The sequence below is a fragment of the Ostrea edulis genome, chromosome 4 (genome assembly GCF_947568905.1).
Source record: "Ostrea edulis chromosome 4, xbOstEdul1.1, whole genome shotgun sequence".
Lineage (NCBI taxonomy): Eukaryota > Metazoa > Mollusca > Bivalvia > Ostreida > Ostreidae > Ostrea > Ostrea edulis.
The window spans coordinates 25,184,958-25,289,331 of NC_079167.1; the positions used below are offsets into that span (position 1 = coordinate 25,184,958).

The 104,374-nt window shown below is 35.5% G+C and overlaps 4 protein-coding genes across 6 annotated transcripts in view; 1 reads left to right on the forward strand and 3 right to left on the reverse strand.

Moving 5' to 3' along the window:
• LOC125671599 (E3 ubiquitin-protein ligase RNF180-like) overlaps nucleotides 1-11,664 on the forward strand; it is a 12,890-nt gene extending 1,226 nt beyond the window's left edge. For both annotated transcript variants that reach the window (XM_048907426.2, XM_048907425.2), the window contains exons 2-8: nucleotides 89-181; nucleotides 590-690; nucleotides 2,953-3,118; nucleotides 4,261-4,485; nucleotides 5,105-5,301; nucleotides 5,443-5,641; nucleotides 6,411-11,664. In XM_048907426.2, the coding sequence (XP_048763383.2) occupies nucleotides 103-181; nucleotides 590-690; nucleotides 2,953-3,118; nucleotides 4,261-4,485; nucleotides 5,105-5,301; nucleotides 5,443-5,641; nucleotides 6,411-6,736 (1,293 nt within the window). In that variant the 5' untranslated portion in view covers nucleotides 89-102 and the 3' untranslated portion in view covers nucleotides 6,737-11,664. The remainder of the gene's footprint in view (nucleotides 1-88; nucleotides 182-589; nucleotides 691-2,952; nucleotides 3,119-4,260; nucleotides 4,486-5,104; nucleotides 5,302-5,442; nucleotides 5,642-6,410) is intronic.
• LOC125671590 (multiple epidermal growth factor-like domains protein 6) lies at nucleotides 9,062-20,142 on the reverse strand. The gene is made up of 4 exons (XM_048907403.2): nucleotides 19,748-20,142; nucleotides 14,839-18,246; nucleotides 13,339-13,447; nucleotides 9,062-11,319 (listed from the first exon to the last, which is right to left on the reverse strand). Exons 1-4 carry the CDS (start codon nucleotides 19,842-19,844, stop codon nucleotides 11,217-11,219), a joined length of 3,717 nt encoding a protein of 1,238 aa, XP_048763360.2. The 5' UTR covers nucleotides 19,845-20,142; the 3' UTR covers nucleotides 9,062-11,216.
• An 8,106-nt stretch (nucleotides 20,143-28,248) lies between these two features.
• Nucleotides 28,249-33,225, reverse strand: LOC125671595 (multiple epidermal growth factor-like domains protein 6). Its single transcript, XM_048907420.2, has 2 exons — nucleotides 32,797-33,225; nucleotides 28,249-30,391 (listed from the first exon to the last, which is right to left on the reverse strand). The coding sequence occupies exons 1-2, from the start codon at nucleotides 32,960-32,962 to the stop codon at nucleotides 28,443-28,445; spliced, it is 2,115 nt and encodes a 704-aa protein (XP_048763377.1). The 5' UTR covers nucleotides 32,963-33,225; the 3' UTR covers nucleotides 28,249-28,442.
• A 516-nt stretch (nucleotides 33,226-33,741) lies between these two features.
• LOC125671588 (guanylate cyclase 32E-like) lies at nucleotides 33,742-100,396 on the reverse strand. 2 transcript variants are annotated; one of them, XM_048907401.2, is made up of 25 exons: nucleotides 100,256-100,396; nucleotides 98,777-98,882; nucleotides 95,452-95,637; nucleotides 94,722-94,810; nucleotides 79,862-80,189; nucleotides 64,336-64,645; nucleotides 64,038-64,178; nucleotides 63,684-63,862; nucleotides 63,452-63,602; nucleotides 62,176-62,324; nucleotides 61,971-62,070; nucleotides 60,754-60,823; nucleotides 59,831-59,939; nucleotides 56,819-56,890; nucleotides 51,891-52,334; nucleotides 49,372-49,443; nucleotides 49,122-49,287; nucleotides 48,761-48,910; nucleotides 45,790-45,967; nucleotides 43,394-43,534; nucleotides 42,871-42,994; nucleotides 42,245-42,488; nucleotides 38,853-38,951; nucleotides 34,579-34,670; nucleotides 33,742-34,400 (listed from the first exon to the last, which is right to left on the reverse strand). In XM_048907401.2, exons 1-25 carry the CDS (start codon nucleotides 100,330-100,332, stop codon nucleotides 33,954-33,956), a joined length of 4,224 nt encoding a protein of 1,407 aa, XP_048763358.1. In that variant the 5' UTR covers nucleotides 100,333-100,396; the 3' UTR covers nucleotides 33,742-33,953. The 2 variants fall into 2 exon arrangements, with proteins under 2 accessions (XP_048763358.1, XP_048763356.1); XM_048907399.2 differs by lacking the exons at nucleotides 56,819-56,890; nucleotides 94,722-94,810; nucleotides 95,452-95,637; nucleotides 98,777-98,882; nucleotides 100,256-100,396 and having other exon boundaries at nucleotides 79,862-80,690.
• Between the last annotated feature and the right edge of the window lie 3,978 nt (nucleotides 100,397-104,374).

Genomic DNA, 104,374 nt, shown 5'->3' on the forward strand with positions numbered 1-104,374 from the left:
GTTTTTTTTTTGGAGGGGGGGGTTTAGTTCGAATGTAAATATACATGTAGACTTGTATCAGGGACCATATTGTTTTATTTGTCTTTAGATTGAATTCAGAAGATGACACATTACAGGTGTAGGAAGTGCAGCTACTACTTATTTACTGATGACTGTATCATTACAGAACACGGCCAGAAAGGTACAGATATCTCATTTTTATTTAAGGATTATGTATCAGATTTATAACACGGCCAGAAAGGTACAAATATCTCATTTTTATTTGAGGATTATGTATCAGATTTACATCTTTTTTTCTTTGCTCTTAGTCTGTTCTGGGGAAAATTTGTGTCCTTCATTTAATTAGGGTACAGAGCAGAGACGTTATCACTTCACTGATGAAAATAGTATAATGAATATACTTGAATGTTAACATTATTTCCTTTATTTCATACTTCTACTTGTACTTATAGACATATATTGATTTATGATGAATCAAACAGATTTAAAAAAAAAATTCTTTGTACTTTTAAAACATACAACATAATTTGAATAGCTCATCATTCTGCTTGTTATTTAATGAAAAATAAATCTGTGTCTGTTTCTTTAGATGAAGTTTGTCCTGCCACAGTTAAATCCTTGGCAACACAGTGGTTTTTAAATTATGAAGATCAAAGCACACCCCAATGGGTTTCTGAGGTTATCAGGGAGGTGAGGTGGTTTTTTTATATCCAGTCATATATATACTGGTGAATTCCTTATTTTCCGCAAGTACTTAATATCGCAAAATGATTCGTAAATGTCAAATCGTGAGAACATGAATTCACAGTTGGTCTAATACTCTATTGATCAAGAGTTTTTACACATATTTCATCAATATGAGAATAAAAGTGAGTAGTTTTATTTGACCAGTGGTGCTTCACGCTAATTTTTGAGATAATAAAGTCCTCGCTATATTGAGGAATCTGCAGTACATTTATAGTGATTATTTTTACTTTTATTCTTATATAATTCCTTAGGAAAGTTAAAGATTTTAAACTCATTATAAATATCTGAATATATGAACACACGAGTAACATGTATGAGGTCAATATCATCTTATTCAAAACCAACATGCAGTTTTAATTTTAAATTTGATAATTCATACAGTACTCAAATCTTGAAGCAAAACACTGTTCATAGAGATATTTGAATGTCACATGTAATCTACACCAAGTCGTGTGATGAGGTCACATTTGACCACGGATATTAAATATTTATAATGCTAAATTGGTCTAGTATGCCATAGGCAAAACTTTCAATTATGCAATGCATGTCCTTGCACAGAAGGTGTTTTGTTGATTTTGTTTGTTTTCCGTGGTAACTAGTTTGGAATGAATGATGTGACAGAGATGCCGACTGTCCAGTTTTGTCATAGCAAATCCAATTTTCAACCTTCAATTTTGTTCTCTCAGATCTCACCACTAACAATCTTTGATTTTTTTAGTCATTAACAAATATAAAATTTCGGTCATCTTCATTCATTAAAACTTAGATTGGGATTGAAATTCAAATGATATTACACTCTTCTTTAAAGTGAGAAGGCATAATGTCCTAATAGTGTATAATTGCCCTGATTAACCTGATGGCATATTTTTTTCTGAAATATGAAGTTATACTAAGTGCATTACTCAAATTCTTCAACTTAATATATTCAAGTTTAATATTTCTCTAAGAATTATGGAGGGGGGATTGCAAAATGCATCTGAATAATTATTCGACAGAAAAAAGGTGACAGGGGTATAATGACAATCCGTGCTCAAATTATGTATTGATCTGATTCAATTCAAATCATTCAATTTAAAGAATTTTCTCTGATTTTCAATTCTTGATTTCATTCCTGTAAAATATAACTTATATAAGGTATACACTATAGTTTTGGCAAAAAGAGTTTCTTCAATATAAAATTACTGACGTTGATAAAGAAATTGTGGAATCAGACAGAATGGACATAGGTTGACACAGACGAATGAAAAGTCCCATCACTGGAGGTTTCCAGTTTCTAGTCCTGATGAAGATGATGTTAGGAATCCTGACTATTTTTCATTCAAACACAGATGTAAGAGAATATTTACAGTAGGTCTGTTACAAAAACTAAAACAAAGTTTAGGCCAAACCTGAAAATTAAATATCCACCACTCTAAGGACATTGGTGACCCACAAAATGTGTACATATGGTGTGAATAGTTAAGGTGAACAGGCCTTTGAAGTAATTTCATCCAGTGATTTACTAAAGAAAATAAAGTCAGCTTAGCATACAATTTCATTACAGAGAAATAACTTGAACAGTTTACTGTAACATGTTGGAAGTTAAGTCTTCATATTGATTAAATTGATATTAAAACAAAATGATAGGTTGTGTTTTGTTAGTCATAATGCAATTTTAGACTGATAATCAACAAGTAATTGATGACTTCTGACTTCTGGACTCCCTATCAGGTCCCTGATCTTATGAAGAGTTCATCAATGACATGATTTCATTTGTTGGACAATTACACAAAGACACAGTGTCATGATGTGATAAACTTAGCACATGCTGTACGTCACTTCAACCTGAATAGACTCACAGTACACAAAACGACACATTTACAAAACAGTACTGTAAAAGTGGTTATTTACGCATGGGGCAAATTTACACTTAATTACATGGTCACGTAATAAGCCGGTAAATTTCCCCAAAGTGTACATTGATAAACAGTTGATATAATATATATTACATTCAGTTACTGCATATTTCCCCACCACATATAATGTTGGATATGGAAAAATCAAAACTGTGTACTTAACCCCCACCCCAGTGTAAATAAACACTCTTACAGTATGTATTTTAATTGCCATTTGTACATGAAAATACTAAATCCTTAGACTGTTTGTTTGTATTATTGTTTTGTTCTTACTTTAGATTTTTATAAAATGTAAGTATTTTGAATCTAGGGGTTCTTGGGTATTAAAGGCAAGCTATGCTGTCCAAAATGCCAGGGAAGAATTGGTTCATTTGACCTCCCTGCTAGAAAACTGTGTCCATGTGAACAGTTCATGCTGCCTGCTGTTCATGTTCTGTGTAGTAGAGTGGATAAAATAACAGTGACTGGAAATCAAGGTAAGCTACCTCAAAATTATTTTACACATTCAGTAAAGGTTTATAGATTTGTCAACAGATTACTTGTATGCTAAACACTTTATTGAAGGCGAGTTGATGTATCAATGATCGAGATAAAATGGTGACAGTGCAGAAATGTGTTTGGTATACACGTGTAACATCAAGTACATGTATTGAAGTAAAATTCTCTCAAGAACAAAATAAAACTATTTCTTGTTTTCTTTTATGCAAATACATGCATGCATGCCCTCCCCTCATCTATATACACACAAGGTCCATAAACACACACACACGCATGCAGACCATAAGTACTGACTATTTCTGTCAAGTTACATCTTCATCCAGAATTAAACTGTAATTTGGAGTCCTTAATTGTAATACATGTAGTATGGAAATTTTTAAAAGTTGATTTTAGTAAAAACTATCTTTAAACTTCATAGACAGGTTCATCCAGACTAGAAGGTCACTTATCTTTTGATGTTCAGGTCAAAGGTCACAGCATTTTATTATTATTCTTTATTGCTGAAGACATTTGAGTATGCACAGTTATTGTGTGACTTATCACTGAAGAACCCTTAACCCAATGGTCATCAGACATCATAGGCAGGGTGGTCATGGTTAGTAGATGACCACTATTGGTTTTCAGGTCAAAATGTTACCATGTTTGTTTGGTGGTTTTTTTCCAAAACATGGATTTCTATCATTTGGAGAAGGGGGACATGTTTTACAGATATGTGATGTAAAATTTGTGATATTTGATAGCTACAATCTGTACTAGATATAACACACAAAGATGCTCTGAACATATACCTTTTCTTTGAAGGTATTGATCTTTAGGACCAAGGTCTGTTAAGGTCATTTTGGAAAGAACGAGGTCATTCAGAATACATACTGTATATAAGGAAAAAGTTCCTTACTTTAACAGTTGTTGATAAATCACAAACATAATTAACAGGCAAATGATTCTCAGACACAGGTCACTCAAGGTCTTTTTGGAAAGGTCAAAGTCACTCAACATATAACTTATATATGATACATGTATTTCAACAGTTATTAATGATTGTGTGAGTCAGGTTAGATGCAATGCGGGGAGCATTCATCAGTTTTACTGATATTCTCGTGTGTTTGTATTAACTTGATAGACATAGCTGTACTTCGCCAAAGAATGGCAGTGCCTCACAGGAGGAATAATACTGTGCCAGGACAGTCATCCTCAGTAGTTGGAGCCAAAGCCCCAGAGACAGCTGAAATGGACTCTACTGATTTCATATCCAACACTGCCAGTGCCGTTAGTAACATGTCTCATCAAAATACTGCAGATTGTTCAAGTGAAAGAGAATCTGGAAGTGAACAAATGTTCATTCAAAGTTAGTGTACAATTATTTTCTTTTTCACTTTTCATTAGTTCTGTCTTGATGAAACCATTAATATAATTTATAAATTTCAAGTGAAAGCACTCCAAAAACTAATTATGATAAAAATCCAATCCCTGCTGATTAGTGGATATAAGTCCCATGTTCACAAAACAGTAAGTGATGTCTCTAGTATATTTCATTAGTAGAAATGTGCACGGTATGTTTCATTATGGTCAGGATTGTCAGTTATGGTAATGTTGAGTGATTCTGATGTAATGGATGATTGTATTAAGAGTAGATCAGACATTTTGTCTCTAATGTAGATTTTCAGGAACTACATGTGAAGACTAAAAGGGTTTTCTTCAAACCAACAAAAGTATACAGTCTTTTCAAGAATATTTGAAACTGTACAATAAAAACTTTGACTTTTTTTTTTTAATAATTCTGGCAAAGTTTCTCACAATTGCAACATATGGAAATAAGGAAACTGCAATACATGTACATTTATGTAATAATACAATTATGGTGAACATGATATTTTAGGAAAGTATTGGGATTTTTTCCTAGTAATCAAAACATCATAAAGTGGCACATAACAACTAATATATACAGTTAGAAATTTCAATGTCAGGGAGAAGCTTAAGACACAGGAGACTACGGAAGAGAAAATTGTTGCTACCTGAAGATCTTGAGGAACAACAATTACCTGTATGTAGAAATAGATTTGAAGCATTAGAACAAGAGGCTGTAAAAGAAAATGAAGCTGGTGTAAGAGAATCTGTTCATGAAAAAGAGGCTGTGGAGGAGAATTTTCACATGTCAGAATGGGTATGTCTTCAGTTTGTTCTGTTTGGTTTGTAGTGAATAAATTTCATCTTATTTCATGTATTGATAATATTTCATACTGTAAAGCCTTGAATGAGTGACTGATGTAAAGATGATGTAGATTTTTTATAAACTTCTCTCTAGGATCTTTCCGTGGAATCAACAGTGTCCGAGGATCATTGCTGTGCAGTGTGTCTTGATCTCTACTGTCGCCCTATGATCTGTCGTCCCTGTAATCACAAATACTGCGAACCCTGTCTCCGAAGACTGGCTAGTGGAAAGCGCTATCGTACACAGTGTCCCATGTGTAGGGCTGTTATAACATGTTGTAATACTGACAGAGGTTTGTATTACTTTACAGATGTAAATATCGTACACTTGTGAAATACAGTTAAACTTTGGTATGAAAGGTGAAGATAACGAACAGTGATTAATCAAACTCCTATAAAGAATACAAACTAAAGAGTTGGGCAAACACAGATCCCTGGACATACCAGAGGTGGAATCAGGTTTCTAGGAGGATTAAGCATCCCCTCTTGACCGATCACAACCGCCGTGAGCCCTATATCTTGATCAGGTAGATGGAGTAATCCGTAGTCAAAATCAATATGCCAAGAATAGTATCTCGAATATCAATATCTTGAATACCATGGATATGTCAAAGTGAGTTGAAAGTCCCAACTACATTTTCTTTATGTATTTAAATCTCAATATCTCGAACCCTTGGATATCTCAGAAGTTTTTTCACAACCCCATCAAGTTGGAGATCACAAAGCTTTGAATGTATATTGTACTTAAATGTGCACTGGTTTGCACTGTATTAAGGATAAATGCCACATTGTCAAATCATAGATGGAAAAATCAATATTTGTGGCATGTTTTTTATCTGTTTATTTTCATTGCCTAGTTTGTTAGCTTATTAGGGTAATCTTGTGGCTGTCAATGACAAATTTAGATCTTTCTGGGGTTTTAATTTTTTCCTGATTACTTTCTGCTAAAACCACCTTTTACTAAATATAGTAATCTTTTTAAGTTTTAAATTTCAAAATAATTTTTCATGGCCTCCATTCTCCATTTATAACAGGTTTTGCATGTTGATATATTGATTTTAGAGCTGGAGACCCAAATGAAAGATCTATATCCAGAACATTACAGGAACAGGTTAAGAAAGGAACAAAAGATTTGTTCAAACCGAAAGTACCCCCTACCCACTGCTTCTCGCCATCCTCCACGTCGACCACGGACTGACATCTCAGCAATCAGCAGCTCACAGATGATATGCCTAGCCCTCATTCTAATTACAGCCATTCTCATAATTTTGACAGTTTTCGGCATGTTGTTTGCAGTGTTTAAAGTACTGACATATTTTATACATTTCTTAATGTATTTTTTAGATTATGCAAATATTACCATGGCTGTGTATGATCTGATGTTTTAAAAATGACTGGATGTTTAGATTCACATTTTTAGTATTATGTTAAGTTTGGTTATTTATGCACCTCCATTGTTTATTTCCTTTTTACTTTTAAATTCATGTTGCATATCCTATTATACATATTATTTATTTATATGTTGATTTTGTTACACAATTCAGGGATCCTCAACTCCACGTATGATTATAAACATGTGATTTTATTACATACATGCACTGTTTATCACCCCTCCCTTTTATCACGCCTCAATTTGAAGTATCATTGTCATTTTCGTTCAGAATTCATCTTCCATTATAGGTTTTAGCAATCATAATCGTTGCATTTAAACAAAGTTTGAACTTGCTGAAGAAATATGATTATTATTTATTATAACTCTATAACAGTCTTTCCTCACATCATTAGAAAGTGATGAACATCATAGAGCTAGTATTATGTCATCATTAATTGTCATTATACATATCTGAAAATTTGGACTGTAAGCATACAACATATACATGTACATATGAAAGGCGAAGATAATGAACAGTGATCAATCTCTTAACTCCTTTAAGCAATACAGAATAGAGAGTTGGGCAAGCACGGATCCCTACCTACATGTAGATATACCAGAGGTGGGATCAGGTGCCCAGGAAGAGTAAGCATCCCCTGTTGACCAGTCGCACCCTCCATGAGCCCTATATCTTGGTCAGGTAAACAGAGTTATCCTTAGTCAAAATCAGTGTGCCAAGAACGGCCTAGCAGTCAGTATGAAACAAGTCAAGACAGCATTTGATCCAATGATGGGTTGTATTGGCAAACTAGAATAAGCTCTTGCGTATCGAATCAGTTGAGATATAAACACACCATATGCAGGTGATAATGGATTATTGCTACATGAATATAAGCAGTTGACAATGGAGAAGCTGAAATCATCCTGTTTATCATAAAGTTGAGTTGTTAGATTTCAGTTAATAAATATCTATTAAGTATGAAGCAGAAGTGGATGACTCAGTGGTGTCTTTTATTTGGAGTTCACAGGGCTATATTGAATCAACATATGAATGAAGATTATTATTGTTGCATGTAATAGACAAAATGTTGTCAATATATCTAAATGTCGAATTGAAGGCCACAGCAAGAGTTCTTCTTCTCATGTAGTTTTTGAATAAATTCTGCTTCATAAGAATGTAAAAACGGGTCAGCTAACAAAGGAGCACAATTCGTGCCCATGGGAATTCTTAACAGACTGTTGGAAGACCTGATCACCATAGACCATTAAGATATTGTCAATAAGGAACTCCAGCATATTTTTTATTTCAAATTCAGAGTACTTGTGCATGGAATCAGAGTGATGTTTAGCAAAGTAATTTTTGGATGTCTGATAACTAGATATGAATATTTTGGATAGATCTAAGTAGTTCAAGATTTCAAGGTCCTCCACTTTAGATATATAATAAACACCACATTAGAAAATCTGCATTTTAAGTAGCTTTATTCCTTGACCAATACCAGCTCATGACCTTCAGCTTTCTAAATGGGGGTTGGGTTGATACAGGATGTTTTTTAAATTTCTCTATACATTCCATGCCCTTTTGATTTTGGATGCATCATTTTTGTCTTATTTGCTTTTCTTATTGCAACTTTGACTTTGACCACAAGTTATCAACAATAAGGAAGAAAGCTAAAATAGACTGTCTGCTGCCCAATCCCATTCATTTTGTGAATGAAATATTGTTTAAACAAGTTATTATCAAAACAAGACACAGATTTCATATTTAAATTATTCAGCCTACTTTCACAAATACATGTACATACAACAGTACACTACTGAGGCCTACCAGGTACGTGCAGAGTAAGGTCAAGGTCATAGTTAGAAATCAAGTTCAGAGGAATTTACTACTTCATTAAACAGTCAATGCCAATCATGACTTTGGTTATTAAGATCTCATCCGAAGGACCTGTGACCCTTTTCTGAATGAGCAATCATTCACCAGCACCTGAAGTGTGGAAACTAACACACACACACACACACACACACACCTACCTCTTTCTGAATTTTTTTTTATACTGGAAGAAGGCCAATCTCTAAAGCTTACAAAAAGTGAAACGATTACATAAATCGAAATTGGTATGAGATAGACAGGGAATCCACACATTTCAGAGAAATTGCCATAGAACAAAATTCAGAAAGGGGGGGGGGGGAGTATTGATACTTAAGGTGCTTGTGGAATCACTCTGACACAGCCAGGGTACATATGAAGCTCAACCTATGACCTTCTGGCCATGAAGGAAACATTTTAACCACTGCATCTCAGCAAATTCAATGAACAGATCTTGTAGAACTTAAAATATTTCTTTGTAAAACTTCTTTATCTATAAAACATAAGAAAATATTACTGGATGAAATCCTCAGTGCATCATATTAATCAACCTCTAACAGTAACTACGACACATTGATGACTGACTTTTTTCAACTAAACATACAGTGTTCATGTTTCTCTGGATTTTTAAAGAGTTGTACAAAGCATACAAGTAACGCATTAATAGAAAGTATAATTTACAGACATTTCATGAAACTTTCTCTATAGTAAACTAGTGTATACCTGATAGATAAAAATGTAAATACAGTGAATTTGGATGATGACAGGTTAGAAATCCAGGAGTAATGATATATTGATTCATGTGAAGTTTTTTTTGGGGGGGAGGGAATAGCTGTAATGCAAATTACATGTAGTGTTCTGTGGTACATAGTTGTACATGTGCCTATGTCTACAAACATGTTACCAGTATTTTTAGCTCTCCTGAGCCGAAGGCTCAAAGAGCTAATCATATGTCTGGCGTGCGGAGTGCGTCAACTTTTTGGAAAAAGGGCTATATCTCAAGAACCCCTTGGCCAATTGTTGTCAAATTTGTCACAGGGTATCCTTGGCCCAAGGGCTTTCATTCGTACTAAAATTAGGGTTGTGACCCTTTAACAAGGGGAGATAATTAGGAAAATGCAAACAAAAGTAGTGGTTGCTAAAAAATCTTCTCAAGAATCACTGGGCAAATTATCACCAAACTTATGCATAAGGATGAGGATAGGTTGTAAATAAAAAAAATTGTTCAAGGCATCATCCTGGGGCAAAGGGTGCGGTCTCAAGGTCACTTCAAAGTTGACCTTAAATTTTGTTTTGTTAAAACTTTGATATTTTGCTTAGTATAAGGACTAGGATCATCAAATTTTGTCAGTTGATGTATCTTAGGACCTAATATCATGTTGTCTGAAAAGTAGGTCATGGTGACCTACTTTTTGAATTTCGCAGGTAATTATTATTAAATGGATTTTGATGCATATCTTGGACACTTTTGAGCCTATGATCATCAAAAGTTGTCAGTTGATGGATCATGGGACCTTGAACTGCGTCATGTGAAAAGTATGCCACCACGACCTACTTTCTGAATTTTATGGCTAATCATTTATGAATACATTTTAGGTTGTTATTTCAGATACTGAGAGGTTTAGAATCATCAAACCTTGTAAGTTGATGCGTCTAGAGGCCTCAAAACATATTTATAAAAAAAAAAAAGTAGGTCACAGTGACCTACTTTTGAATTTTGCAGACATTCAAATTTCACATTTTCAATTTTAGATGCATATTTTGGACACTATGAAAGCTAGGATCATCAAACTTTGTCAGTTTATGCATCTTGAGTCTTCATAGTTTGTTGACCAAAAAGTAGGTCACTGACCTACTTTTGGAATTTGACGGCTATATTTTAATATTTCAGATACTATTTGACTTACAATTATCAAACTTTGTCAGTTGATGCATGTTGAGTCGTCAGAGTGTGTTGACTAAAAAGTAGGTCACCGTGACCTATTTTTGGATTTTGACGGCTATATTTGAATATTTCAGATACTATTTGACTTACAATCATCAAACTTTGTCAGTTGATGGGTCTTGAGTCTTCAGAGTGTGTCAACCAAAGAGTAGGTCACTGTGACCTACTTTTAGAATTTGACGTTTATATCTGAATATTTCAGATACTATTTAACTTCAATTATCAAACTTTGTCAGTTGATGCATCTTGAGTCTTTGGAGTGTGTCGACCAAAAAGTAGGTCACTGTGGCCTTCTTTAGGAATTTAACGGCTATATTTGAATACTATTTGACTTGTCAGTTGATGCATCTTGAGTCTTCAGTGTGTCAACCAAAAGTAGGTCACTGTGACCTACTTTTGGACAGTTACATTTAAATTTCAGGTACTATTTGACTTAACATCATCAAACTTTGTTAATTGATGAATCTTGATTAGTGAGAATTTTTGCCTGTTCTACAATGTATCAGAAGAGCGATTCTAGGCTCATGGGCCTCTTGTATGGTTTACAATGAGCGTCCATGTGTCAAGTTACTTATGGTGGGTAGGTACACGTGTACTATTTGGTTTATTTTCTATTTCTTTACATCATACCAACATGTAATATAAAACAGTATATACAGGGATAGTATTACTTGTATAACGCTACATCACAGAATCTAAGATAAATCCATTATTTGAAATTGACGGATAAGAACTCTCTGTAAATACATCATCCTCTTTTTCTAGCCTCTTCTTTTTCTTACACCTGAAATATATAACAATTATGATATTACAAACAAAAGCTCCTTGACAAGTTAATCCAGATTATGACTTTTTACAATTACAGTAGAGATATACTTTTGCATTGGCTTATATGACACTTCATCTCGGAAAAAATATTTTGATGTGTGAAAATCATGTTCATTATGATATGTTGTATATATTTTTAGCTGGGAAATACCTTGTGCAGACCGGTTTTATTAATATTATTTCTGGGTCATTGTCAGATGATATGCCTCGTCAGGTTTACTTAAGATAACTTGTAAATAAGAAATCACATTCACTCATAAAGGTGTGTTTTAGCATTATGAATACAATTTTGATTGTTTTCTTCCTTGTTTCCTTGTAAATGACAGTTCTACACAAATGGTAGGACAATGTTTGTTCCTTCTCCACAATAAGAAATTCAGTACCGGTAGATTACATCTTTAATTCTGAAAGTTATGCTGCTGAACTTTTCATTATGATTTCACGTCAAGTTAATTGATAAAGAAATATCATATCAGGTTTACTTATAGCAAATTTGACCTTTACAATAAAGTTCACAGAAATATCAAGTGCATCGAATTCTTCTGTTTTTATAAGCCCATCTTTAGGTATAGCGATGTCTGTATATACGTTCGTCTGTCCATCCGTCTGTGCGGAGTTTTCTGTTTCTAATTTCATTTCTCTGTCACATATCAAGCTGGAACTTGCTATATAGCTTCTTTGTGGATTACTCTAGATCAGGATGCAATTTTGATCCATTTCGACCTCTCTTGCAGGAGTTTTGCCCCTTTATTTGAAAATTATTGTTATATGAAGGGTACATAATTTGTCCGGCGAACTCCTCCCACAATTTTCAAGTGAGAACCATCTTGTTTTACAGAGTGTTAGTATGGATATTGAAAATATGCATAAGGCAAGGATTTTGATTTTTGAGAAAATTACAGGTTGTTGAACTTTTGTTTTGAGGAAATCTTACCAAAAGAGTGCACGATTTGTTCGGTTAACTCCACCCACAGTTTTCAAGTGAAAACCTTCTGATTTTACAGAGTGTTTATATGGATATTGAAGGTGTGCTTGTGACAAGGATTTTGATTTTCTTCATTTTTTGAGAAAATTACAAGTTATTGAACTTAGTCAATTTTAAGGAATTATTACATAGAGAGTAGATGATTTGTCTGTTTTTCCTTCCACAGTTTTTAAATGAGGACCCACTTATTTTAAAGAGTATTTGTTTGGGTATGGAAGACGTGCACGTGGCGAGGATTTTGGTTTTCTTCATATTCTAAAAAATTACAGATTGTTGAACTCAGTCTATTTTCAGCAAATATTATATTAAATAAAGAACATGGCTTTCCTTTTAACTCCTCTCAAAGTTTAGAAGCAAGGGTATTTGGAACTAACTTGAAGACGTGCATAGTGCAAGAATTTTGATTCTCAACTATTTTCAATTTTCGTTGACATTTTGAATATTTACAGGTTGTTGAATTTGGTCGAAATTTGGGAAATATTTTACACACAAAACTCTTGGTTTGTCTATTTACCCCCTGTCACAGTTTTAAACTAAGACCCTTTATTCAAATTACGTAAAGTATGTCACAACCTGATGATGGATGATACTACCTGAAGCAAAGTTCTACAAATTATGGCTTAAGAAAAACCCTCTGTAAGCATTTTCACGGGTGTGTTATGTACCGTTTGCGGAACTCTTGTTACAGTAAGTTATACGTACTTAATTGTACCCTCAGTTGAAGTGCATAACCGCTGTGTTGCATTCGATATTCTTTTATTTAAAGATTTTACCGGGTATAACTTTATCATCTTTGACGATACGGTAAAGTTTTGTATTGCGTTTTTAATATATTTTACATGTAAAGAAACAATATTCAATATTCGACATGATGAACTTAATATTGAAAGTAAAAGCAAATTTCTATTATATATCTTGTTAGGAATTTTAGAGATGTTTCCTACTATGTGATTGTTCAAATTCATAAACACGATGTGCGATAGGGCTTACCTGCAGAAAATATACGTTGATAAAATAATAATTGCAACGACTACTATGGCAGCCACCACTGCCCCAGCAATCATGCCCATACTGGGCATGGCTGTTGTCCTGCTGGATTCTGAAATCAGATGAAAGGTCGTGATAATTCTTATTTCAAAACATGCATGTCGGAAAAGATTACAGGAAGTTTTGAAATACTCCTGCAGCCCTGGTTTTTGTTTCATTTATTATTGTTTTGTTACATTATGTTATACATGTAACTGCTTTGTTTCAGTATATTACACTTTTGGATAGGAACTTATATATATATATATATATATATTATATATATATATATATATATATATATATATATATAAATTACTTGTAAGTATTTCTGTTTATAGTTATTCTGCTAAAAGTAAGAATATTGATGACTACATAGAACAAGAAGTGTGTATACTATTTGTATATGTGTACAAGTCTTTGATAGGATATTGCAGTACGACATCAAAACGATCGACTAATAACTAACAGCTTGTAGAGAAAACAGCTTTGATGATTGAGAAAATTGACAAGGATTCTCTTAAAAGCTAAAGGTTATACAAAAAAGGTGTGGAATAATTGTTTATTGTTTTGGTTTTTGAAAACGTGTTATTGTTCTTTGTTACATATATACAGCTGTACGTAACAATGTATCGGGGATGACGGATTAGGAAATTAAAATGCAAAATGATTATTACAAATGTTAGTTGATTATCTATGGCAAGCAGAATATATTTCTAGAGATTTTTAGAAATATATATATCAAGGTTTAAAAGTGTCTATTTTCTTTTTTATATATTAATATCTTTATATATATAACTCTTTATGTTTTGTATATACATATACAGTGTATATTGAAAGCAGTAGACTTTTCCTGTGCCTTGTTCCCCGATATTCATTTTAAAACTTTGCTATTTCATTGTTTTTCATAAATTGTTATTGATTGAAGATAACGTGTACATATCAATACTAATTGTTAACTGTGATATTATGATGCGCAATAATTTACATGTTCCACTGAAAGTGTTGCCTATCAATCCAGGAAGGCAGCCTTTTTACTCAATTTTTACGCTATTAGTTTTATACCACATCAGATTATTAAGTGATTGGAATCGATTAAATCGTGTAATTACATTTCCAATGTATTTGCCTTTCATATTTCTATAAATTGCAATGATAGTACTAGTAACATAGCGATTTCCTCATAAATGCATTTCATTTGTGAACACTGTGTATGACTTTTGATAAATATACATAGTTCGTATAAAATTCCACCAAAAATGAAAGTAGGATATAAATATACAAAATAAACTTAATTTTTGAAAATACATGGGGGTAATGAAAGAACTGCAAGGCTTCACATCGGCATACTTGTCATGAAGTGCGTCTCAAGTATTTCCAGAGATGACATTTATTTCTTATTAGATCTACTTCAATTGTGACAGCTGTATCTGATCTTTTAAGTACATGTATGTATTGATTTACCTATACAAGTGCTTCCTTTCCATCCTGGAGCGCAGCCTTTGACACAGTGTCCCAACGTTCGTTCACAGACTCCCTCTACACAGTTAGGCGAGCACCTGTTCTGGCATTGGTCACCATACCACCCATCCTCACAGCCTTGTAAGCACGCCCCCGTGATATTGTGACACGAAAGCGAATTTGCATTCTTATTACAATATTTGCTACACACAACCATACACTGTCCAGTTTGTTGGTCACAGCCGTTACATTCTGAGGGACATTTTTGGTGGCAGTTTTTGCCCCACATTCCAGCAATGCAGGAACTGCACTGTTTTGTTGCAGAATTACATGTCAGACACGATCCCTCGCATTCTGTGGTTGGTATTTTTGTTCCATCCTTTGGAACATTGCATAGTAAGTCTGTCCATCCCTCAACACAACCTTCCAGACACTGAGCTGTCGATTCTTCACACGCGTTGTTCTTGCACGTACTGCTACACTTTTGACACGCACCATATTTAGCGTGATATCCCTCTTTGCATCTTGTACAGAATGGAACATTGGGCATTGAACCTTGTTTACATGAAATGCAGTTTTCCCCACAAGGAAGGTCACAACCAGCATTTATGGGATACCAGCCATCTTCACACCCATGTTGACAATAACCAGTGCTGTTGCAAGATCCATCCCGACAGTGGGAGCACGGACAGCATGTCCCAGAATGAACGTACCAGTCCTTGCTGCACTGTTTGCATTCTTGACGGTCCAGGATTCCTGAAAACTTTATACACATATTGTCCGTACAAGAACACATTTTCTCAGGAATCTTGTGCGACTGTTGACATTCTGTACATCTGGGTATACCATTTGTACTGGCTCCACATTTCTTACAATTACAACCCAATTCACAATCTTTGTTGGTATTACATTCTGTATTAACACAGTTTCCACAAACTTTAATACAACGTCCATCCTTTAAATCATACCCGATATTGCATTTCAAACAAACATTTGAGTTGCAAGTAGCGCAATTATCATTGCATTTTTGGTCACATCGCTTTCCAAACCAACCCCCTACACAACCAGAAGAACATACATCGTTTACGTCGCATACTTTACCTACACAATTTGTACAAGATGCCTCACATTTGTTGTTAACGAGATGGAATCCGTGAGAACAAACAGTGCAGCTCTCCACAGAGTCACAAACTTGACAACCCTTCATGCATGAATTCTTACACTGGGAACCAAAATAACCGTCTTTGCAACCTAATCGACAATTCCCTTGTAAATCACAATCTTCCTCAATACAGAAATTGCAGCCAATAATGCATTTGTTTCCCGACAATTGATACCCACTTAAGCACCTCTCACAGTTAAAACCGTCTGAACATGAAATACAACCTTCAACACATTTCTCTATGCATTTTTTGCCAAACCAGCCCTCTTTACAGCCTTTATCACACAATCCATCCGCTGAACATTGCTGTTCTACGCAATTTTCACAAGTGGATACACACCTGTTTCCTTCCCATTTAAATCCCCTTAAACAAGATGTGCACGAGTCATTAGAGGTACATTTTGAGCATTCCATGAGACAAGGGCGGTCGCATTTCTCTCCATGCCATCCGTCAACACAGCCAAGCTTACACGCTCCATTAGTTGTGCATTTCTGATGAATGCATCTACTACAGGGGCTATAACATTTGCCATTCAACAGCGCAGCTTCAATGTAACACTCATCACATGTTTCAAGCTCACTACACTTTGAGCATCCCTCCATACACTTTTTGTCACAATGGGTTCCGAACCACCCTTCCTTACAGCCATATGAACATTTTCCGGAAATATCGCACTCTTTATTTAAGCAATTGGGACATGTCTTTGTACAACTCTCCGAAAATCGGCCTTTTTCACACTCCAGACAAAATCCTGTGTCTCTGGAACATTTTGTACAATTAGTTGGACAATGTTTTAAACAATGTTCACCGTAATAACCGTCCATGCAAGTCAAACATGTATTTCCAATATTGTCGCATTCTGCACAGTGTTCATCATGACAAGTGGAGTCACAACGATCTCCAAACCACCCGTCTTTACATCCATCGACACACGAACCTGTTGTTGTATGACACTTTGTTGATCCACCTTTGCAATGTTCGCTACAAGAATAACAAAAACCATCGTTTTCAAGAAAGTACCCAGTTTCACATCCCACGCATACTTTTCCATATCCAAAAAAGGGTTCGCACCAAATACAGTGTTCCAAATCGCAAAACACGTCACATCCTTGGTCTTTTGGATAGTAGTGAGGTTCACAACCATTGAGACATGTTCCATTGCTTGCACAAAACTGATTTCCACCAGCACAGTGTTTACATGGACAACAAGAACCCTGCGATAAATACCATCCAGAATCAGCTTCACATTCTTCACAACGGTTACCTCCCCAAATTTGCGCCAATCTAGGGCGTTTAGTACATTTGGACATTGTACATGAACAGTTTTTCTGAGGCTGAGTAAAACCTGAAGCACATTCACTACAGACGATCTCGCCAGATATCATATCTTGGGAACATGCGGTACAGATTTCTGGACACTTGATGTCACAACTGCTTCCAGCAAGCCCGGGAATGCACACCATGCATTCGTCTTTTGTCGTACATTTTGAACAATTCTGATTGCACATCTGCTTACAATTACCCCCAAACCATCCATCCTCGCAACCATACTCACAATAGCCAGTATCCTTTTCACAAATTTGACCAGCGCAGCGTCCACACGTTTCTTGACATTTATCTCCGTGATAGCCTTCAACACACTCCAAACACTCACCCGTAGTAACATCGCAATAGTCACAGTTCAAAGGACATGTGTAATCACATTGACTTCCCCACAGCTTTGGTCGACACATCAGGCACTCGCCGTCTGTCTGATTGCATACCATGCAGTTTTGTGGACACGATTTCTCACACGAGTTCCCGTAAAACCCATCATTACAACCAAACTGACAGGTACCAGTGGGTCGGTCGCAGAATCCACGTCTGCAATGCCCACACTGTTTCGTACAATTGTCTCCAAAATACCCCTGACCACAGTGGATACACTCACCATTGTCTATGTTACATACGTGACAACTATGTTCGCATTCATTCTGACACTGTGGACCCCAGAAATTTGGCTGACAGGATGTACAGGCTCCTGATTCTTTATGACAAGAAAAGCAGTGAACACATTCAAAATTGCAATTTTCACCAAACCACCCGTCAATGCAAGACAGACACCTTCCATTAGATTTTTCACACGTTAAGCAGGTATTTGGACATGTTTCTTCACATTTCTCGCCGTAGAACCCAGTTAGACATCTTTCACAAATCCCCGTCTTGTTGTCACATGTTTTTGGTTCACAGTACAGACACATGGTATGAGCTGTAATAAAAAGTTCATGGATCTATATGAAATAAGACGACTCTATAGTTTGAGGCAGTGATGTTTTGTTTCTTTCTATTTTTTCTAAATGATAAAATTTACTTAAAAGCGCACATACATTATACGGGGCAGATATTTTGCACAAGTGAATATGTTTTATAATGTAATACAACAAAACAGAAACACACAAATGTTCACTAATTTGATCAACATGAAAACAGTATGTGTGGTTTGTAATCTGCACTCATTAACTTTTACTGATTTCGTTATGATTCACGGATGTAATCCTTTTTTCGGATTCCTTTCCTTCTTGAATTGGAATTTAATCATTTACTTGGACTCTCTTTAGATTGATTGGACTCCAATATTAGTAATTCTCCCTCAGTTTTTACCAGGGAGTGAATGTTTAATCGGTTTTTTTAATACGAATGTAAGACCTGAGAGTGAACGGGCGTCACACGTAAACGATCGAAGGTAAAATGAATAATTATTAATTAGTCACAACTAAAGTCAAGACAAACCACAGCTAGGCCAAAAGTAAGATGTTAACGAAGAGACATAATAAATCGTGCTACAAGGCAAACTACATCAGAGTAGAACATCGTCTATTAAAAAGAAATGATATATCCATTCATTATTTTATCTATCCAATGTATCCATTCATTATTTTATCTATCCAATGTATCTATTCATTATTTTATCTATCCAATGTATCCATTCATTATTTTATCTATCCAATGTATACATTCATTATTTTATCTATCCAATGTATACATTCATTATTTTATCTATCCAATGTATCTATTCATTATTTTATCTATCCAATGTATCCATTCATTATTTTATCTATCCAATATATCCATTCATTATTTTATCTATCCAATGTATCTATTCATTATTTTATCTATCCAATGTATACATTCATTATTTTATCTATCCAATGTATCTATTCATTATTTTATCTATCCAATGTATACATTCATTATTTTATCTATCCAATGTATCTATTCATTATTTTATCTATCCAATGTATCCATACATTGTTTTATCTATCCAATATATCCATTCATTATTTTTTCTATCCTATATCCATTCATTATTTTATCAAATTAAAACGAATATATATATATATATATATATATATATATGCATGTGTAGGCCTATATATATGCATGTATATATATATATATGCATGTGTAGGCCTATATATATGCATGTATATATATATATATATATATATATATATATATATATATATATATATGTATGTATGTATGTATTGCAAGACAATCAGGAGGATGGTGGATTAGTTGTATGTATCAGCGAAAACGTTCTAATTTAATCACGATTAAACTTTGTCATGTTATGAAATGATTCATATACATTATGGTAAAACTAAACAACACTTTCACATGAGGTATAATAAATGGCACGATGTTTGATTTATGTAAGCACATTGGGAGCCAGACACGTGACGGTAAGATAAGTTAATATTACTTACCAAAGTTCCTTTGGCGTGTCATAGAAAATCCTTCACCGCCAGGAAAACACAAAATAACACCGATGACCGCCAGGGCCAGAAAGTGGACACGGCCCATCGTTTACACTTAATTTTCCTTTCACTTCTTTAATGAGAGAGAATTAGTGATGCGTAATAAAAAAAAATTCTCAATTGAATCAAGAAGAAACATTGGTTGCATACATAATTAATCCCAGTTTTACATTGTATATTCCGGATACTTCCTTTCTAAGGAAAGGTAGCTCTTCTTCAAGCTATCAGATGATGATCTATCCTTCCCATTTCTTTCTCGATGGAATTAGATATTTTACTGATGGAATGAGGTTTAATCGGGCCCTTAATTCTTTTGTTTCGTTGTCATCTCGACTGCGCAATGTGAAGATAAATTGACATACGTTTTACAGTCAAAGGTAAAGAATGAAATTTGCATAGCTATGACATGATTTGGTAGTGGGCCATGCGAACGTATATAAACGTATGTATCGCCGTGTCCTCACAAATATGTTCTTAACTTCTCAATAATTTCTTTCATGAACTTTGATGAATACCTGCACAGGAAGTCTAGTGTTTTATAAATGTAACTGTTAATTACCGTATATATTTATACATTATGTATCGTCGAGTTAAATAAACCATCATCCATTCCTAATATAAAAGGCGAATTATGACACTTTCATTACCTGATTAAAGACTCCATTTAAAAAACAGACCCTGTTTAGATAAAACATTTCACAATTTACACTCCTTACACCTTCATTAATTAAGTTACAAATTATTCCGAAATCTCTCGATCATCTAACGTTAAACTATATCCTATAGATGCATATACTGGAAACTCGTCATAGAATGTATTATATGTATGTTTCGTTTGAAATTGGCATGGAAACACACAACATACACTTCCACGAGCTCTAATACGCATCTGACCGACACAGCTGGCTGAATTCGTTCGTTCTTCCCTGTCGGTTTCGACGATTGAATATTTCATCCACTTGTTACAATTGCTCAATAACAACTGTATATTTTACTCCTAAGGATGTCTTCTACGAATATTTGTTCTGGTTTAATATTGAACACATTAATCAGAATATACAAATACTGGTATCAAATACTACGCATGACTTCTTTCCCCATAGATTATTAACAAACAAAATTATATTCCCTTCTTTTTTTTGATCTGATGTTCCAGTTGTTTCTTTCTTTGGGCTTTGGAGGGAAAGGGGTACCATGCATACACTCGTAAGCATTTTAGCGAAGATTTGAATTTACTCAAATAATGATCCTCAGGCCAGTTGGAGCTACATGAAGAATTGGACTACAGATTAGGTTTTAATGCTTTACATAATGATATACATGTGTATAGAGTGTATAAGCGTTGAATGTGTCAAATTGAGAAACAAATTGTTCAAACTAGTCAGCTGGAAGGGGGGGGGGTCAAACTATATTGTGATATTTACGAGAACATTCAAAAAAGTCGTTTCATAAAGAACAGCAAACCGGCAATGTACAGTTTCGCTATTTATACATTAGGACATAGTCTTCAAGTATATTGTAGTCTTACAGTGTACAATCTCGCTATTTATACATTAGGACATAGTCTTCAAGTATATTGTAGTCTTACAGTTTCTTACAGTGTACAATCTCGCTATTTATACATTAAGACATAGTCTTCAAGTATATTGTAGACTTACAATGTACAATCTCGCTATTTATACATTAGGACATAGTCTTCAAGTATATCGTAGTCTTACAGTGTACAATCTCGCTATTTATACATTAAGACATAGTCTTCAAGTATATTGTAGACTTACAATGTACAATCTTGCTATTTATACATTAGGACATAGTCTTCAAGTATATTGTAGTTTTACAATGTACAATCTCGCTATTTATACATTAGGACATAGTCTTCAAGTATATTGTAGTCTTACAGTGTACAATCTCGCTACTTAAAGGACAAGCTCTTAAGGTATAGTATAAACTTAATCCTGTTCAAACCATGTAATCTCCTAAAGAACAACAAACTTACGATGTACTATGTCGCTACGTGTATCACAGCTATCAGACCGGTTCTGGAACATACGTGAACAGTTTGGGGTGGGTGGTCTCTTCTCGAAGGTGAAAAATTACAACCGTTCAATTAAAGGCAACTAAAATCGTCAAACATCTTCCGGTGTTTAATTTATTTATTCATTCATTTACTTATTTATTTTTGTATCAAGGGATTCTGTGTACATGTACTCAGAGAAGGAATAAGAACCTTTCAAAAATACGCTAGAATCAAATAACTAAAAGCTGCGGTATCTGCCACAAAAATAGGTGTTTGGTTTCTGAGAAATGATTTACACTTTCATGCTCACACTAGTATCTGCACAATAGGTTGGTGTATTAAAGACTTTTTTATGTTATTGTACCCGGTGTCACGTGGTCAAAGGCTGTGACCTTCGTTAGTAAAAATATATAAATACCAGTATTAGGTTTCTAGCAATAACTTGCTACTAAAAATAAATACCAGTATTAGGTTTCTCAGCAATAACTTGAGAATCGAAGGATTTGAACGTGGATATTCATATAAACACCAGACGTTGGAGTGAGACAGAACTTGTCTGGGACCACGTTTGTGATCACGGGTCAAAGAGTGTGGCCTTTTGGAAATTTTCTTGAAATTGATAGAAATAAAAGTAGAAAACTTGTTTATATTTGGTCAATAATTATAATATTCATAACGTGAGAAAATAGGATTCTTGGAAATTTTTAACCTGTTCTATTAGAATAAATTCATCTAAATTAAAAAAAAAAAAAAGAACATTCGTTCCAGTTATTTCTCTTCCACTGTATGATAATCTGCAGAAATATAAGAAGAAAGGCAACATCGGTATAACAGGAAGGAAATGAAACAAAGTTCAATATTCTAATTTTATACAGGACTTCTCAAATTCATTAGTCTAAAAAGTTCTGGTTTAAGAGTTGTCTTTCCTAATACTAGTACCATAAGCTTTATCAATGTTTTAATCCAGTATATTTCATTGAAATGAACAATATCCCTGGAAACAATCATACCATTCTATTACTTTGCATAGTTTTCATCAGATATATCAAAATCATATCTTGTGGTTTAAAAAACAACAATCCAGTAGTACAGGAATTGAAATGCACCTACTGTTTAAATATTCACAGCATTTACGTAGTCGCGTGATCTCAAGCTTTGCTTGTCCTTCTTTGACTTTCTTGTGGGTCTGAGTATTCAATTCTCTCTTCCATTAATTTTTAAAATTTCCTTGCCCTCGATTGGAACGACGAGGACATAGAATAAATTAAGTAGGACGTGTTAAGGTAATCACTTAGATGTGAGGATTATTTTCAACCAATTTATTTTAAACCCATAAATGACACTGATTTTGACTCCGGATTACTCCATTTACCTGACCAAGATATAACGCTCACGGCGGGTGTGACCCCGGACGACATGGTCTGCTTACTCCTCCTAGGCACCTGATCCCGCCTGTGGTCGTTTTGCCCTACTCTTAATTTTGTATTCTTTATATGAGTTATGAGATTGATCACTGTTCATACAAGTTTTGAGAAATCAACCTTAAACTAATTCGTGGTTCAATAAACAGTAGATGTTCTTAACATCCGGTCTTCTCTTTAGACATATTGGAAATAATATGATATTTATATGACATGTCTAATTATATTACAAGGGAGGAAAGGAAAGTTTGATAAAGATTAAAAAAAAACACCAATCTTGGTAATAAGGATCAACATCTCTGACATGATGATTAATTCTACCACTACACTATTGTGTGCCCTAGAATACATGTATGTACGGTAAGTGACGATTCATATTGATGTATATAAAGGACAAACACACTATTATACACATCATATATGAAAACTTTGTCTCTGTAAAATGAACCCAAAAAAATAAATAGAATAAAAACACGAAAACCCGCCCTACAGGTCCTGTCTGATATAGATTTACTTTCTGTGTATTATGTCTTCAAAATGATAACATGGTCCTTAGTCCGTTGGTTTTATGTTTATTGTTAAAGATGTTGCATGTAATAGGGCAATAATGACGCATCATCTGTCATTTTTCCGTTTTAATTGTAAATAGTCCACAAGAAATCAGCTGATATTTGCAGGGGGAAAAGGAAGAAATATCAGCTCTATTTTCAAGATAATTTTAACATAATTATTCTAACAGATTAAGTGGTTAATGAAAATTTGCCATGATTTCCGTTCGCAATTTCTAAACAAAGCCTAAGGGCGAACTATTTAAATTTGATAGGCATGTAGTATATGTTTAAACCCGGAAATGATAAAGTTAATGTTAAGCACAGAGTTCACATCATGTAATCATTGCAGTGCGTGAAGACAATATTTTAAGATCTTAAAGGACGAACACAACCACAATGCGAATTTCTAAATAACACATGGAATATTAATTGGTAAAGTATCGCATATTATGTCTTACATTAGATATATTCCTTGTAACAAGAAAACAATAACCCTATTTCAATATTAGTACTCACCATTTCCAAGAATCATAATTGTCTTTGCTTGAACGCTTGAAAACAAGTGACAAGTTTGACCACTAATGATCAAAGCGATGGAATAAACGCCTCATACCCAAGTGCCCTTGACCTTGTCGATATTATACTAATTAAAGAACAATCCAATGGATATCATTATCAACAACAAAGCAAAGGCAGTTTTGTTCTGGTGAAAAGGTGAAAATAACGATCAGTGATCAATCTAATAATTCATACAAAGAATACAAAATTAACAAACACAGACTTCTGGATATACCATTTGTGAGATCAGATGCCTAGGAGGAGTAAGCATCCTTTGTCGAACGGTCACATTCATCATGACTCCTATGTCTTGATCAGGTAAACGGAGTAATTCGTAGTCAAAATCATTATGTAAAGAATGGCCCAACAATTGGTATGAAACACGTCAGACAACATTTGACCAAATGCTAGGTTGTATTTGGCAAACTAGATCGTTATAACTACCATATAATTTGCGAAATGCTTACTTTAAACGAGACTGTTGAATCCCCTAATAACATCAACTTCCTTGTCAGTAGCCTGCTGCAATTTAAAAACTGATCATACGCAGCACAAGTTCTTGAGTATCAAAACAGTTGAGAAACATAAACACCATATGCATGTGAGAATGGAATATTGCTACATAGATATGAAAAATTACCGATGGAAAAGCTGAAGTCATCCCGTTTCTCATAAAGGTGAGTTCTTAGTTTGCCGTTTACATCTATGTGCAATAAAATATCTAAGTGCGAGGTATACATGTATGTGGAAGACTATGTGGTGTCTTTTATTTCGAGTTCACTGAGATATATCGGATCGACATATGAATGAAGATGATTATTTTAAACACAATTTATTATTCTTCTCTGACCTTGATCTTGGTGACGTGTCTTTGATCTACAATCATGATACACTAGAAACGATTATACAATATTAATGTTATACCATCTAAGGTTGGTGTAACTCGTAGCATGGAGAGAAATTTGTTAACTAAAATACAATTCCAACATTTGCCATTGACTCGGTGTGACCGGACTTGGCAATAAGATCAAGAATGCCTTTAGGTCTTGAAAAGCAAAATATCGCAGTACATTTAAGTGTAACCAGAAGCAGTATGTCAGGGACAATAACTCTGTGGTTGTGTAAAGTATTACAATGGTTGGTTCTAGCTATAAGTTGATCTCAGGTAAGGAGATTCCCGAACTATGGACAACACTTTTGAATTAGAACACCAGTAACGAGTTTATAGTTTATTATAGTTGATCAGAGTTGACTTTTGTACAAGATAACAAATAACAAGCTGTAAAAAATTCAAAGTGCAAAAGCTGTAAGAATATATCAAAAATGAAAAAGAAATGAATTATTTGAGAGTGTAGAATTTTTAGAGATAAACTATTAGAAAAATGATTGTCCTTGAACTAAATGACCCTGAAAAATATACATGTATAACAATAACTAAGTTTAAAATCAGCCACTACTATCCACAACACATTGAACCACGACTTTGTGAGGTGAAAACTTAATAAACGTAGGAAAAACATTATAAAATTTCAATAACATTCTAGTAACATGAATAAAAAATTCGAGCCCCCCCCCCCCCCCCCCCCCCCCCCCCCCAGAAATCCAAGATGTCGAGTGTCGTCAGTTTACTTTTTTAATGTACACATGATGCACCTTTATTAAAACGACAAACAAAAACCGGATTTTGGTGGTGGATCTTATTTATATTATTTATTATTCGGACACAAATAATGCAAAACTTCAATTTATTATTCGGGATCAATAAATATAAAACTTCAATATCTGACAACCGATGATAGCTAGAAATTCAGAAGGGCGGGTTCGGATCCGGTCTGGTGTATTGCCTTTCTTCCCTTCCTGTCACGTTTGGTGACGTACGTAACAATGGAACCGACAGGTGAAATGCTGCCAGGTATTTAAGATACAAAGTTGTGTGTCTTTACGGGATATTGCCTTCAAGGAGGGAGAAGTGTGACAGTCTTTACAAGCGTTAACCTGTCGTTGGCCAGATAGTCCAGTTGGTACATGTATATAGAGTCGCTGGTAAGACTTTCGGAACTCTGGTTTTAATCCCCGTCTAGTATTTTGTGCGTATTTCGTTTCATATATTTAATATTGTAAGACAGGAAAGCATTTTGTGAAATAAAGTTAGATTATATTGTTGATAATTCACGGTCCTTCGGATGAGACCGTTAAAACCAAGGTGTGGCACAATGAAAATATCTCCCTGCTCAATGGCCATAAGTGACGAGTATAGACCAATCTAAATAGATTGAGTATAGGCCTAACTTTTGCAGCCCATCACCAGCAATGGTGATGTCTCCATGTAAAACTTATACGGTACCAATTTTGATGCACCAGATGCGCATTTCGACAAATCAGAGTGCCAAAAAATAGTGGAGCCAAATTCGTTTAAGGATAAGAGCTATGCATGAGGGAGATAATCCGTAATTTTGAAATGAATTTCTAAATTTTATCACAGCAATTAAATATACATCCGTATTTTCAAGCTAGTAACGAAGTAGTAAGCTACTGGGCTGTAAAGACCTTCATTCATATGAATGAAAGATTCTCTAGAGGGACGTTAAACAATATACAAGCAATCAATCATGATGAAAGATGAAGACAACGAACAGGAATCTGTGGAAATCGAACATAAGCGTTTTAGTAGATGTTGATTAAGATATCTATCGAATTGTGCTCCTTTGTTAGCTGACCTGTTCTTATATTCCTATGAAGCAGAATTTATTTAAAAACTAAAAAATATATTGACAATGTATTATCTATCAACAATTATAATAATTTTCATTCATATGTCGATTCGATATATCCCAGTGAACTCGAAAAAAGGACACCACAAAGTCGTCCACTTCTGCTTCATACTTAGATATTTTATTGAAACTAGATATTAACGGTAAACTAACAACTCAACTTTATGACAAACGGGATGATTTTAGCTTCTCCGTCGTCAACTTCCCATATCTATGTAGCAATATTCCATTATCACCTGCATAAAGTGTTTATATCTCTCAACTGATTCGATACGCAAGAGCTTGTTCTGCGTATGGTCAGTTTTTAAATCGAAGCAGGCTATTGACAAACAAGTTGCTGGTGCAGGAGTTCCAAAAGTCTCGTTTAAAGTCAGCATTTCGCAAATTCTATGGTTGTTATATCGATTTAGTTTGCAAATACAACCTATCATTGGGTCAAATGCTGTCTGGTGTGTTTCATACCGATTGGCAGGCTGTTCTTGGCACACTGATTTTGACTACGGATAATTCCGTTTACCTGATCAAGATATAGGGCTCACGGCGGGTGTTACTGGTCGACAGGGGATGCTTACTTCTCCTAGGCACCTGATCCCACCTCCGATGTGTCCAGGGGTCCGTGTTTGCCGAACTCTCTATTTTCTATTGCTTATAGAGGTTATGAAATTAATCACTGTTCGTTATCTTCACCTTTCATATCTATATGAAAGTTGTTACTTTTTGTTTGTATTTATATACTCAATAAAATATCTTCAAATAAAATGTTACCCTAACCCCAGTTTGCACTACTTTCGTTTTATCACTGTTCAGAGGTTATCTGTGGTGGCCCAAGAAATCTTTTTGACACTTAAAAAATCTTTAATGTTAATTTTTCAGGCAATGGCTCACTAAACACTGACGATTGCATGTCAAACAGGACAATGTTACAATCACTTAATTAGTTCCTTTACTTAATTGAACGTGACTGCCTTTCGATTTACGTCATTCCCCATGACTTGCATCTAATTCATTAACATCTGTATACATATAGTCAATAAATAGCATCAATAAGCTAATATTGAATTTAGTACACCCGATTTAAAATAAAGAGTGCTTTCATTCTATTTTATTCTTAAATGAACCACAAAAGACCTCCTGTGTTATTCTTAAAATCTTTATTACGGTTAATCATTCAAAACCCCATGAGAAGATCACATTGACAATACATACATTAATATACATAAAGAACATTAGTACAGCGCCGTAGAAATTGGTCAGGAACTGTAAATGTAGGATATAAATATAACAAAGTATAAAATGATTGTACGAAAATTGGAAGAAAACATTTCTTCATTTTCTAAAATAGATTGTCTCGAAAATGGGTTTCCTCGTGATCATGCAACTTCCATTCCCAGCGCACCTGTAGCGACACGTCTTTCCCATCCAGCCTTCCTCACAGCCGTTCAAGCACTCACCCGTGACAGTATTACAGGGCGATGACTCCTTGCCTATTCGCTTACAATTTTTGCTGCAAATTACAGCACATTTTCCAGTCATCTGGTTACACTCCCTGCAATTTTCAGGACATATTTTGTTGCATCGTGATCCCCAAGACCCCGGATGACAGGATGCGCACTCCCCTGTCATAGCGTCACAGAGCATGCAGTGTCCTCTACAAATCTTCACATTCACTTTTATTACATCCTCTTCATCACATCTTTTACCTTTCCATCCTTTTCTGCACTCACCATAACATTTACCAGAAAAACCGCTACAAGTAAGACCTTTATGTTTTCCACAATTCTTACTACACGGTTTGCAGACGCCCTTATCGGCATAGTACATAGCACTGCACTCCTTGCATTTAGCAATGGGAGACGTTGAACTATCACACGTGAGACAGTTTTGGACGTCACAGACAGGCGGAGGGCAGTGTTTATCGGGACAGAGAGAATCGCATTTGTCACCATATCTTCCACCCTCGCACCCATCCAAACAACGTCCTGTCTTCTGATCACATCGATATGATCCACCCTTACATTTAGAACTACAGGGTTCGCATCCGTGTTTTGATAGAAAATAACCTGGATCACATCCCTTACATATTTTTCCATGCCCATAGAAAGATTCACACCACGTGCAATGAGGAATGTCGCAATATTGGTCACAACCTTCCGTAGCCCGGAAATACTTTGGCTCACACCCTTTCTTACAATTTCCATTCTTTTCGCAAAATTGATTTCCACCAGCGCATTTATGACATGGACAACAAGTTCCCTCCCTTAGGTACCAACCCTCTGCACAATCTGCACATGTAAATCCCCTGCCTGTGGATTCTCGTATTTTCGTACATTTTTTATTTGAACATGAGCAATTTTTCTCTGGTATTTTGAATTCTCCATTACACTCCATACACATGATATCACCTGTGAGGATATCATTGGCACAGGTGGGACACCGCTCTGGGCACTTAATATCACATTTTTCTCCCGCCCATCCTTTTTCACAAAGCATGCACTTGTTTTCTTCAGCACAGCGAAGGCATTTATTCAGACATTTTTTGTCACATTTTGCACCAAACCATCCATTAAGACAGTTGCCCTCACAATAACCTGTCTCCTTCTGGCAGTAACCATCTAAACAGTTGTTACACGCATTCGTGCATATTTGGCCATAAAATCCAGGATTACACTCTAAACAATCTCCACTTGTAACATTACAGAAATCGCAGTTAACGGGACATCTGTTATCGCAATACTCCCCCCACATTGGAGGCTCGCACATTATACAGGAACCATCATTTTGATTACAAACCCGACATTTTTTGGTGCACATCTTTTCACACTTTTCCCCGTATCGTCCGTCATTGCACCCGTATAAGCAATTTCCAAGATTTCGGTCACACATACCTTGTCGGCAATGATCGCAAGTTAACTCGCATCTTTCTCCATATAACCCACTTGCGCAATATTGACATTTGCCCGTTGAGACATCACATCGTTGGCAGCCATCTTCACACAAATTCTGACAAGTGTCGCCCCAGTTATTTGACTTGCAGGCGGTGCATGTTCCGGACACTTTGTCGCACGTATCACATTGTGTGCATTCCTGGTTGCAATCTGCACCAAACCATCCATTCATACAGGTCGTGCATTTACCGTCTGCCATGTCACAGGACATACACGTGTTGGAGCACGTTTTATGACACTTTTCTCCGTAAAAACCATCCAAGCACTTGCCGCACGTGCCCGTCACGTTGTTACATGTCCCTGGTGTGCAGTACATACACCTGACGTCACCTAAAGAGGAAACAGGTGAATGAAAGCAGTGTTGTTGGTTGCTGGGGTGTTTTTTTTTTTTACATTCCACATTCCTACGTGTACAATGGATAACCCATTTGATTCATAAAGGAACACAAATCGATAAACTATAAATGTTAATTATTGGTAAGGATACACGTTTTATTTGACTGAAAAACAGTTTTAGGCGTTAATAGTAAAGGTCTCCCTTAAGGATGAATATCACATCCTCCCAATATTCAAACAGAAGAACGCCATTGATACAGAAATATATTCTGGTTAGCTCAGTGGAAGACATTATGTTGGTAATAACAGAAGAAAAGGCGTTACAATGACAATATGTATCGTATGTTCGAGTCTCAACAGGTTTTTTTTCCCCTTAATCAATTTACACTAAACTTGCAATTTTTCCTACATGAATCATGAGGCAAAATCCAAAGCTTTGCAATACCACAATTCTCAAGTTTTCAATCACGACATTTTTTTTTTACAGGTATGCTATTTCTTCTTACAGTTACATGTAAAAATTCAACTAGCTTTTACTTGTCCTGAATATGCCTTGAGCGAGATAGATGACATTGCTGCATGTTTAGTGTGTGAACGTAATTATTTGGGATCATTAATAATTTAATTTTCCATTTCGACATGTAATGTCTTGTTTCGTGAAAAATTTATGATAATGAGATTATAAATAAGATTTGTGTTCCCATTAAACAAATGTCCATCAGTAATGATATATATCTGTAAATTTAAATAATGAAAGTTGACATGAACAATTGAACAATGTACACACACAACAATAATTATACATCAGGATGGTTTGGTGGTGGTTTTTTTTTATTATTATTATTTTGGTTTGTTTTATTTTAATTCAAGGCTGGCGTAATATATGACATGTGTAATAGAAATGCCGTTGAATATCAAAGTTATCGAGCTATTAGAAATGTATTGAGCAAGTAATGGTACTAAGCTATTTTCATTTTTTCCTGGAATGAACCTAAAAGCGATACAGCAGTTATTTATCAAAATCACGCCTGATGAATCCTGATTTTCAGTGACAGACGTCATAAAAAGACCATGTCCTTTGCTTAATTTTCCAAACGTTTTTCTTTCTAACGTTTTTGTCATCATTTGCAAAGCTTTATTTTAACACTGACGAACGCAATCACCTTTAAGATCTAGAAATGTTTCTCGGGAAACTTTGAGGAACTTTAGATATGTAGATATTAATTAAAGGGTAATATTCCTCTATTACGAAAGATAACTCAAAAAATGATAAGAATATTTCATTTTATTTATACACATACATATACTCTTCGGTATATTTTTGTTTTGTTATGTTTTGTTATTAGATGACTTGTTATATTCAAAATATTTAATCATATCTAGAGAAAAATGATTATCAATAAAAAGAAATGCCATTTCAATGAGTAGAGGAATATTACTTTTTCAGAATGCAGTAATTTACAATTCCATGATTTATTTTTCATTTCTGCGTATCTAATATTTTACTGAATGGGTGCATGTGGGAATTTTGTTTCTGCTAGGAATTGATAAAGTTATGTTAATGCATGAAGTAAATATGTTTGAACGTGACAAAATTGATTTTCCTAATTTGAAAATCAAGTAATGAATCAGGCATAATTTTAGGCTTTAATTACATGGAAGAAACATCCAGATTAATGAGCGGTTTAATTTCTCTTGTCAGATAGGGGCAAACTGTCTTATCATACAAATCGATTCTTGTAATAAAACTACTTTTGTATTACAATAACATCTCAGTACTTCCATGAATAATTTTTTTATCATTAATGCAAAAGTCTAGAAGTGGTTTAACGTAAAAGTGAATTTGTATTTCGTCTGCATGTGCGGTTAATTATGCATGACTTATTTCTCATGCTAGCCAGATTTTAATTTTTTTAATCCCCGCTCCTCTTTTTAATGCAAGGAAGGAAGTCTCATATCCGTTAAGAAAGTATACAACGCAAATATATTTCCCTAATATACAGGTCCCGTGGGGATCCGGGTTAGAATAGGTCCACAGTACCCCTTGCTTGTTGTAAGAGGGGACTAAATGGGGCGATCCTTTGGATGAGACTGCAAAAACCGAGGTCCCGTGTCACAGCAGGTGTGGCACGATAAAGATCCCTCCCTGCTCAAAGGCCGTAAGCGCCGAGCATAGGTCTAGAATTTGCTGCATTTCACCGGCAATGGTGACGTCTCCGTATGAGCGAAAAATTCTCTCGAGAGACGTTCAACAATAAACAACCAGCCAACCTTGATATACAGTCACAGTCTAAACGCTTTATCCCAAATATTTTGCCCACCAATACCTAAGCTTAAATATTGTAAAGATGACAAAGGAAGAATCATAAACATATTATCTTTTCAGAAAACCGCCTTACCTCTCATTCCGTGATGTGAGTGTTTCGCTCCAAACTGTCCATTAGTAATACTAACCAGGCCGGCCAGAGTGATAATTATTGCGATAATTAATTGTGCCGTCATCCTCGTCGTGTCCTTTGTAATGTGAAGTCCTTTCGTATCTACAAAATTTTGATAACCAAACATCGGAACATTTTAACGCATACATAATTAATCAATGACTGTGGTTATCAATTGTATTATAAGCGATAGCATGACTGACACCTTCAGAAATAAATCTGTTTTACGAAGGCATTCACTTGGAAAACTACAAGGTGATCAGAAGAAATAGATGTAATGAAATGTAGAAAGAGATTTGTTTCTCTGACATCGAACTTCCATATTTTGACATGTTCGAACGTATTTGGACGCGGTCATTTCAATTTCTCTCTCTCTCTCTCTTTTTTTTTTTTTTTTTTTGGTAAAGTTTTATTTTATATTTAGTCCATAACACTGCTTGATGTAATCAAAGCTAAAAGAAAGAAAAGGAGTAAAAAACAACTTACGCAAGTCTTTGTCATACAGGAATGACTGGCCAGGTCAACAGACAACAAATAGGTAATACCAATCCATCAACAGACCATGTGATATAGGTTAATATTACATCAACTGTGCTAGAAGTCCTCGTATATGCTATGGTTTACCAGCTTACAAAAACATGGGGTATTTGTACTATTCTTCCATATTCATGATTGTTTCTTTAGCGCACGTACACGCGCAAATTTACCTTCTGAGTCGCAATCTTAAATTCTACATATAAACAGAATTTGCTTGACAGAATATGAAATAGAATCCATATCAAGTCAATTAAGATAGATTTACTGAGTATTATTTGAGTTCTGCTTCTCTAAATGAGTCTTTCTCTAATATGAAAACTTAAATTGTTCTTGCTGTGAAAATATATAATGAATAAAAAACCATTAAAATTCTATTACAACTCTTTATCACAGACAACTTTATCTCCATCTTATACAGCAAAACATACTGCAAGCACTGCTCATATTACAATGGTGCCTTGATGTAGAAATTATGATAAAATAGACATGTATCAACCCAAGATAAATTATTTTCGACGTTGTGTATTCGCCTTTATGAATCTGGGGAAATCGTAAAACAAATTATTGAATATTCCTTGGCATCATAATACACTTTCACGTGATAGAGCCTCGGGTCCATAGAATTCCAAGTCACCGCTATTGTTCATCAATGGCATTCGAACTTCATTTTCCTGCCAAAATCCACAAGTATTGGAATGAGGTCGAGTATTGTTGTTTTCCAAGTTCTGTCGGAAATCGTCTTCATACAGACCGCTACTGCATTCAGAGCTCTGCACGTGATCGGACATGAACATTGGAAAACTATTCCTGAGACATTCACTGCAGTAGTCAGAGTACCCATTACACTTGTCGAACACATTCTTAATCGAGTCAGGCTCGCTCAGCTGTCCGCTGCATTTACGACAACCAGCTACTGTTCTTTGTGGTTTCCTGGAGACACTGTAGTCTTTTTGTAATGATCCTAATCGTTTTGTTCGATGTGATTCATCTTCCGACTCCAAGAAGTACGTGAACTGGTCTCCTTTTCCCTATCAAAGAATTTGATATATTACTATTTGTCATTTATTTACTATACATTCTAACTTTCATGAGGTATTTTAACAGTTGAAAAGTTTGAATAGTCTGTGTGCATATCTTTGTTGAAATAGTTGGTATTTCTTCCATTTTTATAACGTAGATATGCGTTCCTTATATTACCCCCATTACCTTCATGCTGACATATCCCCTCTCTGATAAAGTGTACCCTCCTAACTTATCCAGAATGACCTTGAACTGGCTGCTGCAGTGGATTTTCAAAGCTGTAATAGTATAAACAAGTGTACCAACAAACATATGCGAAATGTATCCTATGCATTCGATGTACGTGTATTATAGAATCCATTGAAAATATGTGTTGTGATAATATACATGCTACATGTGAATAAGTCATCATTTCAATTGTCAATATTCTTATTACCAATTACCGGCCAGAAAACAATTTATTGAAAACAGGAAGAAGGAACGAAGGTATGCAGATATTTACTACGTTTAAATTTTTTTATTTATTTTATACATCTGTATTATTTTCTTTTAGTGTACTGTATTTTACGTAAGGGTTAATGTACGAGTATCGCTCCATTCCTTAAAAGTAATGGACCGAGGCCCCGAAGGGGCCGAGGTCCATTGCTTTTAAGGAATGGAGTGATACGAGTACATTGACCCACTTAAAATCCACTGTAAACATTAATAAAAACTAAATTTTAATTTAATTTTAATCATGTCTTACGTTTTTCATTCTTTTGTTGCATGCATTTATATCTACTTGTATAAAGGTTGACCTACTTTCCGAACTCTCCATTCCTCAAAAATAATGGAGTGTTCGAACAAAAGAATGACGTCATAGGTGGATTTTAATTTGAACCAACTGTTTAACTTGCATTGCGTTTTCACCAGATACATGAAGAAGTCGTTCATGGCTCTAGTTTTCACCAGATAAATGAAGAAGTCGTCCATGGCTCTAGTTTTCACCAGATACATGAAGAAGTCGTTCATGGCTCTAGTTTTCACCAGATACATTAAGAAGTTTATCATGGCTTTAGTTTTTAATAGATACATGAATAAGTCGTTCATGGATCTAGTTTTCACCAGATACATTTCACTAGATACATGAATAAGTCGTTCATGGATCTAGTTTTCATACTTTATGTTACACTTGTTTTCTGGAGCATATTGTGGTGGTGATAATCAGATATAGTAAAACACATTTATAACGAATTCATACATATTCCGAATTTAGTCTCCTATGAGAGGAAAATAAAGAAAATTGTACTTAGTATAAAGAAGTTTAGTTAAAACGAACTGTTTTTGATTGCCCTACCGCCTCGGTGGCCGAGAGGTTAGAGCGTTCGCCCCGCATCCGGAAGGTCGGGGTTCGAAATCCGGCCGCGACAGACCTAAGTCGTTAAAACAGGTAGTGACAGTTCCATCACCAAACGCTCGGCATCAGGTGTGAATGTCACGGGTCCTCGGAGATGACCTTATAAACGGATGGCCCGTGTCACAGTAGGTGTGGCACGCTCATGAACCCTCACTGCTCAATGGCCGTAAGCGCCGAGCATAGGCCTAAATTTAACCACCAGTCTTGGTGACGTCTCCATATGGGTGAAAAATTCTAGAGCGAGACGTTAAGCAAGATACAACCAATCAACAATCGATTGCCCTGAAGGTTTGTTATAATCGTGTTTTATTGTACTATTCTTTTCAAAAACGTATCCCGTGGGGATCCGGGCTAGAATAGGTCCTCAGTACCCCTTGCTTGTTGTAAGAGGCGACTAAATGGGGCGGTCCTTCGGATGAGAACGCAAAAACCGGAGCCCCGTGTCACTGCAACCGTCACAGCAAGTGTGGCACGCTAAAGATCCCTCCCTCCCTGCTCAATGGCCATCAGCGCCGAGCGTAGGCCTAAATTTTGATGCCATTCACCGGCAATGGTAAGGTCTCTATATGAGTGAAATATTCTCGAGAGGGGCGTTAAACAGTATACAATCAATCAATCAAAAACACGCACATTGTATGCTGTTCGAAGGTTTGCAACTTTTAAGATGGTTGGTGTTAAAGTAACAACAACCACCTCGCCAGGTGGCGCGTCATGTTCTATTTTTATTTCTACAGGAAAAGTGGGACGAGGTTCCACCTTATTTTTTACGGGCTAGTGTGGATAAACCTAGAGCCTACGAATGATGCGAAGTTGATCGTTCGGATCTAAAATAGCTATATTTAGCGTATCTCATGTGATTAGGCACATTCCAGAAAATCCCATTGAGATTGAAGCGATTAAGCAGAGCGAGTATATGTAAACATTTACTTAACAGTGAAATACGCAACAAAGAGTGACATATTAATACATTTTATGCATGAATAAATTATACTGAGGTCAAACATGGACGATAATTGCCCGTGTTCATATAGTATTTGATTGATTTAGATATCCAGGGAAAGATAACTCCCATTATTAACGTACTCACAACGTACCGGTGGTATACATTAATACAATGTTTATACATTTCTGAATGATGAGTGAATCTTTATTTTCATCAGAATCTTTTCCATAACACTCACAGACCAGGTCCCCATACTCCTACCAGTGTCAATCTGTGACTGATAGCAGTGCGGTATTTAATTTGATATAGTTTAGAGGAAATTCGAAATGTGGTAGTGACATTTCTTCCTCACTGAATTAGCTGGATTTTTAGCGTTTAAAGAAAAGTGGGGTATGGACTGGGGGGTTAAAAATGCTATTTGCCAAATTTTCAACAGTATTAATTACAAGGCAAGGCAAAAGGGGTCATAAGCTACAGATGATGCAATTTTCACTTGCAAGTTGCACTGCCACTAGTTACACTTAATTAGTGACTTACTTACAGATAAATAAAGTAACTTACAAATATTTTATTTATTTATTTATCTATCATTTCATTTCATTTTTTTTTTTAATATCATGGTTTGTACTTGAAGAGTCATCGCAATAAAGGGACATTAATTATTAGTGTTACAAAAAAATCTGATCATGCAGTTTTTAAATTTCTGAATTTTGAAAAAATAAAAATGAATAAATAATAGATTTTGATACCACTCAGCCCCCCGACTGGCCAGAGAGTTCTGCTTCTGTCAGTTCTGATGCAACTAGCTCAGCCCCCAGACTGGCCAGAGAGTCCACTGTTTCGGTAAATTCTGATAATGATGCAACTCGATCGATCAGCCCCCCTCCTCCCCCCCCCTACCCCCCGACAGCTCTACCAGAAGTTTTCGGAAAAAACTTGCTGATGTTTAATTAATCAGTTTTCCAATTAATTTTACTTTTACTCCTGTTCATCAGTTCATTAGGCTATGGCCCAATCTGATTAAATTTAAGATCGTTGATCCGCTCCGTATTCCTCTTCCTTTCCTGTATCTGTGAAGTCCAGAGGTGAGATATATTCTTTCCAAAACAACTAAGAATGTTCATGGAGCAATTTAGTATTAATTGTTTTCCTTTTATGTTGTATGCCTTATTTCAAGAAATAACTTTCAGGTCACTTTTTAATGTGAAATGGAACATTTTCAATTTTTGACAACCTTACGGTAGGGGTGTTTAAGACACTATACCTCCTTTTCTGTAAGGAAGTGGAGTAAAAGGAATTCAGAATTGGATTCAGCATACTCAAAATTGGTAATTACACCTGATTTTTATTGTTTTTGGGTAATGGTGTTTCAAGAAATAAAGTTGGGTCACTTTTTGATGCGAAATGAAACATTTTCCTTTTTTGGCAACCTGACGGTAGGGGTGTTTAAGACACTATACCTCATTTTCTATAAGAAATTGGAGTAAAAGGAATCCAGATTTGAAATCAACATACTCAAAATTGGTAATTGCACCTGATTTTTATTGTTTTGGGTAATTTTTAAAAAATGGGTGGTGGTTGCTAGTTAAACCCCTTAGTTTCACTACGTTGTAAAGAATGCACAGATGTTTCTTATATTTGTTTCATACAAATTAACTTAGGTAATTATCTATAGTTACAGCTGTATGGCTTTTAATTTAACAATTTAAAATGCATACATGGATGTGTGAAGGGTTTTTTTAAAGCACCGGTTATAAACACTTACATTCTCTGCAGTTTAGATAGACATCTAGTTTGTCATTTTTGCAAATTCTGTACTTGTCAAGATGCGTTTTCGTGTTGTAATATATTTCGATAGTGTGATACTGTATTTACAAGCTTTCATTCACAGAACAGGAAGAAAACTAAAAAGAAATTGATGCATGTAATAAAATACTGGACTACTTTTAATATGACTTTTTAACCGGGTTTCCGCTTGTAGTTTATTTCAAAATGAAGAGTGAACTCAAGTTTGATATAAATAATGACTACGAACACTAAAATAAGGTCTGTGATGAATGTCATCTGGGAGTGCTGTGATATGTCACAAAGAATGAAATATTTGAACTGTCAAATGCTTACGTAATCCATTTGTCTCCATTCGAGATGCGGTGTTCACTGTGTCTCCGAATAACGTGTAACGGGGCATGCGCAAACCCACAACACCTGCTACTACTGGACCTAAAATCAAAGACCTAAATGTCAAAATGCAATCAAATTATAATATCTTTAGATAATTCGGTTGAGGTTATTCAGAACGAAACAAATTCGAAGCATTGGGTTTTTGTATTTCATTTTCAAAGTCTCGAATTTCAAACTTATCTCATCAGTGACCTTTATATTGTACAAATCATGACAAACCTAACTCATAAGCAATATTTATATACCTAACTCATAGGCAATATCTATAAACCTAACTCATAGTCAATATTTATAAACTTAAATCAGAGGCAAGATTTATAAACCTAACTCATAGGCAATATCTATGAACCTAACTCATAGGCAATATTTATATACCTAACTCATAGGCAATATTCATAAACCTAACTCACAGGCAATATCTATAAACCTAACTCATAGGCAATATTTATAAACTTAAATCAGAGGCAAGATTTATAAACCTAACTCATAGGCAATATCTATAAACCTAACTCATAGGCAATATTTATATACCTAACTCAGAGGCAATATTCATAAACCTAACTCATAGGCAATATCTATAAACCTAACTCATAGACAATATTCATAAACCTAACTCATAGGCAATATTTATAAACTTAAATCAGAGGCAAGATTTATAAACCTAACTCATAGGCAATATCTATGAACCTAACTCATAGGCAATATTTATATACCTAACTCATAGGCAATATTCATAAACCTAACTCACAGGCAATATCTATAAACCTAACTCATAGGCAATATTTATAAACTTAAATCAGAGGCAAGATTTATAAACCTAACTCATAGGCAATATCTATAAACCTAACTCATAGGCAATATTTATATACCTAACTCAGAGGCAATATTCATAAACCTAACTCATAGGCAATATCTATAAACCTAACTCATAGACAATATTCATAAACCTAACTCATAGGCAATATTTATAAACTTAAATCAGAGGCAAGATTTATAAACCTAACTCATAGGCAATATCTATGAACCTAACTCATAGGCAATATTTATATACCTAACTCATAGGCAATATTCATAAACCTAACTCACAGGCAATATCTATAAACCTAACTCATAGGCAATATTTATAAACTTAAATCAGAGGCAAGATTTATAAACCTAACTCATAGGCAATATCTATGAACCTAACTGAGAGTCAATATTTATAAACCTAACTCATAGAAAATATTTATAAACCTAACTCATACGCAATATCTATAAATCTAACTCATAGGCAATATTTATAAATCTAATTCATAGACAATATTCATAAACTTAATTCATAGGCAATATTTATAATCCTAACTCATAGGCAATATCTATAAACCTAACTCAGAGGCAAGATTTATAAATCTAATTCATAAACTTAAATCAGAGGCAAGATTTATAAACCTAACTCAGAGGCGATATTTATAAATCTAATCATAGACAATATTTATAAACCTAATTCATAGACAATATTTATAAACCTAATTCATAGGCAATATTTATAAACCTAATTCATAGTCAATATCTATAAACCTAATTCATAGGCAATATTTATAAACCTAATTCATAGGCAATATTTATAAACCTAACTCATAGTCAATATCTATAAACCTAACTCATAGGCAATATTTATATACCTAACTCATAGGCAATATTCATAAACCTAACTCATAGGCAATATTCATAAACTTAACTCATAGGCAATATTTATAAATCTAATCATAGACAATATTTATAAACCTAATTCATAGGCAATATTTATAAACCTAATTCAAAGTCAATATCTATAAACCTAATTCATAGGCAATATTTATAAACCTAATTCATAGGCAATATTCATAAACCTAACTCATAGTCAATATTTATAAACCAAACTCATAGGCAATATCTATAAACCTAACTCAGAGGCAAGATTTATAAACATAACTCATAGGCAATATTTATAAACCTAACTCAGAGGCAATATTTATAAACATAACTCATAGTCAATATTTATAAACCTAACTCATAGGCAATATTTATAAACCTAACTCATAGGCAATATTTCTCATATATGAGCTGTCTGATGTTGTGTCTCGGACATCAGTTTCAAATCCCAATTCCCAAAGACCTTGACCTTGTCCGTACACCACTGGAAAAATGTCTTGTGGCGCATCCTTAACTAAGATGCCATGTACAACTGGAGCTTTTATGATTGTTATGGAGGATACAGCACTCAGATGAACAGGGAGATGTCGATCCGGCAAAAGTTGAAAGTTAGAATATTAAAGGATTTTCGTGCTAAAGAAAATATGATGGGTAAATAATTAATGTTTAACTTATTGTGTTGTAAGAAATACTTCTGCTTACAGACTTTCTTTAGGAAAGTCGTGAACACTTTAAAGCAATAGGTTAGATTTGTAGATACAAATGTTCTTTACTGGTGAAATCAGTTGGAATGTCAAGGAATTTCTGTTTAATTTTAACTACTAAATACAATACATGTATTCTAATCAAAAATTTAACCTTACGATGACACAACTATCTTGTTTTAATTATATGAATATGTCTATTTACCCGAATGCGTACCCTTATGAACACATTTACTCAGCATATACCGTATAGTGGTTTTTTTTCGCGAGTGTAAAATTTAACGATTTTCTACATCATATGTAAACAAATAATTTTTGCGAAATGTAATTTGGGGGCATGGAGTGCCAAACATAAAAAAGAATGATAGGCAGTGTAGTCACTGTTAATTATTTTATACAATCGTCTGAAAAATAAATCCAGTATTTTATTTACCTCCCAAGCTGAGGATGCCGTTATGCAGAGTTATCTTTCTTGCCAAAATACGTATTATGATTGCAGATACATTTGGGTGCTTTAATTAGATAATAAATATTTTGTGGCACGAAACCTAACCGCTAAAATAAGTCAAAATTATCACCCCGCAGAATAAACTGCTATACGGAACGTAAAATATCAATGTATACCAAAATGAATACTTGTATATTAAATATACCTGAACGTATACCACTATGAATACATTTACATCCATATACATGAATGTACACCAATATGATTATATTAAATATACCTGAATGTATACCAATATATCTATTTACCTAAATGTATACCAATAGGATTTATATTTATTTACCTCAATGTATACCAATATGAATATATTTATATACCTCAATGCATATCAGTGTGTGTATATATATATACCTCAATGTATACCAATAGGAATATATTTATATACCTCAATGTATACCAATATACAAATTTGTATATACCTCAATGTATATCAATATATATATATATACCTGAATGTATGCCAATACGTAATTTTAGCGTATCGTTTGGCCTGTGTTTGATTTTAAAAGATAATATGGCGGACAACAGTTTGAGTGACATGGAAGCAATCTCCCCTGCGTGGTTGTCGTCGTTACGAATCGGAAGTCCACTGACAACCAAGTAGGCGTCACCGATAGTCTCCACCTTGTATACGTCATAATGGGCAATGATGGAGTCGAAACACGTGTACAGTTCATTCAGCATGTCGATCACCTATAAGTATACAGATGCAATTTTATTTATTTAAATAACTTACTGAATGCCGTATTTCATTCAAAATATTAATCTTTAATACTGACGTCATTTTATAAGCATATTTGGAAACAGCTTGATATTACTTAGCAATTTTATTCAAAGTTTAAATGGCCAAAGTACATGACATTGATTTAAATCGCAAAATAATTGCATGTTGTCATTAGTACAAGTGACATGTCATATAAATCCATTGTATCGCAATATGGTGAAAAAGGCCCACGTGTAGTCATCTGTACACTTTCACTCAATTAAAACCTCTTGTTATATTTGCTCAAAATTGAATGAACGTGGACCTAGAGTCATCGATTGACGAACACCAATACAAGCATACTATACTAGCCTGCATGGGCGTGCTCTCTGCCGACAAAGCGGTAAAGCCCACGATGTCGCTGAAGTACATCGTCACACAATCGTAGCTCTCCGGATTCACGTATTGGCCTCTCTTCAGTTTATTGGCAATTGGTCTGAAATCCATGTAAAATCATGTTCATTCTTATCACTTTTCTTCATTAATTAATATAAGAATGCATTAACTTTTGGGTTTATGAATATGTACATATGTGATGATTTCACAAATAGGATATTACCAGGCTTTAATTTCAATTTTACTAGAAGTGTGTGTGATCAATCAGGAAATACTGGTTTTCATTCGACAAACACATTTACTGTCATAGTAACATATTTATATTTGTGATAATCAATCATTGTAAGGAACGACATTTCTATGAATAAATTATATTTAGTGCAATAATAGTAGATCACGACTGACAGACGTCAATTTAAGCAATCAATTACAAATATCTTGATCATGACTTCGGTAAAACATGCATGGTAGCATCCATTTTCTATCACGTGAGTGTCACCTTGGTAACATTCTGTACAAGAGATTTTCAGTCATCTGTTTTTCTTCCGACAGCTGCTCAGTTCGCTCAGCAACCAGAGCTTCGAGATTGTTTGCATACTTCTCCATGATGGCCAGCATGTTATCAAATATATTTGGTTTCCTAGAAAGGTATCACATTGAAAATTGATGATTAGTGCTGTTTAATTTGGATTATATCAGGAATGACTTGAGATCAGAGATTTGCCAACATGTTTAGTTATTGCGGGTACATTACCATAGAGAGTACAATATGATAGTCTCTTGAACTTGTTTTTATTTTACAAAAATAATAAAAACAACCTGAAAGTGTTCTATGAATAACTATAGGAAGCAACTGGAATCGGCACTTTTGAAAAGAAATATGTCAATGTATTCATTCTTTCCTTTAACACCACTTCCGGGCAAGGGAAAGAAATGTTATGTACATGTTCATTGTTTTATCTATATTATGTATAATTACTGTATCTTACACTTTATTTACAATGCTGAAAAGATCGTGTTACATCGCATTCCTGTATGTTGTCGATATCATCGTTGACGTTACAATTAAAAGGTGAAGATAAGGAAAGTGAACAATCACCAAATTCCCATAAAGAGTACAACATTAATCCCAGGACAAACACGGACCCCTGGCCCTGTTGACCGGTCACACCCACCATGAGCCCTAGATCTTGATCAGGTAAACGGAGTAATCCGTAGTAAAATTCAGTGTATAATGAAGATGATGCAGACTCGATTTTGTTAACATTCCGATGCTGACGATATCGGCGTCGTTCACAATGTCAACATCGCGATGTTGAACATATCATGTCAACATCGTTCCTGCTGCTTTGTTGACATAGCTCAAATTACCGACATTGGATTGTTGACACTATCGAGCGAACATGCTCACGTGATTCCTTCTGTCCTAACTTCCACGTCTTAAAAGTAACCTTTATCATAGATTTAGATAATAACTACTGATCAATAAGAGTAAATATCTTAGCCAAGGTAAAAGGGATAGAGCTGTGAAGCTAAACAGAGTACAGTATATTGTTGGAGAAGGGTTAAAACGGCTAGAGTCCTCAGCCCAGCCGATGAGTAAGAGCTAGATTTGTTGGCTTTGAGGTGTAGTTTTAGGCGGACTACGGGGGTTCTCATTTATAGCAGGGTAAACAGATTAGTGTCGTCGGTCTAGAATAGATGCAAGAGTTAGAGTTACTATTTTATCATCAGGTGGGTACGAGATATAAGGTTGTCCGTATACACAGGGTATAAGATGTGGGACTGACTGTCTACAGAAGATGTAAACAAGATGTCGAGTCGACATTGAGGATATCGCGATGTTGACGGTGTCATCGATGCAAGGTCCTGATAATGTCTATAATGTAAACATAATACTGTGCCAGTAATATAGATATGTTAATGATAGTGAGAGATGGCGAAGGTAAGGACTATGTGATTAATGTAACCATGGTAACAAGTACAATGTCGACATTGCCAAATTCGTTCTTTTAAACTGGACACAAATGTCATTGTCCTATACATCCTCGCCTAGTTTTACAGTTCAATAATTTCAAGAAAGTATAATTAACTCAATATCAAAATGCTGTGAAATCAATTTGGTTACAATCTAACATCGATGCACTCCATTCCCGGCCCATTCTTTCCCCATGAAGACATAATTTGAAAATGACTTAAGGCACTACTCAATATTTCATTCACTCATGGTCCAAAGAAAGAATTCTAACTTTGCTTTGAATGTTTTTGTTATGTGTTTTATGGTAAACTTCATACATATTATATGTACATTGTGGTTCAATCCTGACTCTGGTAACCATATCTTGAACAAACGTGAATGTAAATATTTAAGATAAAAACCTTTTTTCATACATTATTCTAGCCAACAAGCTCTGAGGGTAATATTGGAATAATTCTGATTCATTTCTAAAATCTGATAATTTTCCTATTTTCTTTCCATTAATTCCAGTAAATAATAGTCAAATGAAAGTCCCAATGCTTACGGCGGCCAGAGAAGATTTGTCTTTAAAATAGACTTAATATTTCAAAGGAGAAACAAAAATAAATATAATAGACGAAGAACGATACCAACGTAAAGCTGGATGACAAACAGGTTTTTGATCTGAGACTTTTGCTGGAGTTTTTTGGCAGCTTGAACTGAAGAAATTAATTTACAGATTTAAAGATTAGTTTTATAGTCATCGAGAAGGGAAATGAATAGAAACAACCCATTTCTTCTACTTTTCTAGAAATTACGCAATAAACATACAGTTTCAAATGGAGTGTTTAAAAGCTCTGAATATTTTCTGCATGAATCCTAGTTTGAATCACATAGTTTCTCCCTTATGTCAATAAAACATGTATCTATGGTCTTACAAGCCCTGTTGCATCGGCTTTAGGCGGTATCTGATGTATTTGAAATCTGGTCTGAAGTCCGGGGTTTCATGCCAGCATTCCGCAATACACTGTTTAATAAAGTCTTCACAGGATAGTCGGCTAAGATCAGGACGGAATGGGACGTCATCCACATCACAGCTCACTCGATGGACGATTTCTGCAAGGATAAGGGATCGAAACTAGTATCATGGTAATTTCATGTCACCGCGGAATTCCTTACTTTTTGTCGGTCTTTGTCTCTTGAGAACAGACGTTTGTCTACTGATGCGTGGAGAAAAACAGTATTACTTTTTGAATTCGTAAAATATTGCGAAATCCGGCTGAGCTGAGTTTAAGAAAGTGAAACAAAATTAACTCGTTAGTGTCTCGTTATTAACGAGTTAGTTATCTTCTTAAAACGAGCAAATTATCTCGTTAACACGAGAAAACTAACACCTTATAACGAAATAATAGATAATTAACTCATTCTAACGTACGGAAACGTTTCAGGGCCTTCTCTGATTAGTTCTAAAATAAGTCGAAGAAATGGCATATTTGCATGTACAGGTACTTAAATAAATAAAACAATGACCAGTAAAAGAAACTGAACAATATTTTCTTAATTGACTTGCAATTCTCAACAACTTGCCAAGACAACTTAATCAATTGTATTAATATCGACAAATTTATGTCATCTTATTATCAATTTTGTTTCTATGAATAAATTGGCGTTGAAAAAAAATCATCAATATATATTCATACACAGAAAATCTAAGATGTGACTGAAATCGTTTGTAAGTTTATACATTCGTCAATATTTTGATAAATGGTCTTTCTTACTTTCCGTGATATTGTAACAGCAGAAATAAAACCAAGCTGCTATGGACTTGGACAGCCCGCAACCAAGCTGCTATGGACTTGGACAGCCCGCATTTCCATTTAGAAAAAAAATTGAATTCATATATGAATTCAAATGAAGTACACTAAGTAATAATTTTCTGAACCAGACAGTATCTGTTAGCTACCTGGTATTGACTGTAAGGTTTATCGGTGGACTGGCATTGAGTAGTATAATACACATGTACATGCGCAGTATATGTATATTCTCGATAGAATGTGCGTCTAATCTTGCTGATTTCGTGCAGAAATATCGATTTAGCCATAACATTTTGACTCACCATTGTTGCACAAAGTAACTGGTCATTAATCTTTAAAAAAGATTGAATGAAAATCACATTGCTTCCTGACAAGGAAAACACCGTCTTATATTCATTTGTTTGGAGAAAGAAATGGTCACTTTCTCAACATCATCGACTTACATAATAGTCTTCGTAAAATAATCGTCTATAAGTTAAAAATTTATCTTCTCACATAAATCACCAGACCGTGAATATTCTCCCTCGGTGGAATTTTACAATCCCACACTCGATATAATCATTGAATGAAAATGTGAAGATAACGAACAGTGATCAATCTCACAATTCCTATAAGCAATACAAAATAGATAGTTGGGCAAACACGGATCCCTGGATATACCAGAGGTGGAATCGGGTGTCTAGGAGGAGTAAGCATCCCCTGTTGACCGATTACACCCGCCGTAGGCCCTTTATCTTAATCAGATAAACGGGGCAATCTGTAGTCAAAATCAGTGACAATGACAATATCTTTATTCTCTTAAACTGATTTACAGTGTAGAGAAATAAACAAAGTGGACGTAATATAGATATACATGCACGTCGTGTGTAAAGAACGGTCTAACAATTAATATGAAACACGTCAGACAACATTTGACCCAATGACATGTTGTATTGGCAAAAAAGATCGTTATAACGATCATAGAATTTGCGAAATGCCGACTTTAAACGAGACTGTTGAAACCCCTTAACATACTTCCTACTTGGCGATTTGAATAATTTCCAATCATTATGTTGAGTTGGTCCTTTTCTACGGAAACATTGAAGTACCTCCTCGTGTTCTCTAAACATCAACATGTCGATATTAAGAAGTCAATATGTCGCTGGTTTTAACAATTAAACGACTTTTTAACTCAATAAGTCTCCATTTCTATGCACTGAATGGCATATTTTTCTTGACTTGGTTGTAGATAAATCAATGTGATGACCTGTTAATTCACAGGCAAAGGTGACATCTCCATATGCGCGATATTCATCTTAATAGCTCAATTTTTGACGATAAACTGCAAGTCATCATGTTGATTTAACTACAACCAAGAGGAGAAAATCATGTCGCTCAGTGCATGAAGATGGAGATTTATTGAGTTAGAAAAGTCGTTTAATTGTTAAAGTTAGCGCGACATATGACATGTTAATTGATCGATTGTATATTGTTTAACGTCCTGCTCAAGAATTTTTCAATCATGTGGAGACGTCACCATTGCCGGTGAAGGGTTGCAAAATTTAGGCCTATGCTCGGCTCTTACGACCTTTGAGCAGGGAGGGATCTTTATCTTGCCACACCTGCTGTGACATGGGGCCTCTGTTTTTGCGGTCTCATCCGAAGGACCACCCTATTTAGTCGCCTCTTACAATAAGCAAGACTTATTCTAACCCGGATCCCCACGGGATTCGACATGTCGATGTTCAGTGAACACGACAAGGTACTCAAACGTTTCCGTACTTTCCATATACAGTGCAACGTTTCCATTAATAGTAACTCATTATAACGAGATAACTAATTCGTTATCACGACATAATTAACTCGGTATGACGAGATAACAGACTCATTATAACGAGAAAACTTACTCGTTAGAACAAGATAATTACATGTAACTCGTTATAACGAGATACCAACTTGTTATAACGAGTTAATTTTTACTTTACTTTTTAAAAAATGAACCTATGCGGATTTTTTAAAATATAACTCAAATTGAAATTTTATTTTGACGTACTGAAATAATGTCTACAGCCCGAGGCTACAGGTTAGTTTTCCTACCTTGGGAGTTAATACAAACCTGAAGGGGAGTACTTTAAATTTCCCCACGGACCGTCCTGACTATGGATTTCATATAGAATGATGGCAAATGAGTAAGTATCCCCTTTCTGGGTACCATACGGGCAAGCGGTTTTAGTTCTCAGCACCTCAGGTGCGGTCCATAACAATTCTGATTAAAAAGGATGAAATAGTAAATATTGCATAATTTTTTGACAATTGATGAAAATGTAACATTTATTTGAAAAAATATATCCTCATTCAAATTTTGCCCTTTACAAAGAACAAAACAACTCTCTCTCTCTCTCTCTCTCTCTCTCTCTCTCTCTCTCTCTCTCTCTCTCTCTCTCTCTCTCTCGGAACTTCAATGATGAGAAATATACCTTCGTAATAACTTTCTGTTTCACTTTTGGTGTGGCTATCTTTACTAATCAGCTGATGTAACCCAAAATCTGCGATCTGAAGGACCCAGCGACTATCTACCAAACAAGTGGAGGACTTCAAGTTTCCATGGTAACCAATTTCACTTTCATGAATGAAGATCATTCCCTGCAAAACAATTGCGTGCAAAAGTCAGATACACATTTTGTGAAGTATAGTATACAATCATATATTAAAGAGAGACAACCTTACTTTGACTAAATCTGCCACGAGTGATGCAATGAACATGTCGTCTAAATGGAGATCTTCATTTTTCATTATATCCTAAAATAATTATAAAAATATGCATTATAAATTAAGTAAGATGTCATCTCCATGTACTGAAATGTGATGATTATGTTTCCTAGTAAATTTCCACAAAGATTTCATCAATTTTTGATAACTTGTATTTGGAGTTGCTTAGGTGTTCGTTCATTCAACAAACAAATGCATCTACAGAGTGGCCTGGAAAAATACACTACTAAAATATTGGTTCTTCTTCACCACGTTTCAGAATATGAAAGATGAACTTTTCAGAAAAAACATTGCTTTTCAAAAACTTTTTCAAATAATTTTTTTTCCCAATATATCCATTTCTAATGTAAATATGTTATCATCAGTGATATGATATACCATTCATTTGAAGTACATCAGGTTGGGTTTTTTCCCTAATGTTATCTGAAGCGCCGGCAGTAGTTCGCAATTTGTCATTGTGAAACGTTTGAAAACATGTCACTTAATCAGGTCCTCACGTAGAACCCCCTGCGCGGCCGAAACCTTATGTAATTGATGCAATAATGAATCAAAGTAAACCCTCCGTAATTGAGACGTTTCCTCTTAATTGTCATCAGTAAAACATTGAATATCGATTGAAGTACATCAATTTGTTCATAACAGTAATGACGCACTCTTTTACGTTTTGCTCGCCATGTTTGTAAAGCCCGTTATCTACGCAATTTTCTTCTTTAGAAAAAAGTAAGAGGAACAGCAATATATGATTAAAACCATGTAATGAATGATTGTTATTGACAATTCTAATTTCTCAATTCAGCCATAATACTTTAAGTACCTGTCCACCGTTGTTGCATAATACATTCAAAACACAATTGTACTGTGGATTTCATCTGTAATTTATTTTTATGTACTCTTGTGGTAATAATATTTTTTTTAAATAAAACCAAGTTTGACATCATCTCGGAGGTGGCGTAGTTGCATACAGGTATCATCAGGCATTTTTCTCTACCGTCAATCACAAAAAAAGATAATCAAATAATTGCGAAATAATGTGGGTTACAGCTTATCTTGAAAAACAAATTGTCGGCGCAAAATCGTTTACATTGATATATTTCCACACGTCTCGATCCTAACAGAAAATTCTTGAGTTAAAAAAAATGAACAGAATAAATGAAATTCGTATAAAAATAACCCAAGACTAGATGGGAGTCGAGAGAGTCTGTCAAGGTTATTTCGATCTTCAAACTAAACTGAAATCCTGATTACGGCGGAAGACATGATACATCTTTTTCTGGCATGCGCATATCAAATTCTTAACAGGAGAATTCTTCACGGCAACCCAGATTCATACCTTCCAGCAAGAAACGGAAATTCTTTAGATATAATGGGGTAAATGATCATTAATCATAAGAAATTAGGTCGGAATACACAGGAACAAGGCTATTACACAAAACTGCTCACGTATCGTTACATTCATTAGTGTAAACAGAAAATTTTGTATACTGCCAATCTCAAGACAAAATATTAATTGATAAAGATACAGAAAGCTTCTAAGTATAGCTGATACCCGTGCGGAGTCTTGGAATTATAAACAATCTTAGTTTACAATCTACTGATAGCTTAATTTTTGTACGTTGAATCAGTAATAAGTTGCCGCGAATATCGTCTGCAATATGAAATGAAATGTGCAATTCATGGCTACTAATTAATACAATGTATCACCAAAATTAATTATCATCAGCGAATGCTTCCCGAATATTGTCACGAATTTGATAAGTTAATGTCCATGTCTTCACTCCTATCACTATGTGAAAAAAAATGTAATGTACGCTTACGCATATCAATCGGGGAAAAGGGTCACCATTCCCAATAGATACAGCAGGCAATCTTCAAATACACCAAGGGCTTGCCAGTTAAATTAAACGTACATTTATAAACTTGAATTAAATAACAACGTATCCATTTTACACAATGTATTACTCTCTAAATTTGATATCAAATCTATAGGTTTTTTGTTGGTTTTTTTTTTTTTTTTTTTTTTTTTTTTTTTTTTTTTTTTTACTAATAAGTTTATTTTCCCCGATACCATTCTTACAAAATTCGTGTATATTTTGTTAATGATTAATTCAATCAATATAATTTCCATTTAACATGGGATTGAAAATTACCTGAGTGAATACAATATACTAACTAGATCTAAAATATTTTTAATTTCTAAACTGAATATATCCAGTAATCATTCCAAAATCCTAGAGATCATGGCGCTGTAGAGCAGGTCATTCTCTCGCATGAGGAGTCACGTGACCATCATTACCTAACGACCTCAAAGTCTGATGAAGGTCTTGACCTTCACAGACTTTGTTAAATTCGTATCTCATATATTAACCTTTGAACTAAATCTACCATAACTTTGTTGAGAATGGATAACTGTATGCCGAGGTCATCCAAATCATAGTAGGCATAAAATCATGTAAAAACGATAGTCATATGTAGCTTACCTTGAGACTTCCCCTGGTACAGTACTGTGTTACTATATATAGATGAGGGGATTCCACACAAACCCCAATGAATCTGTTAATGTTATCATGGGTTAATTCCTTCCTGATGTACAGTTGCTTCTTTAGGGACCTGTTCATGTCCAGGCTTTTTCTAGTGAGTATTTTGACAGATACTATAGTTCCTTTGTAGGAGCCCACCCTTATTGGCTGAATGGCGACTGAGCTACGGGACAGACTCTTTTTCTCAGCCTTTGTGCTGCCAGGAAGGGTCAATCTCCCTGAATCAGACTTTGTGGTACCAAGAAGTGTCGACCGTCCTGAATCAGACTTTGTGGTACCAAGAAGTGTCGACCGTCCTGAATCAGATTTTGTGGTACCAAGAAGTGTCGACCGTCCTGAATCGTCGCCATCGATGAGGAATCGCCAAGATGTGTTCGACTTTCTCTATAGTGAGAAAATCATTTTATATAGATGTAATATAAGCATAAAAACCACGTGTGTGATGGTGTTTAAAAATCATTCTTAATTAAATATGAAACCGACATTAGAATAAATTCCATGGCAATGGCTTCCTCGCTTTAGTTGTTGTACACAGACACAATACTGATGTTCCAAAATTTCAGAAAATCGTTAATGAATATAGTGGTATAATATTTACTATAAAACACTGATTTTAAAATCATACATGTATCATATTTTACCATCGATATTTGACGTGGATGTACTAATTCTACTACAGGGAACAAATATCTATAAACAAAACAGCTCTATACTGCGTCCCCAGGACACACATGCAGTCAATGGCTTCTTTTACATAGGACTTGTAAATCTGGAGTCTCGTTCTGTTTTTGACGTCACAATAGTTCTATCGAGATAATTGTATTATTTCCAACAGAGAGCAAAACTAATACGACCATACAGTAAGTTTATGTTTTCCCACCAGTGACCTCTCTTTCTCGATCTCTCTCTAGCATTGAAGAATATTGATACAATGCTTAACAATCTTACTAACTAGACATCAGAAGAGACTGGTGAACGCTTTCAGAAGATTAAAAGGCTCACTGGATGGGTCAAACTTCCCATTCAACAGTGGCTGGTTCAATGATAATGTCGTTCATCAATATTAAATTAGTTTTCCAAGTTTAAACAGAGGAGTCCCGAGTTTTCAAATACGAATACAAACATTCCAAACGTTCAATAAATGAATTAATCTGAGCATAAGACTTAAGATCTAGATACATGTAAATTTTAACCAAACATTGCAGGAGGTTTCGAATAATTCTAAATTAACATAAGGTTAATCTGATGCGCTGGTAGAGAAAACACTGAATTGGGGTGTCTTCTATCAACACCGTCCTAACAGTCTTCCTATTAAGAGGCTACCCTCCAAATATGAATGCCTCTTACTTTTACACAGGAATTAGGAAACTTAACTAAAACGTATAAGGTTTTTAATGCATGTTTGTCTTCGTCCTTGAATCCCAACGCCTGCAAACGATAACTACTTGAGAAAGACTGAATACCAAATGTCTCGCAAAGATGAATACTCGTCCCTTGAGAAAGATTGTTAACCAAACCCTTGAAAGGCCTCAAAAAGATTAATATTGTCCCCTGATAAGATTAGATACCAAACTTAAGGTCTCCCAAAGATGAATACTAGTATTATCCCCTACGAAGGTCTCCCAAATATGAATACTTGTCCATTATGAAAGATTTGATACCACAGGTCTCCCAAAGATAAATATTTGTCCCCTGAGAAAGATTGTATACCAAAGGCCTCAAAAAGAAGAATATTGTCCCTTGACAAGATTAGATACCAAAGGTCTCCCAAAGATGAATGCTCGTCCACTGAAAAAGAGTAGTTACCAAAGGTTTCCTAATGATGAATATCCATTCCATAAAAAAGACTGTATATCAAACCTTAAAAGGTTTTGGAATAAGAAAAACAAAACTAAATACTCAATATTTTCGTTGCATAACCTTCTATTCATCCGATTAAAGTGTGGATTGCATCGAATATACACTCCTGTGACGGAGCTAATGCTATAGCTCCGGATATAAGTAATAGAAGCTTTGTGAGAGGAAATATACCCCAAATCATGGACATTGTACGAATAAAGAAAAGCAAATGGAAAAAATATCAAGGACACAATTAAGTGAAAAATAATATAATTCACTCCAATAAAACGGACCTAAAGAAAACAGAACGCACAACCTTCAAAATTGATGCTTGGAAAACCTGAACCTACTGTTCACTGACAACAACAATGCTTCTCAAAATAGGATTCTATACATTAATCCAGACGATTTAGAAATTACATAGCTAGAGGGCCTTTTGTGTACTGGGAACTTAGATAATTTAAATGGTTACATGACAAATAGCTTTTCTCTGTACTTCTAATGTTTTATGCCACCAACAAAACATCCTTCATGTCCTTGATTTTCTTCCTTACACTCACAAATATCTCAAATTTTAAAAGTGATGTCATTGCTGTTTTTTCATTCCTCCTCTTTGCTAAAAACTCAGATTGTGCATACTGGAGGAAAAATTCTTTGAATCAAATTGGAATGTGATGAATCTGATGTATATATAGAGAGAGAGCGAGAGGGAGGAGAGATAAGAAGTGTTGAAAAAACAAATTAAATATCAAGTCCTATCTTTCTAACAATTATGTATCTAAGACATTTACATTAGCATATTCATTGATATATTTTTACAAAAATACTAACAAAAGAAGTAGAGGCTCTAAGGATCGCACTTGATCCAAGGGTTGTCGAAATTTATACATGTACCACTTGCAATTGGCATTGTTGTATAAGAGTTTAAGTGAAAACATAAAATAAACACGTCGTTTTGCAATTTGATCACGTCATTGGGAAGCTAAAAATAGTCATTCATCTAAATCTTTATAATCGCACTACATGACTACCAAAATTACATTAGGGCCTATGATATTGTGTTTGTCCAACTCTCTATTTTGTATGGCTTATAGGAGTTACGAGACTGATCACTGTTAGTTATCTTCACCTTTCATTAGTTAAATCAGTAAATCTCCAATATTGTAACAAAGAACTGCGAAGGATAGTATTGTTTCACCGCCTACCTTCTAGTCAATTTTTTAAGTTATCATTTTTAAATGATGTCTCAGTATGTCTATATAGATAGTCATAGGAATTTTCATAAAAGTTTCCTTTTTTAATGACAAAACAAAGAGAGATATCTCTATAATTTTGGTTCAAATCTCATATTTCACTATAGGAATCAATATTTTTAAAAATAACCCCCCCCCCTCGTGAAACACAAATTCCTTATTGCAGGTATTATAAATTGTCATTTAGCAAATTCATGACAAAACTGTTGTTTCACGGGGTGGGGGCATATGTTTACAGACCAAAACACACAGCAAATGTTCACCCTGTGATCAATTGTAAATGAGGTTAAAGTGTGAGAAATGAAGATTAACCATTTTTTTCCTCAGTAATACCAAGTAATTTGACAAATTAAATGGTTATTAACTGATATCAATGAGCATTTTAAAATGTACGACGTTCTAAAGCCCGGTCTCAAATAACATATTTTTCTACCCCCTAATCCAAATGAGTTGAAATTAAGAGCAATTAATCAATTAATACTGGTATCAAAGTTGATAATTAATTACTAATGGATTCTACTTTGCATTAAAAAATATCATTAGCAAAATTGCAAAGCTTTTCAAAATATAAGAGTAGAAAATGTAGGCGGGAATCCATAGTTAGCGTGCGTAGTTCTTTGGTATTAAATGTAACAGGAGAATTATTCACTACTTAGACAACGTATTTTGGGCGCTTTTATCATCAGCTTTGCATGGTGACATTACTAAGCTGCAATTGTAACATCAGTTGCAGCAACAACACCTGCATTTAGTTTGACATCTACGAGTTGTCGGATGGTTTCTATTAAAATGGTGGTGCAAGTAACATCGCCAGAAAACTCGGCAACTCTTATTTACGTCGCCAAACTTGCCAGTCAGCATAGTGCATTTCACTGACGGCAACGGAGGCCAGTCAGCATTGCGCGTTCCACTGACGGCGACAGAGGCCAGCCAGCAACGCACGATTCACTGACGGGGACAGAGGCCAGTCAGCAACGCACGATTCACTGACGGGGACAGAGGCCAGCCAGCAACGCACGATTCACTGACGGCAACAGAGGCCAGCCAGCAATGCACGATTCACTGACGGCAACAAAGGCCAGCAAGAAACGCACGATTCACTGACAGCGACAGAGGCCAGCCAGCAATGCACGATTCACTGACGGCGACAGAGGCCAGCCAGCAACGCACGATTTACTGCCGGCAACAGAGGTCAATCAGCAACGCACGATTCACTGACGGCGACAGAGGACAGCCAGCAACGCACGATTCACTGACGGCGACAGAGGCCAGCCAGCAACGCACGATTCACTGACGGCGACAGAGGACAGCCAGCAACGCACGATTCACTGACAGCAACAGAGGACAGTCAGCAACGCGCGTTTCACTGACGGCGGCAGAGGTCAGTCACAAAACTTATGTTCCACTGATGGCGACTAAGACGGCATTCGCATTATAGTAGTATATTCGGATCAATATGATTATACCTGATAGTAAGTGACAATCAAGTGGCAGCGTCAGAACTTTCATTAAATACTACTGATGAAAGATATTGCGGTTTAGGCCTTTTAAGCCCCTACTTCTTTAAGCAACACAAAACGAATACCCCAGCATTTCTGAATGACAAAATATTTTGGATTAGTAATCAGAAAGTTAATATTTACTATTAGTTACATTACATGTTCTAGAATAAGTCAGTAGCACAACCAGCTAATGTAACGTGAGCATACTAAATAGCTACTTAAACTATTAGATATGGACAAGTACACATCCATGCAAAATACTTGAATTATTCACCTTCATTAAATCGCTGCGAGATATACTCATTAAGTAACTATAATATTTAGGGAACAGATTGCTACTTCTCTTCTAGAATAAAAACAAATAGAAAATGAATAGATTTTTGTATCAAGTGCTTTTTTTTCTTCGTTTGTTTGGTAATAATAAATCTTGACAAGTTATAGGTATATACACACTTTTAAAACCAAATATCGGTCTCTCAGTACAAGTATACATGGCAGTAATCCCTCTCTCTCTCTCTCTCTCTCTCTCTCTCTCTCTCTCTCTCTCTCTCATTGTACTTAATGGTATGAATATTAAGAATCAATATAACATGAACAAGAACATTAAACAAAATTTTTCTATGATACATGAAACATCAAAGATATTACTAGTAGATTTGTATGTTAGATGGTATATTGTGATTTTTAGAAGTTACGAACTGACATTTCTCTACCATTACAACTAATATTGCATTATAGTGACATAAAACCTTTGCTGTAGACTATCAGAAGTGTTCCAAATATATCTATATTTTACACTGATGATTCATTGCATTTATGAACACAGAGTTTTCCAACCTACATGATTATTTTCATCAATAATCATCGACGCCATGGGAATAGAAAGAACTGGGTTTTTACTGGCTCCAATGAAGTTTCAGTAATTATACTATAGTAAACGATATTTTTTCTCAAATGTTCAAATAACCATTTTAACTGTGTTTTCCACACCTTTTACGCATGCGAGATAACATAGTACATAAACAGAGGCTTACATAGCATTAGAAAGTTTCTTTCAATTATCTTTTAGGTGCCACTGGTATATCAAAGATATGATTTTCACAATGTACACCCATGGTGTCTCAGACCATCAATGACAATTACCTATAGGCTCTCTTGGGATAAATAACTTTGAATGATGTACAATTCTTAAAACAAACATATTGATTTGATAGTTCATTAAAAAAGTGTCTTGATAGAGAAGCGAACGTTATAAAAAAAAAAATGAACAAGTTTGTTCATAGTAAGAAATGAACATACTGCAGTACTGAAAATGCTTTCTATGAATGGTTTAAATTGCTTTCTATGAATGGTTTGATACTGTTCCAAAGAACAGGTCTGATGAGGATTTAAAAATCTATAGAAGCATAAAGAACAATTACGTACAGGTCCCAAGACAGAGATTGGGAAAAGCGAAATTTTTCGTTAAATTCATTTTCATACTGGCCTCTGATGGGATGTAAAATCAATAACTTAAACTCTTAGAATGCTTAATACTTAAAGAAAAGAAAACGCCACCATGGAAAAATGTACAGAAATTCCAAAGTGAATCTTTGTGCACAGATCGGACAGAACGAAAATAAATAAGCCTTTCCTTCCTTCAAAAACATTTGAATTGTTCTGAGATTAAATGGGAGTGAGGTCCTACAAACAAACTTAAGGTCAGCGCACGTGCTATATTCTATTGATTGCCTGTCGTAGAATCATTAATGTAATGGGACACTAAGAAACAATTAAGTACGAGATAATGAGGAGAGATTGACGTGGAGACATCAAGGTCCCTGTAAAGTTTCAAAAAATAAAAACACAATGATTAGAGGAAGTAGAAATCAGGCAATCGGACAGATTGTTGTCATAGATTACTTTTGCCCGAATGCTGTGAAATCGTTTATAAAAATTATCATTCCTTCTCATGTTTATTTTGAAAACATGATAATATTGTAGACTGGAGTTGATTTTCCACAATATCTTTTTGCTGTATCTGCACTGGTTTTAATTTATTGTTGCCTACACTGATTTACGAAACCCATGCCAGTACATTGCTCCAAGATTTGGAGCAATGTACTGAAGAATTTTTCGCTCGCATAGAGACGTCACATGCTGGACGTGACGGGTAACAGTGTAGAGCTATGCCTGACGTTCACGGCCGTTGCACTGAGGGTTCTCTGTCGTGTCAATGCCTGCCGTGACAAGGGACCTCAGTTTTTTTAAGACCTCATCCGAGAGACCCACAATTCACTAAACAGTCTTCCCACCTAGTTAAAATTCTGAAATTGTTATTCCTACATATTTCCACGTAATTACCAGGTTAATCTATTTATTTTCTGCATAAAGCCCGAAAACTAGACAGTTATAAATACGCAAAAGCTAGCCCGGGAGGTGGCGTTTGCTTACATTGAATATTTGTAGACTTTGTTTATAAATACCTGTTATATTTGATCTATCCTTCAGGGGAGGCGTATAGTTAGCATATGACCACATAGGCGATGTTCAAAGGATGCATTAGTATAATACTTTATTTTTTAAAATGTGAAAGGACACAAAATTTAAATTTTAAAAAGATTGTCTTTTCCTTAATCAGTTACATATACATGTAACCTTCATCTCTTAAGATGTACTACAAGTGTTGATGATATGAAATATTTCCTTTTTTGTATGATTATATAAGAGCGTTTTAATCTATTCATTTCCGAATTAGTTTTGATTCCTTGACTACAACATATTTTAAAATTATCAGGGCGTATTTAACAGTAAATGTTTATTAGATCAAGGGTATAAAAACAATAAAACGCTGAGTTACATTTCAGACATGTTTTACGTAGAGAAAATTGATATATTAAAGAAACATGAGACACAAAAAGGATATTAAATTGTGAATGGATGTTCCATTAGACTCAATGTGGGTACAGTGAAAACTGCCTAATCCGACACCTGTGCAATCCGATTCACTGGGCATTCCGAACCTTATTTTCATTCCCAATTTCATATTTTCATTTGTTTTCACACTGTTTATTTCAATACACTGTGTATTCTGACAAATATATCTCCCAGAGCATGTCTGATTAGGCAAGTATGACTGTATTCGATTGGGAATGGCTGTTCCGTACGATTCAATGTGGATGTTACATTGAGAGTGGCTGTTCCGTACGATTCAATGTGGATGTTACATTGAGAATGGTTGTTATTACAATGAGAGAATCAAATGGGGAATGGTTCTTCCTAACATGCTACACATCATAAACATTACCTTTCTTTTTGCTGGAGATATGATCTCCTCGACATTGTCTACAAACATCAAGTCTTTGTATTCAAGTTTCCACAGCAGTCGAGCTATCTTTTGTTCATACAAGTAGTGCCTGAAAACAACCAAGATGAATAAGCATATTTATGTTCGTGGCTGTCTATAGTATTTGATGCTTCCGTATCACACAATCATACGTTGTTTCTTTTTTGTTTTCGACAAATTTGACACCAAAAACTAGATATGACAGATTAAACACATTTTTGACAGTATTTCCTTTGATAAGACGTGTCTCATTACTCATTGCTCTATTTGTAGAAAGATTAAAATTACTCAATCTCTCTTCTAATGAACGCGCATGCCCCCAACCCATTTACAGTTACTTTCATTTTCCAAATGAACATCCATTTGCATTCTGTACAGTTGACTACCCCCGGTTGAAAAGAAATTGCATGTACTTTGTATATAGTACATATAAAACTGGATTGAACGCTATGACGTCATGAATAAGAGGATTATGTCGAGTTTTTACAAAACTGCATGAAGACACAAATTTTTAAAGCATATTAACTTATAAAATAATATAGATCACATTTATCGGTCACAATCAAATCCATCTCTATGATTGAGCTTACTATTTTAGCTAGAATATCTTTATATTGTCGTGAGTGAAGGTTGTAACAATCTTCGGTTTCATCGATTTTTCAATAAAATGTTGCATTGCTGCTTAAGAGATTATGTTTGCTTTAATGCTGTTTTTATTTGTCATAAACACACAACTTTTAATGTTTGCCCTTTCGATTAAGTTACATATAGTAATATTTTGATTTGGTAAAGCAGATAAATAATAAAATCGTAACTTCTTTCCAACATTTACTATCAGGTAAGTTCGTTTTAAGTCACACAACGTGTTTCCTGTCAGCACGCACCTGCAGACAAACACCATTCCAACGCAGACAGCCGCCGCGATCACACTGCATATGGTGGCTAGCTTCCAGTCTGAAAAACCAGAAACCTGGGAAATCTCTTGGAACTTTCCTATTTGCTATAGCCTATACGTTTATAAGTTTACAATTTCTGTATACACAAGTATTGAGTAATGTGTAAACAGTCCTTGAATTAAGAATACCAAGTGAATGATAGTTCGGTGCCTAATTGAGTCTTGCCACAGGGTCCAGTTTGTAGTTTACAAACATTTTGTTCAGCTTATTTTATATTCTATTTCGGATAGAAAATATAATGTAAAATAAATGGGTACTACAGCTGCGAATCTCTTGAATTGGTTTGTATGATATGTATTGCATTTCGATAAAGGTATAAAACTTTTGTATTACGTGGGCATGCGCAGATAATGTAAACTTTCAGTTTGAAGAACACATCGAATATAAATTTAAAATGCAAACTAACTTGTATGAGCATGAAAATTCCGGAATATCTTAAATGTTTTGGCACGGGTATTTATCATTACAATTTGTATACACTGGACATTTGAATATAAGAAAATTTCTCTCACTATTTCATGAATACAAAAAAAAAACAATTGTCGACCGTTTCTACGGCCATGTTGAAGTTTAAAGATTAATGGACTATCTAACTAAATAATGCCCTAATTTTCAAGATGTAGAACTGGTATAAACTATTTTTCTAGAGGCTTTAAGACACAAATAAAAGTATTATTTGAAGATCAATAGAGAATACACCAAACTTATTTTTTCTACATAAAATATTTACACAGATACAGTGAATTGAAAGTACCTATTTTTGCTTTCATTTTCAGTCATTTTGTGTAAAAATAATTTCAGCGTGTTTGAAGAAATATTTCAATTATCATTTTTGTCTTAAATTATCTGGAAAATTTGTTCTATTTCTTAAAAATATGGATATTGATTACCTATAATGTTCATTACGTCAAAGCTACAGCTTTAAAGCTAAGCCAGTTGACTGTTGGTTTGTGTTCAAGATATATTCATATACAAGATATGATTCTGCCATGTTGCAGAGCGTTGGAATTTGGGTTAGAAAATTGTACAAACACAAAAAAATTTATGATAATCATTCATTTATTTGAATTATGTATTTGTGAATCGTGTGCAATCTGTGGCTTTGGATGTGACTGTAATTAACAACGTGATGAATGAATTTATACCAGGTTCATGTTGACATTTCTCCTCCTCGAATCCACAAGGTGGTTCATCTCGTGGCACTTGTCCAGATGTCCATTCAATCTCCTTATTTAAGGAAAACTCCTAGATAGGGCGGAAAACATTAATTGTAAAACATATACATAAATTGCCGACTTTTAGAAGCGTAAATATTGGTTTCTTTATTTCGACATACGCTTAAATACGTACCGGCACTCCAAAGTCACCAGGGTTTCTATAGAAACAACCAACTGAACCAAGGAAAGGTTGACCCTCGGATGGCTTTGTCAAGGTCAAAACTGAGTAGTTACCTTCTGCATCTCCGGTTTTGTCCACATAAACATCAAATCCTTGGATGCCTGAAGTAAATGGACACTAATAGATGGAGTAGCATTCTTAAGAATGGTGTGGTATACAGTACCATCATATGCATTATTCGGAGATTGATTCCCCTTATAGATATTTCACTAGACACCATGAGATGCATGTCGCAATAAAAGCTGATTATGAATATGAATGCTTTTGTTCAACAGTTTCTGAAGTATTTAATGGTTTTTATCAAATAAGTCATATGGGTTCATTCTAACACAAACGGCATCCTATAATGTACTGTTTTGCCTTTAATTGATTTACACCAGTGTCAGCGAGTCGAGACCCTCTTTTGGGATAACAAGTTCTATTAGCTTCAGTATTTCTGCTTCAGTTGACGAAGCGTGCATAAAAGGTCTTTCTTGTCAAATCTTCATTTGTTAACATTGCACCGAAAAGGGTCAAGTCAAATACAAATATTCCCTTTAATAGTTATGAAAAATCAATGTTAGAAACATATTCATTGAATATCAGATCAAAAATGTAATACTCAAAATGGAACTACTCTCGTGAACACAAGACAGTTAGCTATTACATAGCGGGCGTGTTAATACTCTTAAATCAAATCAATGCTCTCAATATCGGGTATCCTTTGTTTCATAAAACTTTGCCCATTAGCTGAATATCGCTATATTTGAATTAATAATATTACGATGAAAAGATCATAATTGAACTATTTCCAACAGTGAAAGACAATTATTAAAAGGTAAACTTCATGCAAACCGGACCTTTCTGCCAAATAATCGATATATGAATTTTGTTAATTTCATACAACAGAAAATATTATGCAGGATACATATATACATTTGATAAAAACTGGCTGTGCATTTTTATCACCAACCTATCCTTAATTATCATTACCATTGTGTTACTCTGGCATTGTGCAATACAACACGCTTATAACAAAGATGCTTATAATGAATTCACGCCTACAACAACGTGATTTTTCATCTCCCTGCAGTATGATTATATGACAAAGTACGTTTATTACGAATCAAAAGTTAGCTGTCCCTGACTTCGTTGTAACCGTGTTTTACTGTATATGTAAAATACTTAAAACTCCAGACATACATGTATATTCTTTGATAGATGTAAATGTATATCCAATAAAACTCACTTTTAAATGAAGCTCTCTGAATTTTTGAGACAATGTTTCTGCCGTCTTCAAAGCTGCTTTCATTGTGCGAAATGGCGACACTGAGTGCTCCAGCAAACAGCATCACGGCATCATACAAGTGCGCAGCGTGAATCGGTACAACCTGCTGAAACTATGTTTAGAAAAGATTTCATTTTAAACTTTTTTCTACTTAGATAAGAGAAATGATATTTCATTTGATACAATGACCAACCGTTATGTTTTTCAACGTAGGAGGTGGACGTGGCAGACTAATAGGCGGATCCATGTTACGCATGCGTACATCATCAATAAAACTGTCCCAATGCGGGTTACTGGGGGATCGAGGGGATATAACCAAAACATTGCGAAAGGCCATCCAATGATCCTCTCTTAGTTCTCTTTCAAATGGAGCTGCAAATACAAAAACAATTACACACAGTTGTGCTTTGATGAGAGAGAGAGAGGGGGGGAGGGCAGTTTCTGTGATTTTATGAATACCTCTTTGGCCTTGTTATCTTTTCAGATTCGACACTTTGAGAAAGTGGGATATTGTTGGATTTTCGTGCTTTATATATATTAAACTCACTTTTTAAAAAGTGTTTTAATTTTGATGTGGGCTGTTCGTCCAGAACTGTTATAACTGCATGATCACCGGTATTTTTCGTTTCTTTGTCCAAACTCCGTACAAAGTCTATCAGAGCATGGTAATCACCCAGAAAGACGTAAACTGTAAAATAAACTTATGTAATAAATAGAAATTTCTCGTGGGTTCACTGATAGCAAAATACGAATGTTATAATCCATGACCATTTGTGACAAAAATTTCCCATAGAGTTCAGATGTACTTAATACGTGGACAATGAGTCGTGTGAAGGCTCTCTTACTTCGTGTTAACATCACCGTGCTACGGACAATTTCTGATATATCAAGGCTAGGGGAATAGGGTTCCTGGAAAAGGACTTGTTGGCGGATCTCAATACCATTGTCCCTCGTCAGTGAGATCAGACTTTCTGCTGTTTGATTCCATACCGTCCGGTTACCCAGAACGAGACTGACCTTTCGCCAATTAAAATGTAGCAGTAATGAAGCTATGGACTTAGAAACTTTGGATGTAGAGGGTTGAGTTCTTAAAAACGTCTGGCGAATTCTTCTTTCAAGATTAGGGTCCTCTGACAACTCGGAATCATGGCATCTCTATACATAAATGAAAATAAAATCGATTCTAATAGATGCATTTAAACAGATGATGAACAGATGAAAGATTCGAGGGAACTACAAGTTGAGTTGATGAGTCTGGTTTTATTATCTCACACCTAAGATTAGGGCAAAGATCGATACTGGAACGAACTAACAAACAGGTGATAGAGGTGGACGATAGTGTTTGTCCTCACACACCGACACAGTACCAATACCGCCACCACAACAATACTTATCTTAATGTAACTGTGGCTATGATTAATAACGCTATAATAAGTTAAACTCTGAAGGACACACGCCATGCTTGTTGCATATGGAGCGCCAAGTTAACATAAACTCAAATAATTGAAGATATCTTCAATTATTTGAAGATATCATCAATTCATTTGATGCGCACAACAATTGAATTAAAGATCTCTTCAAATAATTAATGATATCTTCAATTCTGAATTATTGCGCGCATTAATTGAATTGATGAGAGCATTAATTCTTCAGCTGATTTGATGCGCGCTTTAATTGAATTAATGATCTCTTCAAATGAATTAATGACATCAACAATTGAATTGATGCGCGCTACAATTCAATTGAAGAGAGCAATAATTGATATAATGCGCGCATTAAATCAATTGATGAGAGCAATAATTGAATTGATGCGCGCATTAATTCATTTGATGAGAGCAATAATTGATTTAATGCGCGCATTAATTCAATTATTGCTCTCTTCGATTAAATTAATGATATCTTTAATTCATTTGAAGAGAGCAATAATTCGTTTAGAGAAAGCAACTATATAATTAAAGATATCTTCAATTCAACATATCCACAATTGAATTAATGATATCTTTAATTGAATTGTTGCTCTCTTTAAAAGAATTGATGCGCGCATTAATTCCTTATACAAAAGCATTGTAAATGATTTAAAGATATCTTCAATTGAATTAAAGAGATCATCAAATTATTTATACCGAGCTCTAAATTAATTATTGCGAGCAATATTTCTACTAAATTGATGTTCTCATCAAATGAATTGAAGAGAGCAATAATTGAATTAATGCGCGCATCAAATCTATTATGGCTCTCATTAATTGAATTAACGTGCGCATCAATTGAATTGATGAGAGCAATAATTGAATTGAAGCGCGCATTAATTCATTTGATGAGAGCAATAATTGATTTAATGCGCGCATTAATTCAATTAAAGAGAGCAATAATTGAATTGATGATATCTTCAAATAATTGAAGATATCTTCAATTATTTGAGTTTATGTTAATTTGGCGCTCCATAGTTGCATGTATTTACAATTCCTAAGTCAGTGCCTCTTTAATAACACATAACTCATATTTTGTGAATATGTACCTCCACAGATCTCTAATTGTATTGTGTCACTAGCAATGCATTTAGTTGACATTGCTTGAAGAAATTTAAATGAAATACTGAGTGTGCCATTTATGATGGCGGGATGGTATGACACACGCAGTATTTGTTCTCTTTCAGAGCCAAACTACGTGGTGTATCTGTTGATAAAAAATTGTTTTTAACTACGGATTGATAAAATGTCAAATTTTGTAGCATTTGGTGAAAGGTATAATAGCTTCGCATTGAGTAAAGATACAAAACAAAGGCGCTGATGAACAGAATTCCAAAACAATTGTATTCGAGTTCTGAATCAGGGTAACCATGCACTCCTTGAACTTGTTTTGTTGACAAAAGAAACTTTGCCCTATCGTGCTGAAGGGATCTAAACGTTCCTTTCAATGACCGATACACTGCTCACAACGTATCCACACATCAGACGGCCGAGATTAGCAAGTGAGTCACGGTCAATGATCGTTTTGAATTTTAGAATATTTTATTACGTAATATAACTACGATACATTTTGTTCTTATCTTAATGACGCTGTGTGGGAAGTGACAGACTGCTAAGAAAACGATTCTTTGGTCAAGCCCCGGATAATGAGTCGATGAGTAAATCTCCATTGTTCTCCAGAGAGAGAGAGAAGAGAGATTATACAACTTTTTTCAAAGTCTACTTCACAATGAACGCTTCCTGTGCATGTCGTCAGATGGTGATAAAAGCATTTTGTTTAGTTAGCACCTATATCCGTGTCATCAATTGTCCACTTTGTTGATAAAATAGATTTGCTGCTCTTTTTACTCGTATTAGCTTTGTTAAGCCATATTCCGTCAGCTTTAAATTTCCTCGTTTCGATTTTCAGTCCATTTGACATACAAGGCATCTTTAAAATCAATCCGTCTCTGTACTTTCCTAAGGCAATTTGGATCGTTTTACTGTTATGAAATTATTAATATTGATTAATTGTCCAAACAAAATCTCTCCACAAATTCAGAAATTTTAATTTCTTACCAGACAGTATGAATTGGTGAAGAGACTGTCTTATGTGCGTCATATCCTTGTAACATTTCACCTCTTCTCATATTCCGCCATAACTTAGGTAAATATTTTGCTAATTAATACGAATATGAGACTGCCACATTAAACAGGGAAGAGAGTCTATTGTAGAAGCCAGATAGAGAGTTAACGTGGTTAATGTTTTTTGATACTCTCATCTAATGATACTTCTAGGACCCTTAGCACAAAACCTATAACGTTTACTATGTGAAAATTTTGAACTTCATTTGGATGTTGTGGTGTAGACTACAGCTTGTTTTGGTGTGGTCTCTATAGTCACGCGAGAGAGGGGGATACTCTCATACAAATCCAATTCACTTTACCATTTCCGGTACACGATTGATTCCATATCTCAGGCATTTTCATTTCAAGTGTTTCTTTTTTGCAAGCGTAATTACTCTAGCATCGTCTTGTTCAAGACACATCATAATTTCAAATATCAAGTGCATTCTCTCTTTCACTTTTAATACAATCGTTATTTCGGCTTCAGCATGATCAACATTGACATACACAGATTCGATAAGTCATTGACGGTCTGACAAGGTGTTTGTTTCTGCTGGTAGATCAATGTACCCACCATGTGGTGAGCCGTTTCACGAGAACAAGTTTAGCAATAGTCACGATGTAACGAAAAAACCAAGTGATTAGTTTACAGTATCACATCGCATTAGGTGTATCAAAACTCTATACATTACAAAGCACTAACCAATGACAAGCACAATAGAAAATATACACATTCGAGAAAAAGACAGATTTACGACTACTTTCTTTAATAAACAAATCACTGGGATTTTTTGAATTGGTATTGATCTGTACAGATCACATGTCCGCATTATATTATGTACATGTATGTATACGTATATAATATACATGCACGCGATTGAATATACCACCACCGATCCCATTTTATCGTCACCTTTTTAGCATATGTCAACTTTAATGCCAATAGTTAATCTCGTTGTTTCTTTATGAAACATTTGGTCATTCTGTGTGGAGGCTGACACGTGCGCTTATCAACTGAATTTGATAATTTTTGCATAAAGAATGAATTGATGGAATGTTATATTCATCCGCGCGTGAAAATAACATTTTATTTCTCCAATGCATGAATAAAAAATTTACTTCTGGTCACTCAATGCTAACCCAAGTCTCTACTCACTTTAGACTTTCTTGCAATATAATGTGTAAAAAGGGGGGAGGGGTAATTATTGCGAAAAGTAAATCATGTTTGTACGTTTGTGTGGAGGTGTGCGTGTGCGCCCGCGTGTGTGGATGAGTGTGTGCGTGCGTGTGCTGAATTCGTTCATATTCTCTTTCTAATGCTGTACAGATTACTGGTATTATTAAATATTCAGCGCATGTATAGGTCTTTAGTCTTCCGGCTGATAAATTCCAAAATTCCACCGCTTAGTTTGATCAACGCGCCGATATACATGTATATTAACGGTAGATATGAGTTTGAGTTTAAGTGGTTCGGAAAACTTTCATTACCTCTACCAAGATTATATTTGAAAACTACAAAACGTTTCAGATGAAGAAGTAGATGCGTTTCTATTCACTCAGTGTTCGTCCTTTGTTTAATTAACGCGAAAGTTCCTTGCAGTTAAAAACAAAAATAAGGTAATAAAACGATAGAGCGCCCGTGTGGTTTAGTTGAATTCTATGTTTAATTCGAGAATAAACTTACACCCCTTCATCGAGTTCACCAGTTTCTGTTGATCTCAGAATATGGGTGCTTTAAAATGGTAGGAAGTTCTTGTGAGCATGATTAAAAATGACCAGCTGATTGTTAAAGAATTTACAGAAAAACAGTTCCACAATATTAATCATGCACTGCTGAAATCCACTACAATAGGATGCCCATTTCTCAACCCCATTAGAATTCCTATACTTGATCAATGCACTTTTTCTCACTTTAACTAGTTGGGTTTTTTTTAAACCAAGTAAAGCCAGCATTTCGCAAATTCTACGTTTGTTATGACGATCTGATTTAAAAATACAACCTGTCATTAGGTCGAATGATGTCTGACGTGTTTCATTCCAATTATTAAATCGTTTTGTGCATACTGATTTTGATTACGGACTACTCCGTTTACCCGATGAAGACAAATGGCTCATGGCGGATGTGACTGGTCAACAGGGATTTGGTGAACAATACACGATACAAATTGACTGAAAAGTTTTTATGAACTTTACTTGTGTATGAAGTGATGTGGTCACGTGATAAAATCTCCTGATGGGTTTATCAGTTGATCTGATCGCATGCCGCCCAACTTCATAGCCCAGCGAAGTTTTTGGAATGGTTATTTCTTGTACATGCATTTCGAACGAACAGACTATTTCAGAACATGATGCTAACCATTCACCGTATACTATGGCGATCGATGCCGGCAGTAAAGTAGAAACGAAGTGAGAGTTCCTCAATTAATCAAAATTTAATTGTCATAATTTAATAAGTAGCCGTACTATTTTGTAACTGGGGTCTCTGTCATCTTTCTGAATTTCTATTCCGGCTTGGTTTTATTTATTTTTTCTTCGTATGCTAATATTGAATATAGTATTTAAAATATCGAAAGACCCGGATATGACGAAAACTAGGCAATGTAGGTGGTTTTAACGATGATGTATAATTAATGATTGCAAATGAATGTGATAGAAAGAAAAGGAAAATACACAAACACCCAAAATGCAATGGAAGTTCTTTCTGCTTGGTATTACATAAAGAGCAGACAAGAGCGTGGAAAAGCGACTTGAGACGTGTCAGTTTTAAACTTGGTCCGAATAAAGTATAATATTTGAAAACATATTTTGAATTTCCATGTTTTCGCTTCGTATCTTATCTAATTTGTATGACATTTACTGCAGTCGTGTGTATTCTCTAGGGGAAGTGGCCGAAGATTTGACCTTTTCTTCATAAGAGTTACGGTAAGGTGGTATTTACAATTTTGAGTAGGCCTGTTTGAGAGGGGGATCAATCAAATATAAACTGATGCTGTGAATCTGTTATTGCAATATTTCCTTTCTGAGCTACTGGTATACTCGTGAACTGCATCACTGTCACGTCATTTGTTTTTCAACTGGCGTCTAGATTTTTTTTGAACCCCGAACATTGAAGCTATTTTGCGTTGGTATGTTTACATAACAAAGGAATACCACTAATGCATGTAGTATGATGATACTTCTCATATTAAAGAAATACACACTATTAACATATCAAATAGTCTTACGATTACCAGCGCGGATTGATAGTCCGTGCACAAGTATTAGTAACGATTACCCGTATGACGTGGCGATTACCGTATGACGAATATCCGTGCGATGGTTACCCCATTATCGTCTCCGCTAACGCCCCACTAATACCTCTGTCAACGTCTAAATAGTATATCAAAATGTACTAAAAGTAACTTTGCATATCAAACTGTAACGATGATACCTTTTAAAAAAAAATCAAACACTTGTCTGATTTTTTTAAAAGCAGAAGATGGTAGTATGAGACACCTGAGCGAATTAAAAGGTTTATATAAATATTCACTCATTCAATAAGAATATAGTTATCATGGAATTCGTTGTTTTTGTGAACCTATTTTAAGACATGTGGTGTAGCATAGCCTAATACGCCCTCTGGTGAGAGATTGTGATAACCCTATGACGTGACGATAACCCGTATGATGATTACCCTTATGACGATTGCCCGTGTTTTGGGGTGGAAACATGAGGGGAAACGAACAAAACAAAATACGGCCTTTATCCAGCTCGTTTAGCATCTGGAGGTAGAGCGTTCGCCCCCCATGCGGAAGGTCAGGGTTCGAATCCCGGCCGCGACAGGATTAAGTCATTCAAACAGGTAGTGACAGTTCCATCACCAAACGCTCGGCATCAGGTGTGAATGTCACGGATCCTCGGAGATCACCTTAAAAACGGATGTATCGTGTCACAGTAGGTGTAGCATGCCAAAGAACCCTCGCTGCTCAATGGCTGTAAGTACCGAACATGGGCCTAAATTTAGTTTAAACAATATTTATCCAATGAATTAATGACAATATTACATTACAAAATACAATATTAATAAATATCCGAGATTGGAAAGCAAGCCCTACAATGGCTTATGTTAAATCCACTCTCAAAATCCTGATTCACGTGAGAGACTGATGTGAATTTTTTTTAAACCCTTCACCGGTACTGGTGACGTCTCCATGAGTGAAAGATTCTCGAAAGGGACGTTAAACAAGATACAATCAATCTCTTAAGTAAAGTAATAGAATAGGATAAAAACCGTAAATCATGACATTACAGATACCCAAAGTTGAGGTTAATACGACATTAAGAGCAATTCACTGTAACGACAATATTATTGCCATGCACACTGAAAAAAATTCCATTGTAAATGTCTCCATTCAATAGAAATACATAAAAGCTTTTAAAAATATGGTTACACTTAATCTGAAAAGTGGCCCGTTTCCATCGTAACAGGCTATTTGATTTTTTTTTTTTAGGAAATTTTCCCTTCAATTTAAAATATCACGAATATTTGACAAGGAATTTTATGCTATATGTTGATAGAAAGTAGCGGCAATTTTGATCAATATGTAAATTTATCTGAAAATGATATAATTATTGTAGCACAGCTTATAATTCAGTCTCAAATGACAAAGATTTAGCAATTCTACTGTGTTCTTTGACTAACTCCTGAGTAAAAAGCCAGCCCCATTAAGGTTAATCAAATATCAATTTAAGAAGAACGTAAATTTGAAAATTGAACAAACCATCCATCTTTGACCGCTAGGCAAAATACTTTCTGTACTGACTATCAATAATTTTTTTTATTGTTTTGAATGTAGAAATAAATGATTCAATTAAGCAAGTTACTCTATTGATATATTTTGTATGTTAAATGCCAAAAAAAAATGTTGAAATTTCACAAAAATGGGGTTTTCAATAATATCAAATGGGCAAAGATGGTGAGAAATGACGTTTTGTTGCCATGGCAATAGAGTTGATATTTTGGTATGTATGTTTCAAGTATGTAATAAGAAACATATAAAGTAATTATGAGCATATTCTGTGACATACCATTTCTCAGTACCGTGTTAATAATTCTTTGATCATTAAATAGAATTGCTCTTAAGAAATCGTGAAGAATCGGTTTGTCATTCAGAATCCCATAGATATCTAAATAAGATAATAATGCAACCGAAATCGCAGGCAAGGGAGTTATATATCATCAATCAGAAGTAATAGAAGTTTAACACTAGCATCAAACTCTAGCTAAAGTATAGGTCTAACTTCTAGTTGTTAATCTTCAGGGTAGTGTACAATACTGCGGTAGAAATCGATCTCATTGCATACGTTAAATTGGTAGACACAGGGGGATAACAAGAAACGACGAATCGCTTGGAAATGGTAAATCATAACTAGATATCAAACAAGAACCAAATGAGACACAGCGGTGAATAATTTGACAAATTGTAGATTTGTGCCTCTAGAGAATACTTGTAAAGATTTTTTACTATCTATTCCTATGTAAAACTCTCCGACTGTGGCCCCATCCTGGCCTCCGTTGTCAAATTACGCTACAAATGGATATCTGTTAAACAGCTGTGTGTGAAAATGTTTACTCTGTATTTTTTGTGAAACTTTATATCACTATTATGGACTCGCCCCGATCCCGTGTATCATAGTAGAACAAACTTGAATCTATACTACTTAAAGATGCTTGCATAATAGAAATGTAATGAAACACAAAATATTTTGTTTGTTTATCTGTACATTGTTTACGTCTTATTCGGTGCTGAGATATCACCATCTGTAGGTGAATTGCCACAAATTGTTATCCATGCATGACGCTTAACGATTTAGTAGCAGTAAGGGTTCTTTATCGTTACAACGCTAATCGTGACACAGGACCTCCGTTTTCAAGGTTATATATCCTGAAGACTTTTCATGTCGGACGCTTGGCGAAGGAAAATATTCCCCCAATTAAAGATTGCATTACCTCAGATATGATTTTCAAAACATTTTTTTTTTTTTTAACGCACCAATTTCATTTCAAGGTCTCGTATCAAACAGGTGAGAAAATTATTTAGGTTGTTTTATGAATATGTAAATGATGAAGATTGAATCATTCTTATCTATTTTTACAAGAAATGCAATATTAGTGTGGCTTGTTTTTAATTTGTATAAATGCAACTCTTTTCTCTGTGAAACATCAATGTGTTAGATTCCCACATACTGAATCAGCATGCAAATTTCTTACTTGCATGCAAATCAGCAACTTGTCATGACGTCAGTGGGCGGATACTATAGAAATTAACACGGAATGTCATATATTTCAATTTCTATGAGGAAGTATTTTTGATATGTCGATTTCATGTTTCCATTTTTATTTCAAATAAAAATATAAGAAATCAATGTCTAGTTTGTTGTGTATGGAGGCATTTAACTCCAATGGAAAACATGATATAGTATGCATAAAGGCTTCGCCATTATGCACATCATCGTTTTCCATTGTAGTTAATTACCTCACATATTACCTCACGACCCCAACAAAGTAGACTGTGACTCCATCAGTAGTCTCACCGGGTACATATAAAGCTTGTATGATGACAGTGAATACAAAATTTTCACCTTCTATTTACGAAAAATGTACTATCACCTGGCATAAAGTTAAACAAAAAACTATTTAACAATCATTGACTTCGAGTCATAATTTTTACATACATTTGTGGATTGACTTTCGATTGATTAATGTAATTTTGGATGCATTTATATTTTACAGATAATTTATGTAAACGATCAAGAACATATTCTTCAAAATTGTAGATGAAAGAGGTGAAGGTATAAATGAATAGTGATCATCAATCTCATAAATCCTATCAAACAATACAAAATCGAGAACAAGGTAAACACACACCCCAGAAACACCAGGTGTGGGACTCCATATTGACCAGTCACACCCGCTGTGGGTCATTTGTTTTGATCAGATAAACGGAGTAAAACGTAGTCACTATTCAGTATGGAAAGAGCGGCCTAAAAATTTGTATGAAACACATCACATAACATTTGACCCAACAACTAGTTGTACTTGCTAAGAAGATCATTATACATGTAAAGACCATAGAATTTGCGAAAGGTTTACTTTAAACGAGATTGTTGAAATCCCTACAGCATTAATTTATTTGTCTGTAGCCTGTCTCGGTTTAGAAATTGATCATACGCAGAACAGGCCCTCGCGTATCGAATCTGTTGGGAGCCATAAACACGATATACAGGTGATAATGGAATACTGCTAAATGAATACGGAGAGTCTATGATGGGAAAACTGAAGTCGTCCCGTTTGAGATTTTTTTTCTAAGTAGAAGGTTCTGAATAAAGTCTGCCTTATAAGAATACAATAACAAGTTAGCTAATAAAGGAGCACAATTTATGCCCATGGAATTTCCAGCAGACTTTTGAAATTCTTTTTTCAAAGACTACATAGAATTTGTCAATGAGGAATTCCATAATTTTTTTTAAATCTACACCAGGGAACGTATGCGTAGAATCTGATTTTGAAAAAAGTTATGTGAATTTAATCTATTAAAACGTTCTTTGAACTTTTTTAGAATCACTTTTGATTTATACAGCTTCTCGAGTACCGGTATGTTATGATACAGTACGTCTTAAAGTTTCTGCTTTCCAGCAGTTGGTATTTCCGTGAGGAGTAAAGAATCATTGACTGGATGTTGCAATGCGTCTTTGTAGAGATTTCTATGAAGTTTTTGGAATCCAATATAGACACAGTAACTCAAATCCATTCGCCCCATTGACTGAGATATTAAATCTGTTTAAAACTAAAACTTGATTTTGAAGAATTTCGTCCCATGAAAGGGGACTGCGAGTATAATATAGATTACCAAAGATAAAATCAAAACAGTTCTTCTAAAATACAGTTGTACAGGTGTACTAACGAGCTTAACAAACAAAGCCTTTGTAGTTACAAGCTTTGTCAGATGGAACCAATATACACCCCACGTGTAACTTATCTGAATCTTTCATCATCCCTGGTTTACTAAACACCGTAGGATAAATGGTGCACACTTTCGCTTTGACTAGTCGTATACAATAATATTTACATTTCCAACTGTTTTCTCCGTGATAACCGTTTGAAGCTCCAGTGTGATAATTTCCACATATACTACATCAGCATGTAACTTTTTCACTTGAGTGCAAATCAGCAATTATCTACGACGTCAAGAAGCGCGGACTATGGAAAATGACATAAAATGTCATGTGCAGTTAAAATATTTATGATATGTCGATTTCGTATTTTCATTTTTATATTAAATATGAATATAAAGATATTTTATTTTTATTATCATCATAAAAAATGGCAATTCACCTTCGCTGGTATATATCTATATAATTATTCTCGAATGAGATGTAGAATAACAAATATTCATTATGCTATATATACATTTCCATTGGTTTTACCTTCGATACTTTTACCAACTGAAATGATAGCCATTTCCTCATGAAAGTGAACAAAGTGCGTATGAATCTTGATAAATATAGTACTACTTTAACGGCTGGGAATGTTCCGACAGAAATGAAAGTAGAATGTAAATACAAAAAATAATTTAATTTATGGAAACACACGATGGTATGAACAGCAAGGCTTCAGCGCTCTTCATGAAGTATGCTGACGTAACTGTCACTACCTGTTTCAACGACCTAGGACTGTCGCGACCGGGATTCGAACCCCGACCTTCCGCATGTGGGGCGAACGCTCTACCTCTAGCCCACCGCGAACTTTTACGCCAACCATGTTCTTCAGTCAGTTTATATCGGACTCGATTAGCATAATTGGAGCATATTTTCTACTTTTATTTTTTAAATACAATGAAGGAAAGGCATAGAAATTGGCTTTTTGTTAATTGGATTACGTTTCGTATTTAAATCAAGATGCGTATATATACACCGACATTGATGACAGAGTAAAGACGACATTTATAAGTGGAGAGGAGATAGATGTTCTGCTTTATAAAACCCTGTTTACGTGAGGATTTTTTAAACTTTTTTGAATGCCTTGTTAAAGGCATCAACGAATGTAAAGTGTAGATTGTGTTGGTAAGATCTTTACACATCCAGCTTGTTTGAGAGGTGGATGATCGAGAGTTCTTTTATTAGATCCTTACATATAGCTTGTTAGAGAGATGACAGGTCGATTGGTAAGAACCTGATTTATATGGTTTCTTAGAGTGGTGGAATGTTTAGGGTACTATGCTAAGATCTTTGCATATACAGCTTGTTTGAGAGATGGGAGATAAAGGGTACTTTAGTAAGATGCCTGGTTGAGAGGTGGGTGGTTGAGAGTACATTGGTAAGAACCCGAATCATACAACTTTTTAGAGGTGGGTGGTTGAAAGTTCATTGGTAAGAACTTGGGTTCTACAACTTGTTAGAGAGGTGGGTGGTTGAGGGTACATTGGTAAGAACCTGAGACATACAACTTGTTAGAGGGGTGAGTGGTTGAGGGTACATTGGTAAGAACCTGTGACATACAACTTGTTAGAGGGGTGAGTGGTTGAGGGTACATTGGTAAGAACCTGAGACATACAACTTGTTAGAGGGGTGAGTGGTTGAGGGTACATTGGTAAGAACCTGAGACATACAACTTGTTAGAGGGGTGAGTGGTTGAGGGTACATTGGTAAGAACCTGAGACATACAACTTGTTAGAGGGGTGAGTGGTTGAGGGTACATTGGTAAGAACCTGAGACATACAACTTGTTAGAGGGGTGAGTGGTTGAGGGTACATTGGTAAGAACCTGAGACATACAACTTGTTAGAGAGGTGGGTGGTTTGAGGGTACATTGGTAAAATCTTTGTATATTATGTAGCTTGCGTAAGAAATGGGTGGTTGGGGATGGTTTAGTAAGATGCTGGTTCGAGACGTGGGAGGTTGGGGGCACCTTGTAAAGATCCCTATATATATAGATTGTTAGAGAAGTAAGTGTTTGAGAGCAATTTGGTAAGATGAAGGTTCTCCTGATATCACTTAGACAGAATGGTTCTCACAAATCTACAAAAGTCTATAAGTATCAATTAAAAGAAAAACTAGTTTAAGGGCGTAATAATGCAAACCGAAGACTTTACAATGCGAATGAAAGCAGCGCGTATACAATGGAGTCAGGCTCGCCAACGTTGGATTCTAGACTCTTGGAGGAAAGTCTATTGGTCGGACGAGAATCGCTTTTTGCTACATAGCAACCTAGAACTGCATAAGCTGAACGAAATATTATACAGACAATTCCTTTTGTATGTGGATCAGTTATGGTGTGGGGCTGCATTTTCTACGACTGTAAACTGGGTCTTTTTTACAGTTAGGGGCAACCTTAATGCACAAAATTATGAAAGGGAAATCCCCTAAGCATCTTTTTAAGCCTCTCATCAAACGTTGAATTTTATGCTGTGGTAGAGCTAGCCACTCCTGATGCATGACATGTGTCAGTTCATCTATATTGTCCTTTGACGAACTCGGCGACCAAAATCAGAACTTTGAACAGGCCATGGTAGTACCGCAACTGGGAAAAATCCTGGTCTGGCATTGTTATTTTCAAGTACACTGGTCGAAGGTAATTGTCAAAATGAGGTATAACACTTGCACATCTCAATACTTAGCGCCCTCCCCCCCCCCTTTCTTACATATTCTGATAATCTAAAATCCGATATCCTTTCATACAAATGCACCACTTCTACAAGTAAAATGAAAGAAATATGCAGAGAAGTCGGTTTTTATCTTCGCACCATTATACGCCTTAGTTTCGCGTGTTACGCCTTTTAAATTCGCGTCATTCGCGTTTTAAAACGGTTAAATTCGCGTTATTACGCCTTTCTTTCACGTTGATACGCCTTCGATTATCCTAATATCTTCATAAAATGTAAGAAGCCTTGATCAAAATCGACGAACTATTTTGGGTATCATGTCTGTCGCACATCTGACATTCATGTTTTGTTGTCTTTATGTTCTTTATTTGATTTTCCCTTACAATTTGAATTTAAACTTAACTAGAATGAAACTACATTGACGAAAACTAATGAAATTCTGCAGAAATCAGTTCAGTTCTATAAAAACAATTATAAGGCTGAAGATCACGACATTGCTGTTTAATCCCCCCGGTCTGATTGACGACATTAATGGATTCAGTAACCCTCCATTGGTTGTCGTGATTTAGTTACGGAGTAAGATAGTATTATATTCGTCATTTATCTTTCACTGCTAATCGCATGTCTGAGCTGGTTCAAGAATCTAGTTGCAGATGGCATATAAAAGATAATATAAATATTTGTCCATGAAATACTCGTAATCAAATGAAAAGGACATTCGTTTGGAAATAGGGCGATTACTAAGTATTTGAAATATTTATCAACTTTTATGAAAACATCAATTGTTTTAAATTTCTGATTAATCATTAATGAGCTTACAAATTACTTGAGTAACACTAAAATATGTATGCCTTCGTAAACTGTTTGGACGTTAGCAATACACGTTTATTCTGTAACGAAATATAAAATCATTGGTATGTGTGTGTGTGTGTGTGCGTCTGTGTTTTCATAATTTGATAGATTATCAATTTACCCACGTCAATCACAATAGCCTTTTCTTAAATCACGTATACCTTGATTATTTTACAGTTGAAAGAGACAACATTAGAGGAAGCTTTTGCATTCGCTCACACAAAACAAACTCATCCAACACAAAATATCGGAGTCTCTAATTCTTAGAGGAATTTTGCTGTGGAGAAGAAACTTTTAGTCCGTCACCAGATTCCCCATAAACAGGAGGCTGGTGGTCTGACAGTGTGAACATCCAGATAAACAAGTTCAAGAGTTTGGATTCTTGATAACGAAAGGGAAGCCCGATAATGTAAATAAATGACCACCTGCTTTCAACGGATAAAGAGGACAGTGTATAACTTTAAGTTGTGTATATCAGTTTGAATGGTCTTGTTCATGAGTACGCTTGTAATTCAATATTATCTATTATATTTTTGAATTATATATATATATATATATATATATATATATATATATATATCAAAACGATGTGCAGTTCTTATATATAGTGTTTGTGTTCTTGATATTCCCACAATGTGGACGTGCGTAAATGATAGTGGCATTTAAACAATAGCACCTCCTGTGCCTTGTGCCTATTCAAAGTGAAAAACAATATGAAGGTTTGTTGCTTCTTTAATTTCTAGAGATGACCTTCACGCTCTTATTACCAATTCTTTATTTGTCTTTTATTCTTATTCGAAGAATTTAGCGCGCACTTCCGTTAAAAACGGACGGATGCTCTACTCATCACATCTACAGTGTATATATCGAGAGAAAATAATTAACTTTCCTCTGCTCAAATATTTATTTCCGGCAAATCACTGATTATCTACATACAAGTGAGAACAAAATTTCAAGAGTACAAGTGCACTTTTCAGTAAATTTCAGGTCTGGGATAAGCTTTTCATCTAGGTGTTACTGTGTAAAGTCGGGTATTTTACAACGTCCACTTTAGCATTTACCAATTAAGCCTACATTAAGATAAGCAAGTACCCGCTAACCTTTAACCCTATTCACTACCCACTAGATAAACCTATGGTCAATCACAATAGCCTTTTCTTTTCAATGGTATCTTCAAAATCAACACAAATAGCGCTACTGAGGATGGAAAATTACAATTGTACAATATGGGGTGGATAGGGGATGTTGTGCAATATGGGGTGGGTGGGGATGATAAATAATGTTTGATTATTTGTCAGGTATACTTACATAAACCACCATGGGCATGTTCCAAGCAGCTGCATTGGTGGCCGCTATACCACAGTTTCCTTCCGGACCAACAAATCCTAGAGCACCATTAGTCTTATGTTCGGTCATATACTCTACAGTCTCGAGGATATCCGAATGAGTATCGGCAAACATGGGTTCCAAAACATAGCCGGGTAGGAGGCTATCATCTTTGTTGATGTCATCAATTGCACGATAGAATGCTCCACCATATAACAGACTACCGTAATATTTTCGAGAGGCCAGAAACGAAAGTTTAAGTGATTTCGTTACATTGGCCACAGGAACGGGACGACACAGAGCACAAAAACTCACCAAAAACACAAAGATGCTGAGTTTCCACATGGATGTTATAATTTGATTAAATACCGTACACATGGCAAACGGACTCCATTAGATCTGCCAGGTACAAACTCCAAACGGTGTTTTTACTTTTATATATATGCAAATATTTTCCCCAATAACATTGATCATGACCGTTTAAATAGCTCAGTCTGTAAATCCAAAATTTGGAATCGTTGATTGGTTCCATTGTGTTCTAAGTGTCGTGGATATTTGCTCATTTTTACACTCTTGCTTGATCAACATATCATGGATTTCAAATTAAGCGAAATTAGCCCACCTCTGAGTAAGTGTATGTAAACACACAGTTTTAGAGGAGGTTAATTTAAAAGGAAGACCGTTATCCGCGTTTATCCCTCCTGTTGAATTTAAACAATTGACCACAATTTACAAAGTTACAGTCTATCCATAGGTCCAATGAATTTGACTGTCGACATTCCCACCGCGATTCTCTGACTAGCAAGCGCTGCTGGATTTTCGTTCCCTTTATGCGAAGTGATAATCCGCGCATCAGTTTGCTACATCACGTGAAGGGAAGGGAATCAATTGCTTTACACCTTAAAACGTAAGATATCGTGTAAGTGTGTCTAATATCAACAGTAATCAGTTTACTGTGAAATGCGTAAAACAAATCAATCCTCAAATTACGAGCGTTCTATTGGAAATCGCTGATTATGAAGTTACTTTAAAATATTTACTTCGAATTCATTGAGGTCCTTGTTAAAATTATTCAACAAACAAATACCAAGGATCGGATCGGTCTAAAGTTTTTACTTTTCGCCTCTTTAAATGACTCTGTAGTCCCCTTACACCTCTGGTATCAATTGACCCATGCTCTAGTTGTCGTGTAATTTTGTATTGACTTCCGCCCAGCAAATTGAAATAAAATACGACATCACACTCTACTAAAGCTATTCATTGTCTCAGTGAGATCATATTAATTATCTAATAGGATATGCGTAAACATTAATATTGAGCTGCAAATATTCTATGCATTCCACTGCGAAAAAGACGTAAAGCAATGTATCTATCAGGAAAATATGATATGGTGACTAAAATTGAACAATCAATACATTTTTTCAGAATGATTTAATAGATTTTTTTTGCCTCCAAAACAGTTTTACAAAACAATTCTAATTCAGAGTGAATCATATAATATACAGTGAAACCTGTCTAATCCGACATGCACTTGAAGACAACTTCTGTCGGAATACGAAGTGTATCGAAATAAACAGTGTAAAAACAATGAAAATATGAATTTGAGAATGAAAATAAGGATCGGGCTGCCCAGTGAAATGCATTGCACACGTGTCGAATTAGGCAATTTTCACTCTGTGCGTGTGTGTGTGTTTCCAAGTGAATATAAAGAGATATACCAAGTGAGACAGGTTATATAATAAAGTAAAAATTCAAATAAATCACAGCAACACTTTCATAAAACGTGTTTATAAGCGATTTTATGATATCATCCTCAGACTATTTACTTACCTGATGATGAATTTAAAAAAACATAATGTAGCATTGTCTGATTTTTCGGTTGTCGTTTGCTGTTGATGAAATCAAATTCATTCTCTCTAGAATTTGTGTGCAGAACATTTAACATGTAAACATGCTTTCCTAAACTATTGTCATCATGATTCCAAACAGTCGTCTGAATAACGTTACCATACGTACTTCATAATCGGCCTGTTGTATAGATAGTTCTACAGTTTGTATTTCTAAAGGTTCCAGCCCTGCCCCTAGAACTCCTGAAGACCAAGGATCAGAAATTTCACATTTTTTCCTTAGGTCTACGCCAAAAGACTTGACATAGCATTATTGGTGAAAAATTGTCTAAAAGCATTTGTATATTTGTTTAATAAAATGTATGTCTAAAATGTTCATTTTTACACAGATGAAATATATACGAGTACACTGTGGTACATTTATATCAAATCAAACCTCAAGTCAGACAAGCATTGATTTTATAGAGAGGCGCTCGCGACGATGATGCAATCAGACGTTTACAATAGTATAAGAAGCCCATGGGCCACATCGCCCACCAGTTATATTTTCCAATGCCCATCTGGCAATGCAGAGCATGACGTGAGCAAACTTCAATCCATATTACATGAACACTCATGCATAATTATTAATCAATGGAGGGTATATCATAATCAAATCATAAACTTGTTCTAACAGATTAGGAAAATACATATTTAAATTATATACAAATTGAAATCCATGATTACAAACCACAGATTACAGCAGTTTATGGCAAAACCCCTCTGTTTTTATACAATGCATTTGCAACAGTTAGCATAATTTGCTTCCATTTTGTATAAGATTTGTTTCCAAAGCCTGTACCTTGAACACAACCGATTAAAGATAGAAATTGTCTTTGATGATCTTGATATTCAAACAAAACATACTCTTCTACTTTGAGTATTTGCAGTATGTTTTCAAGCATAGTTTCTGTCTTTCCAAAAGGTTAAAACAGTTCGGCTTAAGATGCAAAATAAAAAAATGCGTATTCCTATTACATAATAGACACAATTTACTGACAATTTTCATTGAAGACACGTGTACTAAAACGTTTGGACAGGCTGTCTTTAACAATTTGCCATAATTTATTAAGCCTCGGCTTAGTGTGCATTTTACTGATAAGGGGTCATCCATAATTGTCAACCATTTTCCAAAGTGTGCAAAAAGCACACTTTTTGAGACCCCCCCCACCCCCCTCAAAAAGTGTACATCAACCATTTTTAAATTCCCAACAAGAAGGTCGACAATCAAGTTTATGAGCAATTTAGTTCAAACGAAGAGTTCTTTAATATTGGTACCCCTATTTCTTGTTATATATGAATGATATGTTTTATAAATGTGCAAATCTTGTATACATAATAGATTTTTATAGAAAAAAATAAAGATGTCTCTGTCTTATCTTGTCGTCTTTTTTATAGGCATTACACTTTTGTAACATGACCAATACTTTTATGAAATAAATCCGGAAGAGAAAAAAAGAGCGTACGGTAAAATTGTCGATTTTTTACCCCCTCCCCCCGAGCGTGCCTTTTGCTTTGGAAAATGGTTGACAATCATGGATGATCCCTAAAATACATATCTGTTGCCCATATTGCTAAATAGTAACAATTTTAGAAAATTCATTTTTGTTAAAAACTGTGGTACTGTTGTTTTTGAATAGGTCAATAGCTTGATATTTTTCTGCTGTTTGTAACATAATTTTGGTTGAAGAACATTTCTCGGATACCTTAGTGCCAGCTGTATATCTATAAATTTTACAATATACAGACATTTGGCCTGACCTATGAAGTCTGCCTAGAAACAATAGACAACACTTATCTATATAACCCTGTTGGGTCCAAAGTCCAATTTTTGAAATGCTGGAAAGTGACGGGGAAATTCTTTTAAAACCCTTGAATGATTCTTGAAAAAAAAAAACAGGGGTCATGGTGTAAACATAAATGGATTTGAATTAAATTTGGATGCCTGCATAGGAATTTGACATACGAAGCCCTGGTAGTTCTTTAGAAGACTTTCAGTGAATCTCCACCTGCTTTACAATGTACTATGTAAAATTCATGGAGTTGTGGTGTGAATCTATACTTAAAACACTACAAGAGTGAAACATGCTGATGATGAAATCCTCTGGGAATTCGCAGATTTACAGCTCCTTTTTCTATTGCATGTTGATATAGATTTTTGTCATAGAAAATAATGAGAAGGGTTTATCAATGATTCAGAAGTTTGCAGTTTGAAAACTCATCTGCAATGTTATTTCCAACTCATTATGCCAATTTGCACGTGACTAGTTCCAACGTAAAACTATGAAAAAGAAAGGAGACGACGATTACTATTACTTTCAAATAAAGAAAGATAACTCGAGCTCATGTGTAGCAATTGTATAACGAAAGTCGTTCCTTCATGAACACGCCGCGGTGGTAAAGAATGCGCGTATTGCATGCAGATAAATAGTGTAGGTCTAATTTAACGGTTGGAAATTCCGACAGACATAAAAGTAGAATAAGAAGTCAATTTTTATTTGTGAAAATACACGAGGAATCTTCAACGCTTCACGCCCTCATATTTTTCATAAAAAGCTAACGCGCTTCTTGGAGTATACAGATACATCAGTATGGTGTCCGGATAGGGCCATTTGCAAAAGCGTGACTGTGCGTTAGTCACAACACGCCGTCACGCCAACAAGCAACGCGCCTTCACGCTCTCACGCCAACAAGCAACGCACCTTCGCGCAGACAAGCAACGCGCCTTCGCGCTCTCACGCCAAAAAGCAACGCGCCTTCGCGCTCTCACGCCAAAAAGCAACGCGCCTTCGCGCTCTCACGACAACAAGCAACGCGCCTTCGCGCAGACAAGCGAAGGCATATTGCTTGTTGGCGTGACGGCGCGAAGGTGTGTTGCTTGTTGGCGTGAGAGCGCAAAGGCGTGTTGATTGTTGTCGTGAGAGCGCAAAGGCGTGTTGCTTGTCTACGCAAAGGCGCGTTGCTTGTTGGCGTAAGATCGCGAAGGCGCGTTGCTTGTTGGCGTGAGAGCGCGAAGGTGTGTTGCTTGTCTGCGCGAGGGCGCGTTGCTTGTTGGCGTGACGGCGTGTTGTGACTTACGCGTAGTCACGCTTTTGCAAATGGCCCTATCCGGACACCATACATCAGAGTACAAGGAAATCGGACGATTTTGAATTTCGGTGTCTTTGCTAATAAAAATGATAGCCATTAACTTATGAATATGAACAATGTGCGCATGAATCTTGATAAATAATGTGTAAAAATGAATTACAGTCTTTGAAAATACATGAGCTCAAGGGTATGAACAGCTTCCCGCCAGCGTGCTTTTCATTAAGCGCTAACGAACTTCATGAAGTATGCTGGCATATAGGCGTCGCCGATCACGCCCTTTTGTATCTTTTATCAAAAATAAAATTTATTTCTTAAATAAATCTACAATGTAGTTCATTTCCTCCTTTTTTCCTTTTTCTTTTTTGTTTTACGGAGTCAAGTTTTTTTCATGATTCTTTTCCCGAGACAACCCTTGAAAAAATTAATAACTTTATGATAATACTATTACAAATATTCCCCCTTTCAACAATTTTCGCTGAAACAGTCTTTTAAACGCATTTCAAATAACGTTTCTGTTATGAAGCTAAACTTTAAAATAGTTGATCACGAATTATGAATCTTTAAAACGTAATATAATAAAAAGTTTAAAAAAAAAAGTTAAAAAGTAAACATAATAATAGAATATAGTACGTATACAATAGATGAGTTGAAAACGCGATTTACATGTTCACTTATACCAACAGTTTTACGATGATTTCGTTATCAAAACACAGGAGCTTTGCCCCCTGGAAGCCTAAAGGCGGGCCAAAGATTTATCCACGCCCCCCCCCCCCCCCAAAAAAAAAACTTAAATCTTGGATCCGCCTACGGTATACAGCCACATATAGAAACATTTACAAGTTCAAATAACAGTCAACAATTTTCACAACGAGAAAAGTTTCACTGATCATCGCTATGAGTTACGTGGTCATCACATCAATATTTTCGAGGCGTCAGTGTATAGAAAAACTACGACGCTTCAACATTGCAACTCTGGTTAAACTTCAGAACAATTACGTAAATCTCTGACCGAAATGAAAGAAAGATAAAACAATACATTTTCAGACGCCACCATTTTTGGAACTTCTATGTTATTCTGCAACCTAGCTACAATGTTAGTACCACTAATTACATTTCAATGCAGCAGCACAGGGAAGGCAATGGAGTTACCGTGGATTTGTGGAACGTTGTGTGCAGCAGCCTGCCAGAACTTGGTAGGGCATTATTGTGGCAGAACATTCTGCACAGGACTTTTCGAAGTGTCTGTCAGTCAACGTCACGTCCGCCTACGCGTCATTATCAACGCTAATGAGGTGGGTACCCGGTCCTTAGCCCTGGATTTTTGGGGTTTAGATAGCATTTTTTTTATTTGGAATCAATAAATTAACATTCAGAGTAATGAAAAAAGGCAAAACAGTTAAGGATTTCCATATTAATTTTCATTACATTCACCACTAAAGTCATGTACCCCGATGTACATTTTTATGAAATTCATTGGAAACAGTTATTTGTTGTTATCTTAATATAAAAACAACAACAAAAATTTTGAATTGTATTTATTTATCGGGAAACATGTCAATAACTAAAACACATGTAATTTTCAATATGTTCATCAAGTTTTAGAATAATATGTGCAAAATTATTGAATTAGCGTTATTCTCCAAAATGTTAAAAAAACAAAACAAATGTGGACGCATTTTCTTTATAGCATGGTTTACATATCATTTTTTCTGTTTATATATTTATGGGGAAAATCCATTCCTTTCCTTCATAATTTCAAATCTATAGCTTCCAGATTATGTATACCTCCATAAAAAACTGAAGTCTGGCACCATACAGCTGAGCTATTTAAAATCACTCGGGATTAAAATATTATGTAATTTCATGAAAAGACACAGATAATGATTCCTTATCACCTTGTCAGAATGTTTGCCAAAAATAAAGGAAATCTATTGCATTATGGACTTGATAAATAATTTAATGAAAACAGAGTTATTGTCCTTGGATTCAATATTTTGAAACATTTCATTGACTATTCAAATATAACTACTAGTAAGACTTTTGAAATATTTTATGGCTAACAAGATTTTTTACAATGACTATTGAAAAAGATTCCAACAAAATTTATGTTCCTGTCATTAAATCATTGACTTTGCAAAATCCTATGACGTCACAGGAGTATGGAACTACGTTAAAGTCCGCTAGTATGTCACCACTTTGTGACAGGTCTTTCCAAGGGACAAGAAGAACGTTGTCAGTGACCGAAAAGTAGGAAAATGGAGTGGGTGTTTCACTGGAATGTATCCGCGAGTTGTAAAAACGTCTTCTTTTTTATTTGAAACAATCTTGTGGATAAACTTTAAAATAAGTATCTATAAAACGTGAAAAAAACCGTTATGTATGCATGTTAAAAAGAAAGTATGCATGTTAAAAAGAAAGTCCTTTATACCTGGGTATAGACCCCCCTCTAATCTCCCTTGCTTCGACAATACTAGTATCATTTACCCACGAGTTCCATTTCGACGATCTCAATGTGAGATCATAGAGTTGATTGATTTTGAATGAGATCGTTGTCCTCTCCTGATCATAAACCCAGCACACTCGTAATTGTAAGAAAAGGTACTGATATTTACAAGGGAATAATTTATGGGTTATAGACTTAATATCAGGAAATATGTCCCCCAGAGGTCATCGCGCCGTAAAGTGGACCAAGCTTACGACGTCCACTTCTGAATTAGTCATTAACACATTTCTCATTACAATTTCTCATATGCACCTCTAATTCCAGATTCATTTATATTGACGGCAACACACGAAGAGTTTACCCTAAGTAAACACACGAAGTGTTTACTCCAATAATATTTGTAAACATATCATATGTGATGTCACAAAGTTACAGTGCGAGTTTTTACGACTCGGTAAAAAAAAAAACAAAAAAAAAACCGGGCACCATTCTTAGAATCTATAGTGGAAAATGTCAAAATATATCTGTTTGGACAATACTAATGAAAGTAAGTTCTACAGAACATGACAGTTTTTGTTTCTGAAAACATTTGCCTATGCAAAGTTACTGTTAGATGTTGAAACTTGAAAGGTAAACAACCGGCCTTGAATGATACATGCATTGCAAGGTTATACTAGAAATCAAGCATTTCAAAGGATACATGCCCTAGGGTTTGGCATAACTAGCACCTGTAGTTGTTGTTGTCGGTTCCTTTTTATTTACGTGCAGGTGTACGGGTATTATTCACACTAGTGGACCCCCTTCCAGATAGTTGGCTAGCTACATGCATGGTAGATCTCACCTCAAATCTCCATTTTTTCCGATCATGAGGGTCGGCAGTAGAGAGCTTCCACTCTCTGCGATCTTTCTCCGTCAGCTCTCTCCACGATATCATTGGCCGACCAACTCCACGCCTTCCAGGAACTTGTACATTGAGAGCGCACTTGACTGTACTGCTGGTTCTGACAACGTGGCCATACCAGCGGAGTCTTCTTTCCCTTAAGATGAGGTTGAGGTCTTCGAGACCAAGCCGCCCCAGCAATTCATTTGACCCTACAGTGGTCATATCTTCAAGCTTGATGTTACAGATATGTCTGTCACTGCGCTTTAGGCGATGGAGATTTGGCTTGGTCAGTGCCCAGGTCTCACTGGCATGGAGCATAGCTCTCCGTGCACAAGTGCTATACACTCGACCACGGGTCTTGTACGACAGGTGGCGTAATGTCAGAACCAGTCCAAACTGGGAGTCATCGATTGTCACTGCCTTATGAGGCTGTCCACAATCCTCTCCAGGACTTTCATGACTTGTTCTGTTAGTTTGAGTCCACAGTAGTTGCCCCTGTAAAGAGCATCATCCTTGCCCTTGTAGAGGCAGGCAATGGAGATATTCCCAGTCAGTGGGGACTTTGCCATCACGGACGATTTAGGATGCAAGGTCACGGATTATGGATACACCTGTGTCGCCTGCGGCTCTGGTCATCTCCACTACTACTGGTCCGGCTGCTCTACCCGACTTTTTCACCATATCAATTGTGATTGGGACAGATGATCCTTCCAGTGGTGGTTCATCGTTTAGGTTGATTGATTGCATCTTGTTTAACGTCCCTCTCGATATATACCAGTGAACTCGAAATAAACGACTCCACTGAGTCGTCCACGTCTATTTCTTTTTTATTTCAACAGTATTTTATTCATGTATATATAGAAAATACATACATAAATAGGATTAGGCAGTAAACACAATGCCTATATAAGCCCTCTCCACTTCTGCTTCATACTTAAATATTTTATTGAAAGTAGATATTAACGGCAAACTAAACAACTCAGCTTTATCACAGACGGGATGATTTCAGCTTCTCCATCGTCACCTTCCCATATTTATGTAGCAATATTCCATTATCACCTGTATATGGTGTTTATATATCTCAACTGATTCGATACACAAGAGCTTGTTCTGCTTATGGTCAGTTTTTAAATCGAAGCAGGCTACTGACAAACAAGTTGATGGTGGAGGGGTTCCAACAGTCTCGTTTGAAGTCAGCATTTCGCAAATTCTATGATCGTTATAACGATCTAGTTTGCCAATACAACCTATCATTGGGTCACACTTACTGTGACACGGGACCTCGGTTTTCAAGGTCATCTCCGAGTACCCACGACATTCACACCTGATGCCGAGCGTTTGGCGGTGGATCTGTCACTACCTGTTTTTTAACGACAAAGATTTGTCACGGCCGGGCTTCCACATGCGGGGCTAATGCACTTCTCTGAATCCCAGTCAAATTCCACATGAAGGAGCCTTTCATAATGCTCTATCTAAGCTTTCTCCTTTGCTTTTTGGTTCAGTGATATCTCACCTGCGTCATTCTTTACTGGTTTGTCGCTCACAACATCAACATTCTTCCTTCGCATCAGATTTGCAAGGCGGTGCACCTCTAAAGTCTTGGTATCTACAGTTTCGTATATCTGCTTTTCTGCCTCATAGCAAGCACGATGAACAGCTCGTCTGGATGTACGCTTGACCGCGCCATACACTGCTCTTGTGTCATTTCCGGACTTCCAGGCCTTATAAGCTATACGTTTAGCTGTGATAGTCTGTTCCACAGGGTTTTTCCATCACCAAGTTTCTCGCCGCCATCAGTAGGATCGTGTTATGCCACACATCTTCTCAGTTGTCTTCAGCAAACCTGTCTTGAGGTTAGCCCAGATTTCCTCAGTAGTGGCTCCGGCTCCCCTTGCTGAAGCCGATACATGCGATTAAAAGGCTTCCTGGAAGTATCTACAAGTTGCATGATCCTTGAGTTTTCATACTTTCAGGCGAGGTGTGAACTTGTGCTTGGCCTTGGGTGGCATGTCAATCAACATGTCACAAACTAGGAGCTGATGCTGTAGAAACTTCCTCACCAGGGATCACCTTTACATCTGCGCATGTTCTTACGAAACAGGATGAAGTCAATCTGTATTGCTGCGCCTCCAGACTTGTATGTTGCTAGGTGGTTGTCACGTTTCTTGAAGCAGAAGATCAAATGCCAGCGCATATTCTCATCCTGTGTCAGGCTCTGGTCTGCCATACACTACACCGCCATGCACTTCTCTGAATCCGGTGCAAATACTACTAATATGGCTGTTCCAGTCTCTGCATGGAATAAAGAAGTCAGATGCAGGGATTTTGACAATCACAGCACGTAGTAGGTCGTAAAAATGATCTGTTTGCACATCGCTGAGACCGCTCCGAGGTGCTTAGATAAACAAAATGTTGAGCACACGCCGGCCGACTAAGAGCTTCGCTAGGATGATCCTGTCAGAGACACGCTGAACATCAAATACCTTCTTGATCCACTCCACAGCTAAAAACACACCTACCACAGCCGTACCATTGTCATTTCCAGACCAGAAGAGCTTGTACTTGGAATCCTTTCCATTGATAGTGCAACAATGTCCACCTAGGTATCTTGTCTCCTGCACACAACAAACATCCATTCTTCGGCGAGTGTTTCCACCACCTCGCATACTCTTCCTCTCAGGGTGTTCACATTGAGAGTGCACACTCTGAACTTCTTCACGCGCTTGCTGGGTTTGCCGCAATGGCTCGACCCTGCCCCCCACACCTGAGAGGGGGTCAAGCTGAAGACATTATCAACATATCTCTGAAGTCTACCGGCACCGCTTATCGTTGATTCTGTAGATGATACTGCAGCCATAGGATATTGGAACGTGTATTTTCATGGAATCGCCTGTCCTGGCTGCCATCCCAACTCAGATCTTTACGGCATCTTGAGTTTCCGCCGTTCCCATATTTGGACGAAGTGCCTTGTCGTTGTCCTCTAAGTGAAGGATCCTCCGTCAAGCCACAGTAGCTACTGACACCAGATCATCAGTCTGTCAATGACTGCTGCTTTAAGCTCTGCCACCCAGGTTGTGGCAGCTCATAATCCAGAGGGGGGGGAGCTCTTCTACCAAGCTATTTACCCATAGTTGGAGATTGGATTGGTGAGTGCCAGAGCGTGTCCATGCGTAGGTGGGTTATGCACACTGCACCTGTAGGGCTCCGATCTACAGCAAGATCCATAGCTGTCAGTCTGGGGCGGCAAGGTACCCAGTTTCCAGTGTACACCTCTGGGAGGTTACGCTAGGGAGGCTTGTGCACTCGGCTCTCTTTTCATACCAAAATACTAGCTGGCGACTGATGCTGCAAGCAGGAAAATATGAAGCAAGTACTACTACATACTACCACACTATGTTAGCACTAGTACTAAATGCATCGCACATGCCTGTGTATACAGTATACACACCACACATCTGTTGATTGCGTCATTTCATGTACATAAGACAATCAACAAGAGGATTAAACCAACAACACAGTACAAAATCATTTCACACGCCACAACTAAAACAAATCGTTACCAGACCTGCCTATCGAAGCATCAGAGCTGCTTTTTTCCTTAAAAAATTCCGAAATAAAATTTCGCTACAACAATCAAACATGAATGATTTCATACATCAACAATTTTAACTTGCACACACTCGTAAGGATCCGTGGAAGTAGGGGCAAAGTTTTTGACATGTCAAAAAAAAATCCAGGGATTTCATTTTCCGTAAATAACTTGTAACAATCCGTAAGTATCGTAAACTGGTCGCAAGAACACGTAAACTGCTCGTAAAAATCCGTAAAACACTCGTAAAAAGTTTTTTTTACGAATCTTTGCGGCTAGTTTACGATATGTTACGGATAGTTTACGAGTTGTTCACGGATTATTACGAATGCCTAAGTGATATTTACGATTTCATTCACGTCGGGTTACAATCGTTTTACGGATTGTTCAGAGTCATTACGAGCACTTTACTTACAGACACGATTACTTTACAAGTACATACTTAAACTTTACGATTAAGGAAAGGTATAAAAGACACAAAATCTGACAGTTTCTATCATTTGCTATCAAGACATCAAAGAAGTTACACATCTTGCATACAATATACATACATGCTGTAACAAGTAATGTCAGTTGTCGAATGATGATACACAGCCAATTGCGAACACTTTTGAGTCAAAAACGTAAACAATCGTAACTAACTCCTAACTATTCGTAACAGCACGTTATCAACACGTTAACAGGTCGTGATTTACACGTAAAAGCTAAGCTAAATCGTTCCGTAATATACTCATAACAATCCCTTAAAAGCTCGTAAAATGTCGTAAATTGCTCGTATTTATCCGTGTTCACTCGGAACAAATCGTAAATGTGTGTCGTAATAGACCGTAAATGGCCCGTTAATACTCTTAAAATGTTCTTAAATAGCTCTTTAAAGTGTCTAAATCGTAACAATCCGTGTACTTTTACGGGTTTGTGGAATACGTAAGGATCCGTAAGAAAAATCCGTGAGTGTGAAGGTACCATTACTTAAAACACAGATCAAGCTTAATTCAAGACACATTTAAAACAAGAGAAATTTTTGGGACCTTTTTATGTACACAATTGTACCTTGCTCTTTAACAATTTATATTCCTCTTATCCTAGAGATGCTTCACACCCAAATTGGTAACAATTGGCCTTGTAGCTTTCAAGAAGTTAAAAATGTTAAATTGTTAAAGTACGGCACACAACCACAGAAAAGACCAATGACAATAGGTCACCTGAGTGACTCAGGTAACCTAAAAAATCACAAAAAGATGTCTAATTCCTTGGTTTTATTTTCTTTTTTTGTTTTTTATAACTAAATTTTTCTTTCCTTTTCTTCAGTGACTTTTTGTCATACTGCTTTGGGTGACTTTTCTGAAACCATGACTTCTTTGATGGATGCTTGCTGGAGTCTATTTCTCCTTGTCTGCAATAAGAAAGGAGTTAGAATGCAATTTTGAACAAGAGGTCCATGGTCCACAATGCTCACCTGTGTCACCCTGCTCATATGTAGATGAAGCTTGGAATACTAAAAATGGCTCTACAATAAGCCAAAACCACCCATTAAACAATTACATATATATACACTAAGTGTCTAAGGATGCTTGCATTTAAAAAAAAAACAATAATCCGTTTGTTGTTGTTGGAACCAATCTTTTTTTTCAATCTCTCTAGTAGACCCACTTTAGTCCAGCTGGTCATTAAGAATTCATACAAATATCACTCTCTACAACTTGTAGATATTTTAACATTTACATTACATGGGGATGCATGTGTATCATTTAGCCAAGATTCTACATAAGACTTTTAACCCCCTCACAAGGCCCCATCCATCATCACAATGTTTGGGATCCTGTGTTCACACCTGGCTTAGGTGTGGACACAGGACTTCTGATATTGTTCACACATGGTCGAGGGTGGACACAGGACCTCTGACATTGTGAAGATGGGCCCCATCCTGACCACAGGAACCAAAATTCAAACAAATTTAAATCTAACGGAACATGAGGATGTTTGCATATTGTTTTGACAAATTGTAACTTCCCTCCCCATAATTCCTTAAGCAAGTATTTGAACACTTTTGTAACATAAGTTTATCATTTCTGACCTAGTGATTTTAGACAACAAAATTTTCAAAGGACCACACTCTAACTTTGCTGTTTCCTAATTATCTCCCCTCTGGAAAAGACATCATCCTTTACCAAAGGATACTTTGCACCTGTTCAGTTGAAATTGAACCAGTTGTTCCGGAGAAGAAGTTAAAACTACGAATAGTTAATTAAACAACATCAGTGACTACAATGACACACAGACAGACCATGAATTTTGATCAGAGAAGCTAACATAAGCCAATGGCCTCAGTAAGCTAAAAAGATAGCAGGGTTGTATGTGCAATTCCTCAGTTCTGACTTCTTAGTGTGTTCACATCTGTACCTTAAACATTCAAAAATAATTCACATTTTCTTCTTCAATACAATCTAAAATTTCTAAAGGGAAAAAAATAAAAGTATCCATGGTTACATGTAACAATCGATTCTTAAAATAATATACCGTAATGATCCTATGTTCTTATCCTGATTCATATATTAAATGATATACTGTAATGATCCTATGTTCTTATCCTGATTCATATATTAAATAATATACTGTAATGATCCTATGTTCTTATCCTGATTCATATATTAAATGATATACAGAAAAGCTTGCACGAGTCTATAGCTCTTGTGAGACCCAACTATATGCAATACTGAATAAGGGAGATAACAAACTAAATAAAAGCAGTAAGTAATGGGACCAATTTTTTCACACTATTACCATTAAACAGGGAATCTAAAAGTTAACAGGGGATGCTTACTCCTCATACGCACCTGATCCCATCTCTGGTGTTGTCAGCTGTCCATGTTTTGTATCACTGTTTGCTACATTCATTTTTACATTAATATATCAGTGTTACAGAGGAAATAGTGAGGCTTTTACACTAATACCTTTTCTTTAGTTTCTTTAGAGATTTCTTCAGTTTTTCATCACTTAAGCTCATGTTGTCATTATCACATTTCGCTCCATCATCTTCAGACTGTGACAAAATCAATAATTGATTTCTAACAGGAATCTTGATTAGACACATTATCAAAATTTATTTTTATATGAAATACAACATTCAGTTTACAAAATATTGCAAAATAGCCAAATGCATACATCAAAATTTATTTTTAACTAATCACAAAAATAATTCTTGAACTGATTTGATACGCAAGAGCTTGTTCTGCATATGATAAGTTTTTAAATCGAGGTAGGCTACTGACAAACAAGTTGATGGTGCAGGGGTTTCAACAGTCTTGTTTAAAATCAGCATTTCGCAAATTCTATGGTTGTTAAAATGATCTTGTTTGCCAGTACAACCTATCCTTAGGTCAAATGCTGTCTGACTTGTTTCATACAGATTGTTAGTCCGTTCTTGGCACACAGATTTTGATTACCGATTACTTTGTTTACATGATCAAGATATAGGGCTCACGGCAGGTGTGACCGGTCAACAGGGGATGCTTACTCCTCATGGGCACCTAATCCCACCTCTAGTATATCCAGGGGTCCGTGTTTGCCCAACTCTCTATTATGTATTGCTTATAGGAGTTATGAGATTGATCACTGTTCGTTATCTTCACTTTTCTTGAAAGATTTAATTAAACACATTAAGAAACATTTGAAACTGCAAACCTTGTTTACACCCAGTCTTAGTCCACTGTGGCCTGCAAGATCTATCTCCGAGATGTCCGTCACAGTAACTGTGTGAGAAGGTAGATCCACCACCGAAGTTTCTACATCTCCAATGCTGTTCAGATCTGGTAACTTGGACTTCTTCCTCCCTGTGAAGCTCTGGCTCTTCATCATCAGCTCTTTTCTCTATAAATTGATAAGTTGATTAAAAACTGTTTTATGTGTACAGAATTAAGTCAAAACTTCTTTGTTATATGACGGAGTGAGAACAGAGAAATGTGTTGGGCAAATTGGAACTAAAACCTGTTATGTCTGGCAAATAATGAAAATGGTTTCCAAACTCACAACTCATATATACAATAAAATCCAGAGATGTTAATGACTCCTCAGTCAACGAGATGGTAAACAGTTATATGCATACTATAATTTGTTTTAAAACTTTTAAAAAAAAATAATACAATCATCTAAATTATTTTCAATTTTCAATTGATGTTCACTGTCAGAAATAAATGCAAATACTGTTCTTTAACTGGACAAAATGCTATAATATTGCAAATACTGCTCTTTCCTCACATTACCACAAATGTGAAACCAACATTACACATGTGAGACAGCCATGTGAGATTTTCCTGTCTTACAGTTACACTGCTATGACATCATGTATTTCCTGTCTTACATTGCTATGATACGAGGGCGAGTCAATAAGTAACCAGCCTATCCCATTTCCGATTGGCAGAGACGGTCACGATTTTCATGCCTTATTTCAATACATGTTTTATATACCTGGGTACAAAATTGCACGCGTATCGAGTTATTCTTTAATAAGATATTGAATGTCAAACATGGCTAGTGATGCAAAGGCATGCTTTTCATCTAGAGTTGAGTACTGTGCTATAATTTGGTACTTGTATTTAAACGGTAAAACAGGCAAGGAAATACACGGCGAGTTAGTAGATATTTATAGGTATTCTGCACCATCTTATGCTCAGGTCAAATTCTGGGATGGGGAATTCAAACGTGGTAGAACGTCTTTAGAAGATGAAACCAGGTCTGGACACCGACTGGATGCCACCGACGAAGAAAGGTGTAAGAAAGTTCAGGATCTGGTATACTCTGATAGGCGAATTCAGATGGAAAAAATAGTGCAGGCATTAGGCATTTCACATGGTAGCGTTTCAACAATCTTACATGATCGTTTAGGTATGCACAAGCTAACAGCCCGTTGGGTCCCCAAATCCCTTAGTGATGAGCAAATGGCCACTAAAGCATCAGTATGCAGCGCCTTGTTGAAGCGTTTTAGGTCAAAAGATGATTTTCTTTTGCATCTGGTGACTGTAGATGAGACTTGGGTTCATTATTATGAGCCAGAGAATAAAGCTCAGAGTCGTCAGTGGGTAGAGCCTGGGTCCCCGAGGCTAAAGAAGTTCAAGACACAATCATCTACTGGCAAGGTGATGACCACAGTATTTTGGGATGCAAAAGGCGTTATTATGTTGGACTTTTTACCCAAGAGAAATACAATAACTGGAGTGTACTATGCAAACTTGCTAGACCAGCTGAGAACCGCCATCCGTGAAACTCTCTAAAGGTGTTTTGCTGCAACAGGACAACGCGAGAGTCCACTTTTGCAATGGATGCTGTAGAGCGAAACGGGTATGAATTAATACCACATCCTGTCTATTTGCCTGACCTAGCTCCTAGTGACTTCTTCCTATTCCCAAACTTGAAAAAGGATATCCCTGGACGCCATTTCCGGTCTGACGAAGAAGTCATGAGGGCAGTTGAGAAGTGGGTTAATGGAAAGGACCCTGACTTTTTCAGTTCTAGGCCGATGACACTTGAACATCGTTGGTCTAAGTGCATCACACTAGAGGGCAATTACATCGAAAAAGAAGAGGTGGATCTCAACCGGATATAAGTTAGGCTGTTTATTTATTGAATCGCCCTCGTATCATGTATTTTCTATGATTTACTTTACATATAGAAGCAAAATATTTTGTATTGTTTTCTTCGAATTTCGATGTGTTATAGCATCCAGGGGGACAGCCTTGGTTGTTTTTTTTAGCTTGCATATAAACTTGATAAAGTACATATCATTTTCAGGAATGTTCTTTCAGACTTGATTGTTCAATTAATTTTTGCATTTTCAAGTTCAAATGAGGATTTCAATGATTTTAAATCTTCTCACAGAGCTCCTGAATTAATGCACTAAACTGTGGATAAAATGTGAGAAAAATAATCCTTCATTTTCACTCCTGTGAGATAAGGAAATTCCATCTTAATAGGGACAAGATTCACTGTCTAAGACTCAGCAAAGCCTCATTCTAGATTGCAAATCTTGTCCCCTCGGTGGAATTTCCCAATCCCAAACTTGTACTAATGGACGATATCCAACATGTTGTAAGGCATAAGAAGCAAAAAAGTTTACAAACCTCATGAAGAATTGATAATTAAACTTTTAGGACGAGTAAAACCTAAGACATGCATTGTTTCTTTGCCAAACACTTGGCATTTAAAAGTGAGAATCACGGGTCTTTCAGATATGACCTTAAAAATAATGGAGATCCTGTGTCGCGGTAGGCGTTGGCATGCTAAAGAATCCCCACTGCTACGGCCCTTAGAGCTAAGCATAGGTCTAAATTTGTGGTACTTCACCCGTAATTGTTTCTTTTAAAACATTGGCTTATTGGAGAAAAGAATTTAATTTTCTTTGAGATGTATATATGTGGTTATAAAATAAATCATTGTGTACGGTGCACTCCATGTTTGTGGAAAGGAAAATGGACTAAAATCTACGCTGAAAAATAATGTTACGTTTTCCACAACTTGTAAATGTACATATTATCCCTGCTATTATATCCCTGAAACTTTTTTGGCATCAAAGTTTTTTCCACAGTAGGTATGCTATTCACAACGTCAACAAGCCTCTTTTCAAAATAAAGATATCATAAGAAATGTTTGTCAAAATAACTATGATAAGCCTAAACATAAAACATTCTTTGCACCTTGGCCATCCTTTGCTGGAGCCTGGTGTCTCCCATTCAAACTGGAATCTTAATTTTCAATGGCATCCAAGTAACTCAATATTCTCATGTAAATTGTTACCGTACTGTCTGTATCTCTATCAATGTTTAGTAGAACTTCCCTAAAACTGCTGAACCACCCTTAAATAAGTTAGGTAAATGGTATATAATCATTTTGAGATAATCAAGTGTAGAGAAAGTATTGCAGTCCTCCATACGACTGCTACTGATGACAAGTTATCGCTACACGAATGCCTCATTACATGCATCTATCAACACTTTAAAAATTCCCTGTTAATTACCTGTTGTTTCAAGGCTTTCATGTTTTCCTTAAGTTTCTTTTCCTTTTCATCCTTAGCATGTTGCTGTCTCTCTTTCTTTCTCTTCCGAAATCCAGTCAAATACTCACTATTCATAAAAACCAAAAACAGTGAGTTTGTGAAAATGCCACCTACTGTAGATTCCTGACTAAAAGCGAGGAATTAATATCACCTGAATCTTTCACTTTACATGGCAGTGTCTCTACATCCATGATCTACACGAACGATAACTCTCATCAAAGAATTATGAGTATTCATCGGTATGCTTTAACAAGTTTTAACTGGTCATGTCAACATAAAAGAAATCCTGTCAGTGAAACAAAAGTTGCACATAAATAATATATAGGACAAAAAATATGGTAACTGTTTAGTTATCAAATAAACAAAGCAGAACCATTTCTTTACACGTCAGGCAAGATTTGCTCTCTATCAACCAGCGACTTTGATCTCCTACTTTCTTGTACAGCTGTGACGGCAGGAAAAATGAACACATGATAGTTTTACATCAACTTTGAGGAAATGGTTTACATATACACTGTATGCAGGTTTGGGCATAGAATGGTCCTTCAGAAACGCGCAGATAACTTCAATCTTTCGTATATTATATACTAGTTCTGCCTTTCATCTTCTAAAATAATATCTCTCACAAAGTTGTGCATACAACATTCATCAAAATGAAATAGACTTTCTTTCAAACAATTTAAAATCATTCTTGGGCTATAGCATAAAGAATTAACAGGTATTGATTTGCCTGCTAAGGAGGGATGTACGCATTATCATAATAGTGAGACAATCTCCGCTTTCAGCAGTTGAGGGAATTGTGTACAACCTGTTTTATTTATACTGAACAGACGAGTGAACTTAGCCGCAGTTAGCCGTTCTCTACCATCAGCTCATACATTCTAAGAGAGTAACGAATGACAACTCTGCATGGGAGTTAGCGAGCAAGTATTAAGTAAGTGTTTAGGGCTCGAAATTAACATGACTGGTTAAAAGTCTGACGGAATGACTAACATTTGTTTCAGTCAAGTCCGATGGGACCAAGTCAATTTTCTAAAACTTCATTTTGGAAAACATGCTTATGGAATCTTAAACACTCATTTAGCATTCCTCTGTAGATACCAGACGAACCCGATTAGTAAATATAAATATCACATTTCATTACATAGTGTTCAAATATTGTCTGAGCTATAACTCATAAATAAGGCATTAAATTCCATAATTTTATTTTAATAAAGTTTTATTATTTCCGGAAAACTCTCGTTTACTGGTAAATTTTTACGCGGACTGGTTGAAATTATACCCTATCAGTAAGGCTGGACTGGTGACATAAAAAGTTAAGTTTCCAACCCTGGCATGGCCTGCGCCTGGTGTTTAACGGTTTCACTTTTCTATTCAACATAAGATATTCACGAAAGAAAAAAAACACATATAATAATTAAATACTAGGTATAAATTTACATCCGATCCTGTTCATTGAAGACGAGAAACTGCTTTGTTTTCCTGTTCTTTTTGCTCCTGCGCTTTGAAACCTCCATGTCAGCTCGAATTTCCTTCAAGATAGCGTACCATTTGTTAACTCGTTAATAGTTGTTTCGGACACATCGGCTTAAATTGCCATTTTTAGCTCACCTGAGCGTTTTATTCTAATAAGGACCGTTTTCAACCGAACAGCACAGGAGTTCAAATTTTATTGATAAAAGCAACAGAATAAACCTAAAATGATTAAGCCATAAGCTAATGCTAAAGCATTTCATGTTCATGGCTGATTTTATTGATGAAAATTTCGAGCTCCTGAGCAAATGGAGCGCCAAATTAACATAAACTCAAATCATTGAAGATATCTTGATGCACGCAACAACTTAATTAAAGATCTCTTCAAATAATTAATGATATCTTCAATTCTGAATTATTGCGCGCATTAAATGAATTGATGATAGCATTAATTCTTCTGCTGAATTGATGCGCGCTTTAATTGAATTAATGATCTCATCAAATGAATTAATGATATTAACAATTGAATTGATGCGCGCTACAATTCAATACACGTATCAACACTTCGCCGCAAGTTACGTCCCTTTGCGGGGTCAGCCAAAGGTCAATCGGTGAAAAACCCAGTTTTCCTTCTTTACCTTACCAAATGTAAGATGTTATTACTTTGAATTTTAGCCAATTACCAAGTTTTCATACAAGTTAATGGGTTGCCCTAATCTGGGGCATATTGTAGTTGACTGCAATTGATGGAAAAATAACAGATGTTAAAGCTACAGATAGGAAAATTACAAAGGCCAACGTAGGGAAATACGATTTTTATCCGGGAGATGGCGGACAAGGGACGTAACTTTCGCGAAGTGTTGATACGTGTATTGAAGAGAGCAATAATTGATATAATGCGCGCATTAAATCAATTGATGACAGCAATAATTAAATTGATTCGCGCATTAATTCATTTGATGAGAGCAATAATGGATTTAATGCGCGCATTGATTCAATTATTGCTCTCTTCAATTGAATTAATGATATCTTTAATTCATTTGAAGAGAGCAATAATTCTTTTAGAGAGAGCAACTAAATAATTAAAGATATCTTCAATTCAACATATCCACAATTGAATTAATGATCTCTTTAATTGAATTGTTGCTCTCTTTAAAAGAATTGATGCGCGCATTAATTCCTTATACAAAAGCATTGTAAATAATTAAAGATATCTTCAATTGAGTTAAAGGGATCATCAAATTATTTATACCGAGCTCTAAATCAATTATTGCGAGCATATTTCTACGAAATTAATGCTCTCATCAATTGAATTGAAGAGAACAATAATTGAATTAATGTGCGCATCAAATCTATTATTGCTCTCATTAATTCAATTGATGCTCTCATCAATTGAATGGAAGAGAGCAATAATTGAATTAATGCGCGCATTAAATCAATAATTACTCTCATTAATTCAATTGATGCGCGCATTAATTCAATTGATGAGAGCAATAATTGAATTGAAGCGCGAATTAATTCATTTGATGAGAGCAATAATTGATTTAATGTGCGCATTAATTCAATTAAAGAGAGCAATAATTGAATTGATGATATCTTCAAGTAATTGAAGATATCTTCAATGATTTGAGTTTATGTTAATTTGGCGCTCCAGATCGATACCTCTCAGAGTAAAAGAGATATCTCTATAATAGAAAGAGATATCTCTTAAAGTATAAGATATATCTCTCTAAGTGAAAGAGATACATCTCAAAGTGAAAGAGATATTTCTCTAAGGGTAAGAGATATCTCTAAAAATACAAGAGATATCTCTCTGTGTGAAAGAAATATCTCTAAGTGAAAGAGGTATCTCTCTAAGTGAAATATTTAATTTAAAGAGACATCTTATTTTTCAAATAAATATATAGTAAAAGGGCTTGCCATATATTTCTCGGTTAAGAGATATCTTTCAACTTAGAGAGATAACTTAACTTTAAGAGATATCTCTTTAAAGTAATAGATATCTCTTTAGTTTGAGAGAGATATATTTCACTTAAGAGACATATCTCTGAATTTGAGAGATATCTCATTAAGATAAAGATATCTCTCTTTAAGTTAAAAAAAATATCTCTTTCCCTTTTAATTAAGAGATATCTTTATAAGATTTTGAATAAAAAATATCTCTTAAAAGAGAAAATATATCTCTTTCTAAGTTCAAGAAAGATATCTATATAATATAATATATATATCTTGATCTTAAATGCACATGGAATGCTCCCCAAAGGGGAAGCGCTACAAGGCAGAATTGAAAGTGACGAGATACAGGCATTTTCAACTTTCGATATGCACTATAGGATTAAACACTTTTATGTTAAGTTTGTGAGTAAAATGTCCGGAGTTTACACATTGATAAATTCTTCTAAAAGAATGTTTGATTCTTATAATTCCAATTTATTCACTTTATTAACGATTGCAAAAATTTGAATAGTTTCCCCTCACTATGTTATTTGTTTACAGGCGTGTATGAATACATCGCGTTTTCGGATTTATTGATGTATAAACTCTTGTTCAGCTTTATTTTTGTCCAATCAAAACAATTGTAATAAATAAAATTGGAATTATACATATATGAATGAACATACAAACATCTTATACATGTATATTATTTTTTGTTTATTTTGTCAAAGTTGAGAGATATCTCTTAACCTTAAGAGATATCTCTTAAAGAGATATCTTTTAAAATTAGAAAGATACAAATGTATCTCTCAAAGTTAAAGATATATCTCTTTTTCGAACAAATAGTAAATGACTTGCCACAGAAATATCTCATTTTCTGAGAGAGATATCTCTTTTGCATTGGGAAAGAGATATCTCTTTCACTTTAAGAGATATCTCTCAAACTTAAAGAGAACTTGTGAATGTAGCATGGTTCATAGTTAATTGAAAACATCTATAATTATTTGCGACGCTTTAGTTTAAGTAATTAATGCACATCCTGATACTGCAGGACAAGAGCAAAGTATTTTTAAAAACAAGAGACCCACATGAGGCCTTATTGGTCACCTAAGTATTAGTTATATGTATCGCTAGTCCAAAGGCCTATGAAATATTGTCGCAAGCCACACCTATTGTCTCCATCTATACTACACCATTGAGGTAGGGTAGGTACTACCGGACTCAGTAACTAACCGTGGCTAGCAAAGATGATGAAATATACATGTAGAAAAAAAACAAGATGCGTTTGTGAAACACAAATGCTCCCGATAATGGCCAATTCCAAAGATGGCCTAGGTCAAAATAACAAATATCTTGGTACCAGTAGAAAGATCTTGTGACAAGAAATGCTCATGTGCAATGTGAAAGCTCTAATATTTACCATTTAGAAGATAGGACCCATGTCAAATTTTGGGCTCCATCCTGGAACCAAACCCTTACCCCCTAGGATAATGAAATTGACAATTTTGGTAAAGGAGAACCTATTCCTTCTAATTACTCATTTAGTTTTATAGTATCAATAGCATTAAAAAGGGTATCTACATGTTTACACATATGTACATTATATATGCCAAGTTTGGCCCCTCCCTGGAGTCAGAACCTCTACCCCAATTATCATAAAATTTACAATTTTGGTAGAGGTCTTCCTGATCTACATCACAATGCATTTAGTTTTTCTTACATGTATGCAGTACATTGTAGTGAGAATTTTAGAAAATTTGTCAATTTTTGCAATGCCCCAAAGGTGCAAGATTCATGAAATTTACATTTATGTCCCCCTTGTCCCAAAGTTGCTTCATACCAAATTTGAAAAGAATTGGAATAGTAGAACTTTATCAAGAAGTTAAAAATGTTCAGTTGTGAACACATTTCATCACTGCAGCCATCTTGGCCCCAACCTGATACCAATACTCCTATCCATGGGATCATAAAATTTACAATTTTGGTGAAGGGCTACCTGTTCCTTCTAAATATCTATTTAGCTTCAATTTAGTAACAATAGCATTTTAAAGACATTTTTGTAATGTTTTACACATAAACACTATATACCAAGTTTGGCCCCATCCTGGAGTTAGAACCTCTATCATGGGGGTCATGAAAATTACAATTTTT

Coding starts and splice junctions, on each gene's coding strand:
- LOC125671588 (XM_048907401.2), bottom strand. CDS start 100,332: ATGGAGGTTTCAAAGCGCAGGAGCAAAAAGAACAGGAAAACAAAGCAG. Junction 60,824..61,970: donor GAAATGTCAACATGAACCTG/GTATAAATTCAT, acceptor CTGGTTTTTCAG/ACTGGAAGCTAGCCACCATA. Junction 43,535..45,789: donor AAGCCGATGCAACAGGGCTT/GTAAGACCATAG, acceptor ATACCTTTCTAG/GAAACCAAATATATTTGATA.
- LOC125671595 (XM_048907420.2), bottom strand. CDS start 32,962: ATGTTTGGTTATCAAAATTTTGTAGATACGAAAGGACTTCACATTACA. Junction 30,392..32,796: donor CTCACATCACGGAATGAGAG/GTAAGGCGGTTT, acceptor TTTCCTCTTTAG/GTGACGTCAGGTGTATGTAC.
- LOC125671590 (XM_048907403.2), bottom strand. CDS start 19,844: ATGGGCCGTGTCCACTTTCTGGCCCTGGCGGTCATCGGTGTTATTTTG. Junction 18,247..19,747: donor GACACGCCAAAGGAACTTTG/GTAAGTAATATT, acceptor TTTTTATTACAG/CTCATACCATGTGTCTGTAC. Junction 13,448..14,838: donor GAAAGGAAGCACTTGTATAG/GTAAATCAATAC, acceptor ATCTGATTTCAG/AATCCAGCAGGACAACAGCC.